Source organism: Bufo gargarizans, chromosome 4 (assembly GCF_014858855.1).
Source record: "Bufo gargarizans isolate SCDJY-AF-19 chromosome 4, ASM1485885v1, whole genome shotgun sequence".
In the NCBI taxonomy this organism is placed as follows: domain Eukaryota; kingdom Metazoa; phylum Chordata; class Amphibia; order Anura; family Bufonidae; genus Bufo; species Bufo gargarizans.
Window position 1 is genome coordinate 278073003 of NC_058083.1, and position 144179 is coordinate 278217181.

Sequence of the window (144179 nt, forward strand, 5' to 3'; positions counted from 1 at the left end):
GGGGACTTCTGGAGGAGGACCTGTGGGTTGAACAAGAGATGGTTTAGTGGGGGTTAAAGACATCTTTGGCAGTGATGGCGAGTTTGCAGTGTTCGCCAATGAACACAGGCGGGCTGCCATCTTAACTCACAAGTCCAGCGATGCACAGGTAAGCCCTTACCTGTGCCTGCGCCGCGAGCCGGTCTGAAACAAATGCGGTCACCGGGAGCAGGCAGTTCCGAGAACAGCCCGATGAAGGCCTCCGGTGGCTGTTCTTGGAACTGCCTGCTCCCGGTGACCACATTTGTTTCAGACCGGCTTGCGGCTCAGGCACAGGTAAGGACTTACCTGTGCATCGCCGGACTTGTGAGTTAAGATGGCAGCCTGCATGTGTTCGTTGGCGAACACTGGAAACTGGCCATCACTGATGTTTGACCCTAGTAACTCTACTGTGTGCCTGTACAGTATGTTGTCTCTGTGTTCAGTTGGAGAAGTCAATTACTGGTTAGGCTGGTAGTGTTGTTACATCATAAGAAATACATATCTATTTCCTATTGTCCTAATTATATAATAATACTGTTGTTTTGGAATTACACTTTTAGTTTAAGCGTTTCCACAAATGTGATGTAATAGTATGTCACATGTCGGGTCTTTAAAGATGGCGTCTGTTCCAGTGTGGGCACCAGGTGCGGAAATGCTGATCGCAGACGTTTAACCCCTCAGATGCCGTGGTCAAATGTGAACACGGCATCTGAAGGGAGAAAATGCCAGATCCGTGCACTTTCTTGCTTGTAGCAGCCTCCCCTCGAGATTGGGGAAGCTGTTACGCTGTAGTAATAGGGCAGAGCCGGCTTGAGGCTCCAATGCCGATGACTGGTATATCTCAGTACAGGTCTGCAGGTGGCAGCACTGCATTGGAATATATTGAAATCTGTCTTCTGTAATGAATGCAAATTTATTGCAGAAGACAAATAGCATTCCAATGATTGCATGCTAAAAATAGTGACTTAACCGCCTCCGGACCACCTAACGCAGGATCGCGTTCCGGAGGCGGCTCACTCAGGCACAGTCACGCATCTATGCATCATCTCGCGAGACACGAGATGACCGCTCACAGCCGGCCCTGATCGTCGCTGGCAGGCTGATGATTTTCAAAAAATCAAATCAGAAGCCAGTTAACACATTATATTTATAAATATAATGTGTTAAATGGCTGCTGTGCTCCTCTGCTGGTTCCATCAGTTCACAGTGAGTACACGCCAACAGTACACTTAGCCCCAGATCACCCCCCCATCACCCCAATTAACCCCTTGATCACCCCTGTCAATCACTTAGTGCATGGATGTCAAACTCATGGCCCTCCAGATGTTGCAAAACTACAACTCCCATCATTCCCTGATAGCTGTAGTATGCCCAGGCATGATGGGAGTTGTAGTTTTGCAACAACTGGAGGGCCACGAGTTTGACATCCCTGACCTAGTGAAAGGGAAAAAAGTGATCAGTGTAAACTGTCACTTTTTTTTTCAATGGTATTGACTGATAGTTTTAAGATAGTTTAGGCCCCTTGGTTAGGTAAATAGCGATCGTTTAGCGCCCAGCCCACCGCACCGCAGTCACTGATTCGCTGATTAGCGTATCGCTAATCAGCATTTGTACTGTTATTGTATCTGTAAGTGATCAGAACTGATCACAGTCAGATCTATAATAGTATTAGTGTCACGTTAGCTCGCCCTCCACCCAAAACGCAGTGTTTGCCCGATCAGGCCTGATCGGTCGCCCACACGTGCGTTCACCCACGCCCACCCCGCCGCGGTGACAATTTTTTTTATTTTTTTGATCACTGCACAATCACTTTACAAGCGCTGCGGCGATAAAAAAAAAATCAGTTTTGATATTTTTTATCAATCGCAGCGGCCTCCGGTACTTCGCTAGCCTCCAATTTGTAAGACAGGCTTGCTTTTTTTCTTGGGTAGTCTCAGGGAATACCCCCTAAATTTAGTAGTTCAAATGGCAAATAAGGGGTATTCTTCTGAAGAGGCTTCTGACCCAGTAGGATGAGGAATGGGAACCCTCATCTGACGAATCCAGCGGGTCAGAATATGAACCTGTAGAAAGCAGTGCAGTCTGACCCAAAGTTCGGACGAGAAGGTTGAGGTCCCTGATACCACCAGGTGTACCCGGCCCCGTGTTGCTAGACCACAGGTTGCGCAGGATCCGCTTCAAGGGCAGCAGAGTGGGGCTGGTTCTGTCGGATTACGTGGTGAGTAGGGATGAGCGAACCCGAACTATATAGAATTTTGGGGTGTCCGTGACACGGACCCGAACCCGAACATTTTCGTAAAAGTCCGGGTTCGGTGTTCGTCGCTTTCTTGGCGCTTTTTGAAAGGCTGCAAAGCAGCCAATCAACAAGCGTCATACTACTTGCCCCAAGAGGCCGTCACAGCCATGCCTACTATTGGCATGGCTGTGATTGGCCAGTGCAGCATGTGACCCAGCCTCTATTTAAGCTGGAGTCATGTAGCGCTGCACGTCACTCTGCTCTGATCAGTGTAGGGAGAGGTTGCAGCTGCGACGTTAGGGCGAGATTAGGCAGTGATTAACTCCTCCAAAAGACTTCATTCAGTGATCGATCTACAGCTGTGGATCATTGAACTGCTGCTATTCAATTGCTCACTGTTTTTAGGCTGCCCAGAGCGTTTTTCAGTCACTTTTTTCAGGGGTGATCGGCGGCAATTTGTGTCTTGTGGTGCGCCAGCACAAGCTGCCACCAAGTACATTTAACCATCAATAGTGTGGTTATTTTTTTGCAATATCCTACATCAGGGGCAAGCTGTTACCAAGTGCATTTAACCATCAATAGTGTGGTTTTTTTTTTGCAATATCCTACATCAGGGGCAAGCTGTCACCAAGTGCATTTAACCATCAATAGTGTGGTTATTTTTTGGCTATATCCTACATCAGGGGCAAGCTGTCACCAAGTGCATTTAACCATCAATAGTGTGGTTATTTTTTTGCGATATCCTACATCAGGGGCTTGGCTGTGCTTGCTATTTTATTGAGGGGTGAAATACAATTGCCAAAATAGCAGTACCCTAAATCTGGTGTTTCAGCTGTGGCCAGCCAATTGTAATACTGTCTGGCAAAGGATATATTTTTGTTCAGGGTTGAAATACAATTCCCAACTTAGCAATTTCCTAAATTAGTGGTTTCTGCTGTATCAGGGCTACTTTAAATCTATTCATTAAAAGGGTATATAAGATTCAAGGTGCAGATAGGGTCATTCTCAATAACTTCACACACACGCTACTGTGCAATTCCAAGTCTAATTCTGTGTGTAAACGTATACCTGTCACCCAGCGCCTAAATAATAGGCCTCAAATTTATATTAATCTAAATCTGTGGTTATAGCTGTGGCTGGGCAAGTTATTTAGTGTCCGTCAAAGCACAGTTTTTGTTCTGGGTTGAAATACAATTCCCAATTTAGCAATTCTCTAAATTAATGGTTTCTGCTGTATCAGGCCTACTTTAAATCTATCCCTAAAAGGGTATATTAGATTCAAGGTGCAGATAGGGTCATTCTCAATAACTTCACACACACGCTACTGTGCAATTCCAAGTCTAATTCTGTGTGTAAACGTATACCTGTCACCCAGCGCCTGAATAATAGGCCTCAAATTTATATTCATCTAAATCTGTGGTTATTGCTGTGGCTGGGCAAGTTATTTAGTGTCCGTCAAAGCACAGTTTTTGTTCTGGGTTGAAATACAATTCCCAACTTAGCAATTCTCTAAATTAGTGGTTTCTGCTGTAACAGGCCTACTTTAAATCTATCTATAAAAGGGTATATTAGATTCAAGGTGCTGATAGGGTCATTCTCAATAACTTCACACACTCGCTACTGTGCAATTCCAAGTCTAATTCTGTCAGTAAACGTATACCTGTCACCCAGCGCCTAAATAATAGGCCTCAAATTTATAGTCAGGTAAATCTGTGGTTACTGCTGTGCCTGTATTAGTGTAATACGGTACCTAAAGAGATAGCCAGATAGTGTTAGGTGTCTGTAAAAAAAGGCCTGAATTTGAATTCAATACATTGGGCCAAATAATATTTTTGTTGTTGTGGTGAACAATAACAATGAGGAAAACATCTAGTAAGGGACGCGGACGGGGACATGGTCGTGGTGGTGTTAGTGGACCCTCTGGTGCTGGGAGAGGACGTGGCCGTTCTGCCACATCCACACGTCCTAGTGTACCAACTACCTCAGGTCCCAGTAGCCGCCAGAATTTACAGCGATATTTGGTGGGGCCCAATACCGTTCTAAGGATGGTAAGGCCTGAGCAGGTACAGGCATTTGTCAATTGGGTGGCTGACAGTGGATCCAGCACATTCACATTATCTCCCACCCAGTCTTCTGCAGAAAGCGCACAGATGGCGCCTGAAAACCACTTATGTTTCCTGATGATGAGGACATGGGAATACCACCTCAGCACGTCTCTGATGATGACGAAACACAGGTGCCAACTGCTGCGTCTTTCTGCAGTGTGCAGACTGAACAAGAGGTCAGGGATCAAGACTGGGTGGAAGACGATGCAGGGGACGATGAGGTCCTAGACCCCACATGGAATGAAGATCGTGCCACTGACTTTCACAGTTCGGAGGAAGAGGCAGTGGTGAGACCGAGCCAACAGCGTAGCAAAAGAGGGAGCAGTGGGCAAAAGCAGAACACCCGCCTACTACTGACCGCCGCCATCTGGGACCGAGCACCCCAAAGGCAGCTTCAAGGAGTTCCCTGACATGGCACTTCTTCAAACAATGTGCTGACGACAAGACCCGAGTGGTTTGCACGCTGTGCCATCAGAGCCTGAAGCGAGGCATTAACGTTCTGAACCTTAGCACAACCTGCATGACCAGGCACCTGCATGCAAAGCATGAACTGCAGTGGAGTAAACACCTTAAAAACAAGGAAGTCACTCAGGCTCCCCCTGCTACCTCTTCTGCTGCTGCCGCCTTGGCCTCTTCTGCTGCTGCCGCCTCGGCCTCTTCCTCCGCCTCTGGAGGAACATTGGCACCTGCCGCCCAGCAAACAGGGGATGTACCACCAACACCACCACCTCCGTCACCAAGCATCTCAACCATGTCACACGGCAGCGTTCAGCTCTCCATCTCACAAACATTTGAGAGAAAGCGTAAATTCCCACCTAGCGACCCTCGATCCCTGGCCCTGAATGCCAGCATTTCTAAACTACTGGCCTATGAAATGCTGTCATTTAGGCTGGTGGACACAGACAGCTTCAAACAGCTCATGTTGCCTGCTGTCCCACAGTATGTTGTTCCCAGCCGGCACTACTTCTCCAAGAGAGCCGTGCCTTCCCTGCACAACCAAGTATCCGATAAAATCAAGTGTGCACTGCGCAACGCCATCTGTGGCAAGGTCCACCTAACCACAGATACGTGGACCAGTAAGCACGGCCAGGGACGCTATATCTCCCTAACTGCACACTGGGTAAATGTAGTGGCGGCTGGCCCCAGGCGGAGAGCTGTTTGGCGCACGTCCTTCCGCCGCCAAGGATCGCAGGGCAACATTCTTTGCCTCCTGTTGCCTCCTCCTCCTACTCGGCTTCCTCCTCCTCTTCTTCCACCTGCTCATCCAGTCAACCACACACCTTCACCACCAACTTCAGCACAGCCCGGGGTAAACGTCAGCAGGCCATTCTGAAACTCATATGTTTGGGGGACAGACCCCACACCGCACAGGAGTTGTGGCGGGGTATAGAACAACAGACCGACGAGTGGTTGCTGCCGGTGAGCCTCAAGCCCGGCCTGGTGGTGTGCGATAATGGGCGAAATCTCTTTGCAGCTCTGGGACTAGCCGGTTTGACGCACATCCCTTGCTTGGCGCATGTGCTGAATTTGGTGGTGCAGAAGTTCATTCACAACTACCCCGACATGTCAGAGCTGCTGCATAAAGTGCGGGCCGTCTGTTCGCGCTTCCGGCGTTCACATCCTGCCGCTGCTCGCCTGTCTGCGCTACAGCGTAACTTCGGCATTCCCGCTCACCGCCTCATATGCGACGTGCCCACCAGGTGAAACTCCACCTTGCACATGCTGGACAGACTGTGCGAGCAGCAGCAGGCCATAGTGGAGTTTCAGCTGCAGCACGCATGGGTCAGTCGCACTGCGGAACAGCACCACTTCACCACCAATGACTGGGCCTCCATGCGAGACCTGTGAGCCCTGTTGCGCTGTTTCGAGTACTCCACCAACATGGCCAGTGACGATGACGCCGTTATCAGCGTTACAATACTACTTCTATGTCTCCTTGAGAAAACACTTAGGGCGATGATGGAAGAGGAGGTGGCCCAGGAGGAGGAGGAGGAGGAGGAAGAGGGGTCATTTTTAGCACTTTCAGGCCAGTCTCTTCGAAGTGACTCAGAGGGAGGTTTTTTGCAACAGCAGAGGCCAGGTACAAATGTGGCCAGCCAGGGCCCACTACTGGAGGACGAGGAGGACGAGGATGAGGTGGATGAGGATGAAGCATGGTCACAGCGGGGTGGCACCCAACGCAGCTCGGGCCCATCACTGGTGCGTGGCTGGGGGGGAAACGCAGGACGATGACGATACGCCTCCCACAGAGGACAGCTTGTCCTTACCTCTGGGCAGCCTGGCACACATGAGCGACTACATGCTGCAGTGCCTGCGCAATGACAGCAGAGTTGCCCACATTTTAACCTGTGCGGACTACTGGGTTGCCACCCTGCTGGATCCACGGTACAAACACAATGTGCCCACCTTACTTCCTGCACTGGAGCGTGATAGGAAGATGCGCGAGTACAAGCGCACGTTGGTAGACGCGCTACTGAGAGCATTCCCAAATGTCACAGGGGAACAAGTGGAAGCCCAAGGCCAAGGCAGAGGAGGAGCAAGAGGTCGCCAAGGCAGCTGTGTCACGGCCAGCTCCTCTGAGGGCAGGGTTAGCATGGCAGAGATGTGGAAAAGTTTTGTCAACACGCCACAGCTAACTGCACCACCACCTGATACGCAACGTGTTAGCAGGAGGCAACATTTCACTAACATGGTGGAACAGTACGTGTGCACACCCCTCCACGTACTGACTGATGGTTCGGCCCAATTCAACTTCTGGGTCTCTAAATTGTCCACGTGGCCAGAGCTAGCCTTTTATGCCTTGGAGGTGCTGGCCTGCCCGGCGGCCAGCGTTTTGTCTGAACGTGTATTCAGCACGGCAGGGGGCGTCATTACAGACAAACGCAGCCGCCTGTCTACAGCCGATGTGGACAAGCTGACGTTCATAAAAATGAACCAGGCATGGATCCCACAGGACCTGTCCATCCCTTGTGCAGATTAGACATTAACTACCTCCCCTTAACCATATATTATTGTACTCCAGGGCACTTCCTCATTCAATCCTATTTTTATTTTCATTTTACTATTATATTGCGGGGCAACCCAAAGTTGAATGAACCTCTCCTCTGTCTGGGTGTCGGGGCCTAAATATACAGGTTCTTCTCTAAAAATTAGCATATTGTGATAAAGTTCATTATTTTCTGTAATGTACTGATAAACATTAGACTTTCATATATTTTAGATTCATTACACACCAACTGAAGTAGTTCAAGCCTTTTATTGTTTTAATATTGATAATTTTGGCATACAGCTCATGAAAACCCCAAATTCCTATCTAAAAAAATTAGCATATCATGAAAAGGTTCTCTAAACGAGCTATTAACCTAATCATCTGAATCAACTAATTAACTCTAAACACCTGCAAAAGATTCCTGAGGCTTTTAAAAACTCCCAGCCTGGTTCATTACTCAAAACTGCAATCATGGGTAAGACTGCCGACCTGACTGCTGTCCAGAAGGCCATCATTGACACCCTCAAGCAAGAGGTTAAGACACAGAAAGAAATTTCTGAACGAATAGGCTGTTCCTAGAGTGCTGTATCAAGGCACCTCAGTGGGAAGTCTGTGGGAAGGAAAAAGTGTGGCAGAAAACGCTGCACAACGAGAAGAGGTGACCGGACCCTGAGGAAGATTGTGGAGAAGGACCGATTACAGACCTTGGGGGACCTGCAGAAGCAGTGGACTGAGTCGAGTAGAAGCATCCACAGCCACCATGTATAGGCGTGTGCAGGAAATGGGCTACAGGTGCCGCATTCCCCAGGTCAAGCCACTTTTGAACCAGAAACAGCAGCAGAAGCGCCTGACCTGGGCTACAGAGAAGCAGCACTGGACTGTTGCTCAGTGGTCCAAAGTACTTTTTTTGGATTAAAGCAAATTTTGCATGTCATTAGGAAATCAAGATGCCAGAGTCTGGAGGAAGACTGGGGAGAGGGAAATGCCAAAATGCCTGAAGTCCAGTGTCAAGTACCCACAGTCAGTGATGGTCTGGGTAGCCATGTCAGCTGCTGGTGTTGGTCCACTGTGTTTTATCAAGGGCAGGGTCAATGCAGCTAGCTATCAGGAGATTTTGGAGCACTTCATGTTTCCATCTGCTGAAAAGCTTTATGGAGATGAAGATTTCATTTTTCAGCACGACCTGGCACCTGCTCACAGTGCCAAAACCACTGGTAAATGGTTTACTGACCATGGTATTACTGTGCTCAATTGGCCTTCCAACTCTCCTGACCTGAACCCCATAGAGAATCTGTGGGATATTGGGAAGATAAAGTTGAGAGACGCAAGACCCAACACTCTGGATGAGCTTAAGGCCGCTATCGAAGCATCCTGGGCCTCCATAACACCTCAGCAGTGCCACAGGCTGATTGCCTCCATGCCACGCCGCATTGAAGCAGTCATTTCTGCAAAAGGATTCCCGACCAAGTATTGAGTGCATAACTGAACATAATTATTTGAAGGTTGACTTTTTTTGTATTAAAAACACTTTTCTTTTATTGGTCGGATGAAATATTCTAATTTTTTGAGATAGGAAATTTGGGTTTTCATGAGCTGTATGCCAAAATCATCAATATTAAAACAATATAAGGCTTGAACTACTTCAGTTGTGTGTAATGAATCTAAAATATATGAAAGTCTAATGTTTATCAGTACATTACAGAAAATAATGAACTTTATCACAATATGCTAATTTTTTTAGAAGGACCTGTATGACAATGGACTGTTCCAATGTTGGGTGACGTGAAGCATGATTCTCTGCTATGACATGAAGACTGATTCTTTGCTGACATGAAGCCATATTCTCTGTTACGGGACCTCTCTCCTCTGCTTGGGTCTAAATATCTGACAATGGACTGTTCCATATCACAATATGCTAATTTTTTTAGAAGGACCTGTATGACAATGGACTGTTCCAATGTTGGGTGACGTGAAGCATGATTCTATGCTATGACATGAAGACTGATTCTCTGGTGACATGAAGCCAGATTCTCTGTTACGGGACCTCTCTCCTCTGCCTGGGTGCCGGGGCCTAAATATATGACAATGGACTGTTACAGTGGTGGGTGACGTGAAGCCTGATTCTCTGCTATGACATGAAGACTGATTCTCTGCTGACATGAAGCCAGATTCTCTGTTACGGGACCTCTCTCCTCTGCCTGGGTCTAAATATCTGACAATGGACTGTTCCAGTGTTGGGTGACGTGAAGCATGATTCTCTGCTGACATGAAGCCATATTCTCTGTTACGGGACCTCTCTCCTCTGCCTGGATGCCGGGGCCTAAATATCTGACAATGGACTGTTCCAGTGGTGGGTGACGTGAAGCATGATTCTATGCTATGACATGAAGACTGATTCTCTGGTGACATGAAGCCAGATTCTCTGTTACGGGACCTCTCTCCTCTGCCTGGGTGCCGGGGCCTAAATATATGACAATGGACTGTTACAGTGGTGGGTGACGTGAAGCCTGATTCTCTGCTGACATGAAGCCAGATTCTCTGTTACGGGACCTCTCTCCTCTGCCTGGGTCTAAATATCTGACAATGGACTGTTCCAGTGTTGGGTGACGTGAAGCATGATTCTCTGCTATGACATGAAGCCATATTGTCTGTTACGGGACCTCTCTCCTCTGCCTGGATGCCGGGGCCTAAATATCTGACAATGGACTGTTCCAGTGTTGGGTGACGTGAAGCATGATTCTCTGCTATGACATGAAGCCATATTCTCTGTTACGGGACCTCTCTCCTCTGCCTGGGTGCCTGGGCCTAAATATCTGACAATGGACTGTTCCAGTGGTGGGTGACGTGAAGCATGATTCTCTGCTGACATGAAGCCAGATTCTCTGTTACGGGACCTCTCTCCTCTGCCTGGATGCCGGGGCCTAAATATCTGACAATGGACTGTTCCAGTGGTGGGTGACGTGAAGCATGATTCTATGCTATGACATGAAGACTGATTCTCTGCTGACATGAAGACTGATTCTCTGTTATGGGACCTCTCTCCTCTGCCTGGGTGCCAGGGGCCTAAATATATGACAATGGACTGTTACAGTGGTGGGTGACGTGAAGCCAGATTCTCTGCTATGGGACCTCTCTCCAATTGATATTGGTTAATTTTTATTTATTTTATTTTTATTAATTTCCCTATCCACATTTGTTTGCAGGGGATTTACCTACATGTTGCTTCCTTTTGCAGCCCTCTAGCCTTTTCCTGGGCTGTTTTACAGCCTTTTTAGTGCCGAAAAGTTCGGGTCCCCATTGACTTCAATGGGGTTCGGGACGAAGTTCGGATCGGGTTCGGATCCCGAACCCGAACATTTCCGGGAAGTTCGGCCGAACTTCTCGAACCCAAACATCCAGGTGTTCGCTCAACTCTAGTGGTGAGGCATACACCAGCAGCGCAGCCCATCCTGGACCTAGTACCAGCACTGCCGTAGAACATGGTGAAGTGGCGAGCACCAGAAGGGCTGTTGAAGCTGGTACGGTGGCACGTGCAGTAGTTCCCCCGTCGCAGCCACCACACAGACAGGCCCGTAGAGCCCCTAGAGTTCCTGAGGTGCTGGCAAACCCTGATTGGCAGCCCCCAACTTCAGCCGCACCAGTAGTTCCCCCTTTCACCGCCCAGTCTGGAGTTCGGGTTGAGACACCTCAGATCGGTTCGGCACTGGGATTTTTTGAGCTATTCTTGACTGTGGAGCTCTTGGACTTAGTCATGGCAGAAACAAATCAGTATGCCACTCAATTTAAAGCCGCCAACCCGGGAAGCTTTTATGCCTATTCTTTCTGGTGGAAACCCGTCCAAGTTTCTGAAATTAAAACTTTTCTGGGCCTTCTCCTCAACATGGGCCTAACCAAAAAGCATAAATTGCGGTCATATTGGTCCACGAACCCAATTCATCACATGCCCATGTTCTCTGCTGCCATGTCCAGGGCACGATTTGAGGCATCCTGCGTTTCCTGCACTTTAGCGACAACAGCACCTCCCGTCCCAGAGGCCACCCAGCTTTTGTCCGTCTCCACAAAATTCGGCCCCTCATAGACCACCTTAACACCAAATTTGCAGATTTGTATACCCCTGAGCAAAACATCTGCGTAGACGAGTCCCTTATACATTTTACCGGGAGCCTTGGCTTCAAACAATACATCCCAAGCAAGCGCACCCGGTATGGGGTAAAATTGTATAAGCTCTGTGAAAAGGCCACAGGCTATACCCACAAATTTCGGATCTATGAGGGTAAAGATCAGACCCTGGAGCCGGTCGGTTGCCCTGACTACCTGGGGAGCAGTGGGAAGACGGTCTGGGACTTGGTGTCACCCTTATTTGGCAAGGGGTACCATCTTTATGTGGACAATTTTTACACAAGTGTTCCCCTCTTCAGGCATTTGTTCCTAGAACAGATTGGCTGCTGTGGCACCGCGCGACCTAGTCGCCGGGGCTTCCCCCAACGGCTTGTTACCACCCGTCTTGCAAGGGGGGGGGGGAGAGGGCTGCCTTGTGTAACGAAGAACTGCTCGCGGTGAAATGGAGAGACAAGCGTGACGTTTACATGCTCTCCTCCATTCACGCAGACACGACAATACAAATTGAACGAGCAACCAGTGTCATTGAAAAGCCCCTCTCGGTCCATGACTATAATTTGCTCATGGGAGGGGTGGACTTCAATGACCAGATGTTGGCTCCTTATTTAGTGTCCCATCGCACCAGACGCTGGTATAAGAAGTTGTCTGTATATTTGATTCAATTGGCTGTATATAATAGTTTTGTTCTCTACAGTAAGGCTGGGAGAACTGGATCCTTCCTCAAATTTCAGGAAGAGATCATCGAGAACCTCCTGTATCCAGGAGGTTCCGTGGCCCCATTCACCAGTGTAGTGAGCCATCTACACGAGCGACATTTCCCCAATGTCGTTTTTGGTACCTCAACCCAAGCGTCACCCCGAAAAAGATGTTGTGTCTGTAGCAGGAGTGGAATAAGGCGTGACACCCGCTATTTCTGTCCTGACTGCCCTGACCACCCTGTCCTATGCTTAGGGGAGTGTTTCCGGAAGTACCACTCACAGGTACACTATTAGCATAGGGATTGCATCTCCCAGGGCAGGCACACAAGGCTATTAGGGCCCTTTCACACAGAGCTGCTGCAAACCTCTTCTTTAGCCTGGGACAAAGTGCATAATGTACTTTGCCACATCTCTGGGCGATTTGCGCTTTGCACATTGCCCCATGGGGAAGGAGAGGTTTGTCCTATAAAAAAGGTAAAAAATAAATAAATAAAAATCACCGGTAAGCAAAAATAGTTAATGTTCTGTTCAAAGAGTTAAATAAAGTTTATAAAAGTTAATGTTCCGTTCAAATGTGTTTTTTTTTACCTTCTAGGTGGACCAACCGATGAACCAGCTGCAGCACTGATGTGCATTCTCACAGAAGCATTGTGCTGCTGTCAGATTACACAAAAGTCGGTGTATGCGGCGCTGCAAGACGAGATTTCTCCTCTGCAGTAAAAGATACGTTTGCCGAGGCTTATGAGCTCAGGGGGCGGTGGTGTTCATATGCTTTGGCAAACACTTTGTATATAAAAAATAATAAAATCCCGGCAATGATTTATTGATCCACATCGATTGATGTGAATGGAGAAATCGGGTTTGCCAGGGCATACGAGCTAAGTGGGTATGGATGTTGGGCGGAGCTCCTATGTCCTGGAAGACACCTTTCCCCTCTTTTTTTGGCAGAGATTTTTTCATCCACATTGATCGATCCGAATGAGGAAATCTGTGCCGTTCATTTTTTTCTTTCAGCCCAGAGGCTGAACGGAAAAAAAATATCTCATTACCCGTATGCTCAATATAAGGATAATAGCAGAAACTCCTAATGCTGGCCATACATGTAATGATTGCAGAGACCCTCAAATGCCACGGCAGTACAAACACCCCACACCCCATTTTGGAAAGAAGACACCCCAAGGTATTCGCTGAGGGGCATATTGAGTCCATGAAAATCAATTTATGCTAACTTGTGCCAAAAAAAAAAAAAATCTTCTATGAACTCGCCATGCCCCTCATGGAATACCTTGGGGTGTCTTATTTCCAAAATGGGGTCACATGTGGGGTATTTATAATGCCCTGGCATTTTAGGGACCCTAAAGCGTGAGAAGAAGTCTGGAATCCAAATGTCTAAAATTGCCCTCCTAAAAGGAATTTGTGCCCCTTTGCACCCCTAGGCTGCAAAAAAGTGTCACACATGTAGTATTGCCGTACTCAGGAGAAGTTGGGCAATGTGTTTTGGGGCGTCTTTTTACATATACCCATGCTGGGTGAGAGAAATATCTCTGTCAAATGCCAACTTTGTATAAAAAAAATGGGAAAAGTTGTCTTTTAGGCCTCATGCACACGACCGTTGTGTGCATCCGTGGCCGTTGTCAGTTTTTTTTCGCGGACTCATTGACTTTCAATGGGTCCGTGGAAAAATCGGAAAATGCACCGTTTTGCAGCCGCATCCGTGATCCGTCAAAAAAATAGGACCTGTCCTATTTTTTTTGACGGACAACGGTTCACTGACCCATTCAAGTCAATGTGTCCGTGAAAAAACACGGATGCACACAAGATTGGCATCCGTGTCCGTGATCCGTGGCCGTAGGTTACTTTCATACAGACGGATCCGAAGATCCGTCTGCATAAAAGCTTTTTCAGATCTAAGTTTTCACTTAGTGAAAACTCATATCAGACAGTATATTCTAACACAGAGGCGTTCCCATGGTGATGGGGACGCTTCTAGTTAGAATACACTACAAACTGTGTACAAGACTGCCCCCTGCTGCCTGGCAGCACCCGATCTCTTACAGGGGGCTTTGATCCACACAATTAACCCCTCAGGTGCGTATCATAACCCCCTATAAGAGATCCGGGGCTGCCAGGCAGCAGGGGGCAGCCCCCTTCTCTCCCCATTTTAAATTTCATTGGTGGCCAGTGCCGCCCCCTTCCTCCCTCTATTGTAATAATTCATTGGTGGCACAGTGTGCACCCCCCCGTCCCCCCCTTCCTCCCTCTATTGTAATAATTCGTTGGTGGCACAGTGTGCGCCCCCCCATCCCTCTATAGCATTAACAACATTGGTGGCCAGTGTGCGGCCTCCCCTCTCCCCCACCCCCCCGATCATTGGTGGCAGCGGAGTTCCGATCGGAGTCCCAGTTTAATCGCTGGGGCTCCGATCGGTAACCATGGCAACCAGGACGCTACTGCAGTCCTGGTTGCCATGGTTACTTAGCAATAGTACAATAGTAGAAGCATCATACTTACCTGCTGGCTGCTGCGATGTCTGTGTCCGGCCGGGAGCTCCACCTACTGGTAAGTGACAGGTCTGTGCGGCGCATTGCCAAATGAACTGTCACTTACCAGTAGGAGGAGCTCCCGGCCAGACACAGACATCGCAGCAGCCAGCAGGTAAGTATGATGCTTCTACTATTGTACTATTGCTAAGTAACCATGGCAACCAGGACTGCAGTAGCGTCCTGGTTGCCATGGTTACCGATCGGAGCCCCAGCGATTAAACTGGGACTCCGATCGGAACTCCGCTGCCACCAATGATCGGGGGGGTGGGGGAGAGGGGAGGCCGCACACTGGCCACCAATGTTGTTAATGCTATAGAGGGAGGGGGGGGTTAATTGTGCTGATCACGGCCCCCTGTAAGAGATCGGGTGCTGCCAAGCAGCAGGGGGCAGTCATGTACACAGTTTGTAGTATATTCTAACTAGAAGCGTCCCCATCACCATGGGAACGCCTCTGTGTTAGAATATACTGTCGGATATGAGTTTTCATGATCTAACTCATATCCGACAGTATATTCTAACATAGAGGCGTTCCCATGGTGATGGGGACGCTTCAAGTTAAAATATACCATCGGATTGGAGAAAACTCCGATCCGATGGTAGAAAAGGGACTCCTGACTTTACATTGAAAGTCAATGGGGACGGATCCGTTTGAAATTGCACCATATTGTGTCAACGTCAAACGGATCCATCCCCATTGACTTGCATTGTAATTCAGGACGGATCCGTTTGGCTCCGCACGGCCAGGCGGACACCAAAACGACTTTTTTTTCATGTCCGTGGATCCTCCAAAAATCAAGGAAGACCCACGGATGAAAAAACGGTCACGGATCACGGACCTACGGACCCCGTTTTTGCGGACCGTGTGCATGAGGCCTTAGAGAGATATTTCTCTCACCCAGCATGGGTATATGTAAAAAGACACCCCAAAACACATTGCCCAACTTCTCCTGAGTACGGCAATACCACATGTGTGACACTTTTTTGCAGACTAGGTGGGTAAAGGGGCACAAATTCCAAAGAGCACCTTTAGGATTTCACATGGCATTTTGTACAGATTTTGATTGCAAACTACTTCTCACGCATATGGGCCCCTAAAATGCCAGGGCAGTATAACTACCCCACAAGTGACCCCATTTTGGAAAGAAGACACCCCAAGGTATTCCGTGAGGGGCATGGCGAGTTCCTAAATTTTTTTATTTTTTGTCGCAAGTTAGTGGAATATGAGACTTTGTAAGGAAAAAAAAAAAATCATCATTTTTCCGCTAACTTGTGACAAAAAATAAAAAATTCTAGGAACTCGCCATGCCCCTCACGGAATACCTTGGGGTGTCTTCTTTCCAAAATGGGGTCACTTGTGGGGTAGTTATACTGCCCTGGCATTTTAGGGGCCCATATGCGTGAGAAGTAGTTTGCAATCAAAATCTGTAAAAAAAAATGACCGGTGAAATCCGAAAGGTGCTCTTTGGAATGTGTGCCCCTTTGCCCACCTAGGCTGCAATAAAGTGTCACACATCTGGTATCGCCGTACTCAGAAGAAGTTGAGGAATGTGTTTTGGGGTGTCATTTTACATATACCCATGCTGGGTGAGAGAAATATATCTTCCCACTGCTCCCCAGGTAGTCAGGGCAACCGACCGGCTCCAGGGTCTGATCTTTTCCCTCATAGACACGAAATTTGTGGGTATAGCCTGTGGCCCTTTCACAGAGCTTATACAATTTGACCCCATACCGGGCGCGCTTGCTTGGGATGTATTGTTTGAAGCCAAGGCGCCCGGTAAAATGTATTAGGGACTCGTCTACACAGATGTTTTGCTCAGGGGTATACAAATCTGCAAATTTCTGGTTGAAGTGGTCTATGAGGGGCCGAATTTTGTGGAGCCGGTCAAAAGCTGGGTGGCCTCTGGGACGGGAGGCGGTGTTATCACTAAAGTGCAGGAAATGCAGGATGGCCTCAAATCGTGCCCTGGACATGGCAGCAGAGAACATGGGCATGTGATGAATTGGGTTCGTGGACTAATATGACCGCAATTCATGCTTTTTGGTTAGACCAATGTTGAGGAGAAGGCCCAGAAAAGTTTTAATTTCGGAAACTTGGACTGGTTTCCACCGGAAAGGCTGGGCATAATAGCTTCCCGGGTTGGCGGCTTTAAATTGTGTGGCATACCGGTTTGTTTCTGCCACGACTATGTCCAAGAGCTCCGCAGTCAAGAACAGCTCAAAATATCCCAGGGCCGAACCGATCTGAGCTGTCTCAACCCGAACTCCAGACTGGGCGGTGAAAGGGGAAACTACAGGTGCGGCTGAAGTTGGGGACTGCTAATCAGGGTTTGCCAGCACCTCAGGGATTCTAGGGGTTCTACGGGCCTGTCTGTGCGGTGGCTGCGACGGGGTAACTATTGCACGTGCCACCGTACCAGCTTTAACTGCCCTTCTGGTGCTCACCACTTCACCATGTTGTACGGCAGTGCTGGTACTAGGTCCAGGGAGGGCTGCGCTGCTGGTGTATGCCTCACCACGTAATCCGACAGCGCCAGCCCCACTCTGCTGCCCTTGAAGCGGATCCTGCGCAACCTGTGGTCTAGCGACATGTCTGAACTTTGGGTCAGAGTGCCACTGCTTTCTACAGGTTCATATTCTGACCCGCTAGATTCGTCAGATGAGGGTTCCCATTCCTCATCCGACTGGGTCAGAAGCCTGTAGGCCTCTTCAGAAGAATACCCCCTGTTTGACATTTGGGCAACTAAATTTAGGGGTATTCCCTGAGACTACCCAAGAAAAAAAGCAAGCCTGTCTTACAAATGGGAGGCTAGTGAAGTACCGGAGGCTGCTGCGGTTGATAAAAAATATCAAAACAGATTTTGTTATCGCTGCAGCGCATGTAAAGTGATTGTGCAGTGATCAAAAAATAATAATTTTTTGTCACTGCGGTGGGGCGGGCGTGGGTGAACGCACGTGTGGGCGACCGATCAGGCCTGATCGGGCAAACACTGCGTTTTGGGTGGAGGGCGAGCTAAGGTGACACTAATACAATTATAGATCTGACTGTGATCAGTTTTGATCACTTACAGATACTATAAAAGTACAAAAGCTGATTAGTGATACGCTAATCAGCGAATAAGTGACTGTGGTGCGGTGGGCTGGGCGCTAACTGATCGCTAAACTACCTAACCAAGGGGCCTAAACTATCCCTAAAACCTAACAGTCAATACCAGTGGGAAAAAAAAGTGACAGTTTACACTGATCACTTTTTTCACTTTCACTAGTGATCGACAGGGACAAGAAGGGGTGATCAAGGGGTTAATTGGGGTGCAGGGGGGTGATCTGGGGCTGTGTGTGGTGTTTGGCGTTACTCACTGTGATGCCTGCTCCTCTGCCTGGACCAACCGACGAAAAGGACAGGCAGAGGAGCAGGGAAGCCATTTAACACATCATATTTACTAATATGATGTATTATCTGGTTTCTGATTAGTGATTTCAAAAATCGCCAGCCTGCCAGCCACGATCATTGGTTGGCAGGCTGGTGACGTGACCCCCCTCAAACTTTTGCCGACCCGCGATGCGCATGCGCGGGCCGGCTAATCGCGTCATCTCGCGTCTCGCGAGATGACGCGGATATGCGTGACTCTGCGCAGCGCTGCTGCCTCCGGACCGCGAATCTGCGTTAGGCGGTCCGGAGGCGGTTAAATCAACTGAGCCAAGTTGAGTCAATAGTTGTCAAATACTGGTTTTAAAAAAAAGTTATGGGGGTCAGAATATGGCAATAAAAAGAAAAAATAAGTTATTTTTTTCCAAGTTTTTTTTTCAGTATTAAAACACAAGTAAAACTATACATATGTGGTATAGTTGTAATCATATTTACATCTTTATCACATAGTGAATGCCATGAAAACAAAACCCATAAAACTGTGGTAGAATATTTCCTAAGGCTAGTTGCAGACTAGCGTCAGAGATACAGCAGAGAACAACTTGCCATACCTCTGCGCACTCTGGCATTGCTGGAGGTTGGGAAGGCTCCATCCGGCCTCATTCAGTATAACAGGGATCGGCAGAAATCCGGCTGCATTTTCATTGAATATGCCGAGAATTGGCCGGAAAAACACTGCTGCATGCAACAGTTTTCTACTTTGAGCTTTTTGCGTTTTCATTCTTTTCTCCCTGCCTTCTTTGAGACATGTTTTTTTTTAATTTTCCGTTCACATGGCCGCATGAGGGCTTGTTTTTTTCCGAGAAAAGTTGTACAGTCATGGCCAAAAAGTTTTGAGAATTACATAAATATTGGAAAAGTTGCTGCTTTATTTTTTATAATAGCAATTTGCATATACTCCAGAATGTTACGAAGAGTGATCAGATGAATTGCATAGTCCTTCTTTGCCATGAAAATTAACTTCATCCCAAAAAAACCTTTCCACTGCATTTCATTGCTGTCATTAAAGGACTTGCTGAGATCATTTCAGTAATAGTCTTGTTAACTCAGGTAAGAATGTTGATGAGCACAAGGCTGGAGATCATTATGTCAGGCTGATTGGGTTAAAATGGCAGACTTGACCTGTTAAAAGGAGGGTGATGCTTGAAATCATTGTTCTTCCATTGTTAACCATGGTGACCTGCAAAGAAACGCGTGCAGCCATCATTGTGTTGCATAAAAATGGCTTCACAGGCAAGGATATTGTGGCTACTAAGATTGCACCTCAATCAAAAATGTATAGGATCATCAAGAACTTCAAGGAAAGAGGTTCAATTCTTGTTAATAAGGCTTCAGGGCGTCCAAGAAAGTCCAGCAAGCGCCAGGATCGTCTCCTAAAGGAGGATTCAGCTGCGGGATCGGCGTGCCACCAGTGCAGAGCTTGCTCAGAAATGGCCGCAGGCAGGTGTGAGCGCATCTGCACGCACAGTGAGGCAAAGACTTTTGGAAGTTGGCTTGGTGTCACGAAGGACAGCAAAGAAGCCACTTCTCTCCTAAAAAACCATCAGGGACAGATTGATCTTCTGCAGAAAATATGGTGAATGGACTGCTGAGGACTGGGGCAAAGTCATATTCTCTGATGAAGCCTCTTTCCAATTGTGTGGGGCATCAGGAAAAAGGCTTGTCTGGAGAAGAAAAGGTGAGCGCTACCATCAGCCCTGTGTCATGCCAACAGTAAAGCATCCTGAGACCATTCATGTGTGGGGTTGCATCTCATCCAAGGCAGTGGGCTCACTCACAATTTTGTCCAAAAACACAGCCATGAATAAAGAATGGTACCAAAACACCCTCCAACAGCAACTTCTTCCAACAATCCAACAGCAGTTTGGTAAAGAACAATGCATTTTCCAGCACGATTGAGCACCGTGCCATAAGGCAAAAGTGATAACTAAGTGGCTCAGGGACCAAAACGTTGACATTTTGGGTCCATGGCCTGGAAACTCCCCAGATCTTAATCCCATTGAGAACTTGTGGTCAATCCTCAAGAGGCGGGTGGACAAACAAAAACCCACTAATTCTGACAAACTCCAAGAAGTCATTATGAAAGAATGGGTTGCTATCAGTCAGGAATTGGCCCAGAAGTTGATTGAGAGCATGCCCAGTCGATTGGCAGAGGTCCTGAAAAAGAAGGACCAACACTGCAAATACTTTGTATAAATGTCATGTAATTGTCGATAAAAGCCTTTGAAACGTATGAAGTGCGTGTAATTATATTTTACTACATCACAGAAACAACTGAAACAAAGATCTAAAAGCAGTTTAGCAGCAGACTTTGTGAAAACTAATATTTGTGTCATTCTCAAAACTTTTGGCCACGACTGTACTTTCTAATGACACCATTTAATATTGCATATAATATTGTGGGAAGATGAAGAAAAAACATTCAAATGGGGTGGAATTAGGCTAGTTGCACACTACCAGAGATCCGTCAGGGAACAACCTGCCAGACCTCTGCGTACACTGGCCCCGTTCAGTATAATAGGGTTCGGCGGAGATCCAGCCTCATTCTGGCAAATATGCCGAGAATCAGCCGGAAGAAAGGGTTGTTATTATCAACATAGGTTTTAAAAATCAGTAATTCCCTCCTTTATGTTTGGCAGTTCTTTTTGAGTTAGTCTCACTCTCTCCATATTTGTATGGATGTACAGACAGGTCTATAAATATTGGGACATCGACACAATCGAAACAATTGGCTCTATACACCACCACAATGGATTTGAAATGAAACAAACAAGATATGCTTTAACTGCAGACTGTCAGCTTTAATTTGAGGGTATTTACATCCAAATCAGGTGAATGGTGTAGGAATTACAACAGTTTGCATATGTGCCTCCCACTTGTTAAGGGACCAAAAGTAATGGGACAATTGGCTTCTCAGCTGTTCCATGGCCAGGTGTGTGTTATTCCCTCATTATCCCAATTGCAATGACCAGATAAAAAGTCCAGAGTTCATTTCAAGTGTGCTATTTGCATTTGGAATCTGTTGCTGTCACTCTCAAGATGAGATCCAAAGAGCTGTCACTATCAGTGAAGCAAGCCATCATTAGGCTGAAAAAACATAGCAAACCCATCATGAGGGCTATCAAAAACATAAGGCGTGGCCAAAACAACTGTTTGGAACATTATTAAAAAGAAGGAACGCATCGGTGAGCTCAGAACACAAAAAGACCCGGAAGACCACGGAAAACAACTGTGGTGGATGACCGAAAAAATTATTTCCCTGGTGAAGAAAACACCCTTCACAACAGTTGGACTTATACATGAATCAAAAATTTGAAGAAGATTACACTCACCAGTAGAGATGAGCGAACTTCTGTTTTAAGTTCGGCGTCTAAAGTTCGGGGGCGGGTTAGCGGAGAATCCCGATCTGGAACCGGATATGGATTCCGACTTCCGTTGTGGTCCGTGGTAGCGGAATCAATAATCGGCCATTATTGATTCCGCTACCACGGACCACAACGGAAGTCGGAATCCATATCCGGTTCCAGATCGGGATTCTCCGGTAACCCGCCCCCGAACTTTAGACGCCGAACTTAAAACAGAAGTTCGCTCATCTCTACTCACCAGTAATCACTTTTCCATAAGCCCATGACAGCACCCTTGAGAGACCGCCTCCATCCAGGACAGGAAACAGAAACTTTCGTGGAGAGCTCTTAAAGGGAGTCTGTCACCTCCATATGGCCATATACAGTGCTTACATGGCTCTGTAGCACACCTATACAGGATTGTGACGGTACCTTTGTTCTTTTCTTTAGACTTGCACAAGCAGGAAAAACTAAGTTTAATTCATATGCAAATGAACACTCGCAAGTGCCCAGGGGCGGCGTTCAGTGTGTAGGTGCCCAGGCTGCTCCGCCTTCTTCTCACTTTACTCCTCCCCAGTCTCTGCCTTTGCCCGCCCTCCAAGTCCGGACCTATCGATGAAGCAAGAGACTTGGAGGGTGGGCAAAGGCAGAGACTGGGGAGGAGTAAAGTGAAAAGAAGGCAGGGCAGCCTACACACTGAACGCCGCCCCTGGGCACTTGCGAGTGCTAATTTGCATATGAATTAAACTTCGTTTTTCCTGCTGGTGCAAGTCTAAAGAAAAGAACAAAAGGTACCGTTACAATCCTGTATAGGTGTGCTACAGAGCCATGTAAGCACTGTATATGGCCATTTGGAGGTGACAGACTCCCTTTAAGGAGGAGCATGGCCCCAAGACCACCAGTTAATCGCGAGAACTTGTCCTAAAACACACTCTTACAGAAAAGAGATCTTCTCTTATAGAGATATATATGAGAAGATATCTTTTCTGTAAGGGTGCGTTTTAGGACAAGTTCTCGCGATTAACTGGTGGTCTTGGGGCCATGCTCCTCCTTAAGAGCTCTCCATGAAAGTTCCTGTTTCCTGTCCTGGATGGAGGCGGTCTCTCAAGGGTGCTGTCATGGGCGTAAGGGAAATTTAAGATTACACTCACCGGTAATCACTTTTCCATTAACCCATGACAGCACCCGGGATTTATTCCCACCCTATATAGATGAAATATTTAATTGGAATAATGGAAAAGTGATTACCGGTGAGTGTAATCTTAAATTTCCCTTATGCCCATGACAGCACCCTTGAGAGACGACTAGAATAGTAATTCTTTTGGGGGGGGGGGGGGGGCTACTGCCTGGAGGACTTCCCTACCGAAAGCTAGTTCTTCTCTAGAGCCTAGGTCTAGTCTGTAGTGACGAAAAAAGGTACACGGCGGCTGCCATGTGGCTGCTCTACAAATCTGTTCTAAGGTAGCATCAGCCCTTTCTGCCCAAGAAGTGGAAACTGATCTGGTGGAATGAGCGCCAAAACCTTTTGGGGGAGTTTTCCCCGCTGAAGAATAGGCCCTCAAGTAATGGCGCTCACAATCCATCTGGAAAGAGATTTAGGAATGGCTGAGAGCCCTTTGTTTTTTCCACTAATTTGAATGAAAAGCTTAGAGGTTTTCCTCCATTGACTGGTAACGTCCAAATAATGGGATAAAAAAAGTGATATGAGATCTGCACACCCTAAATGGTGGGTGCTCGTAGAGGACATGCGTCAATTGATTCCTAAGAGAAATCCATGGCACACCATATGTTCTTTATCAGAAAGTGTTTTTAATACATAGTAGTTTTTACATCATTTTGTTCCGTCCAGAGTAAGTAGTAATGCAATACAATTGGCCTAGCAATACAACCCCAACGTTTCGGTCGGTGTCGACCTTTATCAAGGGATCTATGGCTTAAGTCATTCCAAGGTGCGCTGACTTAAGCCACAGATCCCTTGATAAAAGGTAGACACCGACCGAAACGTTTGGGGTTGTATTGCTAGTAGAGTTGAGCGGACACCTGGATGTTCGGGTTCGAGAAGTTCGGCCGAACTTCCCGGAAATGTTCGGGTTCAGGATCCGAACCCGACCCGAACTTCGTCCCGAACCCGAACCCCATTGAAGTCAATGGGGACCCAAACTTTTCGGCACTAAAAAGGCTGTAAAACAGCTCAGGAAAGAACTAAAAGGCTGCAAAATGTAGGTAAATCCCCTGCAAACAAATGTGGATAGGGAAATGAATAAAAATAAAAATAAAATAAATAAAAATTAACCAATATCAATTGGAGAGAGGTCCCATAGCAGAGAATCAGGCTTCACGTCACCCACCACTGTAACAGTCCATTGTCAGATATTTAGGCCCAGGCACCCAGGCAGAGGAGAGAGGTCCCGTAACAGAGAATCTGGCTTCATGTCAGCAGAGAATCAGTCTGCATGTCATAGCAGAGAATCAGGCTTCACGTCACCCACCACTGTAACAGTCCATTGTCATATATTTAGGCCCAGGCAGAGGAGAGAGGTCCCGTAACAGAGAATCAGTCTGCATGTCATAACAGAGAATCAGGCTTCACGTCAGCCACCACTGTAACAGTCCATTGTCATATATTTAGGCCCAGGCACCCAGCCAGAAGAGAGAGGTCCCGTAACAGAGAATCTGGCTTCATGTCAGCAGAGAATCAGTCTGCATGTCATAGCAGAGAATCAGGCTTCACGTCACCCAACATTGGAACAGTCCATTGGCATATATTTAGGCCCCGGCACCCAGACAGAGGAGAGGTTCATTCAACTTTGAGTTGCCTCGCAATATAATAGTAAAATAAAAATAAAAATAGGATTGAATGAGGAAGTGCCCTGGAGTACAATAATATATGGTTAAGGGGAGGTAGTTAATGTCTAATCTGCACAATGGATGGACAGGTCCTGTGGGATCCATGCCTGGTTCATTTTTATGAACGTCAGCTTGTCCACATTGGCTGTAGACAGGCGGCTGCGTTTGTCTGTAATGACGCCCCCTGCCGTGCTGAATACACGTTCAGACAAAACGCTGGCCGCCGGGCAGGCCAGCACCTCCAAGGCATAAAAGGCTAGCTCTGGCCACGTGGACAATTTAGAGACCCAGAAGTTGAATGGGGCCGAACCATCAGTCAGTACGTGGAGGGGTGTGCACACGTACTATTCCACCATGTTAGTGAAATGTTGCCTCCTGCTAACACGTTGCGTATCAGGTGGTGGTGCAGTTAGCTGTGGCGTGTTGACAAAACTTTTCCACATCTCTGCCATGCTAACCCTGCCCTCAGAGGAGCTGGCCGTGACACAGCTGCCTTGGCGACCTCTTGCTCCTCCTCTGCCTTGGGCTTCCACTTGTTCCTCGTGACATTTGGGAATGCTCTCAGTAGCGTGTCTACCAACGTGCGCTTGTACTCGCGCATCTTCCTATCACGCTCCAGTGCAGGAAGTAAGGTGGGCACATTGTCTTTGTACCGTGGATCCAGCAGGGTGGCAACCCAGTAGTCCGCACAGGTTAAAATGTGGGCAACTCTGCTGTCGTTGCGCAGGCACTGCAGCATGTAGTCGCTCATGTGTGCCAGGCTGCCCAGGGGTAAGGACAAGCTGTCCTCTGTGGGAGGCGTATCGTCATCGTCCTGCCTTTCCCCCCAGCCACGCACCAGTGATGGGCCCGAGCTGCGTTGGGTGCCACCCCGCTGTGACCATGCTTCATCCTCATCCTCCTCCACCTCCTCCAGTAGTGGGCCCTGGCTGGCCACATTTGTACCTGGCCTCTGCTGTTGCCAAAAACCTCCCTCTGAGTCACTTCGAAGAGACTGGCCTGAAAGTGCTAAAAATGACCCCTCTTCCTTCCTCCTCCTGGGCCACCTCCTCTTCCATCATCGCCCTAAGTGTTTTCTCAAGGAGACATAGAAGTGGTATTGTAACGCTGATAACGGCGTCATCGCCACTGGCCATGTTGGTGGAGTACTCGAAACAGCGCAACAGGGCACACAGGTCTCGCATGGAGGCCCAGTCATTGGTGGTGAAGTGGTGCTGTTCCGCAGTGCGACTCACCCGTGCGTGCTGCAGCTGAAACTCCACTATGGCCTGCTGCTGCTCGCACAGTCTGTCCAGCATGTGCAAGGTGGAGTTCCGGTGGGCACGTCGCATATGAGGCGGTGAGCGGGAAGGCCGAAGTTACGCTGTAGCGCAGACAGGCGAGCAGCGGCAGGATGTGAACGCCGGAAGCGCGAACAGACGGCCCGCACTTTATGCAGCAGCTCTGACATGTCGGGGTAGTTGTGAATGAACTTCTGCACCACCAAATTCAGCACATGCGCCAAGCAAGGGATGTGCGTCAAACCGGCTAGTCCCAGAGCTGCAACCACTCGTCGGTCTGTTGTTCTATACCACGCCACAACTCCTGTGCGGTGTGGGGCCTGTCCCCCAAACATATGAGTTTCAGAATGGCCAGCTGAAGTTTATCCCCGGGCTGTGCTGAAGTTGGTGGTGAAGGTGTGTGGCTGACTGGATGAGCAGGTGGAAGAAGAGGAGGAGGAAGCCGAGTAGGAGGAGGTGGCAACAGGAGGCAAAGAATGTTGCCCTGCGATCCTTGGCGGCGGAAGGACGTGCGCCAAACAGCTCTCCGCCTGGGGCCCAGCTGCCACTACATTTACCCAGTGTGCAGTTAGGGAGATATAGCGTCCCTGGCCGTGCTTACTGGTCCACGTATCTGTGGTTAGGTGGACCTTGCCAAGGATGGCGTTGCGCAGTGCACACTTAATTTTATCGGATACTTGGTTGTGCAGGGAAGGCACGGCTCTCTTGGAGAAGTAGTGCCGGCTGGGAACAACATACTGTGGGACAGCAAGCGACATGAGCTGTTTGAAGCTGCCTGTGTCCACCAGCCTAAATGACAGCATTTCATAGGCCAGTAGTTTAGAAATGCTGGCATTCAGGGCCAGGGATCGAGGGTGGCTAGGTGGGAATTTACGCTTTCTCTCTCAAATGTTTGTGAGATGGAGAGCTGAACGCTGCTGTGTGACATGGTTGAGATGCTTGGTGACGGAGGTGGTGGTGTTGGTGGTACATCCCCTGTTTGCTGGGCGGCAGGTGCCAACGTTCCTCCAGAGGCGGAAGAAGAGGCCGAGGCGGCAGCAGCAGAAGAGGCCGAGGCGGCAGCAGCAGAAGAGGCCGAGGCGGCAGCAGCAGAAGATGTAGCAGGGGGAGCCTGAGTGACTTCCTTGTTTTTAAGGTGTTTACTCCACTGCAGTTCATGCTTTGCATGCAGGTGCCTGGTCATGCAGGTTGTGCTAAGGTTCAGAACGTTAATGCCTTGCTTCAGGCTCTGATGGCACAGCGTACAAACCACTCGTGTCTTGTCGTCAGCACATTGTTTGAAGTGCCATGCCAGGGAACTCGTTGAAGCTGCCTTTGGGGTGCTCGGTCCCAGATGGCGGCAGTCAGTAGCAGGCGGAGTCTCTTGGCGGCGGGTGTTGTGCTTTTGCCCACTGCTCCCTCTTTTGCTACGCTGTTGGCTCGGTCTCACCACTACCTCTTCCGCCGAACTGTGAAAGTCAGTGGCACGAGCTTCATTCCATGTGGGGTCTAGGACCTCATCGTCCCCTGCATAGTCTTCCACCCAGTCTTGATCCCTGACCTCCTGTTCAGTCTGCACACTGCAGAAAGACGCAGCAGTTGGCACCTGTGTTTCGTCATCATCAGAGACATGCTGAGGTGGTATTCCCATGTCCTCATCATCAGGAAACATAAGTGGTTGTGCGTCAGTGCATTCTATGTCTTCCACCGCTGGGGAAGGGCTGGGTCGATGCCCTTGGGAAACCCTGCCAGCGGAGTCTTCAAACAGCATAAGAGACTGCTGCATAACTTGAGGCTCAGACAGTTTCCCTGGTATGCATGGGGGTGATGTGACAGACTGATGGGCTTGGTTTTCAGGCGCCATCTGTGCGCTTTTTGCAGAAGACTGGGTGGGAGATAATGTGAACGTGCTGGATCCACTGTCGGCCACCCAATTGACTAATGCCTGTACCTGCTCAGGCCTTACCATCCTTAGAACGGCATTGGGCCCTACCAAATATCGCTGTAAATTATGGCGGCTACTGGGACCTGAGGTAGTTGGTACACTAGGACGTGTGGCTGTGGCAGAACGGCCACGTCCTCTCCCAGCATCAGAGGGTCCACTAACACCACCACGACCATGTCCGCGTCCCTTACTAGATGTTTTCCTCATTGTTACGGTTCACCACAATAAGAAAAATATTATTTGGCCCAATGTATTGAATTCAAATTCAGGCCACCTAACACTATCTGGCTATCTATTTAGGTACCGTATTACACTAATACAGGCACAGCAGTAACGACAGATTTAGCGGACTACAAATTTGAGGCCGATTATTTAGGCGCTGGGTGACAGGTATAGGTTTACTGACAGAATTAGACTTGGAAATGCACAGTAGCGTGTGTGTGAAGTTATTCAGAATGACCCTATGTGCACCTTGAATCTTATATACCCTTTTAGGGATAGATTTAAAATAGCTCTGATACAGCAGAAACCACTAAATTAGGAAATTGCTAAATTGGGAATTGTATTTCAACCCAGGACAAAAACTGTGCTTTGACGGACACTAAATAACTTGACCAGCCACAGCAGTAACGACAGATTTAGCTGGATATAAATTTGAGGCCTAGTATTTAGGCGCTGGGTGACAGGTATAGGTTTACTGACAGAATTAGACTGGCATATGGCCAAAAAATAACCACACTATTGATGGTTAAATGCACTTGGTGTGACAGCTTGACCCCGATGTAGGATTTAGCCAAAAAACAACCACACCATTGAGGGTTAAATGCACTTGGTGACAGCTTGTGCTGGCGCACCACAAGACACAAAATGGCCGCCGATCACCCCAGAAAAAAGTGACTGAAAAACGCTCTGGGCAGCCTAAAAACAGTGAGCAATTCAATAGCAGCAGTTCAATCATCCACAGCTGCAGATCGATCTCTGAATGAAGTCTTTTGGAGGAGTTAATCACTGCATAATCTCGCCCTAACGTCGCAGCTGCAACCTCTCCCTATGCTGATCAGAGCAGAGTGACGGGCGGCGCTATGTGACTCCAGCTTAAATAGAGGCTGGGTCACATGGTGCTCTGGCCAATCACAGCCATGCCAATAGTAGGCATGGCTGCTGACAGCCTCTTGGGGCAAGTAGTATGACACTTGTCGATTGGCTGCTTTGCAGCCTTTCAAAAAGCGCCAAGAAAGCGACGAACACCGAATCCGAACTTTTACGAAAATGTCCGGGTTCGGGTCCGTGTCACGGACACCCCAAAATTCGGTACGAACCCGAACTATACAGTTCGGGTTCGCTTATCCCTAATTGCTAGTCCAATTGTATTGCATTACTACTTTGGACGGAACAAAAATGATGTAAAAACTACTATGTATTAAAAACACTTGCAAATAATGGGATAGACATCTTTTTATATCTAAGCAATGGAGTTTCTTCTCTTTTTCATTACTTGGATTTTGGCACAGGGAAGGAAGGACAATGTCCTGTGTTCTATGGAACATAGAAACCACTTTCGGCACAAAGGAAGGGTCTGGCTTAATAAGTACCCTGTCATCTAAGATGTTAGTACAAGGTGGGGAAATTGAAAAGGCTGAAATTTCCCCGACCCTTCTGGCTGAGGCGATTGCCACCAGGAAGGCAGTTTTGAAGGAAAGGAGTCTTATGGGTAAGTCTTGTAATGGTTCAAAGGGAAGCTCCATGAGGCTAGTGAGGACTAAGTTGAGGTCCCAGGGGGGAACTGAAGGTCCGAGTATCGGTCTAACTCTGCTGATGGCTTTGAAAAATCTTCTAACCCAGGGGTGGTTAGCGATCGGGGAATAAAAAAAAAAGGCACTTAGGGTAGATACCTGTACCTTGATAGTGCTAGGCCTCAAATTCTTTTCATGACCGGCTTGTAAGAAATCTAAGATCTTACACATAGGGGGAGGGTTTAAAGGATTCACCAGATCCTTGGCAAACTTCTGGAAGGTGTTCCAAACTCAGGTAAATCGAGGAGGTGACCTCCTTTCTGCAGGATAGCAAGGTGGAAACTACTTTCTTGGAGAGGCCTCTACTTTCTAGGATTTCCCCCTCAAGAGCCATGCTGTTAGATGTAACTTTTTACATTCGGATGGATGACAGGTCCTTGAAACAATAAGATCTTGCGTTTCCGGGAGAATCCAAGGGTCTGCTAGGGAGAGTTTCCTCAACCAGTTGAACCAGGTTCTTCAAGGCCAAAATGGAGAAATTAGGATCACTCTTGTTCGTTTTTGCCTTAATTTTTGGAGAAACCTTGGAAGGAGTCTTAGCGGAGGAAAGGCGTAGAGGAGCTGGTTTGGCCAAAGGAGGGAGAAGGCATCTATCCCCGATGGTATATCTCGTGCCCTGAGGGAAAAGAAAAGACGGCATTTTCTGTTCTCCCTGGTTGCAAATAAGTCCAGATGCGGACGACCCCAGAGTAGAGTTATTTGGTTGAAGACTTTGTGATTTAGACACCATTCCCCCTCGTCTAGTGTGTTTCTGCTAAAGAAATCTGCTACCTTGTTTTCCGTCCCCTTTAGATGTACCGCCATGATGGACGGAACGCAAGGAATTATAAAAGAGAAAAAATGTCTGCGGCCAACAGCATAAGACTTTCCGATTTGGTTCCTCCTTGTCTGTTCAGATAGGAAACGACTATGGCGTTGTCTGAAAACTTTTAAAGCTTTCCCCTGAATTAAAGGAAGAAATTTTTTTTAAGGCAAGAACTGCTCTCAGTTCTCATATTTTGAGAGTCCTGACTCTCTTCTTTCCAAACGCCTTGCTGCAGGTTTCCCTGGCAATAGGCCCCCCAGCCGAAAGGACTTGCATCGGTGGGGTAAGGGTTACAAAATTCTGTTGGTTCTAAGGAAGCACCAGGGACAGATTTACAGGATTCAGCCACCAGCGTAAAGATTTAATTACCTGTGGGGCGAGTGGTGTATCTAGCGGACAATGGGCACCCCGCCATTCTTTCAGGATTTGCCACTGGAGAGGTCTGGAGTGAAGCTGGCTCCAACTGACCGGTGGTATAGTGGAAGTCATTCTGCCCAACACAGCAATTGCCCGCCTGATAGTACGGTTCTTTGCTGATATCAGGGACTGAACTCCCTCTTAATTTCTGAATCTTGTCTTGGGGAAGGATACAGCATAAATTCAGCGAGTTCAGGATCATTCCTAGAAAGATACATTCTTGGGAGGGTATTAGATGCAATTTCCTCCAGTTTATTTGCCAGCCAAGTTCTTCTAGGATCCGCACCACTTCTTTGAGATGCAACTCCAGACGGTTCTTTGACTTGACAAGAGATTGTCTAGATAAGGGATTACTAGAATGTCTCTCTTATATGGGCCATGACTTCTGCCATTACTTTCGTGAATAGTCTGGGAGCCTGAGAAATTCCGAACTGAAGAGCTGTATATTGTAGGTGATTAATCTGACCTTCTATTGAAACTGCGACTGAGAAATTTTTGACAGTCTGCGTGAATAGGGATGTGGTGGTATGCATCTCATATCTATTGTAGCCATGAAACAGCCCCCAAAAAGATGTTTTAAAACTGACTGGATTGACTCTCATTCTCACATTTTTCTCTAACAGAGAGGCAATCTCCTGTTGTAAAGCTAGGTTTTTTTACTGAATTTCTTAGGATATTTGTGACTTTGAATCTGTCCGGTGGGCGAGAGAAACTCCAGACAAAAACCTTCCCTTATAATGCTCAAAATCCAGAGGCTTGAGATTTTCTCCCAAGCGTGAAGGAAGTGAGTGAGTCTGCTGCCCACAGGAGAGAAACAGTCATTGCAGAGTAGGTCTGGAACCTGAGGAGGATTGGGAATTGAACAGGAAACCCTTGCCTTTCCTATTTTTATCTGCTCTGAAATCCTTTCTTTGTCTCTTATAAAATTCCTTTTTGTTCCTTAGAAAAAAAAAAAATGCTGTTTTTGGGGGGGGTCTGGAGACAGGGAAACCTTTTTTATTGTCTGAAGCCTTATCTAAAAGGTAGTCTAAAATAGAACCAAAAAGATAGTCGCCCTGACAAGTTATGGCACAAAGTTTATTTTTAGATCCAGTGTCTCCAGACCACCCTTTGAGCCAAATAGCAATCCTAGCTGAATTAGAGAGTGCGGCTGACCTAGCGTTCAATTTCAAAGCGTCAGCTGAGGCGTCGGAAATGAAATCCACCACTTTAAGGATCGTGGGAAAAACGGCTAGTAATTGATCTCAGAGTTTTATTTTGAATGTGAGATTACAATTATTGTAGCCATAATTTGAAAGATCTAGCAGTGGATGTGGCGGCAATATTCGGCTTGAAGGCTTGAGCTCTCCCAGACTTTTTTGAGGTAAACATTCGCTCGTCTATCCATAGGGTCCTTAAGAGTGCCAAGGTCCTCAAACGGTAAAGACGACTTTTTTGAAATTTTAGCAACTGGTGCATCCAACTTAGGAGGCCTGTCCCAATTAACAGAGTCCGCCTCATCAAAAGGATACTTCCTCTTTACATTTTTAGGGACAAATTTTTTTTGATCAGGCTTTTTCCACTCTTTTTGTATCAAGAATTTTATGTTTTCATTCACAGGAAATACTCTCTGACCTAGATCGCCAAACATAATATCCTGAACAGATTTTGGATCTCTGGATTCATCAACTTTCATCGTAGCACGGATTGCTTTTAATAAAGCTTCCGTATCATCAGGGGGAAAAAAAAGTGGCCTGCCGGTGGATTCTTCGTCCTGCGACAAGTCTGAACTATCTAGGATTTTCCATAGCTCACTTTCTTCTGATGAATCCGAATCAGACATCTTATTAGCTGTGCCTTGTCTGCCCGAGATTACGGAAGGGAGGCTCTTTTTAAAAAACTTTCAAGGAATCAGATACTTCCGACTTCACCATCTCTCTAATATTCTGAAGTAGGAATGGGGACTCTTCTTCCACTACTTTTTCAACACAATGTTGACATAACATCTTTGGCCAAGAGGGCGCAAGCTTCTTTTTACACATAGCGCATTCTTTCCCTCTGGTCTTTGAGACAGCCTTTCTAGGCCCCTCTTTTTATTGTCCAAATATCAAGACAGAGACAAAGAACGCTTAGCATGAACAAGATAATAAAAAAGGATGGGGAATGATCCCCCTTACCCCACCAGGAATACCAGTCTGATTTCATGACCCTCCTGCGGTTCAGCGCGCTGGGCACTCTCATCCTCCATGGCACTACAGGATAGAGTGTTGTCCAGAGGGGAATCCGGATCCTCAGTAGGCTGGCTGGGCTGTTTCTGACCGCGCGCTTCAGTGGGAAAAGGAATACCTCGGACGGGTCCTTGCTGCAGCGTTTAGTAGGGATTTTATTTCCTACTACCGGAACGCACCGGCTGCGCGAGTTCCAAACATCGTAAATCACAGTGAGTACTTCCGGTTCTCGCCTGTCACGCAAGACTTCGGCCCTCTTGGATGCCTGCGCCCTAGGATGGAGAAGAGGGAGGCCCCGGCCCGCCTGAACACTGCCAGGAAGCGCCAGCGTGCCGGTCGCACTTCAAAGGAACCAGGACCCCAGAAGCGAGCACCAGACTTTCCTCGGCGGCTCCTAGAGGAGACTTACGCCGGACCAGGTAACCCCTCTCCAGTACAATACAGGGGCCCTGAAGCCTAAATTCTCTGCTCTCCACGCTACCGTCCTATCCCTAGGACAGGAAACAGGAACTGGTGGTCTTGGGGCCATGCTCCTCAAGATCTCTCCACGAAAGTTCCTGTTTCCTGTCCTGGATGGAGGCGGTCTCTCAAGGGTGCGGTCATGGGCGTAAGGGAAAATCATAATCCTACTGAGCTGACAAGCAAGGATGACTGGTGCCTTTTCTCTATTATATCCTGACATCCAGAGTACCACCGGATCATCTCAGTGATGCACAAGAGATGCCTGCCGTCTGGCACCCTGTTGGATATTTTACATGCTGATACAATTGACTGGGACTAATCACAACAGTAGAATGCGAGTACTTTTCTTTCTAAATCCCGATTTGCCCAGCATCTATACAGTATTACCCTATGTGGTGCTTTGGTCTTGATCAGCAGGGGACAATTTGAAGTTTGTCTTCAAATTTGTCAGTTTGTGTAAATGGTCTGTGCACCAAATTTATGAAATGTGGCACACAACAGGTCAGGAGAGGGGGCAGATGAGACATTTATTTCAGACTTTATGATAAATAAGGACAAATACAAAGTGCTCCATAGAAACGCTCACAGCTGGATTTCTGAAGCTGACTTAGCAGGAGCAAAAAATAACTTTGGCTTGTTGCAGACTATTGAGAAATGCTTTTCACTATGCAAGCAAAAGAAAAGTTGCATTTTCCTCCAAAATTAGGAAAAAGACAGTTTGATAAATCAGGGCCTTTGTATTTTCCTTCTGAAGCTAAATGATTGTTTTGGCTGGAATAAAATGACTCACTTCACTGAGGAGGAGGTCTATGGGATAAACTCAAGACACCCAAATAGACACTACCTCCCACGTCAGGATCGCTCATAGTGTGACAGGAAAGAACACGGCAGTATCCAAGATGTACTTCAGGTGGTTTCCTTTAATAGAATCTCCGGTGGGCTTGAAAGTGCCCTCTTCTTCAGGAGTCAAGTGTAAAATAGCAGAACAAAAATGCTAACTCCTGAAGGGGGCACTTTGAAGCCACCGAAACACTTTAAGCCCACCTGAGAAACCACCTTTAGTACATCTTTGATACTGCCATGTTCTTTCCTGTCACACTACGAGCGATCCTGGCGTGGGAGGTAGTGTCTATTTGGGTGTCTTGAGTTTATCCCATAGACCTCCTCCTCAGTGAAGCGAGTCATTTTATTCTACTTGGTTTTATTGCATTTATCCTAATTTATTTTAGCTGATCTGACCAAGACGTCTGAAATATTACCCTACGAGCAACCCAGGCAGGGGAGGTTGCGTCTATTGGGTGTTTTTACCTATACCTTAGACGACCTCCTCAGTAAAGTGGTTCATAGGTTCAGAGTTTTTTTAATCCATCTTTTATATTCTATCGTATTGATATAAATTGTTCTCACTAAGACACACCCTATAATAGATTCCCTTTACCATCACCATTACTCTTTTCCGACTAGATTACATTTCCAGCACCTATTAATCTGTAAGGGATTTTGGAGCAGTTTTTGATTTTTTTTTTCCACTTTCTTTACCCTCCTATTAACTTTTGCATGCAAGAAATATTTCAAACATCGCAGTGGGAAAAAAAAATTTCATGAAGTAATTGAAAAACATTTTTTCCAATCAATGTAAAATATGTCATTGAGGGTACATGGGGTGTCTTTACTTTCCACATAACGGAACACTGAGAAGTACAAACTACTGCTTTTCATGACTACATTCTGCGTCTGGTGAACAACAGCATTTATTACTATGACGAAGTCATCTACCTGCACAGACCGTCTGCTCCATTTAGACACTAAGAATGTTCTCTTAGAATTTCAATAATTAATGTAAAAATGTCCCATAACCCAACAAGATTGGAATGATTATCTTAAAAGCATGATGTTCCTTTACTGTACTTTAATTCGGTTCAGACTGTAGAGCATGAAAAGTCATTCTCATTGAATGTGTATACAGCTTTTTTTTTTTTTTTTTTTAACAAACCTGCTTTTATTTCAATGTTCATCACCCCCACATTTCCTTTCTCCACACATGTATAGTAAAACATAAATTACTGAACTACAGGAATACGATAAGACATAAAATACCTGAAACGGGCAATTGGAGGAACTGGAAATCGTATTAGCGAGCGGACTAAAATGCAGTTTGTTACCAAAAAAATAAATTCTTTGAAAAGCAGGATCTTTGACATTCTTTAAGAAGCAAAGTTCAGCATTACATATAAAAGAAGATTAATCAAACTATTCATATATAACGGATTAGGACCTTCCACAGGCATGAAACATGCATACACCAATAGTTCACATCAACCCCTTAATGGCTGTAGTTTATCCAGCAGTTTCATGTGCTGATCCAAATATATCCATTTTCATGCTTAAAGTAACATTGGAAAGTTTGCAAATTGTCTTTAATTGCACAGTAGCGAGAGGTCATCTCGTAACTGATCTGAATCAGGACGTTCCTTGGCGTTTCTGTTGCTGGCTTCTGATAACATCCAACTGTTTCTTGCATTGCTGATAATACGTTGAAAGGCTTTTGTTTTCATCTAAAAGCTTTTTGTGCTCCTGTACCAGACGAGATGTATTTTGTTGGTCTTTTTCATCCTGGTCAAGTTCTGCTACTACTTCTTGACTAGAAACATGAAGGCAAAAGTAAATATATTTTGCACAGAAAACCAAAAATGCAATATATGCAAAACTAAAAACCCTGGCACTAAGTTGGCAAGCACATTTATCCTCTTGCCGACTGATTTCTTATCAATGACCTGGACGACAACATGCCTGGATGCAGAATAAGGAAAAATAATAATAAACTCACAAAATAAAACTTCCTAGCAATCTAAGAAATCGGAGGTGTTAATGTTGCTAACTGTGATGGGGGTTGGTTAATATTTTATTCCATAGTATTCAGAGCTGCGGTGTGGTCATACCTGTGGTCCAGAGTGTTTTGGGAGGGTTAACATATGGTGGTGGTCTAGTGTGAACGAGTGGTTTATACATGAGGATCTAGGAGGGTATATTAAAAGGGGTTAACATTCTCTGGTGGTCTAGTGTAAATAGGGGATATATTCTTGGGGATACATGGAGTCCTTTGGAAGCCATCACCTCATGTTTACTAGGGTGCTGGAGGACAACATACTCAGTCTGACAGTCTGAAAAACAACCAAGACAACCGTCTAAGACATGCAGAAATAAAAGCTTCTAGCTAACACTGTGGTGTAAGTGGAGAATTCCCTGCCGTCATCTGCCTGAATAAATACACAGTACCCAACATATTACTGTTGAGTTAGGTGGTGCCTTACATTTTCCTCTGCTACCACCTATGACCTATTTATTGAGCCGAGAATCATCAGGATGTATGGGAGATAGTGGTGGCATCCTGTTAATTTGCACTGTTCTGGTATGCGCCTCTACTGCATTCTCGGGGACCCTTTAGTAAGATTTTTTTGTTGCATAAAAGTGCACTTCATAGTCCAAAAAATATGGCAATTATAGTTAATGTGCCATCAACATAGCTAAGGAAATGTCCTGGTTCTATATACACTGTAAACAACTTCCTGATCGATTTTGTTTTAAATCCTCATTAGATTCAAGTTTTTTTTGCTGTCAGTGAAAACATTCTGCTTTACATTTAACTGACAGCAAAGCAGAACCTGCCTAGTTTAGCTGAGAAGTTAATATAGTTGATTCTAGTCTAGCCTGAGATTTGAGCAGCTGCGGATGATGTAATAAAGGGGTATTCTGACCAAATAAAAAGATTGCAGCTGTATTCAGATAGTGCAAAAAAATAAAATAAAAAATAACAGAGCTTACGCTCACCCTACCGCTGCCAATCCATGCTCGGGTCCCCACTGTGTTCCACTTCCCGCTAAGGTTCCGACACAGGACAGGAGCAAAAAGTGGAATGAAGCAGAGACCTGGGGACTGTCAGAATGGCAAAGGATAAGTGAAGTGAGTATAAGCCCCCTTTTTTTCCTAACACCACTTCTATCCAACTGGAAACCTTTTATTATTTGGCTGAAATACCCTCTAAGCTCAGAGTATTGCTTATACTGAATATAATAGTATTCACTTCAGCTGAGAGTTGGGGGACTTGTTTTCTGCCCATCAACGAAAACACTCATTTATATTCTTGAAAATGGTGAGGAATGGTATGGTATAAAGTTTGAGAACTTTTCATTTATACAGTGATGATAAAGTTTTATATAAATCCTCTTTAAGGTTACTGATAGTGGTGGGCATATTGTCCTAAATTTACACATCATCTAATATAAACATACAATAACTTACACCACCATAGACTTATCAGTGGCACAAGCACTTACTTTCGTTGAAGTAATAATGCAATTTCTGTCTGAACTTTCATATATTCCTGTGCCATTTTGCAGTGATGTTCAAACACAGCCATAGATTCTTTGGAGTTTGGACATGGAGCTAGAGGCTGAAAATCAAAATCAAAGATTACATATATTCACAAGTGGCACGTCACATGTCAAATGAGAAAACTAAAAAAGCAAAAGCATTAACAGTTTGCTTACAAAGAGCAATGAAGAATAAATCCTTATACTAACTTGTAACTGATGATCCAGAGTAAGGTAAGCCATTGGGATTGAGTTATCTGACCCATTGGTATCTGAAACATAAATGTGGATAAATGGCTTATGTCTATGTAAAAAGGACACAAACTTCAATACAAACATCTTAACAAAAGTGACCCAAGTGTGACTGACCACACAATTATATACTGTACATACACTATTTTCCAAAGGATAAAGCATGTGATTTTTACAATTAGAGGAGAAGTAGCCATTCTAAGGCTAGGTTCACATGTATCTGTTGTTCCTGGCCACTTGTTTTATGCTGGAGCCGGACTCCAATGATACATGTACACTGCACAGATCAGCGTCTAACCACTGATGGTGCTGGACAGAACTGAGCATGCAGCTTTTTCTGTCCGGCGATGTTTGGCATCTAGCATCACAACTGATGCTCTCTATGTACGTGCTGGATCCCATACAAAACTATGGCATCAGTTCTGGCGCAATTCTCCTTAGACATTTTCTGCCTAACAACGGAGGGAAACTCAGCCAGATAGCTGGATATCTGTGTAGGGGCCTAACTGTAACCAGGCAGAAATAATTTTATATCATTATGCACATTAAAGGGCTTTCCTAAAAGTTGAATATGGATGACCTATTCTTAGGATAGTTCATCAATATCAGATCGGCAAGGGTCTGAGTCCTGGTTCCCTGGCCCATCAGCTGTTTTAGGGGCTGCTGCAGCGGGACATCACAGCTCCATAGTGTAGCGACCATGTCTAGTTCAGTGCTGCTGCCATTCACTTTTACACACATAAGTGACAATAACTGCAAAACACAGGAAGCAAAAATCATGAAGAAATTATATTCTTTCTGAGATGCAGACCATAGTACTGGGCACCAGAAATCTACAGATGTAGCAGTGCTAGCGATCATAGTGGAATCATGTAAGCGCAGAGCCATATCCTGTTTCATTAGCTACCAAGCGCGTAAAAAGAATAGTATGCATTTTGGGTTTTTAACCAGCAGATGGCGCATGGACCTAATGAAGTAATGAATGAATGACACCCCTGCGACTTTGTTATTTAAAACTACAGGTATTGCGATCCTGAAAGAAAACACCAATACTCTAGACTTTCTTTTTTTATAGTTATTATTCTATTAGTATACTTTTTTTTATAGTTCTTATTTTATCTATTAATGAACATTTTTTAGTTATTATTTTACCTATCATTTATAAAAAAATATTATAGATGCTATATTATTTTTAAAATAAATCATTATCTATGACATACAATAGACCACATAGAACAGGTAATCACACAAAGGCTAAAAGCCAGGTATGTGCAAGACAACAACCTATCCAGGAGACAGGTGCTGTCAGCATACCTTACAATGTCTTGTGTGCAATGAGACATTCAAGCCCATCTCTCACCTGACTGAGAGCTGGTAAGCCTCAAAGTTGCTTGAATCCTGTTTAAAAAAGGTTATGGATGACAGATAGCATAATAAGGATAAAAAAAAAAAATTAAATAAAATAAAATAAAAAAAAAAACACACCATCCTCAAGAATTCTCAAAATGCCACACTCAACACTATTGATCAACATAAAAATGAAAAATAGAAAATGAAAATAAAATAGTAAAAATATGGCAATAGATAAAATATCTAACAGCTACAGTATAACATATCTATACTAAACAGATCACCAGTCCCAGGCCAGCAATCACTCTGATTGGCTAGTCTGTAAAGACTATGTATAGTATCCCCCTCCCTGTAGGTTCTTGCTCTCATTGTGCCCCCCTAATTTCAAGATGGACGGCCACAGAGCTGCCGATTCCCCTTCCACCCGATCTGTTTCAGGATGGCTGAGCACTTAGCAGAGTGTTTGAAATGGCCAACATCAGTCAGCCGTTTAACCCCTTCCATGTGGCGGTCCATAGAGACTGCTGTATGTAAAGGGTTAACAGGAAGGGAGCTCCCTCCCTCTCCCATTTGGCTGCTGCTGTAAAGTTGCAGCGACCCCCATGCTTGACCAGTTCACAAAGAAAGGGGGCTCCCTCCCTCATTGAGCCACTGCCATGCTGTGGCAGCATCCCAATGGTTACCATGGTAACCAGACGCCTTCACAGGCTTTGTGCTTGCCATGGTATAGCCAAGTCTGATCAGGTATAGTGTAAAGTCACAATACACTGCATAGTGTACTGCAGTGTATTATAAAGGCATTAGACCCACTGGATCTTCAAGAACCAAGTGGGTCTGGGTAAAAAAAAAAAAAAAAAAAAAAGTAAAAATAAAAATAATAAAATCTAATTTCTTCTTATAGCCGTACATTTATAATTGATTAAAAATTTAAAAAAATTTAAAATACACTACACGTTTGATATCACTGCACCCGTAACGACCTGATCTATGAAAGGGTCATGCTGCTTTTCCCACACGGTGAACACCATAAAAAAAAATATGATGGAATACAAATTTTGCCTACCTCACTTCCCCAAAAAAAGGTATTGAAAGTGATTAAAAAGTCGTATGTTCCCCAAAATAGTACCAATAAAACAGTCACCTCATCCTGCAAAAAATGAGAGACTACATGAGACAATTGCCCAAAAAAAAAAAAGACTTTCAGAAAATGGAGACACAAGAACATGTTTTTTTTCTCCATAAAATGCTTTTATTGTGTTGAAGTGAAATAAAAAAAATATAAAAAGTAGACATATTTGGTATTGCCGTGTCTGTAACAACCAGCTCTATAAAAATATCACATGACATAACCCCTCAGATGAACACCATAAAAAAATAAATCAAAAAAGCCATTTTTTGTCACCTTACATTGCAAGAAGTATAATACCAAGCAATGCAAAAGTCATATGTACTCAAAAATAGTACCAATCAAACTGTCATCTTATCCTGCAAAAAATGAGCCGCTACCTAAGACTGTCGCCCCAAAAAATAAATAAACAAACAACAAACAAACAAACAATGGCTCTCAGACTATGGAAACAATAAAATATTACATTTTTGGGTTTTAAAAATGCTGTTATTGTGTTAGGCTACTTTCACACTAGCGTTCGATCGGATCCGTTCTGAACGGATCCGCTCATATTAATGCAGACGGTGGCTCCGTTCAGAACGGATCCGTCTGCATTATATTGGCAAAAAATGGCTAAGTGTGAAATTAGCCTGAGCGGATCCGTCCAGACTTTTACATTGAAAGTCAATGGGGGTCGGATCCGTTTTAAGATTGAGCCATATTGTGGCATCTTCAAACGGATCCGGACCCATTGACTTACATTGTAAGTCTGGACGGATCCGCACGCCTCCGCACGGCCAGGCGGACATCCGAACGCTGCAAGCAGCGTTCAGGTGTCCGCCTGCTGAGCGGAGGCTGAACGCCGCCAGACTGAGCGGATCCGCATCCATTCAGACTGCATCAGGGCTGGACGGAAGCGTTCGGGTCCGCTTGTGAGCCCCTTCAAACGGAGCTCACGAGCGGACAGCCGAACGCTAGTGTGAAACTAGCCTAAAACTTAAATAAAAAAAGTATACATATTAGGTATCGCCACGTCCGTAACAGCCTGCTGTATAAAAATATGAGATGACCTAACCCCTCAGGGGTCCACCATCAAAAAAAAATATAAAAAGCCACTTTTTGGTCACCTTACGCCACAAAATATAGAGCAACCAAAAATCATATGTACCTTAAAATAGTACCAACAAAACTGCCACCTTATGCCGTAGTTTCCAAAATAGGGTCAAGCCTCACAAAGTGACTTCAGACCTTAACTGGTCCTTAAACGTCTTTGGGCCTTCTAACGCCCCCAAAAAAATAAAATGGAATTTTCAAAATGATCCAATCATGAAGTAGACATATGGGAAATGTAAAGCAATAACTATTTTTGGAGGTATTACTATTATTAAAGTAGAGAAATTAAAATTTGCTAATTTTTTAAAAATTTTGGGTAAATTTGGCATTTTCTTTTATATAACAATATTTTGACTCAATTTTACCACTGTCATGAAGTACAATATGTGATGAGAAAACAATCTTAGAATGGCCTGGATAAGTAAAAGCGGTTTAAAGTTATTACCACATAAAGTGACATGTCAGATTTGCTAAAAATGGCCTGGTCCTTAAAGGGGTTGTCCGGGTTCATACCCTTATTTTCACCCCGGCAGCCCCCCTGAGCCTAGCATCAGAGCATCTCATGCTCCGATGCACTCCAGTGCCCTGCGCTAGATCGCGCAGGGCACGGGCTCTTGTGTTTTCAATAACACACTGCCGGGCGGTAACTTCCGCCCAGCAGTGTGTTCGGTGACGTCACCGTCTCTGAGGGGCGGGCTTTAGCTCTGCCCTAGCCGTTTTACTGGCTAGGGCAGAGCCAAATCCCGCCCATCAGTGCCGGTGACGTCACCGGGGTTCCTGTCAGCCCCATGGAGAGCCCCGGTACGTCACCGGAACTCTGAAAAATGCCTTTGCCCTGCGCGATTTAGCGCAGGGCAAAGGAGAGCATCGGAGCATGAACTGCTCCGATGCTCATGTCAGGGGGGCTGCTGGGGTGAAAATGGAGGGCTGTCCAGGTTCAGCTCTGAACCTGGACAACCCCTTTAAGGTGAAAAACTGCAGGGTCCTGAATTTTACGATGGCCAAGCGGGAGCACGATCCCCGCCCCCACTTCCTTCCCCCATTTTCAGGATGGCCTGCTTCATAGATCTTTCAATTTGATACAGTGTATCTTACCAGCACTCAGAAGTCTTCATATGGTATGACCAATGATTTATACATACGTCGTCTTCCCTCTCTGAAGTAGTCTGCATACAACACATATCGCTACTAGTTATACCAGTCTACACATAACATAATGTCACCACTAGGAATAGGAGTCTTTACATAATAATATAAATAAATACAATATAATCTGTATCCACCAATCTATTATATATCTGTATACAACGCTCTATTTTATATCTGTATACACCGCTTCATTATATATCTGAATACACCTGTTTATATCTGTATTTTCCGCTCTATTGTATATCTGTATACACTGCTCTATTATATATTTATGTAAAATTGTGTTTTTGACACTTTCTACATAGTACACAGATTTAAACACATTACTTTTTTTCCCATTGGATTTGAAGTCTTATTTTACTTTCCTTTGGTTACTTTTTATCATTTTTCTATTTTATTTTGCATGTTTATTATAAAAAAATAAAAAACTTTTTTCCCCTCTAAACCCTGAAAGAGCTAAAGAAATTCTTCAGTATACAGTACTCCTGCCATTTCTGTCCACATGCCCTCTACCATGTGTGTGCAATAGGCTTGTTAATTTGCTCATTAACAACCCAATACACCTTTCAGCAACATGTTACAGTACCTACATAAAGAGCAGCAGGACCATGAGAAGTGGGCAGAAAGGAGGGATCGCTGCCTCATTAACTACATTATATTCATGCTATATTATTCTTGCCACCTGTAGCCTGAAAAATAGTTGACTCTATGACTGATATTAAACAGATGTGCACAAAGGTTTAAAAAAAAAAAGGCACATTCCAAAAGAAAATGTATTATGGAGGTATTCACCCCTTGAATCATTACTTCTAGTCAATAATGGGGTCGCACAGTGAGCCCCGATATAGGACAGTAGTGGCTCCATGTGCTGAGTGTGCCATGTTCAAGATCACACTGGCATGACAGCACAGTATCATTGCCTCGCTAGTCAGCTTTGCCATGGAGGACTCTAAAAACCAGTTGCAAGGAACAATTTCACCAACTTATTAGAAGAGGACAACTCAAGGACTTATGCATAACATTTCGGGTATTTGCACCCAGTCCAACGGGAATTCAGCATCCAATGACAGGATCTGCGGGATTAATCCTGCAGGATAAGCGCAGAAGTACTGTAAAAGTGGATACCACTAGAAGACAATGTAGCCATGTGCTGCTTGTCTGCTTCATTAACTATATTTATGCTCGCCACCTGTAGCCTGCAAAATAGTCTCATAAAATTGTGTTTTATTATGTCAAAGGGAAAGGCACATTGGCACATGTAAAGAACAGGTCATCTTGTGTCCTGACTCTTTGTTCCCTAGAGTGAGTTTATTCATATCTTGCAGCTTTCTTTGGTTATATTTGTTTTGGGGACTACTAATAGGACCATCAATACAGCTCCCATAGGGGGCCTTAGAGATCCATGCAGTGCCGGCGTTAGTCACAGGAAAGCCTTTTTTCGGCAGCATGCAGAGTCTGGCTGCCGCCGTCCCCCTTACAAGCTACTGTGCTTTGGAGCTTTAGACACTCCAGCAGAGCAGCACCTTACCTTACGAAGTTCAGACACGCACCCTCTACACAGGAAGTGCTGGCTGAGGAGGAGAGATACCCCAGCAGAGCAGTCTGTGAGTGAGTCTGCCCCCCATAGCCTGTCCTTCTCTTATCTCAGTCCTCATGGAGCCCCTTCTGTCCTTTCCTCCCTCATGTATCCAGAGCTCCTGTTCCACCCTCCTATCTCCTATTGCTCCCCTGCACAGACCTCCGGCCACTACTTGTATAAATTCTCCTCAGCGCCCCTTCCACCTACTTGCTGTGTCCACCTCTCCTGTCCACACAGTGTCCCGGTCACCTGTCTCAGTCCTCTGACTCTCATTATGGCGGTGTCTAAACTGCATGCACTATAAGGACCTTCTAACGTCACAGGGTCATGTGACTGTGCCGCCCACCCTGTACTTAGTTTTTTTTTTTACCCTGTATTGTACCCTCTTACCATACCATGTACAGTGCCCCTTGTCATTCTATGTACCGTGCCCCTCTTAAACCCTTTTATCCGGTCACTGTATGGTGGTGCTATCCAATCACTGTATGTCGGTGTTATCTAACAACTATGGAAAAAAACTGTATCCCCTTCCCTGTCCACACCACCTTTTTTAAGACCTGGCATGAGTAGGGAGAAGTTGCAGATTGCAGACCACTAGGACTAGGTTGTGCGCTCTGCGAGTACATGGCAGCCTCCCTTCTCTGTTCCGCTGTGTACTATTGCTTATTCTGACTCTAAGGCCTCTTTCACACGAGTGTGGCTGGTGAGGGCTGGGTACATTGCGGGAAACCTACGTGAGTGCGCATGCAATTTCAGTCAGTTTTGTCTGCGATTGCATTGTTCAGTTTTTTTTCCCACGAGAGTGCAAAGCGTTTTACTGCGTTTTGCCCGCGTGTGATAAAAAAAAACTAAAATGTGGTACCCAGACCCAAACCCGGACTTCTTCACTGAGGTTTGGGTTAGATGTTCTGTTGATTTTATTATTTTCCCTTCTAACATGGTTATAAGGAAAAGTAATATTCTTAATACAGAATGCTAACTAAAATGTCCATTGAGGGAAAAAAATAAAAATATAATATAATATATATATATATATATATATATATATATATATATATATATATATATATATATATATATATATATATATATATATATAAAACTCACCTCATCCACTTGATCGCGCAGCCGGTATAGCCTTCTTTCTTCTTCCTGCAGGACCTGCGCTGACGTCATTGCGCTCAACACATGTTGAGCGCGATGACTTCAGCGCAGGTCCTTCAAGAAGAAGAAAGACGACTAACGGCTGCGTGACCAAGTGGATGAGGTAAGTCATTTTTTTTTTTAACCCTTAATGGACATTTTACTTAGCATTCTGTATTAAAGAATGCTATTATTTCCCATTATAACCACGTACAAAAATTTGCTGTGGGGCCCAGTCAGCTCTAGCTAGTGGGGGCCCCTTACACAGTTTAATGAGCCCGTATGACACCTAGTGCCCCCCTCATACAGGGGCCACTGGATGTTATTATTCTGAATGGGGGGTGACTGGGGGTCATTATTCTGAATGGAGGGCCATTGCGGAGTCATTATACTGTGTGGGGGGCCCACTGAGATTTATCGCCCAAGGGCTCATATGAACCTGTAGACGACCCAGGATCTATATTGTATGTGTCCCTAATAAAGTGCTTTTAGACACAGGCCCAAAATATACCTCTCTATGACGGATATTAAAGAGAGGTGCACAAAGGTTTCAAAAAATGAGCTAATTAACAAGCCTATTGTAATATAACCAAAGAAAGCTGCAAGATATGAATAAACTCGCTCTAGGGAACAAAAAGTGCCAGGACACAAGATAACATGTTCTTTACATGTGCCATTCCCTTTGACATAATAAAACACAATTTTATGAGACTATTTTTCAGGCTACAGGTGGCAAGAATAATATAGCATGAATATAATGTAGTTAATGAGGCAGCGATCCCTCCTTTCTGCCCACTTCTCATGGTCCTGCTGCTCTTTATGTAGGTACTGTAACATGTTGCTGAAAGGTGTATTGGGTTGTTAATGAGCAAATTAACAAGCCTATTACACACACATGGTAGAGGGCATGTGGACAGAAATGGCAGGAGTACTGTATACTGAAGAATTTCTTTAGCTCTTTCAGGGTTTAGAGGGGAAAAAAGTTTTTATTTTTTTAAAATAAACAAACATACAAAGTAAAATAGAAAAATGATAAAAAGTAACCAAAGTCAAATAAGACTGTCAAACTAAATCCAATGAAAAAAAAAAAAAATGAAGTAATGTGTTTAAATCTGTGTACTATGTAGAAAGTGTCAAAAACACAGATCTACACAAATATATAATGGAGCGGTGTATACAGATACATAACAGCAGTGGATACGGATATATTGTATTTATTTATATTACTGTTATGTACAGACTCATTCCTAGTGGTGACATTAGAGGTTATGTGTAGACTGGTATAACTAGTAGCGATATGTGTTATGTGCAGACTACTTTGGAGAGGGAAGACCATGTATGTATAAATCATTGGTCATACCATATGAAGACTTCAGAGTGCTGGTAAGATACACCGTATCAAATTGAAAGATCTATGAAGCAGGCCATCCTGAAAATGGGGGAAGGAAGTGAGGGTGGGGGATCGTGCCCCCGCTCGCCCATCCTGAAATCGGGCTGGATGGATAGATAGATAGATATACACACACACACACTTAACCCTTTCAGGACTCTGCCATTTTTTCACCTTAAGGACCAGGCCATTTTTAGCAAATCTGACGTGTCACTTTATGTGGTAATGACTTTAAAATGCTTTTACTTATCCAGGCCATACTGAGATTGTTTTCTCGTCACATATTGTACTTCACGACAGTGGTAAAATCGAGTCAAAATATTTCATTTTTATTTATTAAAAAAACTACCAAAAATTGGGAAAAATTAGCAAGTTTTAATTTCTCAACTTTTTCAATAGAAAGTAATACCTCCAAAAATAGTTATTACTTTACATTTCCCATATGTCTACTTCATGACTGGATCATTTTAAAAATTACATTTTATTTTTTTTGGGTCGTTAGACGGCTTAGAAGTTTAGAAGCAAATTTAAAAAATTTTCAGAAAATTTCCAAAATCCACTTTTTAAAAGGACCAGTTAAGGTCTGAAGTCACTTTGTGAAACTTGACCTCATTTTGGAAATTACGGGAAAAGGTGGCAGTTTTGTTGGTACTATTTTACGGTACATATGATTCTTGGTTGCTCTATATCTTGTGATGTAAGGTGAAAAAAGGCTTTTTTGAGACTTTTTACGGTGTTCATCTGAGCAGTCAGATCAGATGATATTTTTTATACAGTAGGTTCTTACGGACACGGCGAAACCTAATATGCATACTTTTTAAATTAAAGTTATACACAATAACAGCATTTTTTAAACCAAAAAAAAAAAAAAATCATGTTTTAGTGTCTCCATAGTCTGAGACCCATTTTTTTTTTTTTTGGGCGATTGTCTTAGGTAGGGGCAATTTTTTTTCGGGATGAGGTGATGGTTTGGTACTATTTTGGAGTACATATGACTTTAATTGCTTGGTATTACACTTCTTGCAATGTAAGGTGACAAAAAAAAAAAATGGCTTTAACACCGTTTTTCTTTTATGTTTTATGGTGTTCACCTGAGGGGTTAGGTCATACGATATTTTTTTATAGAGCTGGTTGTTACGGATGCGGCAATACCTAATATGTATACTTTTTTCAATTTATTTTGACTCATTTTTTGGGCGATTGTCTCATGTAGGGGCTCATTTTTAATACCTTTTTGGGGAAGTGAGGTGGGCAAAATTTAAATTCCATCAGTCTTTTTTTTTTTTTTTTATGGCGTTCACCGTGTGGGGAAAGTAATGACCATTTCATAGGTCAGGTCGTTACGGATGCGGTGATATCAAACATGTGTAGTGTATTTATTTCTTTTTTTTATCAATTATGAATGTGTGCGGCTATAAGAAGAAATTCGATTTTAGTATTTATTTTTTTTCACTTTTTTTTTTTTTTTTTTTTACCCAGACCAACTTGGTTCTTGAAGATCCAGTGGGTCTGATGCCTCTATAATACACTGCAGTACACGATACAGTGTATTGTGAGTACAATAAGCCTGATCAGGCTTAGCTATACCATGGCAAGCAGGAAGCCTGTGAAGGCGTCTGGTTGCCATGGTAACTATTGGGATGCTGCCACAGCATGGCAGTGGCCCAATGGGGGAGGGAACCCCCTCCCTCCCTCTGTGAGCTGGTCAAGCATGGGGGGGGGGGGTCGCTGCAACTGCACAGCAGCAGCCGGATGGGAGAGGGAGCATCCTTCCTGTTAACCCTTTACATACAGCAGTCACTATTGATCGCCGCATGGAAGGGGTTAAACAGCACCGATGTTCGCCGTTTGAAAGAGTGTCAGCTTTATGCCGACACTCTGCTAACCGCTCGGCCATCCTGAAACAGATCGGGGTGGAAGGGGGATCGACGGCTGCCGCCGGCCATCTTGAAATTAGGGGGGCACAATAAGAGCAAGAAGTGGTGGGATATATACTGTAAACGTTTTAGAATGTTATGATCCCCACAGTCAAGAACCTTTCAGCCGGCATTAGGATCCTGTGATTGGCTAGTCTGTAAAGACTAGCCAATCAGAGCGATTGCTGGCCTGGCGATCTGTTTAGTATAGATATATGTTATACTGTAGCTGTTGCCACGGAATAACAGCATAGTTTTACATATTTACTATTTTAATTTTCATGGCTCCTTTTATATTTCCATTTTTTATTATCAATAGTGTTGAGCATGAATATTCTGAATGAAAATTTTTATTGGGAATATCGGCACTTAAAGAATTCGTGAAGATCGTTTTTTTTCTTTTTATTCTCATCATGCGGTCATGTATAACTTTTTTTTTTGTAGTTATATTTTTACCTATCATTTATAATTTCTTTTGATAGATGCTATATTATTTTTAAAATAAATCATTATCTATAAAACACAACAGACAACATAGAACAGATAATCACACAAAGGCTGTATGCAAAAAGCCAGGTATGTGCATGCCAACAACCTATCCAGTAGGCATACATTACAATGGCAGCCTTGTGTGCAATGAGACATTCAAGCCCATCTCTCATTTGACTAAGAGCTGGTAAACCTCAAAGTTGCTTGAATCCTGTTGGATGGCTTGGGGAACCTGCGCACCTAGATCATTATTATTAGGGTGACAGCTAACTCTTCTTTCACTGCTTAGGAGGGTTGCAAAAAAATTCAGTGTTTTAATTATTCTAACTTTGATTTAATAACCTTTCTATATGGTTTTGTCATGTACATTCATTTGCATAAACATGGGCATATGGGAAAGACATGCAAATAGTGTTTCAGCTGAAAAACAAGGCAGATTCTGCCAATTGCTAATTTGCATTTCTTCCCCATATGCCCATGTTTATGCAAATGAGTTTACATGACAAAACAGTATAGAAAGGTTCTTAATGTTAGGACAATTAAAACATTTTACATTTTTATGCAGCCCTCCTAATCAGTGAGAGAAGAGTTAACTGGCATCCAAAAAAGTCAAAGAGTCAAGCAACTTTGAGGCTTACCAGCTCTTAGTCAAATAAGAGATAGGCTTGAAAATGCCATTGTAAGATATGCTGACTGTACCTGTCTCATGGATAGGTTGTTGGCTTGCACATACCCGGCTTTTGGCATATATATTTTGTGTAATTATATGTTGTCTATTGTAGGTAATAGATAATGATTTATTTTAAAAATATAGCATCCATAAAAAACATTAATGATAGGTAAAAATAAAAAAATTAGAATGAAAATGTTTTAATGATAAATTAATGATTATAAAAATAAATAAATAAATAAATCAATAAATGGATGGTGGATTGCATAATAAGGTTAAAAAAACATTATGGATGATAGGTAGTACAGTAATGGTAAGAAAAAAGTTTAAAATGTTCCAGATAGATATTTTATTTATTGCTATAGAATAAAGTTATATTTTTTAATTTGCATTTGTGTATACTAGTCATGGAGCAAAGGAAGATCGAGTGTAGTGTCGTTAGGTACTTTAGGTTAACACTGCCATCTACTGGCCTTGGTGTCTATTGCTGTTACAGTTCGGAGTGAAGGAGGAAAAGTCGCTATTGGTTAGTAACGCTATGCGAAAACTGTGATCGCTAGCGATACTACATCTGTAAAGCTCCAAAGGAATTGCATATATAACAAACTCCTAAACATAATATTGCAGGAATCATGTCACTTAGAAATGGACATTACTCAAAATACTGCTGGAGAGCTGCTGGCCCTGGTCACCTCAATGAATTATTAGGAAATGACTATGCATGCAGTTCTGTAATATCATTTTGCCTTCATTACTGCAGAAATCAGCAATGGGTGTTCTCACTTTACTTGGACCACAGACGTAGTTACTATGAACGGCAAAATGTGAAATCTGTATGCTACCTGAATCATCAGGAACCCAAGGAATACCACGTGCCGGCTTGTCAGGGGTTGGTCCTGAGGTAGTAATCATCCTTACACTAGGACTTGAGGATCTGCTGCTACTTCTGCTCTCCTGAACAATACAGGAAGCACAAGAACAAAGTCAAGAAATGATTTTGTCAAGCATAAGAGGCAAGAACCGTTATCAAGTCTTAGTTATCAATCTACTTTTGGTGTAAAGTTATTTCCCCTTTTTTAGAACTTTTTTTTATTTAGGTGCAAAATATGCTGAATATATCTATCTATATACACACACACATATATACAGTGGATATAAAAAGTCGACATACCCCTGTTAAAATGTCAGGTTTCTGTGATGTAAAAAAAATTGACAAATTTTTTAAGAACTTTTTCCACCTTTAATGTAACCTATAAACTGTACAAATCAATAGAAAAACAAACTGAAATCTTTTAGGTAGAGGAAAGATTTTTTTTAAAACTAATATGGTTGCATAAGTGTGCACACCCTTAAACTAATACTTTGTTGAAGCACCTTTTGATTTTATTACAGCACACAGTCTTTTTGGGTATGAGTCTATCAGCATGGCACATTTTGACTTGGCAAGATTTGCCCACTGTTCTTTGCAAAAACACTCCAAATCTGTCAGATTGCGAGGGCCTTTCCTGTGCACAGCCCTCTTCAGATGACCCCACAGATTATCAATCGGATTCAGGACTGGGCTCTGGCTGGGCCATTCCAAAACAGCCCCAAAGCATGATGCTGCCACCACCATGCTTCACTGTGGGTATGGTGTTCTTTTGGTGATGTGCAGTGTTGTTTTTGCGCCAAACCTATCTTTTGGAATTATGGCCAAAAAGTTCAACCTTTGTTTCATCAGACCATAACACCTTTTCCCACATGCTTTTAGGAGACTTCAGATGTGTTTTTTTTTAAAATGTAGCCTGGCTTGGATGTTTTTCTTCTGTAAGAAAAGGCTTGCATCTTGCCACTCTACCCCATAGCCCAGACATATGAAGACTACGGGAGATTGTGGTCACACGTACCGCACAGCCAATACTTGCCAGATATTCCTGCAGCTCCTTTAATGTTGCTATAGGCCTCTTGGTAGCCTCCCTGACCAGTTTTCTTCTCGTCTTTTCATACATTTTGAAGGGATGTCCAGTTCTTTGTAATGTCACTGTTGTGCCATATTTTCTCCACTTGATGATGACTGTCTTCACTGTGTTCCATGGTATATCTAATGCCTTGGAAATTCTTTTGTACCCTTCTCCTGACTGATACCTTTTAACAATGAGATCCCTCTGATGCTTTGGAAGCTCTCTGGACCATGGCTTTTGCTGTGGGATGTGACTAAGAAAATTTCAGGAAAGACCAACTAGAGCAGGTGAACTTTATTTGGGGTTAATCAGAGGCACTTTAAATATATGGAAGGTGTATGCTGACTCCTATTTAACATGATTTGGAATGTGATTGCTTCATTCTGAACACAGCTACATCCCCAGTACACTTATGCAACCACATTATTTTAGTTTTTTTTGTTTTCTTCCCTCCACCTAAAAGATTTCAGTTTGTTTTTCAATTGCGTTGTACAGTTTATAGGTCACATTAAAGGTGGAAAACGTTCTGAAATAATTTATCTTTGTCTAATTTTTTTACATCACAGAAACCTGACATTTTAACAGGGGTGTGTAGAATTTTTATATCCACTGTATATACACCGTATTTTTCGCCCTATAAGACGCACCTAGGTTTTAGAGGAGGACAATAAGAAAAAAATATTTTCCATTAGTCCTCAGGTCAGACCACCAATCAGACTCGCCATGTTAATAAGACCCCAATAAGACCTCAGCTCAGACCCCAATGTGAATGACCCCCAATCAGACCTCCCATAAGAGCCCCAATCTAAATAACAGCCCCATTCAGACCTCAGATCAGCCCCCAAGCCATGGCATGTACACAGGAGCAGGCATGTGTGTAGACTTCGAGGCGGAGCAGGCATGTGTGGCAGGAAAGCCTGCTCCGCCCCTCATCTGTCTGCTCACACGCTCCCATCAACATCCCCCTACAAATCTGCAGGCTGGTCCCTGCCAACCTCCACCAGATTGGGCCGGACGTTCTCTATTACACTGCACTAGCCACACCACCTGACCCTACCACCCAGCGACCATCCCGATAAACAAGCACGCGCTGCGGCCGCCGGGCTCTCCCTCCAGGTACACGGATGTCTGGTCCATTGCAAGCTGCTGTTTCTATACAGCGCAGCCTGCGATGTACCTCGCAATGCGCTGCACATTTTATATTTTTTGCCATGTTTTCCCCCCATTTTAGGGGGAAAAAGTGCGTCATATGGGCGAAAAATACGGTATATTATTTTTTTTTCTCTTCATCTGGATTTGAGCTTCAGATCCTCTGCTTCCTTTCATAAAAGTGTTAAATTATAAAATACTATCTGATTGCATAGATTTATTATTGACGTTAATGGGAGATAAATCTGCATGCAGTATGGTCCCCGTGGCAGTGGCCGCATGCAGACAAATCTTATAACTGAATGGTTGAGTGAAACATATTTTTCTTAAAGGGGCTGTCTCACTTAGAACATATATATATATATATATATATTATATATTATGTTAACCCCCTTAAGGACCCCCTGCCATTGTTCACCGTAAGGACCAGGCCATTTTTTTGCAAATCTGACATGTGTCACTTTATGTGGTGATCACTTTAAAATGCTTTTACTTATCCAAGCCATTTTGAGATGGTTTTCTTGTCACATATTGTACTTCATGACAGTGATAAATGAGTAGAGTCAAAATATTTAATTTTTATTTATACAAAATACCAAATTTACCAAAAATGTGGAAAAACTAACAATTTTCAAAATTTCTATTTCTCTGCTTTTAAAACAGATAGTGATACCTCCTAACATAGTTATTACCTTACATTCCCCATATATCTACTTCATGTTTGGATCATATTGTAAATTACATTTTCTATTTTGGGGGCGTTAGAAGGCTTAGAAGTAAATCTTGAAATTTTTCAGAAAATTTCCAAAACCCACTTTTTAAAGGACCAGTTCAGGTCTCAAGGCTTACATAATAGAAACCACCCATAAATGTCCCAATTTTAGACACCACACCCCTCAAGGTATTCAAAACTGATTTTACAAATGTCGTTATCCCTTTAGGTGTTCCACAAGAATTAAAGGAAAATGTAGATGAAATTTCCCTTTTTGGCAGATTTTCCATTTTAATCCATTTTTTCCAGTAACAAAGCAGGGGTTAACAGCCAAACAAAACTCAATTATTGCCCTTCTATAGTTTACAGAAACACCCCATATGTGTGATCGTAAACTGCTGTACGGGCACACAGCAGGGCGCAGAAGGAAAGGAATGCCATATGGTTTTTGGAGGGCAGATTTCACTGGGATAATTTGAAGTTGCCATGTCACATTTGAAAACCCCCTGATGCACCCCTAGAGTAGAAACTCCAGAAAAAAGACCCCATTTTGGAAACTATGGGATAAGGTGGCTGTTTTGTTGGTACTATTTTAGGGTACATATGATTTTTGGTTGCTCTATATCACACTTTTTTGTGAGGCAAGATAAATAATAGCTGTTTTGGCACAGTTTTTATTTTTTGCTATTTACAGTGTTCATCTGACCGGTTAGATCATGTGGCAGGTTGTTATGGACGCGACAATACCAAATAGGACTGCTTTTTTGGTTGTTTGTTTCAGTTTTAAAAGGATTCTGTCATGAGATTTTAGCCCTATAACCTAAACATATGCCCATGTCCGTACTAATAACATGAATCCTAAACTGGCCTTATTAAACCTGCCTGTGGCTCTATTAGCCCAAAAAAAATGGTTTTTATAACCTGTCAATCACATACCCAAGGTGCCCAAGGGGACGTCCGTTAATACAGGATGCCCGGCATGCCACTTCGCTCATCGAAGCCGCTGCCAGGAGTCCGCACAGGCGCATCAGGTTGAGCCTAGTGCGCACACGCGGGGATCTAGCAGAGGGACGGGAGGATTGCGGAGGCGGCGCTTAGGAAGGCGACACTGTAGACAGGGAGGGCGGCGATTAGGCCTGGAAAGGCGGCGCTGGGTGCGGCCAGGCACCCTGCATTAACGGACGTCCCCTTGGGCACCTTAGGTATGTGATTGACAGGTTATAAAAATCAGTTTTTTGGGCTAATAGAGCCACAGGCAGGTTTAATAAGGCCAGTTTAGGATTCATGTTATTAGTACGGACATATGACAGAATACCTTTGTATAAAGCATTTTTTTAGTGTCTCCATATTCTGAAAGCCATATTTTTATATTTTTTTTTGGGGCGACTGTCTTATGTAGAGGCTAATTTTTTTGGTATGAGATGACTGTTTATTTGGTAGTATTTTAGGGTGCATATGACTTTTTGATCGCTTGGAATTACACTTTTTGTGATGTAGAGTGACAAAAAAAATGTCTTTTTTGACACTTTATTTTACGGTGTTCACCTGAGGTTTTAGGTTATGTGATATTTTTATACAGCAGGTTCTTACGGATGTGGCAATACCGAATATGTATACTTTATTTATTTAAAGTTTTACACAATATTTTTGAAACAAAAAATAATAATAATCACGTTTTAGTGTCACCATAGTCTGAGAGCCATATTATTTTTTTTTATTGTTTGGGCGACTGTCTAAAGCAGGGGCTCATTTTTTTGCAGAATGAGGTGATGGTTAGATTGGTACTATTTTGGGGGGCATATGCCTTTTTGATCGTTTGGTGTTGCACTTTTAGTGATGTAAGGTGACAAAAATTTTAGCCATGTGATATTTTTATAGAGCCATTCGATACGGATGCGTCGATACCCAATATGTCTACTTTTCTTTTTTAACTTTAACTTTATTTTGGGAAAAGGACGCTTTTTTGGAGTAAAACTTTTTTTTTCACTTTATTTTTTGTCCCACTCTGGGACTAACTTTTGGGGGTCTGTTCCCCTTCACAATGCATTACAATACTTCTGTATTGTAATGCATTGGCTGTAAGTGTATTACACACTGTAATACACTTCAGCCTGCTTGCCTGTGAGATCCAGGGGGCTGGATCTCACAGGCTGTCACGGAAGGCAGCCACGATGCCTAAGGAAGGCATTCGGTTGCGTTCCCTGCCATCGGGTCCCCGTCACAGCAGCGTGGGGACCTGATGGCCACCCTGCAATATCCCGCACATGCCACCTTCAGCGCTGACCGCTGCAGTTCGAGGGTTAATGCGCCTACAGCAGGGGTTCGGCTATCAGTGACTTAGGGACCCCTGCCGCTGATTGGGCAGCGCAGCTCCTGCACCCGCCCGATAAGCTCGCCGTACATGTACGGCGCTGGTCCTTAAGTCACGGCCACCAGTGCCGTACATGTATGACGTGGGTCCTTAAAGGGGTTCTCTCACTTCAGCAAATGGCATTCATCATGTAGAGGAATTTAATACAAAGCACTTACTAATGTATTGTTATTATCCATATTGCTTCCTTTGCTGGCTGGACTAATTTTTCCATCACCTTATGCACGGCTCGTCTCCATGGTTATGACTAGAGATGAGCGAATTTCCGCTTATGAAATTCGTTCACACTTCGTTTGGTGGTAAAAAGTGAATTGCTTTATGGATTCCGTTACCACGGACTATAACGCAATTCTACGCCTTTTAGAGGCATTTCGTTATTTATTCCGTCATAATCGAAGTCTATGGGCTGCAAAACGGATCCGTCCCATTTCCGTTATGCAGGGGAATCCTCCGTTTTGCAGCCCATAGACTTCTATTATGACGGAATGAATAACGGAATGCCTCTAAAAGGTGTAGAATTGCGTTATAGTCCGTGGTAACGGAATCCATAACGCAATTCACCTTTTACCATCAAACGGAGTGTGAACGAATTTTAAAATATTAAATTTGCTCATCTCTAGTTATGACCATCCAGCAATCCATAAGTGGTGGTCGTGATTGAACTCTACAGGAAAAAAAAAAACACCGGCCTCTCTGGTAACCTGGACTGTGGGAGCGAACATAGGCTGGTGCTTTTTCCTATAGTATGCAAGCATGGACACTGCTGCTGGATTGCAGGGTGGTTGTAACCATGGAAACAAGCAATGTATAAAGTGATGGGAAAATGAATCCAGCCAGCAAAGGAGGCAATATGGATAATAACACATTAGTAAGTGGGTTGTATTAGCATTTATTATTAAGTTATTTGCTGAAGTGAGACAACTCCTTTAAGTAGAACGCTATAATAGAGAACTAATATACTTCTTTATACATTATTGCCTCCTCTCTTTGCAAAGTGCCATTGCCAGGGGTTATGGCCACTGCTGCAATCTAGCAGCGGTGTCTGCGTCTGCCCAGTTGGTAGTAAAGCACCGGCCTCTGTGGTGGCCGGGATCCCAGGAGCGAGTTTAACTACCCACAATATTTTTTCCAAGAAATACTTGTGGTTTCTACAAAAACAGGTTCAGTGCAGTAGAAGTCTAGTTCCCTAGCAGCGATATTCCACTTTAACTGACTGAGGAACAAACCATGCACAGTCCAAGACACACAAATTCTCCTAACAAGGGCTCCTTACCTGATTGGATTCTGTCCCGACAATAGTGAGGTCCTGAACAGATCTGCGCCTTGGCTGCCCGTTGCCTGCTGAAGATCAAACAAGAGAGAATTTACCAAACTCTGCTCCCATGTATAACTGAAGGGATACAACTGTGGACGCCTGGTATTTGTGCAAGTCCATAGGCAGAAAGGATGAAATCCGCACAGGGAATGAGAGACAGCTGCAATATTTTAACTCGAGAAGCACTGGCCAGCAGAAAGTGTATACCAAGACAATGACCACTCCTATCACACAAATAGCACTTCTGTCCTCCACCATCTTCTGCCCTGTGTTTTAATGGGTAGAATGTTTGCCGTCCAGGGCTGATGACGGCATCTATTTTCAGGGCCTTACATGATACTGCTTTACAGCATGGACGCTGACCTAATCCGTCAGCAACTCTGTTCTGCTTCACAATGCCCACCTTAGTGGGTACTCGACAAACATGTCTCACTTCTTGAGATATCCAGAATAAAACCCAGGCACTTATTCAGCAGTAAAAAAAATAACTTTTAATCCTATGTTCTCCGCTCCCACCCTTAATTCCACATACTCCCTCTAGCTAGCAATATAATACAGAGTACGTAGCAATTATTCTCTCGTCTGACAATTTCTATCTATGGCCGTACAAAAGAAATGGTCCAGAACAAGAACATGTTTACAGGGTCACTTGCAAGTACATCTTAAATGAGGATGCGTAATGCTTGTATTGTGCCTTAACACAAGAGATCAGTTGACCAGAAGGAAACCCTGAGATTGCCCGGAGCGACAGCTGAGAACATGCTTGACATTCCCAGTTCATCATACTGACTTACATAACATCTCATAGTGGCAATTCATTACTGAGGGCACACAAACAGTTGCTGGAAGGTCTAACCCACTGTACTAATGCAGCCCGTAAACAGCCACACTTGTCTCAGTCCACATGTATGCTTGCTAATAAACAGTGAATCCATTAAACCAAATCCGAGAGGCTACATACAGACCTTGAACAGCATACACATTTAGTAGAACCAGACGTGCTGCCACTCTTTTCTACACCATCAAACACAAACCAGGTCCAGCCAACATGTAGGGGCATCTTTATTAAACAAGGGCCAGCCATGAACTTGGTTTCAAACTGGAGTCCAAACCATAAAGCAATCGGCTTTAGCTTGGAAAGAAAATCTTCGAAATCCACCACCACAAGTGTCACAAAGCCCAGGTGTTCACGACCCACCACCCATCATGCTGCATTATAAATTTAAGGATAATATAGTACAAATAGTTAATCATTAGGATTTTTGCCTTTGCGCTATGAAACGTCCGAATTATTGGTTAAAAACGGATTGTTATGCCCAGTTCACATCACAAGTGTCCATTCTTATAAGGATGCTTTGGATTTGCACATGGACAATCTGCAGCTTATTAAAATGTTGCCTATGTAGGTAAGACTTTCCACATGGAAATTGACTAGTGGTGTGGATTTAAACATTCGTAGCATGGATTTTATCCACGGTTTTAACTCCCTTTATTGTACAGTGGTGAAATCCGCAACGAATTCCATGTTATACAAGCGGCTTTTTGCAGTGACATCCTCAGTCAGATTTGCAATGCTGGGTTCAGCTAGCCTTAAAGGGGTATTCCCACCCAGGATATTTATTTGTGGCATATTGCAAGGATATGGCATAAATATCTGATAGGAGTGGATCTCAGAGGTGGGACCCTCCACCTGTCTCCAGAACAGGGCCCAGAAATGAAGGGAGGGCAAGCCGCGCATTTGTGGCCATCCTCTATAGCAGTGAATGGAGAGGAAACTGTTCATCTATTCGCTTTGAGGCCCAGTTGGAATGTGGGACCCATACCTATCAGATATTTATGCCATTTCCTAAAATGTCCCAGATGGGACAACCAGTTTAAAATATTTTTTGTCTCCCTGGTATCACCTGTCAAGTAAATAAGTACATAATTGTGGCAGGCAACATTTTTGTGTCCCGTTATGATGTGAACTGGGCCTTACTATTACTGGGATTTTCTGGAATGCCGAGTGCCAAAGTGCACGAATTTGACACTAGACTGATTTAACTTGCACCTTCGCATTTCATTGGGATTCTAACTAATCGCAGCAATTAACACATCATGGCAACTACTTATTTAGCAAATGTATCTCATTGAGGCACAAGATTAGAAAGAATTAAAATGTGGTGGCAGAAATATTTATCATTCTTGGTTCGATACAGAAGCACTTGTGCACATGCTGGAAAGGCATGAGAAATGGAGTCATAATTATTGGGGAGGGAGCAAAGTAAAAACAAGAGACAACACGAAGCGCGGACCATGGAGAGAAGGCGAGGGCCATTAATTAGCATGGTTAGTGGAGGCCGTTTATTTTAGAAGAGGCATGCGGGTTATTTTAAACACTCCTAAATTCCACTAATAGTAGAAGCTTAAAGAATCAACATCAAATGCTTGTCGCTCCAATTATGTTTCCGTCATAGGCGCAATAACCTGGAGTCAGTCATAAACATGTTACTTCATTTCAAGGTTACTCAACTACTGAACATTTGAATCAAGTTTCTGAGAAGACTATACAAAGTCATCCAAATGGAATGGACCTTGCTGTGTGGTCGTACAAAAACACATACAAGTGCAAGTGGATTGCCATAGTGACCTATGATGGCACTAAGCTGGATCTTCTGCATATTCACCAATTTGTTGGTTATGAGGAGGAGGAGAGACACTGGATAGGTTTCTCCTGCATATTATTAACATGTCGGTGCTTTTTTCTGCTTTGTCTTGACAGTGTAACAATTTAAAGTATTCGCAGGAAATATAAATAATAGACTAAGAAACCAACCATCACTTACCTGTCAAATCCAACGCCGATGGCCCGGTAGTCCCCCCCCCCCCCCCCGTCTACGCTGACTTTTCCTCCAGCAATAATGCGCCACACATACATGTGACCACTGCATCCAATCACTCAGTGGTCACATGCCACATGTTGGCACCACTACTAAGGCCAGTGAGCTGTCTCCAGCAGTCACATGTATGTACAGCATGACATCTATGCAGGAGAATAAAGACGAGTGGGGACCATCAGCACATCAACACTTAACTTGAAAGATGATTAACCATTGGTTTGTCTTTTTATAACATTTCCTGCTCGTATATATATATATATATATATATATAGTATGTGACTGGTTGTATATGATTATTTAGACTCTACTTTATATTCAGTATTCCTATTGAATTAACTTATAACATTGTGTTCTGTATGTGTAGATATTTTGTATAATATATAACCTTGGGTATTATCTGGGTCTATAGCCATCCGTGCTGGTAATAGTCTTGTGACTCCAACTCATCCCAGGTCTGGGAGCTGGCCACTCAAGGATTAAATATGTATAAGTTGTTGACCTTCAACTAAGTGTAGCCAACACCTTTATTAAGGTGATGACTGTGTAGACCGAGACTGATGCAGGATACTGGCAATAGGATCGGTGGAAAAGCAAAAAAAGGTAGCAAAATGGTGAATATTTCACATTTTTCCAACATCAATACAGACAGAAACCCTGAATAATAATCTAGGTAATTTTATAGTTATTGGGGGTTATTAAGACTGGCGGTTTAGATGCTGGTCTTAAGCCCCCCATGCTGGCAGTGGATGTGCCAAAGTTTTGTAGAGGCACAGGCTGGTGTAGTTAAATTTACCTGGCGTGAGCGCGGGGAGGACCACAAAAGAGAAAAAAAAAAGAAGATTTTGCAAAAAAAATAAAAATCTCTGAAATAAAAAGGTGTCAAAAAGTGGCGTAAAAAAAAAATTGCCCTCATTGTGTATATACAATGACACACAAGCTCTGTAGACAAACTAATCGGAGCAAGAAGCATTTGTTTGAATTTCCTTCATTAATCTTCGCCTCACAAGGTTATTATCATCCTGTAGTACCTGTTATGATGATCTCAGGGACATCCAGAATATTGCCAAATGAAGCAGTTTTACGGTGGCCTCGCTTAGGCTTGGTATAGGCTGCAAAAACACATACACAATACACATGCAAACGACTACAAGTGGTACAGGGCACAATTCACAAAAGCATGGAAGTGTACAGCACAATGTTACACAATGGAAGGGCATGCAGAAAACAACCATGCAAATGAGAAGGGAAGCATAAATGAACATGCAGAAAAATAAATAAAAAAAGACCATGACATGAACTTACAGAAGAGTAACAAAGTGAGACTTTTTTTGAACCACTGTCTACTTGAAAGGGGTTAATTGGTTACTAACTACATGCTACTTACTGAAAAAGTATTGAACTCTGTAGGGTTACAACTGGATTGTCTCCAATTACTACAACAATCCTTATAAAGAAAATATGGTAGGAAAACATTTTTGGGTGTGGAAGTTGATTATAAAGTTCCATAAATGCCTGTTGAGACTCATGATGGAGGATGATCTATCTACCAGTTTAATGACCCGGTATTAACTGAGAAGTTAGGAATGAAGAATGGACACGTGAGAAAGACCAGGCAACTCCACCATGTCTGTTCTAGTGAATACCCCCATTAATTATTCATTTTGGGGCAACGTTCTTAGTCCCCTATCAGATGGATGATGGGAAACTTGTCTGCGCTCCAAAGCACACATGATGGGCACCCATGGGTAGTCCATTTTTCTCACAGACTCACTCAGTGAATGAGTCATGCAGAAAAATTGGATTGAGATGGTGCATGCTGCTCTCTTCTCGGCACAGACAGACCAATGGTCAGTGCAGAAAACGGCTCAGGGGAAGATACCCAATTCCAAATTTAGACAGACCCATCATCTGTCTGATAGGGGAATAAGAACCCAGCATTGTGCTATTCCTTAAAAAAAAAAATTTTTTTTAAAAGAACATGCAAAAACAGACCTGATAGGAGCACTGACAGGTATACATTTACTTAAAGGAGTTGTCCCAAGACAACTTATCCCATATCCACAGGAGATAAGTGATTGATCATCATCCCAGGGGTCCTACAGCTGGGGGCCCCACCATGGAGCAACGACAGGCATGCATGTCTGCCACTCAATTCAGATCTATGGGACTGCCGGAGATAGATTACAAGCATTCTGCTATATATGGCAGTCCCATATAGTTGAATAGAGTGGCGAACAAGCATAGACGTGTCTATAGCTCCAAACAGGTAAATATGGGCCACCCCAGCGGCCTAATCCCCACTGACCAGACACTTATCACCTAACCTGTGGATAGTCAAGAAGTTGTTCTCATGAGACAACCACTTTAAAGGCTATGACACCTCTGCATATACATATTTTTTTAAATTACTGAATGACACACAATCCAAAAACATTTTTCTAATTGGGCTTGATTAAAAATATTGCTTCATTTGGATTCTACAGCTGTTTTATATACACACACACACACATACACTCCTGCGAACAATCTAAGAAACTCTTTTTACACATAGGCCCACAATTACTATTATAGTGGCTGTGCCTCAATGTCTGGCATAACTTGGGGCAGAATCTGGCACATTTGCATGGCAATTTCCCACCTCTCTCTGAGGCTACATGCACACAAACGTATTTTGTTTCAGTGTCTGTTGCGTTTTTTTTGCAGATAGGATGCGGACCCATTCATTTCAATGGGTCCACCAAAACTGCGGACAGCACACCGCGTGCTGTCCGCATCAGTATGTCCGTTTCATAGCCCCGCCAAAAAATAGAACATGTCCTATTCTTGTCCATTTTGCAGACAAGGATAGGCATTGTTACAATGGATCAAAAAAAAAAAAAAAAAAAAAAAAAACGGATGACATATGGATGTCATCCGTTTTTGTTTGCGGACCGCAAAGCACATACAGTCGTGTGCATGTAGCCTTATATAAAAGGGAGCATGGCTTAGGTTGCAACATGTTGCCGCAAAGTAAGCCAACCACTAGGTGGTGCAAAGTTCGACAGCAGATTCTAATCGTGCATCAAAATCATCATCCAGCCTGTTATTGGGTCTGTGGCATTTCCCATAGACTACTGTATAGAAAAAACATTCTCTTAAAAACAAATTCATATCAAAATGTGTAACTGAAAAAAGAAAGCTTGTAAAAAAAATTAAAAAAAAAAACACTTCATGGCATTTTTTTTTTCTTTTAACTTTGACTTGGTTTGAACTTTGATTTGGTCATAAATTAGCGTAAGGATGGTTTTCAAACGCACCTTTTTCTGGCAGTTTCTGAGGCAAAGCCAAAAGTGCATCCAGCAGGAAGGAAGGAAGAAGTCCTTCCTTTATATTTTGAATTCCCTTCCCACCCACTTTTGACTTTGGCTGCTGGAAAGGGTGTGAGACCATCATAATAGATCATTCACTAGAATTCAGAGAGGATCTGAAGACACCAGTCATCAGCCAGTTTCACTGATTTTCTACTAGGCTATGTAGTCTATATACACAGAAGATGCCAGCTGTAGAAGCCAAAACAAAGTAACATTTTCAACTAAAGTTAATTACAAAAATGTTTTCAATAAAAACACACTATTCTAATAACAAAAGGTGCCCATAGGCTTCAAAGGGAGTCTATCAAGAGTTCTGACCATGACAAACTGCTGACAGCACTTTGTATTGGCTAGGGAGAGCAGTACAAACATACTTTTTGCTGAGCTGTTATCAGGAGTAGTGAGAATATGAACTTTTATTCTGCTCCACTGTGAACAGCTCTCTGCAGTTAGCTTCTTCACAGGCCATCCCCTCTTAGTGACAGCTGTAGTGTCTCCTGGTTAGATGACACAGCTATCAGTTAGTGTAGAGGGTACTTCACAGTAAAATCCACTTGCAAAAACAGCATCTGGCAGAATACAAATTCATATTCACACTACTCTTGATGAGAGAAGCTGAAGAAAAGGTATGTTTGTGCTGGTCTTCCTACCTAGCTGGTGCTGTCAGCAGTTTAGCATGGTCAAAACTGCTGACAGACCCCCTTTAACTGCAGTGCAAGTGTGTCACACAAATCTGAACTGCAGGGTCTTGTGTCAAAATAGATTCAGTCAATGTAAAACGTATCTAGCACCCACCAGGAGTGCATATACATAATTTCACTATTTCTGTACAGATTACCCAAACAGTATTGGATTCTTGGGTAGAAATATAAGAACTAATCATTTATATATAGCACAATGCTGCAAAATGCTTTAAAAGCCTCAAATGTAATAAAATGCTTGTAAAAATAATACAATGGATCCACTTTAAATAAACTGGGGAGCAACATTTCTTTTGAAGGGTGAATAAAGTGCGCCATGTACTATACTCTAGAAAACACCGTCAGCTGCTTCCTATTTTAAGCATTACACTGTTGCCTTTTTCACCTTTCATTGAACTTTGCAAAATTTATATGATAATATCATGCTGCTATTACGCTCAATGCTTCTCTCTGTGGGTTTCTCTTTTATGGCAAATTAATGGCACTAAAGTGGTAGTTGGTTGCCATAACAGCTCTTCTGGGTTTTAGACATGCGTTTTGTTTTCTTCTGTTATGGGATCTATATGTTTTTTTTCATTAGATGTGTGCGCGCTACACTTTATTTAGTTCTACCCCACCCTCCTGCCTCGAATGCAGACAGTGCCAATGGGTACATAACACTTAAATGTCCTTGGCATGTGAAGCAAATCGTGAATGATAAAAATTAATAGCTCGGTAAAGTTAACTACCAGTAATAAAATAACAGGCATTAAAGGGGACCCAAACTTCACCAGCTTAAAACCTCTTGAGCAAAAAAACGTATTTTGAGAATATCGTAATCTTAATTTTACTTATCGACCATGGATATAAATGCACCCCCAATAAAGTCATCACCTGTTTGAACATTTGCTTGGACCTGTAAAATTATTTGGATGTTTTGTCCTCTTTACCTGTACTTGCGGAAATCCTTGCCTCCAGTTCAGACATGTCTGCACTCATGCGTTTGTTCTCAGAGGTGCCCAGCATTGAAGAGGGCTTCCCTCGTGTATCCGACAGGCTTTCTACGCTGCTACCTCGAGAAGGTGGCAAACTCAAACGGCCTGCTTCGCCCTGCACGAAAAGATGAGATAAAATAGACTGCAGTGCAACCAATTTAACACGACCTCAAGGGGAGGAAGACAGACCTGGGGGGGGGGGGGGTTAATGTTTTGAATTGTAAAATATGTTATTAGGGGTGTAACACCAATAAAGACCTAGCTGGTACACCCCTATAGGACTACATTAGACAAGGCTTAATGGGATTTGAGAAAGAGGCATTAAACAAGAGGCTTTTGTCACACGTACCGTATATTAACCACTTCCATACCAGGCCAGTTTTCACCTTCCTGACCAGGCCTAATTTTGCAAATCTGACATGTGTCACTTTACACGGTAATAACCTTGGAACGCTTTCTTATCGAAGCAGTTGAGACTTTGTGACATATCGTAATTCAGGCTACTGGTTGATATGCGTTATGGCGGTGGACATAAACTGCTATTCGGGTAGACTGCAGGGTTTACAAGGGAAAGACCACCTTTTGGACTTTTGCAGCGCTTATTAAGATGGATTGGTTTACAGACACCATGTTCCTTTCGCGTAGCCTCTGGGATATCAGCACAGCCATTTTCTGAGCAGCATACTTTATTTTTCTGAGGGCTTGTTTTTTGTGGAAAAAGTTGCCATTTTCATTGGTACTATTTTAGATGCATACAAACTTTATTTTGCTTTTTGGGAAGCAGGGTTTCTGCCATCGTTTTTTTGGCTACACCATGTAGGAAAAACATAACTTTATTCTGCTGGTCAATAAAATTACAGAGATACCAATTTATTATTTATTTTTAGTCTTGTTACTTTTACACAAAAGCATTTTTGAAAACAAAAATAAAGAGTTTTTGTGTCACCATTTTCTAAGAGGCATATTTTACTATTCTGGCGATGGCCTTGTTTTTTGCAGGATGAGTTGACGTTTACATTGCTACCATTTTGTGGTACATAAAACAGTTTTGGGTAAGTCGATGTGACCAAAAATTGCTGTTCTGGCATAGTTTTTTTTTTTATGGTGATATTTTTATAAAGCCTGTAGATATGGAAGTGGGAATAACAATTACATTGGTTTTTTTTAAATGTTTCTAATGAATTTTGGAAAAAAGTATATATAAAAAATAATCATGTTTTGGTATCGCCATTTGCTGAGAGACATTTTTATTTACTTTTTATAGCAATAGTCTTAGGTGGGGACTTTTTTGGGAAGATGTGACATTTTCATTGGTATTATTTTAACTTTTTGTTGACCATAAAATGGCTGTTCTGGTATGGTTTCTATTTTTACAGCGCTCACCCGACATGGTGGATCATGTGATATTTTTTATAGGACCAGTTGTTACAGATGCAGAAATACCAAATACATATAATTGTTTTTGCAATAATAAATGGCATGATGAGTGGAAAGAGGCTTTTAATACACTTGAAACTTTTTTTTCCCCCCTCTTGCACTTAGGGGCATACAAGACCTCCTGTAATCAGGGATGACAGTTACAGGATGAATACAGCCCTCAGACAGGTTGTACAACCTCTCTGCAGAGCTAATCTGGGCCCAAGACCCAGAAGCTTGTGCAGACTCCTGGTCGGCGGTCCCATGACTGCCGGGACACGATCAGGAAGCAGCCTTTTGCTTCTTCATCGCCATACACAATGCTTCTTGAGAGAATGCGATCACTGACCGTGGGCTCCCTGCTCCAGCAGCTTCACAATTAGGTGTCCTGACAGAGATCAAAGCAAAGAGCTATGTCACGGCACATGCAGTCTACGGGCAGTTGGGAACTGGTTAAATGGCCAATAGTTTATATAATAGAATAGGTGCACAATTAGACTTCCTACCAGTGTGTGTTCATTAGCCAAAATCCACCAACATTCTGCATCCAATGCAAGTGAATGAGGTATTTTATACCCCTACCCCCTTGAGATGGAGAACACATGCACACATTGTCCGCACCCTGGAAAAAAAGTCATCTGCAAAAAGAATCAACCTAGTACAGAATAACTGACGGACGCATTACATCTACTTACTCCCTGCTTGGGCCGATTTTTCAAATGTGCCAATTTGGACTCTATTCGTTTAATGGTATCATCTGCACTGGCCTGGATATCATCACTCTTATTGCTGGTATTTGTAGAAGTAATGTCAATGCAAGATCCTGCAGGACAAAACACACAGAGGGCATGCTTTAATCTTGTACAACAGTTCATTTCTATCACCGTACAGTAGCTAATCTTTACTTTGTGGGATGAGTATATAAAATGGCTCCTATCAGCACTTTACAACCCTGGGTTGCATGGGGCGAGCTGCATAGTTCTCTAAACGCCCTACATTACCCACAAGGTGGGGGGATGCACTGGCTACTCTATCTTGCAAAAGTCAACAGGGAATCCACAGCTTGTGCTGCGGGTACATTTCAAGTTCAATGTACTTTATTATATTAGGAGGAGCTGAAGCTAGTACCATAGCAGCATTCAAGTAAAAGTGAGTTGCGGTACCAGGCACAGCTGTCTGGCAGAGGTCCCACGGGTTGAAGCCTATAAATCACATACTGATGGTCTACCTCAGGATAGGCCATGAATGCAAAAGGTGCAACTGCGATATTAAAATCTGAATTCTCTATTCTAATAAACGTTCTGGTCATTCTAAAATGAAAAAAACATTTCATATATATGAATTACAGGGCAACATAAGTTTTTCATCAACCAGGTATATTAAAATATCAGAATCTTTCTATGATTTCTAAAAAACACAAGGTTAGGGCTTCTACAGTTTATGGAACTCAAGGGAAAGAATACCGTTATACAATTAGAGTTGTTGCGATACCAAATTTTTGATTCGGTTTCGATACCATGAAAAAGTATTGCGTTACTCGATACCACGCAAAAAAAAAATAAACCAAAAAAGCCACGTGTATTCCGCATTTTTAAAAATGGCGAATCGCGCATTTTTTTTTTTTTTTCTGTTCCGGTATTCACCACCTAGATTTTTTTTTTATATTTTAATAGTTTGGACTTTTCTGACGTGGCGATATGCAATATGTTTATTATTTATATATTTTATATGTGAAATTGGGAAAAGGGGGTGATTTATACTTCATATTTTGGTGGGGGTTTTTACTTATTTTTTTTTTTTTTACACACTTTTTATTTAATAACTATTTCCCCCTTTAGGGGCTAGAACCTGGGATCTTTCATCCCTTGTCCTATTCAGCCTGATAGAGCTCTATCAGGGTGAATAGGACTTCACACTGTCCCTGCTGCTCTGTGCTTTCTGCACACAGTATCAGGGATGTTACCATGGCAACCAGGGCTTCTGTAGCGTCCTGGCTGCCATGGTAACCGATCGGAGCCCCAGGCTTACACAGCTGGGGCTCCGATCAGAAATCAGAAGCTGCCACTGCACCACCAATGGAGGGGGGGGGGGGAGAGAGAGGTCCCTGTGGCCACTGCCACCAATGATTTTAATACTGGGGGGTTGAGAGGGGCCGGCGCACTGTGCCACCAATGATTTTAATGGGATGCGGGGGTTGAGGGGGGGGGCACACTGCACCACCAATGATAATTACCCCTTTATACAGGAGGCGGGTACTGGCAGATCAGCGGCAGTTAACCCCTTAGGTGCCGCACCTGAGGGGTTAACTGCCGCTGATCGCAGCTCCCTGTCAGGGGCAGGGGGCCGGCAATGCGATTCTGCTGCCGGCACCTGCCTCCTGTATTATGTGTTAAAGACTAACTATATGGGACTCCAGACTTTCACTATTAGGCTACACAGAGCGGCGCCCAGCGATGTCTCAGCACTCACCATTAGTCCTGGGCGCCGCTCCGTTCGCCCGCAGTGCCCCATTACTGTCTCCTCTCCTGCTCCACATGCTGCTGATTACTATCGGAGCGATGGGAGGAGACATCAGATTCACTAGTGGGCGTTCCTTCTCCCTGGCTGTAGCGCTGTCCAATCGCAGCGCAGGGAGAAGTAACGCCCACTAGTAAAGCTGATGTCTCCTCCCATCACTCCGATAGTAATCAGCAGCATGTGGAGCAGAAGAGGAGATAGTAATGGGGCACTGCGGGCGAACGGAGTGGCGCCCAGGACTAATGGTGAGTGCTGAGACATCGCTGGGCGCCGCTCTGTGTGGGAATAGTCCTATCATTGGTGGCGCAGTGCGCCCGCCACTCCCCTGCCCCTCTCTTCTCATTGGTGGCAGCGGCAGCAGCACAGGGGGGAGGGAGGACAGCTTCCTTCTCCCCGTGCTGCTGAGAGAACATGAGCGCGCCGACAGCAGCGCGCTCATGTTCAGAGATACTAGGCTGCGCAGAAGCGCAGCCCAGTATCGAAAAAACTGAAATCCCGGTATCTTATCAATACCGGGACAAAAGTATTGATTGGGTATCGAAATTTCGATACCCGCAACAACCCTATATACAATAACACAATATTCCTGCCTAGTATAGCGAAGCTGATATTCCCAAAATGAACATCTGTTATAAATTATCACATCATTACGAATTAAAAATAAGAACATAGAAATGATAACTTTATATTGAATCCGAGCCTATTGCGTTTTCACATTAGCACGACCAGTTGCTATGTCTATTCATTTATTCCTTTACTGCCTCATCACACTCTCTGAACATATCCATACTGGACAAACTTAACCTCTAGGGCAGGGCTGGCCAACCTGTGGCTCTCCAGCTGTTGTAAAACTACAACTCCCACCATGCTTTGCTGTAGGCTGATACCTGTAGGCAGTCTGGGCATTCTGGGAGTTGTAGTTTTGCAACAGCTGGAGAGCCTCAGGATGGCCATCCCTGCCCTAGGGCCCTTTCACACGGGCGTGTCCCTGGTGGGCTTATTTGTAGGGGACAAGGTGTATTTTTAATAGCACCATTTAATTTTCTATATCTTTCAGCTGAAAATGGGAAAAAAAAATCTTCGTGGTGTGAAATAAAAAAATTCTGCCAAGGTTTTGGGGGGGGGGGGGGTTTCATATTACAGCGTCCACTGTGCACTAAAAAAATGACATGATGTGCTTATTCTGATGATTATGACAATACAAAATTTGTATAGTTTTTGTTTTCCTACTTTTAAAACATAAAAACCTTTGAAAAAGTTATTTTCTTACAGCCATGACTTTTTTTTACACTGATCAATAAAGGACCTAGCCATGGGACACCCTTTAATCAGTGTATCATAAAGGGACCCACCTAACATTAGGAGTTTTGGTTTTGTTTAGTGTATGTAGGGGCACTTTCTACCATATCCCATATATTGCTCTTGTTGTGCAAGCTTAGTGTGAGCTAAAGCAGATACCAGCTGGGAGATATTGAAGGAGCCTGTAATTTGAAACCGAATCCGATCAGGGAAGATGGGGACATCATATAGGATGCACTTTTTCTAAAGTCGCTTAAAACCATGGTCTCCAAAATGGCTTTTCTTGCAAACATACACTCACCTAAAGAATTATTAGGAACACCATACTAATACGGTGTTGGACCCCCTTTTAACTTCAGAACTGCATTAATTCTACGTGGCATTGATTCAACAAGGTGCTGATAGCATTCTTTAGAAATGTTGGCCCATATTGATAGGATAGCATCTTGCAGTTGATGGAGATTTGAGGGATGCACATCCAGGGCACGAAGCTCCCGTTCCACCACATCCCAAAGATGCCCTATTGGGTTGAGATCTGGTGACTGTGGGGGCCATTTTAGTACAGTGAACTCATTGTCATGTTCAAGAAACCATTTTTAAAGTCTTCAACAGTCCAATTTTGGTGAGCTCGTGCAAATTGTAGCCTCTTTTTCCTATTTGTAGTGGAGATGAGTGGTACCCGGTGGGGTCTTCTGCTGTTGTAGCCCATCTGCCTCAAGGTTGTGCGTGTTGTGGCTTCACAAATGCTTTGCTGCATACCTCGGTTGTAACGAGTGGTTATTTCAGTCAACGTTGCTCTTCTATCAGCTTCAATCAGTCGGCCCATTCTCCTCTGACCTCTAGCATCAACAAGGCATTTTCGCCCACAGGACTGCCGCATACTGGATGTTTTTCCCTTTTCACACCATTTCTTTGTAAACCCTAGAAATGGTTGCACGTGAAAATACCAGTAACTGAGCAGATTGTGAAATACTCAGACCGGCCCGTCTGGCACCAACAACCAAAATTGCTTAAATCACCTTTCTTTCCCATTCTGACATTCAGTTTGGAGTTCAGGAGATTGTCTTGACCAGGACCACAAACCTACATAACCCTGGATAGCAAGGGGTTATTTCTTCCCCCTCCCCCTTGACTTAGCTTGTACCACACTATGCCGTGCTGTGATCTTTTCTGGTACCTAGCCGTCCGCCGCTTTCTCGTAGCTGGTTTAGGCAGAGGTTTTTTCAGCTAATGAGGGATTTGTTATGCTCCTATCTGTTCCAGGAGCTTACCGCTGTGTGTATTTCTTCCCTTCTCGCAGACGCTGTGGAAGTGCGGTCAAGATGGCTGACTGGTGGGAAAATGAAAAAGCCTGCGAGATGCGCCGGTTCCCGCTCCCTCGTCCTACCTCTTCCCGTGCTGTCTCTCAGTCCTCTCTTTTGCCTCTCACCGGCTCCGGAACACTTTTGAACCTCTCCGGTCTCTGCGCAGGTGAATTGCGCGGCTCTCTTGCTGAGCTCCCGGTGCGGCTTGCCACACTGCACCGCAGAACGGGAGACATCGCGGTGAGTCTGTTCCTTGTCAGGGCTCTTTGAGGAGTTGTTTCTTTCTTAAATGGTGTCGCGAGAGCCTGGATTTTTCCTAGAATGTAGCCTTTGGCCGCTGAGCTCTTACTCTGTGTCCAGCCATCTTGGCTGCTGGCCACGTCTCCCAGGTATGAACATTTTTGCCATATTGACATCATCCACTAATACATAAAATGCATATTTGCAGAGAATTGCTTTTGCTTATTTTTGCAAAACATCTCCAAAAGATCAGTCAAGCAAAGCACTGCCTTTCAAGGAGGCGGAATTACTAACCTGTACTTGTGGCAGAATTGCTTTGTCCCCCATCAGAGTACTGGCATGGATATTGTAAAGATTCATCAGCTCCAGGAAAATACTGCAGAAAAATGTCAAATGATGAAATGCAAAGCTCAAACACACAAATGATAGATCAAGAAAAGAGAGTCTACTGATGAGATTTAAGGGAAATCTGCCACCAGGTCTATGCTGCAGCATACCGTAGTGACAGAGTCCAATGCAATCAGTGTATAGCTTACTGGTATTCTTGCTGTAGTTTTCATGCAACCACACTTTTTGTGCACGTGCAGTGGATTCAAACTCATATGCTGGCATCCACTGCCTACCCTCCCCTGATTGGCAGCTTTCTCCCCAAGAAAAAAAGCTTCAAATCAGCAGCAGTACCAGGACTCGGGGGGGCTCTGGCTGCGGGCGATGACAGATTGCTTTTAAGAGGAGGTCCACTGCATTACTAGCACAAAAAATATTAAACAGTTTGGATAACAGCAAACAAAATGCATATACCGATAAGCGTTAGGTCGGCACTACTCTATAGGAATCACGGGTGACCCACGTATCCGGGAGGTGCTCTGTATTACTGCTATGAACCACTATGTCCAGAGATCAGAGATACAAATCTGGTATCACTTCTTCCAGTCAGATATTCCAAATCCTTTACTTGTGAATACATTGCAGTGCAAAACAGGTACGAGACAAACGGTGCAGCACACGGCCAATGGTCGTTTTGCGTCCTTTTGACGCTTTCTCAAGGCTATGAGAAACTGTTGGGAGGATGCAAACTTGCCATTGACCGTGTGCTGCACAGTTTTTCGTATCCGTTTTGCACTATCTGACTGGACTTGTATCTCTTACCTTTGGACCAATAGCTAACAAAGAATACAGAGGACTGAGTCATCAGTCCGCTATATTCATGAGAAGTCAGTCGCTGCTTGTCGTGGAGATTGAACGGATGCCGTGTATTTGCGAGTTACTGGAGTCTTCCCACAGTTTCACCTATGCCCATTAGGCCCCATTCACACGACCTTGGAACCTCCATGCCCATGTTGTGGACCACAGCTGGAAACACACAGAAGTCCTTCTGGGTCAGTGCCTCCACGCCGCAAATGATAGAACATGTATTTTGCCGCATCTAGCGGATCATGGACCCATTGAAGTGAATGGGTTTGCACCGCAATATGGAGTGCGCGGACGAAACACGGGCACAGCAGCCCAGCGGTTGTGTGAATAGGCTTTTAGACTTCAACAGGCGACAATTTCAGACGCTGGTTTGAGAGAATGCTTTTGATCTGCCACCGCCTTGCCAGATCTCTTGTAATGGATGCAGCCATGTCATTCTGTCATAGCAGATCAATGTCACTCAAATAAATAATAAGGGAAACTATAATACCAGCTATGAACTGTGTTTAACCTAGGTTAAGTCAAATCAACAGCTATTCATATAGGACACCACAAACACATTAGAGAATACTATAATAAAAAAACCTTGCCTGCATAAGATGTGTCATTATCTTGACAATCTCTTCCATTGAAGGTCGTTGAGACGGATCTTTTGACCAGCAGCGAGTCATTAAGCTTTCAATAGGCTTAGGTAAATTTTTAATTAGAGGTGGCCGAGTACCTGGGAATTCATAAGAGAAGGCAATTATGTAAACGGATTAAACAACTGGTGAACACAATGGTATTTTTTTTTTAAAAAAAGCAGAAAATGCAACTTATACAAAACTGTAAAAAAATGAAAATGTCAAGCCCATAGGGATCTTACTATAGAAGGGGACCTTTACAGTCATTAGTTTTTATGAAACTATTTACTAATTAAATCTGAAAGAGGTAATTGGTTATCAACATTACGTGGACCTTTACAACCGAACAGGATGGAAACTATAAAAATGGAGTTAAAAATCAGCCCACAAAATCCTTCATATGGTTTTAGGTTTAAAGATGTCTGGATCTATATTACTTATATAAAAATGAAGGAATTTGTGATATAGTCATATACTGTTAAAGGGGTTGACCAAGACAACACTAAACTCTTGCCATGCCAATGAATGCTTTCAAATAAAAATAGTCATATACTCTCCAGTTTCTGTGGCGCCACTCAGTGCCGCCAGACCTCTTCCTGCTGGCTGTATACAAAGCTGCTGCGGTGTACTTCTGAGGTCAGTGAAACTGCAGCGGTCACATACCGAATACCTCTATGTCCCCTCAGCAGCCTTGCATTTAAAAGTATGAAAGGTGGATCGGATGTGCTGAGAACCAGGCAGGAGAGACAAGCGAGTATGATGATTTTTTTAAAGCCATCTGTAGTATGGGGAAACTTAGATATAGCAAATATAATATTCATATTTGTTAGTCATCACCTGCCATACGGCATTTGAACGTTTCAAAACAAGCAACTTTAGTCACTTTTCAAATTGAGTCTTTGAATGAACATTTACTGTGATATCCCAACACATCAACTAGGCAAGGTTTTTACATTTTTAGAACAGAGCTGCAATTCAATGTGGGGGCATATTTTATTTTAATATATATATATATATATATATATATATATATATATATATATATATAATCATGGGACAGCACTGAAGATATGACACTCTGATACAATGTAGAGTAGTCAGTGTACAGCTTGTATAACAGTGTACATTTAGTGTGCCCTCAAAATAACTCAACATGCAGCCATTAATGTCTAAACCGCTGGCAACAAAACTGAGTACACCCCTAAGTGTCAATATTTTGTGTGGCCACCTTATTTTCTAGCACTGCCTTAAAGAGGACCTTTCATGGGTCCAGACATTATGAAATGACTAGCAGGTTATGTTAGAGGGTAGTCTCCTCCCCCCTGTACCGATGCTATTCATTAGCATACCAGGTGGTAAAAGTGGGCGAACGGAGCACCGGACAGACAAACTAGTAAGCAATATTACATCCATGCACAGTGCCCTACATAATCTGCTAGTTATTTCATAATGTCTGGACCCATGAAAGGTCCTCTTTAACTCTCTTGGGCATGGAGTTCACTAGAGCGTCACAGGTTGCCACCGGAATCCTCTTCCACTCCTCCATAACGACATAAAGGAGCTGGTGGATGTTAGACCTTGCGCCTCTCCACCTTCCATTTGAGGGTACCCCACAGATGCTCAATAAGGTTTAGGTCTGGAGACATGCTTGGCCAGTCCAGCACCTTAACCCTCAGTTTCTTTAGCAAGGCAGTGGTAGTTTGGGGTCGTTATGTTGGAATACTGCCTTGCAGCCCAGTTTCTGAAGGGAGGGGAACATGCTGTGCTTCATTATTTCACAGTACATGTTGGCATTCATGGTACCCTCAATGACCTGTAGCTTCCCACAGCCGGCAGCACTCATGCAGTCCCAAACCATGACACTCCCACCCCCATGCTTGACTGTAGGCAAGACATACTTGTCTTTGTACTCCTCACCTGGTTGCCACCAGACACGCTTGACACCATCTGAACCAAGTAAGTTTATTTTGGTCTCATAAAACCACAGGACATGGTTCCAGTAATCCATGTCCTTAGTCTTCTTGTATTCAGCATACTGTTTGCGGCCTTTATTGTGCATCATCTTTCGAAGAGGCCTCCTTCTGGGACGAGTCATGCAGACCAATTAGATGCTGTGTGCGCAGTATGGTGTGAGCACTGACAGGCTGAGCCTCCCCACCCCTTTAATCTCTGCAGCAATACAACCTATGGATATGATGCTGAGCACGTGCACTCAACTTCTCTAGTCGACCATGGCGAGGCCTGTTCTGAGTGGACCCTTTCCTGTTAAACCTCTGTATGGTCTTGGCTACCGTGCTGCAGCTCACTTTCAGGGTGTTGGCATTCTTGTTATAGCCCAGGCGATCTTTATGAAGAGCAACAATTTTTTTTTTACGTCCTAAAAGAGTTCTTTCCCATGAGGTGCCATGTTGAACTTCCAGTGACCAGTATGAGAGACTGGGAGAGCGATAACACCAAATTTACCTGAGACCTTGTAACACTAATGAGTCACATGACACCGGGGAGGTAAAATAGCTAACTGGGCACAATTTGGCCATTTTCACTTAGCGGTGTACTCACTTTTGTTGCCAGCAGTTTAGACATTAAAGACTGTGTTGAGTTATTTTGAGGGCACAGCAAATTTACACTGTTATACAAGCTGTAAACTGACTACTTTACATTGCATCAAAGTGTCATATCTTCAGTGTCGTCCTATCAAAAGATATAATAATATATTTACAAAAATGTGAAGGGTGTACTCACTTTTGTGGGATACTGTATATCTATATAAAAATAAAAAATGTGATCCCACTGAGTGTAGGATTATTGGGGTGTTGTATTACGAATGTCACTTCTTTCCGCATAACATTTCTATTGAGAACCTCCTATTTTATTACCGTGTTACATTTGGTATGATTACAATCCAATCAATAAACTATTAACTGTTTATGGGGGATTTTTGGCTTAGATGTAAAAACAAAGGTTTAAGCTGCATGATAAGTCAATATCCATGATATCGGCAGTGTGAATGAGCCCTAAAATAGACGGCCGTGATCTGTGGACAGGCATTACACATGTTTTAGTTTAGGTCCCTGATCTACCAACACATACACACAGAGTATACATAGATTATAATAGATGCCGACCTTTTCTTAATAAAAATACGTTGGGTAGACACGTTCCAATTCTGGCAATTTTATAGAATGCCTTGGTGCAGGTAGTGGTTGTTAAAAGGAATCTGTCAGCGCCCCCTAAGCTGTGTAAGCAGTGTATAGTCTAAGTGACTGAGTCCAGTTATGTCATTTCAGGGTGGATTTGATTTAAATCACTAGTCAGTGAGGCTCCATTTAAATCATAGTTTTCTACATAAAGACATTCTTGCTGGTATAACTTATAATATGCAAGTAGATGAAGATTTTTAGAATAACTTTTCATATTAGGTTGATTCTGTATTCATAGGTTTGTAGAAGTTAGGATTAAGGTATTTTTCTCAATTCTGTTCATGTTATAACATTTATGCGGTGAAGAAGAGGCATGTGATCTCTGCTGAGTCCAATTCAGTTTTGAGAAGTGCAAAAGTAAACCAAGCATCTGTGATAATATATTGTAGGCAGAGAAACTGCCCAATAGTCTTACAAAAACCCCTGGAAGATCATGAAATTGTGAATGTATTAATGGAATTTATTTACCAAAAAAATATACAGCCTTATTCTACATAATTAAAAAACTAATCTTTATTTCATGATGGAATAACCTTTGGATGGTAATATGTTTTCTTCAAAAAGATATATATATATATATATATATATATATATATATATATATATATATATATATATATAAATAAATAAATAATCAGATTTAAATTTAAAATCACTCATTTTTATCCACCCTGTGTCATTTTTATCTTCATATTCATTTGCACCCAGATAAAAATGCCAGATTGCTGCAAAGCACAGTACTTAGTAATGTCTCCAGCAGATATGTGAATGATAATAGATCTGTTCTGATTAGACACTGGCTCTTAGCACAACTGGGTGTACAAGTGCCTTCCCTGCAGCTCTATAAAAAGGCTCTCAGAAGCTACTTTTGGGTAGTGTACCTCTTGGTGAGAGATCATTGACTGCTACACATGCCTCTACACCGTACTCAGACATTTTGCCCGGTTGGCAAACTGAAAGGGGGCGCATCATTAGCCTGAGAGAAGAACCATGGTATTCGCCATCTATGCTATTCTGACTTACAGTAGCTGTTAGGTGGTGCTAGGAGCAGTGGCTATGTGAGGGCATGCAAACATGACAAACAGGCTCCAGACAGCCTACCGATTGTTTGACAAGCACAAGCAGCATCCACATTTTTGTTGTCGACCATCCAGACACAGGTGGCACCTTCATTATACACATCTGTCTCTATTTGGACCAGTTCTCTGCATTTAGCAGAAATAAATTTGGTGACATTTTGCCCATTACGTGTCCTGCCATTGACAGCCATCCACCGGTACCTTCGTTTGCAGTGGTTTCGTGAATGAGAGACCTGGACTGCTATGGTCTGGAACAATATTTTTAGCAACTAATCCAGGTTCTCCCTGGGAGCCGAATGACGGTCAGGTTAGAGAATGGAAACATAATGGTGAATGCTTCATTCCTGTCTTTGCTGTGGAGTGCCCCACTGCCCCAACTGCTGGTGTGATGATCTGGGGAACCATCGCATATGACAATCGGTTACGATATGAGTTACACCAACAGCTCAGCGATATGTGCAGGACATCCTGAGGAAACAAATGTTACCTCTCAAGGCAGGGCTCCCAGCAAACCATGAGAGGCACACAGCAAGGGTTTCCCAGGAATGTTTCATCCAGGTTGCAAGACTTTCTTGGCTTGCCTGGTCACCAGATTTATCGCCAATCGAGCATTTATAGGACCAGCTGGGATGCTAGCTTCGGTAACCTCATGCACACGACCGGTAGTTCTGGTCCGCATCCGAGCTGCAGTTTTTGCGGCTCGGGTGAGGACCCGTTCACTTCAAGGGGGCCGCAAAAGATGCAGACAGCACTCCGTGTGCTGACCGCATTCTTTGCTCTGTTCTGAGGCCCTGCAAAAAAAATAAAAAATATATAGCATGTCCTATTCTTGTCCGTTTTGCGGACAAGAATAGGCATGTCTACAATGGGCTTATGTTTTTTGCGGATCTAAGGTTTGCGGACCGCAAAAAACGGCACTGTTGTGTGCATATAGCCTAAGTGATACATTCACGGAATCCGTGTCACTAGTTTATAGTTAATCCTGCTCTCAGAAAGGCCAGCGTTAACCTGGTGATAGATTTCATCTGAGATATGCAGGAGGGGTAATAGGCATGCACGCACAATAAAAAGGGAAATTACAAATCGCTCACCATTATGGACAGCCCACATTATCCGAAAAGCAGGACCTCCAATTTCATCAAATGGCTTCTGCCTGGTGATAACTTCCCAAAGAATGATGCCCCAGCTGAACACGTCACATTTTTCACTGTAGTTGCTCCCTGAGTGCCAAAAGAAAACCATATACGGTAAATATTTTGTAAAATGGAACCTAAAATATAATTGAATATGAAATTATATAACCAGTATACAAGAGCGGACAACCCACACATTTTATGAGCATAATGAGACATTTATATTGTTAGGGTCTAATCACACGTCCGCACTTTGGGTCCAGATCCATTCCACAAAAATGCGGAACGGGTGCGGACCCATTCATTTTCAACGGGGAACAGAAAAAGATGGACAGCAAACAGTGTGCTGTCTGCATCCGCATTTCCGGTCCACAGCTCCACAAAAAAAATAAAACATGTCATATCCTTGTCCGCAGCTGCAGACAAGAATAGGCATTTCTATTGGGCGCCAGCCTGGTATTTTGCGGATTCGCAAAACACTGCGGACGTGTGAATGGACTCTTATTCCGATAATGCTATATTTTTTTATGAAAGGACTCAGACCAACAGTAGTCACTTTGGCAAACTTAAGAGAATGGCTGAAGGAAAAGTAGATGCTAACACTAGCCAGACCTCGAGTACTACGAATATTGCCCATAGATGTTTTTGAAAGCAAAGTGTCAATGCAGTCTAAGGTTGTCTCAGGTATCGAATTATCGATACCCAATCGATACTTTTATCCCGGTATCGCTACTGCGCAGCATAGTATCAGAGAACATGGAGAACGCTGCTCTCAGCGAGTGCTATGTTCCCTCAGCAGCACAGGGCCGCTGCCAGGAGGTCAGGTGCCGGCTATACGATTCCGCAGCCAGCACCCGCCTCCTGTATTTGAATTAATTGGCGAGTTATCTTCATTGGTGGCGCAGTGCGCCGCCCCCCCCAACCCCAGTATTAAACATTGGTGGAGCGGGGCTCCAATCGGTTACCATGGCAGCCAGGACGCTACTGAAGCCCTGGCTGCCATGGTAAGCTCCCTGCTGCTGTGTGTACTATGCACAGGGCAGCAGGGAGTGTGTGAAGTCCTATTCACCCCAATAGAGTTCTGTCGCCACGTCCGAAAAGTCCAAACTATCAAAATATTTAAAAATCTCTTATGCGGTGAACATCGTAAAAGAAAAAAATTAATGGTGAATCGTGCGTTTTTTCTTTTATTTAAGAAAAGAAAAAACGCACGATTCAACATTTTTTTGTCACCTTGTTCCCCCAAAAAATAGGATAGGACTGTTCTAATATTGGCCGGACGTTCCATAAAATGCGGAATGTTTTGTTTTTTTTGCGTGGAAACAGATTCAAAATTTTGGTGTCGAGACAACCCTAATGCAGTCCTAGCCTAAAATACAGAAGCATGAAACAATGATTTCTATTACACGTTTTAAACATTACAGGGCCTCTGTCAGCAGATTTGTACCCATGAAACTGGCTGACCTGTTGCATGTGCGCTTGGCAGCGGAAGGCATCTGTGTTGGTCCGTGTTCACCTGCAAAGAAACCCAACTCTCCCACAGATCCCCAAATCCTACTGCAGGATGTATGTGTATTCTTCAGTCTGCTTGACAGCAGAATTTCATGCGCTAAATCTGCCACATTTAAAATATAAGCACAGTGGGTGAGATTTTTTAGCGAAAAAACTGCAGCATTTCATTTGCAATGCAAAGATTGAAAGCAGTGGAAGACCCGCTACGATGTTGGTTGTTTTTCAGGGACGATTTTCCTCTTGATCTGCTGCGTAAAATACGGAGTGGACCCGCCATGTGAGAATGCACCCTTAAAATGGATTACCTTCAAAAACTTCAGGAGCCATCCAAGCAGCACTCCCTTTGTTGTTTGTCATGTGAGTCTGAATATCACAGGCTGTACCAAAGTCGCATATCTTCAGAACAGTGCCTCCAGCGACCAGAAGCAAGCTGCAAATCAAAAGAATTGCACAACTTATAGGATAAATGAGACACTTTGTATAGTACAGTGGATGGCATGCGATGTGAACATGGTTGAAAGCACGGTTCCCTCTACATCAAACATGGTAAATCCATCACTTAGGGAGCATTCACACGACCGTGTTTTTCTTCCGTGTCCGTTCCGCAATTTTTGCGGACAATGCACGGACCCATTCATTTCTATGGGTCCACAGAAATTGCGGAATGCCTTTCATTGTCATCCGTGTGCTGTCCGTTCCGTGTGTCCGTTGCTTTTATTTTAGAACATGTCCTATACTTGGCCGCAAATTGCGGTCCGTGGCCCCATAGAAAGTCATGGGGTCCGTAAAAAAAACGGATAGCACACGGAAATGCATCTGTATGTCATCCGTTTTTTGCGGACCCCAGGACTGAAAACATACTAGGAAACCCCATTTCAGTTTTTTGCAGAGCGTGAAGAACGGATGACACACGGAAGCACCACGTCCGTATTATACGGACTTACGGAACGGAGAAGGAAAGATAACTGAAGACATACGGAACACACGGATCCGTGATTTGCTGCCTGCAAAACCAACACTGTTGTGTGAATGCTCCCTTATATTGTGAATAATACAGCTTACCACACTACTACAAGGCAGCAGGATATTTTATGTAATTAAAGGGTAACTGTCATTTTTTACAGTAATTGGCTTGGTCTCACTAAGTACACCTTAGCAGTGGGCAGTCCTGAATGCTGCGCGCGCGCTCCAGTTCGACCGCTGAAGTGACTTGCTTCTAGAGCGATGAAATTTTTCTTCTATACATCACTTAATCAAATCAGTCCTACTTTTAAACAGAACCTGTTACTAGAAAAACGTGGGTGTCCTGATATAGAACAGGAGCAGCTGAGCAGATTGATGCATAGTTTTGTGTCAATAGGGTTAATATAACGTGTAACTTATTGATTTAATCTCTGCATATTCTGACCTGAAGAGTCCAGTGGGTGGTCCTACTCAGTAATTGATAGTCTTCCCTGTACACATATAAAGATAGCTGTCAATCACTGGGAATAGGACCACCCACTGGACTCTTGGCCAGAATCGGAGATTAAAAGATAAAATGTCACCTCTCCTGACGTGCTTTAGTAACTACTTAGATCCCCCGTGATCTGTGGAGCAGCTTCTCATGACTTTCTGCTGTGCCATTCCCCTATTATTCCCAAGTGTCACCAGTTTGGGGGGGGGGGGGGGGGTGAGTCCTTGCACAGTGACAGCAGCATTAGACTCTGCAGGGACACACCCTCAACTGGTAACCCTCTGCAGTACCTTTATACAACATACAGTTATAAAAGATGCTCCAGAAACCTCATTTCACGTGGAATACAATTATTTGCCACAACTGCTTTGTTTTCGGAATCTTTCCCTACAAGACTATTTATCAGTCACTATTTACTCCGCTCCTCCTGCTCCATAGTTCTTGCACACATATATATAAGGAAGGACAAATGTGTGTTATAATGGAAAGAACATATACGGTAACCAAAAGACAATCCTCAACATTAAAGGGGTTGGCCACTTGTGAGATGATTATTTGGCGCTTACTAATTAATATAGCCGTTGTTGAGATTTTGCTCCATTTTCTACAGGTTATAAGGAAAGCCCCTTATTGGTCAAGTAATTTGAGTTGTCCACACAGGGGTCCTGTCCATAAAATGGCTACTGATGCAGAGTCGTGTGACCAGGAAAATCACTCAGTCTCCTCCATTCAAACACACTGCACATGCAATAATACTCTCAACATTGCAAGTGCAGATGGTGTATTTGAGTGGAGAAGGCTGAGGGATGTGTCTGGAGTTATTGTTGCCTGGTCACTTGACTGTCCATCAGTGGCCATCTTATGGAAAGGTCTTCTGTGTGGACAGCACAAAAGATTTGCCCAACAAGGGGACATGAAATATAGCAAACTGCACACACAAAAAAAAAAAAAAAAAAAAAAAGCTCAGTTAGTGTCATGTAGTCATCTTACTTACACATTGGTCAATAGTAGAAAGTGGCCAATCCCTTTAACTGTATCATTGCCTGTTAAAGATGAGCTACAGACTATTCTGCAATGCATTCTAGTTGGCACTTACATGCAACACAATGTATCTCTGTGGACAAGTCTTAAAGCTCCAGCTACATGGCGACGTTGGCTAGGACACCGGTCGCACGACCAAAGATGCGACTAACAAATTGCAGCAAGCCCAGAAAAGCTGCTACAAAGCGAACTTTGGCATGACCGGTGTCCCAGCCATGATCACAGTGTAGCCCCAGCCTAGAACACATTCCCAATTTCCATTAAATAGTGTTACTTCAAGCAGACAAGCAAGCAATACCAAAGATCAACCTACTTTGGTGGTTTAAGGTCCCTGTGAATAAGAGCCTTTGGTTTCATGCTGTGTAAATATGCTACCCCTTGGGCACATTGTAAACACCAACTCATGGCATGAGCAGCTGTGTAGTAAGGCAGGGGCTCGGCACCGTGCAGCACTGCAAGATAAAAGACACAGGTTTACAGAAAGTGGAAGAAAACCTCTGCTTTTCAAACTGAAGATATAATGGTCGTCAGCTCCCAGGAATCCCATCATTCAAAATGCTGCCCTAAATTTGTAGCACCGATCAGAGCTCGGCTTTCATTTTTTCAGAGCCCTGTCGGAACCAAAAGCTGAGCTCTGATTGGTTGTTATGGACAACTAAGACAGATTTACTATTAGGCAGTTTGATTTGGAGATATTGGAGGCAGGCTAATTTTTTGTGGGAAACCTGTATTTATGATCTCCATTCTTGTTTGCTAAGGGTCTGTTCACATTCACATTTCATTTTACTTGTATGCTTGGTGTTGAGTATAAAAGCCTAACGTATGCAGATCACTCATAGGCCCTATGTTTAAAAAAAAAAAAAGGGGTGCCAACACATACAAGCCTATCGCAGGCCAGAACGACAAATCTTGGACCTGTGGACACTTTCTGCATATGTGTAAGAAGCTTTCCTGGTGCATATGTTGTATAGCTAAAAAGCAAACCATGAAGGCAGCCTTGGTTCACATGTCATTTTTTGGGGCAGTGATTTTCAACAGTGATCGTGAGTCAAACACAGAACCTGTCATCGAAAAGTTTATTTCAGTAATTCAATTCAAAAATTGAAACTCTTTGCATAGATTCATTACACACAGAGCGATCTATTTCAAAAACATTTTTTTTTATGATGATTATGGATTATAGATGATAAAAACCCAAAAGTCAGGATATAAAAAATTGAATATTGCGAAAAAAAAGTCATGGTGTCACGCTCTAATCAACACAAAACATCTGCAAAGTTTTCCTAAACCTTTAAATGTCCCCTCAGTCTGATTCAGCAGGCTACACAAACATGCTGACTTAACAGTTGTCCAGAAGACAGTCATTGACACCCTCAACAAGGAGGGTAAGCCATAAAGGTAACTGCTAAAGAAGCTGACTGTTCAGAATGCTGTATCCAGGCATATTTATGGAAAGCTAAGTGGAAGGAAAAGGTGTGGTAGATATAGGTGCCCAAGCAACAGGGATAACCGCAGCCTTGAAAGGATTGTCAAGACAAGGGGGAGATCACTTAGACACAAATTATACACTGAAATGATTCAGTAAGGGTCCATTCACACGTCCGTATGTTTTGCGGAATAGGACATGTTCTATTTTTTTATTTTTTTTGCAGAACGGAAGTGCGGATGCGGACAGCACATTCTGGCCCCATTAAAAATGAATGGGTCCGCAGCAAAATATTGCGGACGTGTGAATGGACTCTTACTGAATCTTTTCAGCGTATAATTTGTGACTTGGATTTTATTCATTCCTCCTATCCTGGGCTTAGGACTCCATTTGGTAGTCTTACTTAGTGACTGACCGCTATCTATACACACTCATGCAAGTTAGCTCAGTATTAAGAGCTTTAACAACCTAAGATGGTGCTAGTTCCTGCATCATGAGGAATATATCCATCCTGGTGAGCACTGCCTAATGTCCCCATGAGACTGTGATCCCAGTAGTTTAACCTCTTAAAAGCTGTGTTCAATAGCAACCAAAGCATCTATGGGGTTGAGAGAGTGCTCCATATGTCTGGCCACATTCAGTGTAATTAAAAGAAAAGCCCCCTGAAAGTAAACACCTCTGCATTAAAATTGACTTTATTTTTTACAGCTAACCATAAAAATATGAATATTGGGAACAACCTCTATTGGAACAACCCATAGGATATATCATTTGTTTATACTCTAGAAAGCATTGGGTAGAATAAAAAAAAAAAAAATAAATAAAAAAAAAAAAAAAAATATATATATATATAATTGTAATTTGTAAGTACCCAAATTGGTATCAACTCATCTTGCAGAAAACAAGTGCTCCAACAGCTACTTCTATTACCAGTAAATTTAAAAAACAGGTATGGCTATTAGAATGTGGCAACTAAAAAATATGGCACTGTATTCATAACGACTAGGGATCGACCGATATAGATTTTTTAGGGCAGATACCGATAATTTGTGAACTTTCAGGCCGATAGCCGATAATTTATACCGATATTCTGGGAATTTTCATTTTTGAAAAAAAAATAAAAATTCCCACAAATCTGCTGAAAATTAATGTTTATTGTTAATGTGTATTTTTTTTTTTTTGTAAATCTTTCTTTTTCATTTATATTTAATATTTTGGTGTTTTATTATTTTTTTTGTAACTTTTTTTTTTAACTAACTTTTAGCCCCCTTAGGGACTAGAACCCTTGTCCTATTCACCCTGATAGAGATCTATCAGGGTGAATAGAAGCTCACACTGTCCCTGCTGCTGTGTGCTTTGTGCACACAGCAGCATGGAGCTTATCATGGCAGCCAGGGCTTCAATAGCGTCCTGGCTGCCATGGTAACCGATCGGAGACCCAGCATTACACTGCTGGGGCTCCGATCGGAGGAGCAGGGGAGAGGGAATCCTGTGGGAGGGCGCACTGCGACTGGGGTGGGGGGGCCCTATGCGCCACCACTGCCTAATACTGGGGGGGGCTTGGGGGGGGAGGCGCACTGCGCCACCAATGCTTAATACTGGGGGGGGGGGGGCGCACTGCGCCACCAATGCTTAATACTGGGGGGGGGGGGGCGCACTGCGCCACCAATGTCTGATACTGGGGGGCGCACTGAATGAACGCCACCAATGAAGCTTAATCTCGCATTTATTCATATACAGAAGGCGGGAGCTGGCTGCAGGATCACATAGCCGGCTCCCGACCTCTATCAGCTGTAGCTGCGATCCGCGGCACCTGAGGAGTTAACTACCGCAGATCGCAGCTACAGATCATAGAGGCCGGGAGCCGGCAATGTGATCCTGCAGCTCCCGCCTCCTGTATATGAATGAATGATAGATTAAACTTCATTGGTGGAGCAGTGGCCATAGCTCCTCCCCTCCTCCTGTCCCCTGTCCTTACATTGGTGGCAGCGGCAGGAGCAGCACAGGGGGAGGAGACACTGCTCCTTCTCCCCTGTGCTGCTAAGGGGAACACAGAGAGCGCTGTCAGCAGCGCGATCTGTGCTCCCCATACACTATCGGAATATCGGCAAAATAGATGCCGATACCGATAGTGTTCAAAATCCTGAATATCGGCCGATAATATCGGTAAATCCGATAATTGGTCGATCCCTAATAACGACCTCCAGAGTAAACGTAAAATGGTTATCTTTACTGTTCGGTAAACATTTCCTCGTAAATTTCTTTTAATAAAAGCTAATGATTACATTATAACATGGTGCCACTGAAAAATACAACTCATCCTGAAACAAATCAAGCCCTCATACAGCTATAGCGACGGAAAAATCATTTTTGGAAGGCAAGGATGAAAAAATGACTTGGTCATTAGGTGGCAAACCTTGGTCGCTAAGACTATATCTCAGCTCAGCTCCTCCTCATCTAGAACAGTGCACTGTATTTTCATGGAGACAGGTTAGCGTTCAAGGAAATGCTCCCTCACAGCTCGTTACTGAAGATACGCGAGAGCTGATGGTCACTGTGCAATCGGCTTATCTCTATAGCACTACAGACTGGTCATTCTGTGACTCACCACCTACTGCCTATAATGGGGTGATGACATTTAGTTTCTCTGTAGGGCATCAAATTTTTTTTTCTACCAGTAGCCCATTATGTTGACAGAACTGGCCACATGAAGCCAGAACACACTGTGCACCATCCTGTTGCATCTGGTGCCATATTGCGCAGAAAAAAAAACTCCTTTTAAAGTTTGCAGCATATAAAGGCACTGTGGATGCCTAGAACCCTATGGATGCTGTACTGAGGTTCCATACAAATTGTTAGATCCCTGTCTGGATCTTGGGGACTAAAATGAACCCTTTCCCTCTGCAATCAGTGTCATCAATGCAAATTCTTATTTTCAGTTATATGTAAATTAGGTGCCCGAAGCACCACAGAACTGGCCTAGCCCCTCGGAGCACGGCTTCACTTTCTATCCCCTATTGACATTCTCCTTACTAGTAACACTGGCAAGACAGGGCATCCTCACTGCTCAGATGCCTGGCGCATGCGTGAGTTTTCAGGGCCAGTGCCAGTACCATCCAGGCATATGCAGAGAAGATCTTAGGGCTCTTTCACACTTGCGTTCTTGTCTTCCGGCATAGAGTTCTGTCGTCGGGGCTCTATGCCGGAAGAATACTGATCAGTTTTATCCTAATGCATTCTGAATGGAGTGAAATCCGTTCAGGATGCATCAGGATGTCTTCAGTTCTGGAACGGAACGTTTTTTGGCCGGAGAAAAAACCGCAGCATGCTGCGCTTTTTGCTCCGGCCAAAAATCCTGAAGACTTGCCGCAAGGCCGGATCCGGAATTAATGCCCATTGAAAGGCATTGATCCGGATCCGGCCTTAAGCTAAACGTCGTTTTGGCGCATTGCCGGATACGACGTTTAGCTTTTTCTCAATGGTTACCATGGCTGCCGGGACGCTAAAGTCCTGGCAGCCATGGTAAAGTGTAGTGGGGAGCGGGGGAGCAGCATACTTACCGTCCGTGCGGCTCCCGGGGCGCTCCAGAGTGATGTCAGGGCGCCCCAGGCGCATGGATCACGTGATCGCATGGCACGTCATCCATGCGCATGGGGCGCTCTGACGTCATTCTGGAGCGCCCCGGGAGCCGCGCGAACTGTAAGTATGCCGCTCCCCCGCTCCCACTTTGGCAACCAGGACTTTAATAGCGTCCTGGCTGCCATAGTAACACTGAAAGCATTTTGAAGACGGATCCGTCTTCAAATGCTTTCAGTACACTTGCGTTTTTCCGGATCCGGCGTGTACCTCCGGCAAGTGGAGTACACGCCGGATCCGGACAACGCAAGTGTGAAAGAGGCCTTAGAATGCCGAAGGCTCAGATGATCACTGCATGTGCACGAGATTTCAAAGCAGTTAGGATGCCTAGCTTTGTCAATCACACTGGGAGGTGGAGTGGTGAAACGGTGCTCCGAATTTAACTGCATTGGTAATCCTGAAGCAGGGGGGTATGGACTCATCCTATGCACCATGATCAACCCCATACCAGGTAGTATACTGGGTTTAATAGGGTTGATCGCTGTGACAGATGCTCTTTAATACTCCCATGTGCATACTGTAAGTTCTAACATGACTCTTATAATACTGTACCTTTAAATAAAGACTACATCTGAGGAATTTCTGCACAACCAGAAAAACTGCAATATCACATCAAATAATATTATGACCTACCAATATGTTTATTCTACCATATAGAAAAATTTAAAATAAAAAAAATCAAGCTCATTACCATTATACAAGGAGCCTCCTTCAGCATATTCCATAACTAGACATACCTAAAAAATAAAATAAAGTGAAATTGTAAAGAAAATGAAAAGTTGTGGTGTGTGTATACATATATATTCTGTGAGACAGGGTGAAGAAGATTAATAAGACAGGCTTATAGGTAGTATATACTGAAGATCCGGCAGCTTGTTCCTGTAGATAGGTCGGCTGAGGGCAATGAACATCTGTAAGCGCGGTCAGAATATTTAGGTAATGAAACTGGGATGTTATGGAGCCTTATCTTCCCAGGCAGTCTTCTTCCAGACAGGTTAAGGCCTCATGCACATGACAGTTGTTTTTCTCGGCCTCCGTTCTGTTATTTTTGCGGACGGACGCAAAAAAACAACTGTCGTGTGCATGAGGCCTAAGAAATACTAGCATTATTTCCCTGTCTTTGTGCTATACAGGAGTAGTTTTTGCTTTTCTGAGAATCAATACTTGATGTTAAATTTAATATATATCTTCAGGTTCATGGACTGATTATATCTGATTATCCGGAAAAGTGTTTGTATAAACACTCGTTCCAGCGGTAATCACCCGATTTACAAGCAAACGCGGTGTCATTCAGTTGCACAGAAAATCATCTTTCGTGGTGTATAAACGCTCTGCCGCGCTGGAACAACGACTTTCTAGGGGGACAAGCGATCGCTCTTATCATTCGCTTGTCCTCATACAGTGGAGCCGATTGCCGGTGACCTGACAGTGAGTGGAAGAATTGGCTTTGTTCCTGGTAATCTGACTATTATCTGTCAGTGAAAAGGGACCCAAAAGACAAGTAAATCTTACCGGATTTAGGCAGGCTCCATACAGCTTTACAATATTTGGATGATTCACACGTGACAACTGACGAAGCTGAAATAAAATAACAGTCGATTAAGATGGACCGGAAAAAAAAAAAAAAAAAAAAGGATATATTACCAGCTTATGATCGGTTACCTACAAACCGGGGCATAAGGCTCCACTCATCTCTTTCTGGCCCTACGCTTGGATTATATGCTCTATGCACACACTGAATGTATTCCTAGGCCCCTCAATGACCAAAGGTATGCCAAATGAGCATCCTTTTGGTCTTTGCAGTATCAAACAGCATAGCAGACTACACTATTCAATACGAAGGAATATAGTAAAAGACAATGTACACCGCATAGTATACGGTTTTCCTCAATGCCAGCCTGTTAGCAATGTATCCCTCTGTACACCTATACAAAGTGATAAGTTGCAGTCTTCAGGAGGTAAATGTTAGAAGATCAGTCCAATGTAGATCTCCCTGGTAAGTCTCTTATTAGACAATATACAGTGCTATTAAAGGGAACCTGTCACATTGAACATGGCATCTGAGCTGCAGGCAGCTTGTTATAGACCAGGAGGAGCTGAGCAGGCGGCTATATAATAATTTTATGGGAAAAGATTCAGTAAAACTTGAATTCATTTGTATTCCTGCTCATTCTAGGCTTTGAGGTCCAGGAGGTGGTCCTATCAGTGACTGACAGCCTGTCCTCTATGACTGTGTATACACAGATAGCGGTCAATCACTGATAGGACCGCCTCCTGGACTTGACAAAGCCCAGAATGAGCAGGAATATAAATGTATAAATTACATGTTATACAGATTTTTCCCATAAGAGTATATATCAATTTACTCAGCTCCCCTCGATCTGTAACATACTGCCTGTAGCTTACATGGCATTTTTATGGTTACAAGTTCCCTTTAAGCAGGCTAACTTATGGGCATCACGGTGTAGCCAGCCTTACCGGCATGTTGACTGTTTATTTCCTGAATGATGGCCATTGATAGGGAATTTCCTCCTTAACTATAATAGAAGCTTTCACTTGTCTTTGCAGATTTTACCACTAGATTAGGATTGTAGAGTTTTACAACCATTGTGCAACAAATGTATGGGTAAGATCAGGCCTGGTCTGATGTATAGGTCAGTTCTGCGCCAGCCAAAATCTTCCACACCAAACATCTTATTTTTTTTCAACGCATATCATCTGTTTGGTATGACAAACTTGTCATGATATACCCATCATATCAACCTGCTAAGTACATGAACACCATTCCTCATTCAGAATATGCACTAAGCTGGTGTGACCTAGAGTGTCACCTTCAGGATGTCATGCCTGGCTCCTGAGCATGGATCTGTCCAGGTCAGCACTACAGAAGATTATTAAGCAACAGATCAAGTAATACGATCGCTCAAGTACGTCTTTATTAACTCTCACAGAATAAAGAGTTATGAGTTATACCTCAATGATAAAGGCCTTCCTCTCAGATTCACTCTCAATCTGCTTGATAGCCACATCTTTTCCCCGCCATTTTGCTTTGCAGACAACACCAAAGGTGCCTCTTCCCACTACCTGTTGAGAAAGACAACATATCCATGTGATTTATAGAATATAGAGTAATACAAAAGAAATATAGAACAATACAAACGGTCCACATATACAATTCTGCAAGTCTCCAATAAGATCACAGATACGTGGCTTGTGTGAAATGCATTGTTTGTAAGTGTGCCCTCACATGTGGCAGATTTTTTTTCTTCAACAAAATCTGCCTTGTGTGAAGGAACCCTAATAGAGATCAGAACCATAGAGAGAACAATACCATACGACTTTGAGGTTCAGGAAATAAATTATTTTTTGTCGAAGAAAAAGTTCTAAAATGTTCTGACATCCACTACTGAACCAGACGGCACTTATGTACTAAAGTGGTAGAGATCTGTAAAACATGCCTGCGTCCCGTCACATCAAAATGTGCCCCAAAGTAAAATAAAACATGTACACTGGTGAGTAGAGAGTTCATATAGATCACTCGTTTTCCGGAAATACGTCTAAAATGGGCAAAACTGCACTTGTCAATCTGTGTGATCAGTAGAACTTTACATGGAATATACTGTAATTTGTAGATTCTGAGGGGTACGACAAATCTGCGACATGAGACTTCACCCTAATAGTTTTCAGGGTCTCCAAATCCAACTGAGGACAGTAGGACACTGATCTGGAAAGTTTATTGTATACGTCTAGGGCCTGAAAGTTTGTCCTGGTCAAGTGATGCTCAACCAGGTTCATCCCAGAACAGTTATAAGAGGTCTCTTAAAGGGGTTTCCTGGGATTTTGATACTGATGACCGACACCTGGGACCTCTGCCGATCAGCTGCTTGAAAAGGCACCGGCAGTCGGAACTAACAGCAGATATTTCTGTAATAAAAGCCCATTTCAAGTGAATGGGTCTGCGCCTGCAGACGGTGGGCACACGGTCAGGAAACGTGTATTGCGGACCGCAGCACATGGTTGTGTGCATGAGGCCTTAGGGTCATTTATTGGTTGAATTAATGTTTGTAGGATGCTTGTTCCCAATTACAGCCCCTTATATAAGTTCTGGCAATCAGCCGATAAACAAGCAAACGTTTGCCAGCCGCACATCACCGCATGTACAGAGGGAAAGTGCTGCAATCAGTAATGGACACGTGGTCCTTCACCCCCCAACAATTACCCAGGGTAAAAGCACTTTTCTACAAGCCCAGGCCGACTTGCTGTATTGTTAACTGTCTGCTCATGTAAAAGGATCCCTAAAGGGAACCTAACTCAGGGTGACACAAACTAGTGACAGATCCCCTTAGGGCTCAGACATCCGTAACCTGTCCACAAAAATGCGGATCAATTTTTTTTGCAGACATTTCAGCATATCCACATAAAAACCGGATTGCAATTTTTTTGCTGATCCATAGACTTCAATAGGGCCATGTCCTGATTTTCACTGATAAGTATAGGACGTTTCATTTTTTTTTTGCTGAGCCGTGCAATGGAAGAAAAGGCCCCATAGAAGTGAATAGGACAGCAGCTAATCCGCAAAAAAACGGATCTGCATTTTTGCTGACAGCATACGGCCGTCTGAATGAGCCCTTAGAGAAATGCAGGTCACTTTCTTTAATCCTTTTGCTACCAGTGCCATACATGTACGGCGCTGGAGCGATAGGTAAAAATGGCGCCAGCTCGCACGGCCTGCGGATCTCCGATATTTCAAAGAGCAGAGACCAGCGCCTAATTACCGTGACCCACAATAATGCCGATTGTGGTATTAAAGCCTTTAGATGCCATGATCAAGTGAGATCACAGCATCTAAGGCCACTTTCACACTAGTGTTTTCATCCATCATAGGGTCTCAATACCGTAAAAAAAAAAACACGCTTTAGTTTTGTCCCCATCCATTGTCAATGGGGACAAAACATAACTGAACAGAACGGAATGCTCCAAAATGCATTCCGTTCCATCCACATACCGGAGAGCAAACTACAGCATGCGGCGGTTTGCTTTCCGTCCTGGGATGCGGAGCAAAACGGATCCGTCATGACCCACAATGCAAGTCAACGGGGACGGTTTTCTCTGACACAATAGAAGACGGATCTGTCCCCTATTGACTTTCAATGGAGTTCATGACGGATCCGCCTTGGCTATGTTAAAGGGGTTCTGCACTTTGTTTAAACTGATGATCTATCCTCCAGATAGATCATCAGCATGTGATCTGCGGGGGTCCGACATCCAGGACCCCCACCGATCAGCTGTTTGAGAAGGCAGTGGCGCTCCAGCAGCGCCGCGGCCTTCTCACCGTTTACCGCAGGCCCAGTGACGTGCATGCGCAGAACGAAAAAAAAAAATGCAAAAAAAATATTTATAACGGATCGGATCTGTTTTTCCGGATGACACCGGAGAGACGGATGCGGCATTGCAATGCATTTGTCAGACGGATCCGCATCCGAATCTGTCTGACAAATGCCATCAGTTTGCATACGTTTTTCCGGAACTGCCTGCCGGAATCCTCTGCCGCAAGTGTGAAAGTACCTCAAGAAGATTACTGCACATGTCATATGCAATTATCTGTTTAGAGCAAGATGTAGCAACCAAAGTAAAATAAAGTTTATACTAGAAACAATAACATAAAAAAATAAAAGCAAAAAGTGCAACAAGTCTGAATTATGAGTTGCCCCCCCGAGAGCCTGTAAATAAGCCACGGACAGATATGGGACACCCCAAAATAACTCATAGGGAAAGAGTCCTAATAAAATGACACTGTAAAATTAAACTGACGGATGATTATCTATTTTCAGGGCCAAAAATGTACATAATGTTTGCTTGCATGTTGTTCCACAGAGACCACACACACCACTAGACATCGCGCAGGACAGGCTTCTACACCGCCAATAGCTATTTGTCCAAAGATCACAATTTGTCATCGACCTGATTGTTCCAGGCTTCGGTCCCTCGGCGCATAGTTTGTCGTCGCGGTGAACAGAAAATGTTCTGGAATTTAAATAAACCATATTTATTGCACCTCCCCAATGAACTGTTCTTGTAACCCTGTCAAAGGAGTCTGACATTTATCTGACATGATCACCCCACAGGGAAACATGGATGCTTTGTTTTATGTAGATCACCGGTTACAAGATAATAGATGATTCCCTCCCAGTGCTGCATTTCCATTAGTCCATTACTAATACAGCAGTTGTAGACGGAGTCAGAAAACAGTCATTTACCAAATCTGGGAAATAACGGCACAAGATCAGAATATTCTATTCTATATCATCATTGGCAAGACGGAACTGGGCAGATATACAGCATCCACTGGTGACACAAACACCGCACAATTCTTTACACCAGGTTCAATTATGGGAAAAGAGAACTTGTTGGAAAATCTCTTGGTGCCTTTCCATACTGTTATAATTCTGCAAGGGAGGAATGGGGTTAAAAGGTGGACACAGACCTGTATACAGTGAGAACCATCTCTTTGGTTACCTCCTGCAGGACCTCTCTCTAAAAGCAACATACAAAGGTTGACAATGGGTGTGCCAATAGAGCCATAAGAGGATCAGACCCACAAACGATTTGCTCTCATCAACAGAAATGACTATTGTCTTCTGCAAAGTGGACCACAATAGGACATGTACTATAATCATATAGTACATGACATTCTCTTTCCAACAAAGCTAGAACCAGCCCTGTACCTCACATGGATCCAGAGATCTCCCCATTCATTGCTCTGCTAGATTTATATCGGCTGGCAGCTCAAGGGAGTGTCTTTTCTGCTGCAGCACAGGGGGCGTGTCCATGCTCTCCCTATAACAACTCAGGGGGCGTGTCCATGCTCTCCCTATCACAACTCAGGAAGCGTGTCCATGCTCTCCCTATCACAACTCAGGAAGCGTGTCCATGCTCTCCCTATCACAACTCACGAGGCAGTTGAAGGATGAAACTGAGTATGTGCGGCCATCTCAGTGAGCAGGTCAAAGAAATAAGAAAGAACAAAAAGCAGGTGGCGCTATACAGATACATTTTATTGAATAACTCTGTGGCTATGTAAACATTTTTTTATTAAATGCAATTACAAAAATATTCAGATACAGGGACTGGTTTGAAAACCATAGAATATTTTTCGTGGGACAACACCTTTAAATGGAGCCAAGTGACAAACGGGTCCGTGGCATGTGAATGGGCCCTAAGAATAAATCATATAGAATCTACAGAGCAGTTACCATTCTGGACAGTTTAAAAAAAAATTTTTATTGCTGCATGTGAATACTGTATGAATTCCTCGCCTAATTTATTACCAAACCCTGAATGCGTGAACTTTGTCTAGGGTGCACTAAGCAGCAGGGCCTCCCGACACTACAGAGCAATTTATTAAAAAAGTAATCCATGGCTTTGCCTAGGTGTAAATCTTGATACAGGTCCACCTTTAAAGAGGACCTTTCATCTGTTTAACCCTAGTCTAATTAGGGTCTTACCTTATAGGGCGGTCCACACTGAGGTCATCGCACTTTTTTTAAACAATGAGCTCCTCCCTGGCTATGAGCGGTGCGCTCACAGCTAGGGAGAAGAGAACCGCTCCAGTCTCCGCCTAGTATAACAAAGTCGGCAAATTAGAATATAAGGCGCCAAAATCAACAAGGGAACAACATCGGATAAACTTTTAAAGTGTGATGGCATCAGTGGAGGCCGCCCTAAAAAGGCGGAAATCTCACCAAGTCCCATTTTGGAGACAAATGCGGATCACCAGCAAGCACGCCCAATACAGCTGTGAAGAAGCAGCTGACTGACTAGTATAGGTAACCACCATGAATAAGGATGGCCCCAACACTTTCTGAACATCGGATCCAATTTGGTGCTGTGTCGGCTATTTATCATGTCAGAAACAGCGCCTGTTGACTAGGCACACACTGACGGGCTGATAGTAAATCACTGAGAACCTAGCCTAAGGGCATCTTACAGAAAACTTGACTAATACAAGAACATCACTGCAGAAACTTCAGGTGTGGTTACATTAGGAAAAGTTTGTAGGATCTAGGGATACCTCTGGTAACACTACATCAGATTTTTATATGAAATTGAAATCCTTCTCGAATTGATATTTCAAGCCAGCAATGCAATGGATGAGGCGGGCGGCAGGAACTGGTAAAGCACTGGGGTTGCTCTCCATCACAGTTCTCGGTGTCTTGGGGTCCCAGAGGTTCCAACTCTTAGTTCATACTGGAAAGAGTGACAGCCTTTTTCATTGCAATAGTTTACTGTACAGGACGATGAAGAATACCACATTAGTGACATTCCCTCCGATACCAGCTAAAAACCATGTGCATTTCTTACATGCAATGAACAGTTCTTGGAAAATGTCCTAGAAGGCTACGCTCACTACTGACCCTGAAGTAGCGTAACTTAGACATGCTGTCTAGACTTGTCTCAGATTTAGCACAGGGGCTCAGGCTGGATGATAAGTGTGGTGCATGGGGATAAATGGCGTTCTCGGACTCTACCACCTACTGGTTGGCTTACCTTGAGACAGAATTATACACCAGACTTGCAGGCCAAATTTGATGCAACAGGGTGCATCTTAAGCCCCACTACATTGTCAATCAAGTCTGAGGAAAAAAAAAAAAAAGTACGGGGGATACTATATCTCCTTATTTAGAGTGCATAATCAGAGTGAGGAGCCTTATAGGCCAGGAAACGCTCCTCTGGAATTCTGAGAACAAGGTATTCAAATGAGCTCCTAGCAAGCTCTGCCTCTGATGCTACCAGATGTAAGGCAGCTATCCTATAAGTCAATGTTCGTCCTTAAACAGGCCTTGGGGCGTGACTTGGACAATAACTAAGCCAGCACCTCATCTGCAGAAAGCAGTTTTGGGGTGATTGCCCCTCATCAGTGCAGAGCAGAGTGTACTGACTTACTTGGGTGAGAGGCCTAGTTGAGGATCCGGGGGGGTACCATGTCTCCTTATGGATAGAACCTAATCGGCGTGAGGAGTGAAAAAAGCGTAGAAACCCTAGCAGGCGCAGACACTAGTAAATCTGGGCCGATGAGTATGTCAGACACAAGGGTTATTGATACACTATGATCCCACTGTGGATGTCCTTGTCTTCAGCACAATGGGATTTTAGTTCTATGCGCCAGTTGGTTTATGATGAGCCCTGAAATATTTGTATTTCCAACTACTTAAAATGGAGAGATTTAGTGGCAGCTATGAAATGATGCTCATTACAAAAGATCCGTTTCCCATAAAGTTGGTATGGAGCCAGTCCAGAATCATCCGTCTGGTTTACTTACAGCCCAGGCACGTGGGTGTATTGCTTTGTGATGTGCTAGCCATAAATTTAGTGCCAAAACTAGGACTGGATCTTTTCCAGGGAGAAGTCCCAGAGTGGGGCGAGACCTCGTCCTTGCCAAATGAATGAGCTTGTTACTCATGCTGGTAAATCTACCCTCAATATAGCGTTGGGAGCAGGACTATGGGTGCTGCGGCATGATGAGAATAATGATCCAACGCGCCGCGTAGAGGGTATGCCTGATGTACTGCAGACATCTGGCATCTACTAATGCCTTGTCCGGGCCTAAGCCTGGCATAAATCTTGGTAATCCATGACATACAGCTTACAGCAATCGGCTTAGCACTAAACAAATACAAACTGCCAAGCCACGACCAGGGCGATCGCAGCAGAACAAAGTCAGTACGGCTGATATCACGCCATCAATATACATATGGCGGTGCTAACTAATCGGACGTGATGGAATATTTTCCTGTTATGGATATTCCATACAGCTGCTGTATACCATGCCAATCTGCCGGCCATGTTCTGTTCTATGCCAGAACACCATTTAACCTCTGTTTAAGGGTGCATTCACAAGACCGTATGTATTTTTAGGACCGCAAAACGGATACGGTCATGTGAATGGTGCACACAAACTTATTTTCTTTCCGTGTCCGTTCCGTTTTTTTTTTTTGCGGCCAGTATATGGAACCATTAATTTCAATGACAAAAAAAAAAAAAAAAAAAACAACAACAACGACGGAAGTTACTCTGTGTGCATTCCGTTTCCGTATGTCTATAAAAAAAAAATAGAACCTGTCCTATTATTGTCTGCATTACGGACAAGGATAGGACTGTGCTATCAGGGGCCGGCTGGTCCGTTCCGCAAAAATACGGAATGCACACGGACATCACCCGTATTTTTCTTGGATCCCTTTTCTGCGAAACGCAAAATACATACGGTCGTGTGCATAAAGTCTTACAGTTTCTCTCTTGGGAGTTTTCCCAGAACCATAAAAGTAAAGCACTATATTAGGTGGTAAGTTGCTGCTGGCGCACACAGCTTCTTAAAGGGGACAAGACCCCAATTGTGGTAACATAAAAACGGAGGCTATTCTTACCTTTCTCCAGCGCCATTCTCTGTGCTACCGGTCTGGACCTCTTGCTGCTGCTTGTTTACAAGCTGTGACTGCTGCAGCCAATCACTGCCCTAAGCAGTCTACTACTGATAACGGTGATTGGCTGCAGCAGTCACATGTGCAGGTGTTCAGCACGTGACCCTATAGCGGCACGTCACCACTGCAGTTCGTAAACAAGCAGCAGAAAAAGCACTGGACCAGCACAGAGAATGGCGCCGGAGATAGAGGAAAGCAGAACATCATTATTTATTTTAAGATCAGGGTCTTGCTTTAACTATCTCAGATAACCCCTTTAAAGGGAACCTGTCATCAACGTCATGCTGACCTCGCTGGGGGCAGCATAAAAGAGTGACAGAAATTCTGATTTCAGCGGTGTGTAACTAATAGGCTAAAAGTAAGTGGTTGCTGAGAACCAGCATCATAATCATTGCAGCCCAGACCTTGAAAATAGTCAAATCTACCTGAGTAGAGTCATAGTTATACATAATCTCCTGCATTCTCACCCATCTGCTGATGGTTGGCAGATCTCTCCTAGACAGAAAGGGAGACAACTAGGTAGAAGCCTGCCAGTCATCAGCAGGTGGGCAGGAGATGATGAATAACCAGGACTCTTCTCAGGTGGCCGGGACTCTTTTCCAGGCCCAGTCTGCAATGATTGTGATGTTATTTCTCGGCAACCACTTACTTTTAACTTATAAATGACAGACCACTGAAATCAACTCCCCTGTCTCTACTTTATGCTGCCGTTAGTATGGGCAGCATGAAGTTGATGACAGGTTCCCTTTAAGTTCTTTATTGAAGGGGTTGCCCAGGGGAGTGGGAATTTATATGATAAACCAATAAATGAAGCATAACAAACTGGTTTATTCCCCCACCATTCCAGCACCCTGCGCTCCAGCTGTGACATACCTCTATACCCACAAGAATGCTGCAGTCAAACACTGAGACCAGTGGGCATGTCACCACTACAGCCAATCACTGTCTTCAGCTGTAGACTGCTGAGAGCACCGATTGGCTGCAGCGGTCACAGTGCCATATCCAGGCATGTCAATACTGCCATTTATACACCAACAGCGTCAGGAGTGTCGGAGGAACGCCACCGAGAACAGACATTTTTACTTTAAGACAATGTAGAGGCTGTCCAAGAAATTTTGCTTGCCATCATCCTGTATCTACGGTATCTGGGCAGAGCCATGTGTCGCTGGTTATACCGTCATTCTTCCTTCTGTCTGTCCCCTATGTCTTGACTACCTAATTGAAGCTTAGCAAAACCTATGGTACAGATGGAAGAGAACATGACAATGGCTACCACAGCCTGCTCAGTACCATACCATACATACACAAAGATGCTATATCAAACCAAAAGGGAAAAAATGGTGGCATGCTCCGCCACGTATGGCTTTTCAGAGGTATTCTGCCCTACAAGGGACATGCAGTGGAGACAAGTCAAATGAACATGGTCTGTGCACTCTTTGCTGCAATGTTTTCACACACAACTTGTGTCCCTTCATCGCCTAGATTTTATATGGAAATTAGGTGTGGCACGTGCTCCGAGGGCGGTCTCAGTAAGTCTTGTTAGGTAAGCCCATCCAACACCTTGCCTTGATTGATAACTGAAGCCTCTTCAGACACAAGCTGCCCATTCCAAGCACATGCGCAGTATGTTCTCTGCTGTGGGGAACGACTTCTAGGCTGTCCTGAGTATGTGCCATCTGTCATCACTACACCTGGAACAGCCAGGATGCAAGGCCACCCAAAGACGTTGGTGGCCAAGCGGAGGAGGTGGGAGGTCTTACCAAGCGAGACCCGGAGCACTTGCTGGGATTACGAACACCATCGGGGCGCTTGCACCTAATTTGCATATAAAATAAAAAGGTTTTTTCTCTCCACGATGAAGAGGTTAGGACAGAGGACACTTGTTGATAAGTGTGGTCCTGCCAAGTGCTGGGAGCTCGAAATCTGCTGGATCTAGAAGTGTGTGTGTGTGTGTGTGTGTGGTGTGAGTGTGAGTGTGAGTGTGTGAGTGTGAGTGTGTGTGTAAGTAAATGTAGCCTCCTACTAGATCCCCAGGGATCAACACAAGATAACCAAACCTCAAGGAGCTCTATAGCAAGACCATACCGCGACCATACCGCGAAACCCGTTGCAGATCCTAAAGGGGTTGTCCAGCCTTTATCCTCAAGACTCATCACCGATCAGCTAGAGATGACCAATCCTGCTGATAGAGGGGTCCTGGATCTGACAGGTAGTGACATTGCCTGCACCTGTCTAATCTGTCTCCTGTCCCCAACCGCAGACGGAGGACCTCCAGCATATAAAAGGCCTGGAGCCCTGGACATGCACCTCTGCAGCAGGAACCCACACGTCCGCAGGTGACAGTGCCTGCTCCTGCCTGCCCCGTCCCCCAACTCACCTCTTCCACCTCGATCTCCTTGAAGTCGATCTCCTCAAAGTTCAGCACTGGAGGGGTTTCAATCATGTCAGCGGAAGAGGCAGACATGCCGTTCCCTCACCAAGCCAAACGGGGCCTCGGCCAGATGCCGAGAACACAGGCAGTTACCGGACCCGGGATGAGCAGAAGGTCCGGGGCCACCATACACTCAGGCTTCACGGGTGGCCCCGGCCCTGCGATATCCAGGTGACCCCCAGTGGGCACCGGACTCGCGACCTGATAGACGGCAGAGACCGGCGGGCAAGCAGAAAGGCAGTTGGGCTGACACACTCCCGATCCGACCATACATGTAAACGTCGGAAGCTGCAAAGGCCGGGAGCACAGTAGCGGTGAAAGGGGCGGGGCGCCGCACTACGTCGTTCCCGTACGACACAGGAAGCAGGATTTTTTTTTCATATTTTTTTTCTCTCCCCAGAAACTTTATTTAAAAGGCAACAAGAAGCAAATCTACAGTACAGGGGTTTAGGAGTACACGTCACGTGACTGATGAAACGTTCTGCAGAATAAAAAAAGAAATGGACTTTGGTGTCATTTAGCCAGATTCAAATTCACTTAAAAAAAAAAACTGATGAAATGTTCTGCAGATAAGAAATGGATTGTAATTCACTTTGAAAAACTGTAAGAAAGGGAAGACAAAAAAAGCCATAATGATGTTGATAACAGTTAATAATATACATAGGGTTGCCATCTTTCCCGACAGAAAATATGACCAAGTTAAGCCACACCCAAAGGGGGTGTGGTTGTGGGTGTGGCTTAACAAATCATACTGTGGCTCCCAATAGTGCCCCCAGAATTAATAATGCTTACATTAGTGCCCCCTGTAATATTAATGCCCCCATTAGTGCCCCCAGTAATAGTAGCTCCCCCCCAGAATTAATACTGTTTACATTAGTGCCCCCAGTAATTTGAATGCCCCCATTAGTGCACCCCAGAATTAATGCCCCCATTAGTGCCCCCCAGTAAGAGTAATGGCCCCGTTAGTGCCCCCTAGGATGAATAATGCCCCCATTAGTGCCCCCCAGGAAGAATAATGTCTCCATTAGTGCCCCTCAGGAAGAATAATGCCATCCATTAGTGCCCCCCAGTTAGAATAATCGCCCCATTAGTGCCCCCAGTTAGAATAATCGCCCCATTAGTGCCCCCAGTTAGAATAATGCCCCCAATAGTGCCCCCCAGGAAGAATAATGCCCACCGTTTGTGCCCCCAGGAAGAATAATGCCCCCATTAGTGCCCCCCCAAGAAGAAGAATGCCACTTATTAGTGCCTCCAGTTAAAATAATAACACCCATTAGTGACCCCAGTTTCCCCCCAGTTAAAATAATTCCCCCATTAGTGCCTCCAGTTAGAATAATGCCCCCATTAGTGCCCCCAGTCTGCTTCTGCAATAAAAAAAAAAAAAAAGCACTCGCCTCCTCCATTTTCTTGTGCTGCGGTGAACGCCCCCTGCTGACTGGAAGGTCAGGATGGGACCTGTGCTCCAGCGTGATGACATCTCGCAGGTCCTGTCCTGCACATCCAGTCCGCAGCGTGAACAAATGGAGGAGGTGAGTGGTTTTTTTTGTCTTTTAATTTAACATGGGGGGGGGGGGGGGGGGGTAAAGGCTGCACTAATGAGCACTCCACAATGGAAACACTCATTAGTAGCAGTCCACACTGGAAAATACCAGCAATTTACATTTCCAGTAGAAAAAAATTACTGGCCTTGCCGGTGACTCCAAATATACATCATATATCATTTATTTCATATGAAGCTGCCGATCCCAAAAGATGAGCATTTACAGGGGGTACTTTTTGGCTAACGCTGTTTCGAAACTATTTTAACTATCAATCTTCCGTATTTTTCCGGAACTCACCTGGGTTTTGGGCGCCCTCTCCCGGGCACCTGTTCACGAGGTGGAGTCACTGGGTTTTCGGACCACCTGCACTCAACTGTATATGCCATTCCAGGATGCAGATATAATGGAGTATCTGTCTTAGCTTTGACAGGACAATAGAACCATAACTTTTCTGGCTTGCCATTTAGTGTTTTTTTTTATGCGGGCAGTACTATGATATCATTGCACCATTTGGGATGTTCAGCAGGAACGGAACAGAACAGAAGGGGCCAGGCCGCAATACTGGATGGTATTGTGGGACTGGGGGCAGGTGAGTATGACTATAGAATGTGTGCACTGTATACATTGGACAGGCAGAGGCATTATATACAGGTTGCACAGACAGAAGGCACTATAAAAAGGGGGCACAGACTATAATACAGGTGGCACAGGAAAAATATGCTATATAAAGGGGGCACAGACTATATTCAGGGCACAGTTTGTTAGTATATAGGATGAGGATGTGTTTGTAAAACTAGAAGCTGAAGACATCTAGGTGGCAAACTCTGCAGATAAGACTTGTGGCTCAAGAAGTCATCATGGTGGTCTGAACCAGATGACAAGAAAAGAGAACAACTGTGTGGAAGACACCACTAAATGTAAATGTTTATTTTGTTGCTGACTGTGCCTGATGAGTGCTGTAGTTACCGTTGTGGTCCACAGCGTGATGATAGGTGTTAGCACTCTCTTCTGTGAAATGGAAATTCCCAGCATACCTTTACAACAGTTCAGGCCACACTGGAACATGTCGTTTGATGTAGAATATGGTAGGACCAGCCTGACTATACAAATGATATCTGTATTAAACTGTTTTTGATCTGGTACTGTATATGCACCATGTATGATTCTGACTAGTGTTGAGCGAAGTGCGCTTCGAAATTCCGAATCCTAGATCCAAAGTCGCTTCGTTCAAAACTTCATTTGAATGCTGTCCGGAGACCTGTATCAAACAGCATTTAAATGTATGGGCTTAGCGGATGTGAAATTCATTATGTCCGAAGTCTTGTGAGACTTCGTTGAATAACTTCGGACTTTGATTATCCAATTAAAAAAAAAAAACATTTTAAAACTAGTACCTGGGTACCGAAGATGACTTTGGATCCCACTTTTAAAATGGTTTTCAAGTTGAATAATCAAAGTCCGAAGTTATTCAATGAAGTCTCGCGAGACTTTGGACAAAACAAATGTTACTTCCTCGAAGCCCATACATTTGAATACTGTACGATACAGGTGTCTGAACAGCATTCAAATGAAGTTTTGAACAAAGCGACTTTGGATCTATGATCCGAAGCGCATTTCACTGAACACTAGTTCTGCCATTGTATTTATGTATGAGCTTGGTTCTGGTGCTGTATATATGGATTTTTTTAATGTAATGAGTAGAGATGAGCGAATTTCATATTTTGAAATTCATTCACACTTGGTTTACTGGTAAAAGGTGAATTGCGTTATGGATCACGTTACCACGGACCATAACGCATTTCTATGACGGAATGCTTTTAGAGGCATTCCGTTATAATAGGAGTCCCCTGCATAATGGAAACCGGACGAATCCGTTATGCTGGCCATAGACTTCTATTAACACGGAATGTCTCTAAAGACATTCCGTTATGTATTCCATCATAGAATTGCGTTATGGTCCGTGGTAATGGAATCGGTGACGCAATTCACCTTTTTAAAAAAAAAACACTGAAAAAACTAAGATAAAAACATCCTGCACGGTATAATATATAAATTTGCGGATGTCACTGGCCATATTATTGAAGAAAATCACATAAATAAGGTAATAATACACTTAGTAAAGTAGATGCAAGCATTATATATGGACAAAGTCCTCACTCTGATATGATAATATCTGAGACACTTAGCCAATATATTTTGATCAAAACACATCTGAGCCCGCCTATCAAGCGCCAAGGTGGTCTCAGGTCAGGCGGGTCCTACGCTAAACCTACCTAAGCCATTGGGCCTCTATATTCAGGAGTGCAGACCCCGCACATATGGTGTGCTGCTCCTAGTCACCTCCATGTGCAAGCAACCAATGGGAGGCGGAGCAAGCACAGCCATATGTACCACCTAATCAAGGCGCTCTATTGGATAGGAAGGGCAAAAGTGCAAAGTAATGCTACTCCCAAGATAAATGGGTGCACATTCACACTTGAATGTGCCTTGTAGTTGCACTTTTGCCCCCCTCCCCTATCCAATAGAGCACCTTGATTAGGTGGTACATATGGCTGTGCTTGCTCCTCCTCCCATTGGTTGCTTGATGCACATGGAGGTGACTAGGAGCAGCACACCATATGTGCGGGGTCTGCACTCCTGAATATAGAGGCCCAATGGCTTAGGTAGGTTTAGCGTAGGACCCGGTTGACCTGAGACCACCTTGGCGCTTGGTAGGGGGGCTCAGATGTGTTTTGATCAAAATATATTGGACCCTGCCCGCGAGAACATAGGTTACCTTCAGACAACAGTGATTGTTAAAACTGCAAAACAGTCATTTTTAATGGTAGTTTGTTCACAAATGAAATGCTTGTCTGAAAAATGACCATTAAAAGTGTCCCCCTTAAATTTTATGGGGGCTGCCTGTCCATGAAAATGAACAAAATAGGACCTATTTTTTGATGGCCATTATTCACAGCTGTTAAATGTGAATAGAACCATTGACTGCAATGGTTCTGAAAATGGCTGTGCAGCGACCATTACAAAATGGCCATCACGTGGCTGTTTTCACCGGCGTGTGAATGTACCCTTACAGTCTACAAGGGAAGGAAGGAGAAGAAGACACTAGGTGAAGGTAGAAGCTGCTCATCTGACTTGTGGTAGCGGGGTTATTGTAGGATGTAGGCTTTCCTCAGGAAGTGTGTTTTCAGGTTGCTTCTGAAAGTTCGGAAGTTGGGAGACAGTCTGCTGTGCTGCAGTGGTGATGATGTGTGTGGTGATGTATCGGGAATGTCAGAAATGGAAGGAGGGGACAGGTTGTGGATGGACTTGTCTATTATTTTTAGTATTTTGTACTGAATTTGCTGGGCAATGGTGAGCCAGTGAAGTGGGAAAAAGGTGATCCAGAAAAGGACTATGTCTCTGATGCCAAGGGACAAGAGAGTTTTTGATAGAGTTGACTGTCCTAGGTAGAGGACATGTCTAGAAGGAGAAGCACAGAGAAATGCAATGATGTGTTGTCCATGATGACATCACACCTGTTATAATATGACCTGAACATTATGAGGGTGGAACTAGAGCCAGACTTTTTATAAACTAACAGGGGGACATTCTGTATTATACATCCCCTGACACCACAAACTTGGACTATTATCTACAGTAATACATGAGTAGTGCTACAGAAAAGGAGACCAGATCACTATTGTTTATTTTCCTCCTGCCCCCTGTTTCCCCGCTCTCAACATGTAAAGCTATTCTGAATTACATTGTCGGGACTGCTGTGCATGCGCATATGAGTCCTCGGGACTATGTATTTCAGAGCAGCTTTGAGCGCTGACTATGGGTAGATGTGCATGCGTATGAGTCCTCGCCTGTACGTTAGCACAGCAGTCAGGACGATGTATTTCAGCGCAGCTTTCAGCGCTGACTATGGGTAGACGGCCAGTTGAAAAATAAAAAATTACTATATGGACTCCTTATTTGTAGTACTGCTTATGTATTAATGCAGATTATACTGGTGACATATTCCATTTAAAGGGTTTTTCCAGTTTAACCCCTGCCTGACATGTGATGTAATAGTATGTCACATGGGTCTTTAAAGATGGTTCCTGTTCCGGAATGGAGCAACCAGACGCCTCCTGTTTCGTTGTGTAATGCCGATCACGGACATTAATTTGATTTCAGTGGGAGTCCACGCTGCCATTCGTACAGCTGTGGACTATTTCCACACAGTTTCCCCAACCATGCGATGTCCTATCCTGCTGTGGTTTCCATGTGAACACCACTGGAAACCTCAACAAGTGTCTATTTAGAGATAAACCCCATTAACTCTTAGAGGACGGGATATTTTCTGTTTTTGTGTTTTCTTTTTTCACTGCCCACATTCCCAGATTCATAACTTTTTTTTTTTTTAAGTTCACATAGCCTTATAAGGGCTTATTTTTGGCGGAAGAAGTTGTACTTTCTAATGGCACCATTTACGGTTATATACAATGTAGTGAGTAGTAGAAAATTTTTCCAAATTGGGTGGAATTTTTAAAAAAAAGCCACAATTCTGCCACAATTTTGGCTTTCTGCTGTTTCCCAGTGCACATGCATGTTTAAAGACATGACTTCCGCCGTACATACAGTATATTGCGGCAGTCATGAAGGGGTTAAATAGGGCTAAAATCATGAGTGGATCCACCGCATTCAAAGTGCAAGACAGCAGAAAACAGAAAAGTAACAGTAACAGTAAAAAAGAATTAGCAATAACTCTACCCACTGGAGCTTACAATGGAGAAAAATGACACAGTAGAAAAAGAATGTACTTTCTTGACCCCTGCATAAAATCTGCAAAATAGATGCCTACAGTACATACTATACAATACTACAGCTTTAGAAGGTTTTTCAGCCAGTATTGATATAAATGCACTGCTGTGGGAGAGAAGTTAGAGAATAGGAGAAGGGTAACCAGGTTAAAAAATTCTACTTGCTGTGGCCCTAACTGCAGGGCAATTATGAGACCCCATCACTAAATAGATGTGCTTAAATCTGGTCAAGATCCTCAACTAATTATTTTATGTGCATGGGCGTTCCAAACCATCTCCCATGCCATTTTGTATTGTGACACAGGTGGCGAGGTGAAGCCGCTGCATTGTGCCACCTGTTGCGGGACCCAGGCAACGAGAAGATGTGTTTTGGCGCTTGTCACGGGAATGGGGAGAGGTAAGTTTCATACATTTATTTTAGTGGTGCACAATAAATGTATGAGACTGATGTCACTATGTGGGGCTCTAAAATGGGACATTATTACTTTTTGAGATGACATTAAGAGGGGCATGGTTACTAAGCAGGCATTATTAAAGCACTATTACTGTTTGAAGGGCACCAAGAAGAGGACTGTTACCAAGTGGGGCTGAAAGGAAGCACTATTACTGTTTGGTGGCATTAAGATGACCCCCTTTACTGTGTGGGACCTAAAGGGGTCACTATTACTGTTTGGTGGGCACTCAGAGGAGCCATGTTACTGTATAGGGCCTAAAGGAGGCAATGTTAATGTTAGGGGGCAGTAATAGGAGCACTATTACTGTTTGGGGCATACAGGGGGTACTATTACTGTTAGAGGCACCAAGAAGATCATACAGTATATACTGTTTCTGGGCACTAAGAGGAGCACAGTTGTTGCTTAGGAGCTCAAAGGGGCACAAAAATGTTAATTACTGTATAGAGCAGAAAAAAAAATGGGGCATTATTGCCATGTGGGGCACTATTACTGTCTGGGCACTATGGATGTGGAGTTTGTAAGAGGGTGCAGGAAAAGTGAGGATCCAAAGATGGATGTATTGCTGAAAGATATTGGTTCTGGGAGAACTCTCAGTGTAATGTTTGTGCAGTGTGGATAGCACACAGACAGAAAGGAGTGCTGCCGGAATCAAGCCTTAAACTGAACCAGGTGGTTTTCTGCCCTATCTGAACACAGGAAAAAACAAGAGAACTGAAGCTCATAAACGTCCAATAATGAAAAATAGTATACTTTATTAGTTACAAAATCAATTAATAATAAATACCATAAAAAAGGGGGATAAGGAGCGAGAACACCATCCCAGTAATACAGAATCTGAATATATATAAACGTCACACTGACATGCACAATGATTTGATAGAAGCGAGTCCTAGTGTACAAACATCATAGCACGAATTTCCAAACAATATACAGTAGGATGCGAAAGTTTGGGCAACCTTGTTGATTGTCAGGCTTTTCCTGTATAAATCATTGGTTGTTAGGATGAAAAATGTCAGTTAAATATATCATATAGGAGACACACAAAGTGATATTTGAGAAGTGAAATTAAGTTTATTGGATTTACAGAAAGCGTGCTATAATTGTTTAAACAAAATTAGGCAGGTGCATAAATTTGGGCACCACAACAAAGAAATGAAATCAATATTTAGTAGATCCTCCTTTTGCAGAAATTACAGCCTCTAAACGCTTCCTGTAGGTTCCAATGAGAGTCTGGATTCTGGTTGAAGGTATTTTGGACCATTCCTCTTTACAATACATCTTTAGTTCATTCAGGTTTGATGGCTTCCGAGCATGGACAGCTCTCTTTAAGTCACACCACAGATTTTCAATTATATTCAGGTCTGGGGACTGAGATGGCCATTCCAGAACGTTGCACTTGTTCCTCTGCATAAATGCCTTAGTGGATTTTGAGCAGTGTTTAGGGTCGTTGTCTTGTTGAAAGATCCAGCCCCGGCGCAGCTTCAGCTTTGTCACTGATTCCTGGACATTGGTCTCCAGAATCTGCTGATACTGATTGGAATCCATGCGTCCCTCAACTTTGACAAGATTTCCAGTCCCTGCACTGGCCCCACAGCATGATGGAACCACCACCATATTTTACTGTAGGTAGCAGGTGTTTTTTCCTGTGTTCTTTTTCCTCCATGCATAACGCCCCTTGTTATGGCCAAATAACTCAATTTTAGTTTCATCATTCCACAGCACCTTATTCCAAAATGAAGCTGGCTTGTCCAAATGTGCTTTAGCCCACCTCAAGCGGCACTTTTTGTGTTGTGGGCTGAGAAAAGGCTACCTCTGCATCACTCTCGCATACAGCATCTCCTTGTGTAAAGTGTGCCGAATGGTTGAACGATGCACAGTGACTCCATCTGCAGCAAGATGATGTTGTAGGTCTTTGGTGCTGGTCTGTGGGTTGACTCTGACTGTTCTCACCATTCGTCGCTTCTGTCTATCCGAGATTTTTCTTGGTCTGCCACTTCGAGCCTTAACTTGAACTGAGCCTGTGGTCTTCCATTTCCTCAATATGTTCCTAACTGGGGAAACAGACAGCTGAAATCTCAGAGACAGCCTTCTGTATCCTTCCCCTAAACCATGATGGTGAACAATCTTTGTCTTCAGGTCATTTGAGAGTTGTTTTGAGAACCCCATGTTGCTACTCTTCAGAGAAAATTAAAAGAAGAGGGAAACTTACAATTGACCCCCTTAAATACTCTTTCTCATAATTGGATTCACCTGTGTATGTAGGTCAGGGGTCACTGAGCTTACCAAGCCAATTTGAGTTCCAATAATTAGTTCTAAAGGTTTTGGAATCAATAAAATGACAACAGTGCCCAAATTTATGCACCTGCCTAATTTTGTTTAAACAATTATAGCATACTTTCTGTAAATCCAATAAACTTCATTTCACTTCTCAAATATCACTGTATGTGTCTCCTATATGATAGATTTAACTGACATTTTTTATCGTAACGACCAACGATTTATACAGGAAAATCATGACGATTAACAAGGTTGCCCAAACTTTCGCATCCCACTGTAGCTATAGCAGGTAGTAGGTAGTAACCCCAAGAGGTGTTATACAATATAACGCAGCAAAATGCTGCTGTGTACAGTCGTGGTCAAAAGTTTTGAGAATTACATAAATATTGGAAATTGGAAAAGTTGCTTAAGTTTTTATAATAGCAATTTGCATATACTCCAGAATGTTATGAAGAGTGATCAGATGAATTGCATGGTCCTTCTTTGCCATAAAAATTAACTTAATCCCCAAAAAAACGTTCCACTGCATTTCATTGCTGTCATTAAAGGACCTGCTGAGATCATTTCAGTAATCATCTTGTTAACTCAGGTGAGAATGTTGATGAGCACAAGGCTGGAGATCATTATGTCAGGCTGATTGGGTTAAAATGGCAGACTTGACCTGTTAAAAGGAGGGTGATTCTTGAAATCATTGTTCTTCCATTGTTAACCATGGTGACCTGCAAAGAAACGCGTGCAGCCATCATTGCGTTGCATAAAAATGGCTTCACAGGCAAGAATATTGTGGGTACTAAGATTGCACCTCAATCAACAATTTATAGGATCATCAAGAACTTCAAGGAAAGAGGTTCAATTCTTGTTAAGTAGGCTTCAGGGCGTCCAAGAAAGTCCAGCAAGCGCCAGGATCGTCTCCTAAAGAGGATTTTTTTTTATATCTCTTTATTTTCATCATCTCAAAATTCGTCAACAATAGATTAGATAAAAGTTACATTTTTGATCCATCAAAAAAAAAAACATTCCAATCTTTTTCTATACATACCCAATTATTTTTACTCCCCAATTACCCACCCTACTACCACCCTTATGGGGGGGGAGGGAGACGTGTAATAAAAAAAAAAAAACTTAATATAACCAGCCCTAATGTAACCACCTCTTCCATATTTCATCAGCAGTTTTTTCTTTTCTACTATGGCCCTCCATCACCTTCTTCTTTAATCAAATCATCGACTGCTTTTCTCTACTGCCGAGCTGTTGGAGGATCGACCCCTACCCATTTCTTAAGTATTAAGAGTCTAGCTTGAAATAGCACCTTACTCAGGACCATACGTATATCTCTATTTAGACCCAGGTGTTCGGTTGCCCCCAGAATACAAGTCATGGGATTTTCTGATATTTGAACCTTCAAAATTCGGTATATAGTATCTGTTATTTCTGTCCAATATCTGAACAATCTTGGGCATCTCCAAAAACAATGTATTAAATCAGCATTCTCTCCCCCACATTTTACACAGTCATCTGAAGCTCTAACACCCATTCTTTTCAATATCCATGGGGATCTATGCAACCTATGGACTACAAAAAATTGTGAAATCTTATGTGAACCCCTATTTGAGACTCGAGAGTAGTTCTTTAAGGCATCATTCCATTTTTCTTCCGTAAAGAATTGAAGTTCTTTCTCCCATTTTTTCCTAGCTAATATTGTGACCCGTTTCTTTTTTCCCTGCATCAATATCTTATATCTTTTTGCCGTTATTCCTCCCCTTTCACCCACATTAGTAAATTTATGCAATAACTCAGATCTTTCCATCTTATATTTGTCCTCTTGCGTAGCTGACCTCAATGCATTCCTAAGCTGAAAATATTTATATATGTCCTTATGCGGTATACCAAACTCTCTAACCATTAGATTATTAAAGTCTTTCAATTTACCTTGTTCAAATATCTGGTTTAAGTATTTCATCCCATTTTTTCCCCAGTTTATATACATCTTAATCCCCTGCAGTTCCTTAAGGTTAATATTTTTCCATATGGTGTGTATTGCAAAAACCCTTTAATCTCTAATGTTTTTTTAATTTCCACCCATATGTATTCCAGAGAGTTTAAAACTCTATTTCCTATACTATTTCTCCCCAGTGTACCCGATTCCAACACCTCTAAAAAGTTCCATTCTTCTTTCCATCCCAATCTATTTTACTACCTGCCTACCCACCAAACCATCTAAACTACTCTTTATTTGACCATATTGTGTGATTATATAGTAAAAAAAAACAATTCGGGACTGCTAATCCACCTTCTCTCACAGGGAGCTGGAGTATCTCTCTCTTTATTCTGGGAATCTTACCTTTCCAGAGGAAATCTCCCATTAAACTGTCAAGTAGGGCTGAAACGATTATTCGAATAACTCGATTAAATCGAGTCAAAAAATTCATCGATGCAGTTTCCCTGCATCGAGGAATCGTTTAGATCACGTGATCACGGAGCGGGAGTGAAATTAAGCGTCTCACTCACCGCTTCCGTGTCCTCCGGAGACCAGAGAGGCAGGACTGAGCGGCCGGCACAGCGGAGGGAGGAGGAGGGAGTCTCTCCCTCCCCACTGTGCGCGGCTGCCGCTGAAGACCAAGTAGGAGGAGGAGGGGAGGGACTGAGTAGGAGGAGGAGGGGAGGGGAGGGACTGTGGCCACTGCGCCACCAATGAATGTGCCGGCCATATCCCACAGGGTCCCCCTCCTCCCCCCCATCATTGGTGGCAGTGTCAGTTCCGATCGGAGCCCCAGCAGTGTAATGCTGGGGCTCCGATCGGTTACCATGGCAGCCAGGACGCTACTGAAGCCCTGGCTGCCATGGTATGTTAGCGAGCAGAGAGCAGCGCATTATACTCACGTGCGCTGTGGCCGGCGGTCGCTCCTTCTCATAGGTCTGTGCGGCGCATTGCTAATGCTGTAAGCATTAGCAATCCGCCGCACAGACAGAAGAAGGAGCGACCGGCGGCCACAGCGCACGTGAGTATAATGCGCTGCTCTCTGCTCACTAACATACCATGGCAGCCAGGGCTTCAGTAGCGTGACTCCTGGCTGCCATGGTAACCGATCGGAGCCCCAGCATTACACTGCTGGGGCTCCGATCGGAACTGACACTGCCACCAATGATGGGGGGGAGGAGGGGGACCCTGTGGCCACTGCCACCAATGATTTATACTGGGGGGGAGGGGGGGGGTTGCGTTACCAGAGGGGGCAGGCAGATCAGAGGCTGGGGGCAGGCAGATCAGAGGCTGGGGGGAGGGGGGGAGGCAGATCAGAGGCTGGGGGCAGGCAGATCAGAGGCTGGGGGGAGGGGGGGAGGCAGATCAGAGGCTGGGGGCAGGCAGATCAGAGGCTGGGGGGAGGGGGGGAGGCAGATCAGAGGCTGGGGGGAGGGGGGGAGGCAGATCAGAGCCTGGGGGCAGGCAGATCAGAGGCTGGGGGGCGGGGGGAGGCAGATCAGAGGCTGGGGGGAGGGGGGAGGCAGATCAGAGGCTGGGGGGAGGGGGGGAGGCAGATCAGAGCCTGGGGGCAGGCAGATCAGAGGCTGGGGGGAGGGGGGGGAGGCAGATCAGAGGCTGGGGGCAGGCAGATCAGAGGCTGGGGGGGAGGCAGATCAGAGGCTGGGGGGGAGGCAGATCAGAGGCTGGGGGGGAGGCAGATCAGAGGCTGGGGGGGAGGCAGATCAGAGGCTGGGGGGAGGCAGATCAGAGGCTGGGGGGGAGGCAGATCAGAGGCTGGGGGGGAGGCAGATCAGAGCCTGGGGGCAGGCAGATCAGAGGCTGGGGGGAGGGGGGGAGGCAGATCAGAGCCTGGGGGCAGGCAGATCAGAGGCTGGGGGGAGGGGGGAGGCAGATCAGAGGCTGGGGGCAGGCAGATCAGAGGCTGGGGGGGAGGCAGATCAGAGGCTGGGGGGGAGGCAGATCAGAGGCTGGGGGGGAGGCAGATCAGAGGCTGGGGGAGGCAGATCAGAGGCTGGGGGGAGGCAGATCAGAGGCTGGGGGGAGGCAGATCAGAGGCTGGGGGAGGCAGATCAGAGGCTGGGGGGGAGGCAGATCAGAGGCTGGGGGGAGGCAAATCAGAGGCTGGGGGGGAGGCAGATCAGAGGCTGGGGGAGGCAGATCAGAGGCTGGGGGGGGAGGCAGATCAGAGGCTGGGGGAGGCAGATCAGAGGCTGGGGGGGAGGCAGATCAGAGGCGGGGGCAAACAGATCAGAGGCTGGGGGGGAGGCAGATCAGAGGCTGGGGGGGAGGCAGATCAGAGGCTGGGGGAGGCAGATCAGAGGCTGGGGGGGAGGCAGATCAGAGGCTGGGGGGAGGCAGATCAGAGGCTGGGGGGGGAGGCATATCAGAGGCTGGGGGGGGAGCCAGATCAGAGGCGGGGGCAAACAGATCAGAGGCTGGGGGCAAGCAGATCAGAGGCTGGGGGGAGGCAGATGGAGAGAGAGTGGTTAATGGAGGCTGCAAGCACCACCTTGGCATGTATAAAGTTATTGGTTTAGAGAGGGGTTAATGAAGGCACCTCCAAGGTGCTTTCATTAACCTCTTCAGACCAATAACTTTATACATGCCTAATGCCAAGGTGCTTCCATTAACCCCTCCAAACCCAATGGGCATGTATAAAGTTATTGGTTTGGAGGGGTTAATGGAAGCACCTTGGCATTAGGCATGTATAAAGTTATTAACCCCTTCAAACCAATAACTTTATACATACCTAATTACGTACGTTATTTTAAGTAGCTTTTTCTTATTAGATTACTCGATGAATCGAGAAATATAATCGATAGAATACTCGATTACAAAAATATTCGTTTACTGCAGCCCTACTGTCAAGTAGTCTAAAAGTATCCTGCGACAACCTAACTGGGGCATTTTGAAGAACATATAATATTTTAGGGAGAAAAACCATTTTCTTTTTTTTTTTTTATTCTTTTTATTGAACACACAAAGTCAATTATGATGTCAATCTTTGTACACAGCATGACACAATGTACATCAGCAATGTTAAGAAGACACAAAAGTGACAAGACTTTGCATAATAAAGGAATAAAAACAATAACACAGTAAACTCCTATGCTGTATACAATCCTTTGCTTATTCTTTCCTATACAAGAGATATTTTCATGGTCGTGTAAAATCTTCTAATACCCCACCCCTTATAATTTCCAGTGCATTCACTTGAACCAACTATTTCCTCCTGACAAGGTGTTTCATACTTATCCAACTTGTTCCGCATTTAGTGCTTCAGTTAGCCTTCTAGCAGAATAAGCTGTCCTAGAGGACGCACACCACACTCCCCACACTTTTTGAAATTTGGGCGAGCAACCCCTATTCTTATACATTATGTTTTCATATGGTATAACAGTGTTAACCAGTTGTTTCCACTGTGTAAGAGTGGGCGCCCTGTCCCCCATCCATCTCATGGCTATTGCCTTACGTGCTAAAAATAATGTTTCCCTCAAAAATATCCTAGTGTGATGCGAGTGCACAGTTTCGTCCAGTATTCCAAATATGCAAATTTTCGGGTCTAGTGAGAGTGTGATGCCTATAAGATCTGAAAGCAAATTTGTAACGTCACCCCAAAATGTTTGTAAAACTGGGCATGCCCAGATGAGGTGCCAAAAATCAGCACCCTCTGACGTGCACCTATGGCATTCGGAGTGTGTACGTCTGCCTATTCTGAATAGTCTGGACGGAGTCAAGTAACTTTGGTGTATTATACACACTTGAATAAATTTATTATTGATGGCCGGCGACACTAATGTGGGGGATTCCAGCACATCCTCTATTTCTTCTTTAGACAAGTCAGGAATCACAGCTTTCCATTTATCTAAAGCTAACATAGGGGTACCTTTCAACTTGGCATCTAAGAGGTGAGTGTATAATGCTGAAATGAAGCCACGTGGTCCTTGGGAACGTACAATACCTATCATTGGAAAAGAGGAGAAGAGGACTGGGCTGTTCCGATAATGTGTCTGTAGGGCATGTCTCAACTGCAGGAATCTAAAAAATGCCTGTCTCGGTAGCTCATATTTACGACTCATGGATTCAAAATCATTAAAAGCATTATCGGTATACAAATTTCCCATTGTGATAACCCCATGCTCCTTCCAGAATGTTTTGCCTTGTAATGTCAACAAATCAGGGAACATAGGGTTATCCCAAACTGGGGTCTCCAACAGTTCCGCTTCCACATTGTGCATACGCTTGCAGGCTGTCCACACTTGGATTGCCACTCTGTGGATCGGTAACAATTTGCGAGGAAACAATTTCGGTTGTTCCAGAACCAGCCATAGGTTAGTGAGGCCCAGAAACTCGGCCAATTGTTTCTCCTGTCTACAAAGAGGACCCTCCGGATTCAGCCATGACTTAATATTCCTCAATTGTCCTGCAAGGTAGTACAAGTAAATATCTGGTAGAGACATACCTCCCTCTTTCTTAAAGCGGGTCAGATTCCCCATTGACAGCTTGGGTCTATTAGCTCCCCATATAAAGGGTGAAAGTAAAGAGTTAATTTTTAGGAAAACAGCTTTTGGGACTAAATATGGAGCATGCTGCAGAATGTACAGACACTTCGGCAGAATGATCAGTTTTATCAGATTTATTCTCCCTGAGACTGATAAAGGCAAGCCTTGCCATACCCTGCACTTTTCTTTGCAGTATGTGATAAGCGGCTGAATATTTAGAGCATGATAGGATATGACATCCTTTGTTATGTATACACCTAGGTATTTATAGCTACTAACAATGGGTAATTCCCCTCGGGCAACGCCGTCACCCATCTGGTAGAAAAACCATTTTTATTAAATTTACACTGCCCTGTATTGAAATTGGTAACCTACGCCAGACATGCATTTTGGCCCTAAGTTCTTTTATTAGGGGAAGTACATTTAATTTTTCATATTCTTCTATATTTCCCGAAATTTGTATCCCTGAGTATTTAAAGTTTCCTTGTTTTCCCAACACCTGCACCTTTAAAAACCCCTGTGGTTGTGCATCTCCCAACATCAACATATATGATTTCCCCCAATTAATATGTAATCCAGAAAAACAACCAAACTTGTCTATTATGTCTATAACTCTATTAAACTGATCTCCACTATTATGCATAAATGACAAAATATCGTCCGCGTACATTAACAATTTTTCTTCCCCACCCTCATAGTGAAAACCTTTAACTCCTAAAGAGGATTTAGCTGCAGGATCGGAGTGCCACCAGTACAGAGCTTGCTCAGGAATGGCAGGAGGCAGGTGTGAGCGCATCTGCACGCACAGTGAGGCGAAGACTTTTGGAAGAACCCACTAATTCTGACAAACTCCAAGAAGTGATTATGAAAGAATGGGTTGCTATCAGTCAGGAATAGGCCCAGAAGTTGATTGAGAGCATGCCCAGTCGAATTGCAGAGGTCCTGAAAAAGAAGGGCCAACACTGCAAATACTGACTCTTTGCATTAATGTCATGTAATTGTCGATAAAAGCCTTTGAAACGTATGAAGTGCGTGTAATTATATTTCACTACATCACAGAAACAACTGAAACAAAGATCTAAAAGCAGTTTAGCAGCAAACTTTGTGAAAACTAATATTTGTGTCATTCTCAAAACTTTTGGCCACGACTGTATACCCACTAAAGCCATGTCCTAACTATCTGTGACAGGCCATGAGTATGGATGGAAATAGCACAGACTCACCAAACAAGTAGCAGAGACCTGAATGCCTGGGATGGCGTTACCCATGGCAATTCGTGCTATGATGTTTGTACATTAGGACTCGCTTCTATCAAATCATTGTGCATGTCAGTGTGACGTTTATATATATTTAGATTCTGTATTGCTGGGATGGTGTTCTCACTCCTTATCCCCCTTTTTTATGGTATTTATTATTAATTGATTTTGTAACTAATAAAGTATACTATTTTTCATTATTGGACGTTTATGAGCTTCAGTTCTCTTGTTTTTTCCTGTATCTATTAAGCTTGTCCAGTTACATATAAATGTTGGTAAGTCTGTTTATATAGCCGCAACATTGTAGTGAGTGTTGCTGTGCTCTGTGATATGTAGGTTTGTATGATTTGCAGCTAAAGCAGAGTGAAAAGAGTAAAAAACTGAGTAAATACTAGCAGGACTCCTAAGAGAGACAGGGAGTCCTGATAACCCCACCCACACACAGTGATCGACCACTGTCTGTGTACACAGAGTTATACAGGTAAAGCTGTCAATCATCCTGTGTGGGTGGCGTTAAGAGGACTCTCACTGTCTCTCCTAGGAGTCCTGTCAGGGTTTACTCTGCTTTTTATGAAGTAATCCTACTTCAAATCCTATAGACCTATATATAACAAAGCTCATGTTCTCTATCTCTATCATATTCTGCTCTCAAATAGGGTAGTAAATATTTCTCTAAGGATTGCAGTAAACCCCACAAGGTGTGTGGACTTCACAAGTTCTTTATCTGGCAAATACAGAAAATCCCACGCAAAAGATAAACAGGAAAAACTCACCCTCCACTCAGGGGCGTAACTACCATAACGGCAGAACATGCGACTGCTATGGGGCCCAGGGCAAGAGGGGGCCAAGTCTTAATTGGGATTATCTCCTCTTCAACTAGAATTGAAAACATGGTCAGGACTCTACCCTCTAAAGGAACAACCTTTAGCTAACGAGGCAGTGTTGTTGAAAGGGGTTTAGGCAGAAACCCTTCTGTCCTGTGTGGGGGGCCTAGTATGATCCTTGCTATGGGGCCCTTACTTCTCTATGTACACCACTGTCTCTACTGTAGACTGAAGAACTACTGGGGCAGTTTCCCACAGGCTGCCATCACACACCATGTCAAGTCTTTATCCGCACCTGTAGATGCATACAGGGCAAATCTGGGAACCAGTGTAATGACAGAGAGAACATTTATAAATGCCATTATCATAAATTATGTTATACTGTCTACACAAACTTCTGAATCCCGGCCAATTTACACTCTTCTTCAGAACCGTTAGCTATTTCATCATAATCAGCCAAATCTAATTTTAATGTTGTTTGGAATTATTACACAACAAAACATTAATCACTTAAACGCGGGCTCAACAATTTTCCATGTATAACTGTATGGTAGCCATTCATTAATATTAAGGAGTGGGCAGAGTATTGGGTAAAGTTTGGAAAACAGCTCTTGTTAATTATTTCTAATAAAGATAACACCTTCTACGTCTTCCTTTCTGTCTGTGTTAATTAGAATGCCTTTTTATTTTTCCTCAAGAGTGGGAAGAGGTGAGACGGTGCCAATTTATAAAGCCGAGTTATTCTTCTATATTGAGTTATACAATAATAACACACTCAAAGAATATTGTAAAAACTGCATCTCAACTAATGAAGGTCAGCCGAGAACAGAGTGAAATATTGTACTGTCATTTGGGAAACAACACATTTAAGACGCCAATTCATCATCTACAATTTCTACACTAAAAGAAAATGTGCTATTCCCTCTCATGCTAAATTAGAAGAAAATGTACTTTGTAGACACTAAAAGAAACCATAATGGATATTTGATAAAAGTCATTATTATGAATTGGTGTCTCTATGGCAACTAGAAAAAAAAAATGCTAGCGGCATGCCTGCGCTCAGTAATGAATAAGCATTCTTGTTTTTTTCTTTTGCATTTGAAAACTTACAATGTGCATCACAATTTTTTTCAATCGTACTTTATCTTGTTAGCATTCTACAACATATCAGAAGACCCATGGAATAGCTAAATACAAACATATAACTCTATTATAAAAATCAAAGTGTGGTTCTGAACGCAATGGAGCAGATTTACTAATGCAGTCTGAGATTTGGACTAGACAGTCTAAAAAGGCAGGATTTATCACAGTGGCTGATGCTGGATGATACATCTGGTGCACCTTTAGGCTTTCTAGATCGAGTATCTACTCCACTATAAATTGGCTTACTTTTCTCCAGAAGTTTCAGCAAACATTTTGAGATAAGCCATGCACCCTTGATGAGTGTGGTGTACAATGAGTATGAAAACCCTTATAGGGCCTCTGTCATCAGATTTGTACCTATGAAATTGTCTGACCCGTTGCATGTGCACTTGGCAGCTGAAGGCATCTGTGTTGGTGCCATGTTCAGTATTGCTGAGAAAAGTGTTTTAATATATGCAAATTAGCCTCTAGGAGCAACAGGGGAGTTGCCTTTACACCTACTCTGCTCTCTCTGCAACTGCTGTGTCCTCTCCGCACTGACAGGGCCAAGCTTAATGATGTTTTTACTGCCTGGTCCTGTCAAGTGCAGAGGGTGCAGAAGGTGCTATTATCTGCAGGTGTGTACAGGTGTTAAAGGATGAATACCAGGGGACTGCCAGGATAACACCCTTTGGTTTAGCTCAAAGACAAACTGGTTAGTTTGCACAGTGGGTCGGGAGGGGTGTTACAGTGTAGCGCTTAAGTTTTAGACAGTTCACAGCAAGGAGTTCTATTGTAGCGATAGAAGTAGTTAAGGGCAAGTTAGAACCTGAGTGTGAAAGGTGGATAGGTATATAGGAACAAAGTAACCAGCCGTAGTTGGAATTACTGGCAGAGGAAAGGGTCAATATAATAGTATAGTGGATGTGAATCTCAGCCAACTGAGTAGCAGCATGCAGAGTTCAGTGCGATATATTAAGGTTGCAAGCACACACAAAAGGATTGCCAAATGGTGTATATTGCAGTATCAACCTAAGTATTACTGATTATAACGCGTGCTAAACTCTGAGAACAGCTGACATGTGTGTGGGGTTCGTCAAGCCGGCCACGCACTAATAGATTGCTATAGCTAAATACCCATGTCCCTGCCAAATCCAATCTAGGCACAGTATACTAATGTAGTATATCTATCCTCACTAACACAAGTGATAAATTAACCATACATATTAGCTTGTCTGCCTCCAGATTATAAATAGAACACCTGAACAGGTGTCTATAATAGTTGCTGAATAAGGGGGAAAAATCCCTTAGTTGCCGCTAGTAATTACTAGCAGCTACTAGTTTAGTAGATACCAAACCTTACTGTACACTGATATTTTTAAATACATTTTTTTCTTCATTACACTTATGTTTTAAGAATGATAATAATAATATTTTAATATTAGGTAGAGACCCCTAAAAGGATTTGTTGGGTCTGTAGACCGTTAAGTATATTGATTATAACATCCCAAGGGTCCCTATGAGGGCTTTTGATTGCACAGCCACTATCTGTTACACAGGGATCTGGCCTTCACTGCAGGGATGCTACCAGGCCACTACCTCTTGGAATAGTTCTGATGTGGTTGGCTATTGACCAACAGGGACCAGAGACACTGGTGCGTGGCACAGAAAGAACAGACAATAGATGTAGCTATAAAAAAAACAGGCAGAGATCAAGGCTGGCAGAGTTCAAGTGAATCCATGAAACAATCCTAAAGTTAGAGCAGATGGCACATGGTAAGTACGGTGAACAGGTCAGGTCAAGCGACAGATGGTCAGGATCCAGAAAAAAGTTGGTACAGTGGCAGAAAAACAGATTATAGCTCTTTGCAAGCTAGAGAGAACTGCCCAGGCCCGATCTTGGTCTGTTAGCTATTAGCCCATATTCTGCCTGCTCTAGCCCTGATCCCTCTGTGTCCTGCATTGGTGTCTCCAGACCCCTGTCGGTTGGCAGTCACTTGAACTGAGACTACTCCAAGATGTAGCAGCCTGGTTAGTCTCCTGCGTGAAGTCTAGATCCTTGTATAGAGGTTAAAGGGTGAGCACTTGGAGAGCTACTTAGATAAAGCACTTAGGAGCAGCCGAAATCCAAATCTGTTCAAGTGACAAAATGGGTCCACATTTGCTACATTATATAGTAACAGGAGAATCAGTGCCTCTCCTCCTTCCCCTGATGTCTGTCAGGACATCCCAGACTGCCCCATATCTCCTCCTCTACGCTGGGTGAGACAATAGCTGGCTAAAAGGTGAGGTGGCTAGTTCAATTTGTTCTATCTTGGATTGGATCCTGTTTTAAAGACTGGGATCGTGGCTCTAGCTGCTGTTCAACCTGAGATAGAGTAATACCCAGATCAGCACAGAGAGCTGGAGGTATATCAAGCTCCCACTTCTAACAGCTGTATTGCAGGCCATTGCCAAGGTTCTTTGCTTTAAAACAAGACATGGATCACATGTCTAGTTCTAGACAATGAGACAGAGCCATTAGAAGCATGGATGTATCTCATGTCACATGATATAAATCCTTGGCAGGGAAAGAGTTAAAGGCGCAGTACCTGTAATATAAAAGTATGTTAACAGCACACTGGCATAACATGAATATCCACTTAACATCACTGGTGCTTTAAATAGTTCAAGCGCACAGCAACAAGGGAGTCAAATCTAATACAAGATTGTGCAAGGGAAACACCTAGGCGGGATTGGCTTTGTACACATTAGCTCTTCCTCACCTACACTATTGGATAGTCATTTATTTTTAAATAATAAACGGAAAGGAATAGAAATAGAAGAAACATGGCTACTAAGAAGCCGTCAAATAGAGTTTTCATACACAAGGTACAGGCATGTTTGAATCATGGTTTCCTGAAGAAAGTGATTTGCATTCACTGAACTTTGCTCAATCTGCACATTGTTTGCTAGTGACTTTCTGGACGGGTATATGCTTGGATGCTTCTGTTCAGTGATACTTAAGCTGCTAAGTAATGGGAGAAGGATAACATTATCATACTTATGCTTAACATCGAATATGTATCATTGGCAAGGAAAATTAAATGGGATTTTAAGAGCTTGAGGAATAACAGGATCAACTGCAGATACAGTTCAGTGCCTTAATCTGAGCGGTGTGAAAAGGCCTTATTTTAGAGTAATGGGATAAGCAGAAGGAAATTCACCTTTTATATAAAAAAGTTATTCAATAAAATAAAGAATCTGAAATAATGACATTCAAAGCGGCTAGTCCTAATAATGATTAAAGGGGTATTCCGGAAGTTATCCCCTATCCACAAGGTAGGGGATATTTGTCAGATCGGTAGGGGGTCTACCACTGATTTAATTTATGGTGGTGACAAGATGAAAAAATGTTTTGTTTGTGCCCCTAAAAGTAGCAACTCTGTCTTCAAGATGTCCTGTAAGTTGTTAAACCACAGAGATATTTAGGAGGTAATTTTTCTGCACAGGGCAGGGATATAGGACTTTCTGCATTGAACAGAAGGTGGACCACGGAACACTTGTAGATAGATAGAGGGATAACACAGAGATGCAACAGAAACAAGGCAGGATATTTTGGTAAAGCGTGGTCAGTGAGTTTAGAGCATATACACCAAAATTATGATCAAAAGCTATCCAACATTAGATATTCCCAAAATAGGGGAGTGTGTCTTTCTTACTTCCACATCTCCAAAACAGAAGAGAAAATGAAACTTGGGCGACACATTGTACCACTTCGAGAGACTTTTAAAACCCGACTTTAGTAGAAAATCTCTGCGTTAGTGTATGTGTAGGTGTTCCCTCTGTTCTTTTAAAAAGAGACACCTGGGTCCCTAGAGAGGAATCCAAGAGTCAGTTGGAAATATCAACTCAGAGGTAGATAGGGCATTACAGATGACACCTGATGGTAACATAGAGTGATATAATATGCATATGAGCTTGGTGCTGTAAACCTGGTCAGTAAAGACAGAACAAAAACTAAACATTAAGAAGAAATCCAGAATGGGACCATCTTCAGGTCATGTACTGTATATAACAAGAAGAATAAATCTTCATTTGGAAATCAGAGCTAAGGATTGGTATCCATATTCCTGCTTTGCAGTGCTATGAGTGGAAGTGCTGGATACTTGTCAGTATCCCTTGTAATGTTGGGGACCCAGCCAATATCCACTGGACCACATGATGGAAAAACCTTTGGCTTTGCAAAATTACCTGCATAAAATAAAGGATTCCGCAGTGAGTCTACTCTAGCATACTTTTTAGTAGGTAAGTGAAACCATACATGGATCTTATCTGCTCAAGAAAGTAATCTTCATTAACTATCGTCTCTATTGAGTTTGGAAATAGTTTACATCCTTGTCATTGTGGATGTGATATCTTAATCTTCTGTGGTGGGACCAGATGCTTATGGTCCCTGGAAAGATGAACATTATTTAAAATGCAGTGCAAACTCATTTCTGGTTATACTTTCAAACAGAAATATGCGTCTTTGATAAATTCCCAAGGCAACGGAATTCAAACAGTGAGCATGGCTGGCTAAAACACTGAGAACCTAATTGGTAGTTACTCATGGCTTATTGATGAATGGTAGCTGCAAAGCACAAGATGTTACATGAATTATAGAGACTTCACTGGGGAATAAGGTATACCCATGTTTCTGAAACAGACAGACACTGACTGCTATGCAGACTTCTTTAAGTATGAATGTTAAATAAGCAAAAAACAATAATGAATACATAAAATTGAATTTTAATTTAGGAAAGACAATCTGTTGTGACAGTTCTGTAGCAGAGTAATGACAATAATGTACTTAAACGTTTGGACACTAAGATAATAGTTACACACATAAAATGAGATCCTTTAATTGATTTGAATTAATCTCAAGAATTTGCATTGCTATAATGAATGAGCTAATTGAATAAATAATATATGATCGTTATATAATTAATGATATCAATCCAAAAACAAAAAGAGAAAAATGTTCTGTATCTATGGTAATAATCAGATTACTGTAACAGGATTGCTAAAAGGGCTGTTGCATGTCAACAACTACTTCTCGGTATGAGGACCTACTGGCAATCAACTGTTAAGGTACGGGTACATCTACACTGCGACATTTGGCGTGCGACAATAAGTGGCACTAATTAGGGATGAGCGAACCTGAACTGTATAGTTTGGGTTCGTACCGAATTTTGGGGTGTCCGTGACACGGACCCGAACATTTTCGTAAAAGTCCGGGTTCGGGTTCGGTGTTCGTCGCTTTCTTGGCGCTTTTTGAAAGGCTGCAAAGCAGCCAATCAACAAGCGTCATACTACTTGCCCCAAGAGGCCATCACAGCCATGCCTACTATTGGCATGGCTGTGATTGGCCAGTGCAGCATGTGACCCAGCCTCTATTTAAGCTGGAGTCACTCTGCTCTGATCAGTATAGGGAGAGGTTGCAGCTGCGACGTTAGGGCGAGATTAGGCAGTGATTAACTCCTCCAAAAGATTTCATTCATTGATCGATCTGCAGCTGTGGATCATTGAACTGCTGATATTCAATTGCTCACTGTTTTTAGGCTGCCCAGAGCGTTTTTCATTCACTTTTTTTCTGGGGTGATCGGCGACCATCTTGTGCCTTGTGGTGCGCCAGCACAAGCTGCCACCAAGTACATTTAACCCTCAATAGTGTGGTTATTTTTTGGCTATATCCTACATCGGGGTCAAGCTGTCACCAAGTGCATTTAACCCTCAATAGTGTGGTTGTTTTTTGGCTATATCCTACATCGGTCAAGCTGTCACACCAAGTGCATTTAACCATCAATAGTGTGGTTATTTTTTGGCCATATACTACATCAGGGGCAAGCTGAGCCTGTCACCAAGTGCATTTAACCCTCAATAGTGTGGTTGTTTTTTGGCTATATCCTACATCAGGGTCAATCTGTCACACCAAGTGCATTTAACCATCAATAGTGTGGTTATTTTTTGGCCATATACTACATCAGGGGCAAGCTGTCACCAAGTGCATTTAACCCTCAATAACTTCATTCACACGCTACTGTGCATATCCCAGTCTAATTCTGTCCGTAAATGTATACCTGTCACCCAGCGCCTAAATAATAGGCCTCAAATTTGAAGTCAGCTAAATCTGTGGTTATTGCTGTGGCTGGGCAAGTTATTTAGTGTCCGTCAAAGCACAGTTTTTGTTCTGGGTTGAAATACAATTCCCAATTTAGCAATTCTCTAAATTAGTGGTTTCTGCTGTATCAGGCCTACTTTAAATTTATCCCTAAAAGGGTATATTAGAATCAAGGTGCCTATAGGGTCATTCTCAATAACTTGACACACACGCTACTGTGCATATCCCAGTCTAATTCTGTCCGTAAACGTATATCTGTCACCCAGCGCCTAAATACTAGGCCTCAAATTCATAGTCAGCTAAATCTGTGGTTACTGCTGTGCCTGTATTAGTGTAAAACGGTACCTAAATAGATAGCCAGATAGTGTTAGGTGTCTGTAAAAAAAGGCCTGAATTTGAATTCAATACATTGGGCCAAATAATATTTTTGTTGTTGTGGTGAACGATAACAATGAGGAAAACATCTAGTGAAGGACGCGGACGCGGACATTGTCGTGGTGGTGTTAGTGGGCCCTCTGGTGCTGAGAGAGGACGTGGCCGTTCTGCCACATCCACACGTCCTAGTGTACCAACTACCTCAGGTCCCAGTAGCCGCCAGAATTTACAGCGATATTTGGTGGGGCCCAATGCCGTTCTAAGGATGGTAAGGCCTGAGCAGGTACAGGCATTAGTCAATTGGGTGGCCGACAGTGGATCCAGCACGTTCACATTATCTCCCACCCAGTCTTCTGCAGAAAGCGCACAGATGGCGCCTGAAAACCAACCCCATCAGTCTGTCACATCACCCCCATGCATATCAGGGAAACTGTCTGAGCCTCAAGTTATGCAGCAGTCTCTTATGCTGTTTGAAGACTCTGCTGGCAGGGTTTCCCAAGGGCATCCACCTAGACCTTCCCCAGTGGTGGAAGACATAGAATGCACTGACGCACAACCACTTATGTTTCCTGATGATGAGGACATGGGAATACCACCTCAGCACGTCTCTGATGATGACAAAACACAGGTGCCAACTGCTGCGTCTTTCTGCAGTGTGCAGACTGAACAGGAGGTCAGGGATCAAGACAGGGTGGAAGACGATGCAGGGGACGATGAGGTCCTAGACCCCACATGGAATGAAGGTCATGCCACTGACTTTCACAGTTCGGAGGAAGAGGCAGTGGTGAGACCGAGCCAACAGCGTAGCAAAAGAGGGAGCAGTGGGCAAAAGCAGAACACCCGCCGCCAAGAGACTCCGCCTGCTACTGACCGCCGCCATCTGGGACAGAGCACCCCAAAGGCAGCTTCAAGGAATTCCCTGGCATGGCACTTCTTCAAACAATGTGCTGACGACAAGACCCGAGTGGTTTGCACGCTGTGCCATCAGAGCCTGAAGCGAGGCATTAACGTTCTGAACCTTAGCACAACCTGCATGACCAGGCACCTGCATACAAAGCATGAACTGCAGTGGAGTAAACACCTTAAAAACAAGGAAGTCACTCAGGCTCCCCCTGCTACCTCTTCTGCTGCTGCCGCCTCGGCCTCTTCTGCTGTTGTCGCCTCGGCCTCTTCCTCCGCCTCTGGAGGAACGTTGGCACCTGCCGCCCAGCAAACAGGGGATGTACCACCAACACCACCACCTCCATCACCAAGCATCTCAACCATGTCACACGGCAGCGTTCAGCTCTCCATCTCACAAACATTTGAGAGAAAGCGTAAATTCCCACCTAGCCACCCTCGATCCCTGGCCCTGAATGCCAGCATTTCTAAACTACTGGCCTATGAAATGCTGTCATTTAGGCTGGTGGACACAGACAGCTTCAAACAGCTCATGTCGCTTGCTGTCCCACAGTATGTTGTTCCCAGCCGGCACTACTTCTCCAAGAGAGCCGTGCCTTCCCTGCACAACCAAGTATCCGATAAAATCAAGTGTGCACTGCGCAACGCCATCTGTGGCAAGGTCCACCTAACCACAGATACGTGGACCAGTAAGCACGGCCAGGGACGCTATATCTCCCTAACTGCACACTGGGTAAATGTAGTGGCGGCTGGGCCCCAGGCGGAGAGCTGTTTGGCGCACGTCCTTCCGCCGCCAAGGATCGCAGGGCAACATTCTTTGCCTCCTGTTGCCTTCTCCTCCTACTCGGCTTCCTCCTCCTCTTCTTACACCTGCTCATCCAGTCAGCCACACACCTTTACCACCAACTTCAGCACAGCCCGGGGTAAACGTCAGCAGGCCATATGAAACTCATATGTTTGGGGGACAGGCCCCACACCGCACAGGAGTTGTGGCGGGGTATAGAACAACAGACCGATGAGTGGTTGCTGCCGGTGAGCCTCAAGCCCGGCCTGGTGGTGTGCGATAATGGGCGAAATCTCATTGCAGCTCTGGGACTAGCCGGTTTGACGCACATCCCTTGCTTGGCGCATGTGCTGAATTTGGTGGTGCAGAAGTTCATTCACAACTACCCCGACATGTCAGAACTGCTGCATAAAGTGCGGGCCGTCTGTTCGCACTTCCGGCGTTCACATCCTGCCGCTGCTCGCCTGTCTGCGCTACAGCGTAACTTCGGCCTTCCCGCTCACCGCCTCATATGCGACGTGCCCACCAGGTGGAACTCCACCTTGCACATGCTGGACAGACTGTGCGAGCAGCAGCAGGCCATAGTGGAGTTTCAGCTGCAGCACGCACGGGTCAGTCGCACTGCGGAACAGCACCACTTCACCACCAATGACTGGGCCTCCATGCGAGATCTGTGTGCCCTGTTGCGCTGTTTCGAGTACTCCACCAACATGGCCAGTGGCGATGACGCCGTTATCAGCGTTACAATACCACTTCTATGTCTCCTTGAGAAAACACTTAGGGCGATGATGGAAGAGGAGGTGGCCCAGGAGGAGGAGGAAGAGGGGTAATTTTTTAGCACTTTCAGGCCAGTCTCTTCGAAGTGACTCAGAGGGAGGTTTTTTGCAACAGCAGAGGCCAGGTACAAATGTGGCCAGCCAGGGCCCACTACTGGAGGACGAGGAGGACAAGGATGAGGAGGAGGTGGAGGAGGATGAGGATGAAGCATGGTCACAGAGGGGTGGCACCCAACGCAGCTCGGGCCCATCACTGGTGCGTGGCTGGGGGGAAACGCAGGACGATGACGATACGCCTACCACAGAGGACAGCTTGTCCTTACCTCTGGGCAGCCTGGCACACATGAGCGACTACATGCTGCAGTGCCTGCGCAACGACAGCAGAGTTGCCCACATTTTAACGTGTGCAGACTACTGGGTTTCCACCCTGCTGGATCCACGGTACAAAGACAATGTGCCCACCTTACTTCCTGCACTGGAGCGTGATAGGAAGATGCGCGAGTACAAGCGCACGTTGGTAGACGCGCTACTGAGAGCATTCCCAAATGTCACAGGGGAACAAATGGAAGCCCAAGGCCAAGGCAGAGGAGGAGCAAGAGGTCGCCAAGGCAGCTGTGTCACGGCCAGCTCCTCTGAGGGCAGGGTTAGCATGGCAGAGATGTGGAAAAGTTTTGTCAACACGCCACAGCTAACTGCACCACCACCTGATACGCAACGTGTTAGCAGGAGGCAACATTTCACTAACATGGTGGAACAGTACGTGTGCACACCCCTCCACGTACTGACTGATGGTTCGGCCCCATTCAACTTCTGGGTCTCTAAATTGTCCACGTGGCCAGAGCTAGCATTTTATGCCTTGGAGGTGCTGGCCTGCCCGGCGGCCAGCGTTTTGTCTGAACGTGTATTCAGCACGGCAGGGGGCGTCATTACAGACAAACGCAGCCGCCTGTCTACAGTCAATGTGGACAAGCTGATGTTCATAAAAATGAACCAGGCATGGATCCCACAGGACCTGTCCATCCCTTGTGCAGATTAGACATTAACTACCTCCCCTTAACCATATATTATTGTACTCCAGGGCACTTCCTCATTCAATCCTATTTTTATTTTCATTTTACCATTATATTGCGGGGCTACCCAAAGTTGAATGAACCTCTCCTCTGTCTGGGTGCCGGGGCCTAAATTTATGACAATGGACTGATCCAGTGGTGGGTGACGTGAAGCATGATTCTCTGCTATGATATGAAGACTGATTCTCTGCTGACATGAAGCCAAATTCTCTGTTACGGGACCTCTCTCCTCTGCCTGGGTGCCGGGGCCTAAATTTATGACAATGGACTGTTACAGTGGTGGGTGACGTGAAGCCTGATTCTATGCTATGACATGAAGACTGGTTCTCTGGTGACATGAAGCCAGATTCTCTGTTACGGGACCTCTCTCCTCTGCCTGGGTGGGGGCCTAAATTTATGACAATGGACTGTTACAGTGGTGGGTGACGTGAAGCCTGATTCTATGCTATGACATGAAGCCAGATTCTCTGGTGACATGAAGCCAGATTCTCTGTTACGGGACCTCTCTCCTCTGCCTGGGTGCCTGGGCCTAAATATATGACAATGGACTGTTACAGTGGTGGGTGACGTGAAGCATGATTCTCTGCTATGATATGAAGACTGATTCTCTGCTGACATGAAGCCAGATTCTCTGTTACGGGACCTCTCTCCTCTGCCTGGGTGCCGGGGCCTAAATTTATGACAATGGACTGTTACAGTGGTGGGTGACGTGAAGCATGATTCTCTGCTATGATATGAAGACTGATTCTCTGCTGACATGAAGCCAGATTCTCTGTTACGGGACCTCTCTCCTCTGCCTGGGTGCCGGGGCCTAAATTTATGACAATGGACTGTTACAGTGGTGGGTGACGTGAAGCCTGATTCTCTGCTGTGACATGAAGACTGATTCTCTGCTGACATGAAGCCAGATTCTCTGTTACGGGACCTCTCTCCTCTGCCTGGGTGCCTGGGCCTAAATATCTGACAATGGACTGTTCCAGTGTTGGGTGACGTGAAGCATGATTCTCTGCTATGACATGAAGACTGATTCTCTGCTGACATGAAGCCAGATTCTCTGTTACGGGACCTCTCTCCTCTGCCTGGGTGCCACTGCCTGGGCCTAAATATCTGACAATGGACTGTTCCAGTGTTGGGTGACGTGAAGCATGATTCTCTGCTATGACATGAAGACTGATTCTCTGCTGACATGAAGCCAGATTCTCTGTTACGGGACCTCTCTCCTCTGCCTGGGTGCCACTGCCTGGGCCTAAATATCTGACAATGGACTGTTCCAGTGTTGGGTGACGTGAAGCATGATTCTCTGCTATGTCATGAAGACTGATTCTCTGCTGACATGAAGCCAGATTCTCTGTTACGGGACCTCTCTCCTCTGCCTGGGTGCCTGGGCCTAAATATCTGACAATGGACTGTTCCAGTGTTGGGTGACGTGAAGCATGATTCTCTGCTATGACATGAAGACTGATTCTCTGCTGACATGAAGCCAGATTCTCTGTTACGGGACCTCTCTCCTCTGCCTGGGTGCCACTGCCTGGGCCTAAATATCTGACAATGGACTGTTCCAGTGTTGGGTGACGTGAAGCATGATTCTCTGTTATGATATGAAGACTGATTCTCTGCTGACATGAAGCCAGATTCTCTGTTACGGGACCTCTCTCCTCTGCCTGGGTGCCTGGGCCTAAATATCTGACAATGGACTGTTCCAGTGTTGGGTGACGTGAAGCATGATTCTCTGCTATGACATGAAGACTGATTCTCTGCTGACAGGAAGCCAGATTCTCTGTTACGGGACCTCTCTCCTCTGCCTGGGTGCCTGGGCCTAAATATCTGACAATGGACTGTTCCAGTGTTGGGTGACGTGAAGCATGATTCTCTGCTATGACATGAAGACTGATTCTCTGCTGACATGAAGCCAGATTCTCTGTTACGGGACCTCTCTCCTCTGCCTGGGTGCCACTGCCTGGGCCTAAATATCTGACAATGGACTGTTCCAGTGTTGGGTGACGTGAAGCATGATTCTCTGTTATGATATGAAGACTGATTCTCTGCTGACATGAAGCCAGATTCTCTGTTACGGGACCTCTCTCCTCTGCCTGGGTGCCTGGGCCTAAATATCTGACAATGGACTGTTCCATTGTTGGGTGACGTGAAGCATGATTCTCTGCTATGACATGAAGACTGATTCTCTGCTGACAGGAAGCCAGATTCTCTGTTACGGGACCTCTCTCCTCTGCCTGGGTGCCACTGCCTGGGCCTAAATATCTGACAATGGACTGTTCCAGTGTTGGGTGACGTGAAGCATGATTCTCTGCTATGATATGAAGACTGATTCTCTGCTGACATGAAGCCAGATTCTCTGTTACGGGACCTCTCTCCTCTGCCTGGGTGCCTGGGCCTTAATATCTGACAATGGACTGTTCCAGTGTTGGGTGACGTGAAGCATGATTCTCTCCTATGATATGAAGACTGATTCTCTGCTGACATGAAGCCAGATTCTCTGTTACGGGACCTCTCTCCTCTACCTGGGTGCCTGGGCCTAAATATCTGACAATGGACTGTTCCAGTGTTGGGTGACGTGAAGCATGATTCTCTGCTATGATATGAAGACTGATTCTCTGCTGACATGAAGCCAGATTCTCTGTTACGGGACCTCTCTCCTCTGCCTGGGTGCCTGGGCCTAAATATCTGACAATGGACTGTTCCAGTGTTGGGTAACGTGAAGCATGATTCTCTCCTATGATATGAAGACTGATTCTCTGCTGACATGAAGCCAGATTCTCTGTTACGGGACATCTCTCCTCTGCCTGGGTGCCACTGCCTGGGCCTAAATATCTGACAATGGACTGTTCCAGTGTTGGGTGACGTGAAGCATGATTCTCTGCTATGACATGAAGACTGATTCTCTGCTGACATGAAGCCAGATTCTCTGTTACGGGACCTCTCTCCTCTGCCTGGGTGTCTGGGCCTAAATATATGACAATGGACTGTTACAGTGGTGGGTGACATGAAGCATGATTCTCTGCTATGGGACCTCTCTCCAATTGATATTGGTAAATTTTTATTTATTTTATTTTTATTTTTATTCATTTCCCTATCCACATTTGTTTGCAGGGGATTTACCTACATGTTGCTGCCTTTTGCAGCCCTCTAGCCCTTTCTTGGGCTGTTTTACAGCCTTTTTAGTGCCGAAAAGTTCGGGTCCCCATTGACTTCAATGGGGTTCGGGTTCGGGACGAAGTTCGGGTCGGGTTCGGATCCCGAACCCGAACATTTCCAGGAAGTTCGGCCGAACTTCTCGAACCCGAACATCCAGGTGTTCGCTCAACTCTAGCAGTAATACATAGTACATAACATAGTACATAAGGCCGAAAAAAGACATACAGTGGGATGCGAAAGTTTGGGCAACCTTATTAATCGTCATGATTTTCCTGTATAAATCGTTGGTTGTTACGATAAAAAATGTCAGTTAAATATATCATATAGGAGACACACACAGTGATATTTGAGAAGTGAAATGAAGTTTATTGGATTTACAGAAAGTGTGCTATAATTGTTTAAACAAAATTAGGCAGGTGCATAAATTTGGGCACCACAAAAAAGAAATGAAATCAATATTTAGTAGATCCTCCTTTAGCAGAAATTGCAGCCTCTAAACGCTTCCTGTAGGTTCCAATGAGAGTCTGGATTCTGGTTGAAGGTATTTTGGACCATTCCTCTTTACAAAACATCTTTAGTTCATACAGGTTTGATGGCTTCCGAGCATGGACAGCTCTCTTTAAGTCACACCACAGATTTTCAATTATATTCAGGTCTGGGGACTGAGATGACCATTCCAGAACGTTGCACTTGTTCCTCTGCAGAAATGCCTTAGTGGATTTAGAGTAGTGTTTAGGGTCGTTGTCTTGTTGAAAGATCCAGCCCCGGCACAGCTTCAGCTTTGTCACTGATTCCTGGACATTGGTCTCCAGAATTTGCTGATATTGAGTGGAATCCATGCGTCCTTTAACTTTGACAAGATCCCCAGTTCCTGCACTGGCAACACAGCCCCACAGCATGATGGAACCACCACCATATTTTACTGTAGGTAGCAGGTGGTTTTCTTGGAATGCTGTGTTCTTTTTCCTCCATGCATAACGCCCCTTGTTATGGCCAAATAACTCAATTTTAGTTTCATCAGTTCACAGCACCTTATTCCAAAATGAAGCTAGCTTGTCCAAATGTGCTTTAGCCCACCTCAAGCAGCACTTTTTGTGCTGTGGGCGGAGAAAAGGCTTCCTCTGCATCACTCTCGCATACAGCATCTCCTTATGTAAAGTGCGCCGAATGGTTGAACGATGCACAGTGACTCCAGCTGCAGCAAGATGATGTTGTAGGTCTTTGGTGCTGGTCTGTGGGTTGACTCTGACTGTTCTCACCATTCGTCGCTTCTGTCTATTCGAGATTTTTCTTGGTCTGCCACTTCGAGCCTTAACTTGAACTGAGTCTGTGGTCTTCCATTTCCACAATATGTTCCTAACCGTGGAAACAGACAGCTGAAATCTCTGAGACAGCTTTCTGTATCCTTCCCCTAAACCATGATGGTGAACAATCTTTGTCTTCAGGTCATTTGAGAGTTGTTTTGAGATCCCCATGTTGCTACTCTTCAGAGAAAATTAAAAGAGGAAGGAAACTTACAATTGACCCCCTTAAATACTATTTCTCATAATTGGATTCACCTGTGTATGTAGGTCAGGGGTCACCGTGCTTACCAAGCCAATTTGAGTTCCAATAATTAGTTCTAAAGGTTTTGGAATTAGTAAAATGACAACAGTGCCCAAATTTATGCACCTGCGTAATTTTGTTTAAACAATTATAGCACACTTTCTGTAAGTCCAATAAACTTAATTTCACTTCTCAAATATCACTGTGTGTGTCTCCTATATGATATATTTAACTGACATTTTTTATCGTAACAACCAATGATTTATACAGGAAAATCATGACGATTAACAAGGTTGCCCAAACTTTCGCATCCCACTGTATGTCCATCCAGTTCGGCCTGTCATCCTGCAAGTTGATCCAGAGGAAGGCAAAAAAAAACTGTGAGGTAGAAGCCAATTTTCCCCACTTTAGGGGAGTAAAAAATTCCTTCCCGACTCCAATCAGGCAATCAGAATAACTCCCTGGATCAACGAATGCCGCGTGACATTTTTATAATGACAGTCTATTGTGTTGCACTGCGACATGCTGTGTCTGTGACACGACAGTCGCGCAAAGATCCATCCAAGTTGGATTTTTGTGAGAGTGTTGTGTAGTAGTCGCAGCATGTTACATGTCGCAGTGTGACACCATAGACTATCATTATAAATAAAATTTGCACATTATTACTTATTGTTGCATGACAAATGTCATTGTGTAGACGTACCCTTGTTATTCGGGTTAGGTGGGGCCAAGTGGCTGCAATACTAATTGCTGCCTAATGAAATGAAGGGTGTTCCCACAAGAGGGCATCACTTCTATGACATCCATATGCACTGATAGGTATGTGGTAAATGTGTATGCGTGTAGAGCTACCAACAGGTGTGGATCATCATGTAAGGGGGGTTAGAAATGTATGGGCGAGGCCTATGACAATTACACTTAATTCCATTTGAGGATGGAACAGTGACTCAACAGTCTTGGCAAAGATTTAAGACAATGTGCACCCAGTTACGTTCTCTCATAGATGGCACAAACTTGATAGTTACACATATTACTGTGACGCAGAGCTTAGTAGTTACACACACAGATGTGAGGGTCAGAATAATGAGCAGCAATGGAACAGTCTTTATATGGAGCTTGCACACAAGTGACTGCCAACACAGACAAAACAGTCTCAAGCTCAATATAATGTGCAGTGCCTGGACCAACCGCCTCTTATGGACTAGCTTGTTCTCTGATGCAGCTATTGTTAGACTCAAGCATTACCACACCTGGTAATCTCACTATGAACTCACAGTGGGTGATTGCAGGGTTTCACAGGCTGGCTAAGTCACAGTCTTCGGTCACCAACTAAATCCAGGATCTGGATCAGGCCTACAAACATTATAGTATCTAGGCCACAAAAAGCCTGGAATGGCCAGGGTGGCCTCTTTTTTTTAGAGTGAGTTTTCACTTCATAAGAGACAGTAGTCATGAGCATTTCCATGGCATAGGAGCTCATCTGTAGCAGTCTCATCAAATCTCAGGATTACTACTCCAACCTTAGACACAAACTGTAGGGCGAAACTTGTCCACATGTGTGACATCAGCTAACATGTGTTACTATGGCTAAAAAGGCACAGAACACATTAAATTATATTGACTGCATTAAAGTTTTATTAAATGTTACTCTTCACAAAACAACATAACATGGCATATTCATAGTTAGTGATGGCCAGTTCGCAGTGTTCGCCGACGAACACATGCGATCTGCCATCTTTATTCCCAAGTCCGGCGATGCAGACGTAAGTCCTTACCTGTGCCTGCGTCGTGAGCCACTCTGAAACACATGCGGTCACCGGGAGCAGGCAGTTCCGAGAACAGCCTTTATCGGGCTGTTATCAGAACTGCCTGCTCCCGGTGACCGCATGTGTTTCAGAGCGGCTCGCGGCGCAGGCACAGGTAAGGAATTACCTCTGCATCGTTGGGCTTGGGAATAAAGATGGCAGATCGCATGTGTTCGTCGACGAACACTGCGAACTGGCCATCACTGTTCATAGTATGCATGGCATAATATGGAAAAACATAATAATATAGTGGTCAACAGTTACTTCACAGTTCAAGGATTCAAAGTTTGGAAGGGGGAGGAAAAGTGCTCCAATAGTTCTCATCGAGTTAATCCCTTTACAAGCTCTCCCAAGCTCACCATAGACTATCATTATAAAAAAAATTTGCACATTATTACTTATTGTTGCATGACAAATGTCATTGTGTAGACGTACCCTTGTTATTCGGGTTAGGTGGGGCCAAGTGGCTGCAATACTAATTGCTGCCTAATGAAATGAAGGGTGTTCCCACAAGAGGGCATCACTTCTATGACATCCATATGCACTGATAGGTATGTGGTAAATGTGTATGCGTGTAGAGCTACCAACAGGTGTGGATCATCATGTAAGGGGGGTTAGAAATGTATGGGCGAGGCCTATGACAATTACACTTAATTCCATTTGAGGATGGAACAGTGACTCAACAGTCTTGGCAAAGATTTAAGACAATGTGCACCCAGTTACGTTCTCTCATAGATGGCACAAACTTGATAGTTACACATATTACTGTGACGCAGAGCTTAGTAGTTACACACACAGATGTGAGGGTCAGAATAATGAGCAGCAATGGAACAGTCTTTATATGGAGCTTGCACACAAGTGACTGCCAACACAGACAAAACAGTCTCAAGCTCAATATAATGTGCAGTGCCTGGACCAACCGCCTCTTATGGACTAGCTTGTTCTCTGATGCAGCTATTGTTAGACTCAAGCATTACCACACCTGGTAATCTCACTATGAACTCACAGTGGGTGATTGCAGGGTTTCACAGGCTGGCTAAGTCACAGTCTTCGGTCACCAACTAAATCCAGGATCTGGATCAGGCCTACAAACATTATAGTATCTAGGCCACAAAAAGCCTGGAATGGCCAGGGTGGCCTCTTTTTTTTAGAGTGAGTTTTCACTTCATAAGAGACAGTAGTCATGAGCATTTCCATGGCATAGGAGCTCATCTGTAGCAGTCTCATCAAATCTCAGGATTACTACTCCAACCTTAGACACAAACTGTAGGGCGAAACTTGTCCACATGTGTGACATCAGCTAACATGTGTTACTATGGCTAAAAAGGCACAGAACACATTAAATTATATTGACTGCATTAAAGTTTTATTAAATGTTACTCTTCACAAAACAACATAACATGGCATATTCATAGTTAGTGATGGCCAGTTCGCAGTGTTCGCCGACGAACACATGCGATCTGCCATCTTTATTCCCAAGTCCGGCGATGCAGACGTAAGTCCTTACCTGTGCCTGCGTCGTGAGCCACTCTGAAACACATGCGGTCACCGGGAGCAGGCAGTTCCGAGAACAGCCTTTATCGGGCTGTTATCAGAACTGCCTGCTCCCGGTGACCGCATGTGTTTCAGAGCGGCTCGCGGCGCAGGCACAGGTAAGGAATTACCTCTGCATCGTTGGGCTTGGGAATAAAGATGGCAGATCGCATGTGTTCGTCGACGAACACTGCGAACTGGCCATCACTGTTCATAGTATGCATGGCATAATATGGAAAAACATAATAATATAGTGGTCAACAGTTACTTCACAGTTCAAGGATTCAAAGTTTGGAAGGGGGAGGAAAAGTGCTCCAATAGTTCTCATCGAGTTAATCCCTTTACAAGCTCTCCCAACTGAAGTATCTTTAATGTGCCACAGCCACAATACAGCAGGAACCACAACTATCAGGGACAACTTTCATTTTTCAAATAAATGTCTTTAAAGTGCATTTCCCACTAAGAAACGTTATCAACTATCCACAGGTGATAGGTGATTAATGTATGATCACAGGGGATCCCACTTATTGGACCCAAACAGATCCCTAGAACAGAGCGGCTGTGTCCATTACCCCATAGACTTTGAATGAAATAACAGATTGCATGCTGAACCATTCATCCATTATAGTTCCACAACAGGACCCCTGTTTTAGTGATTGGTGAGGGTCCTAGTGTAGGAGACCCAGTGGCATACCTCCAATAGAGATAGAGGCAGATCACGCAGCTGCTAAGAGGCCCGTGGAGGAAAAAGGGTCTGCAGTGAACCAAAGCCCCCCCCCCCAATTACACTCATTACTCTTCAGCTCCAGTATAGCATCCTTATCATCAGTGGAGAAAGCTAAAAGACCTGTGATGATTTCATAACAAGTCCTGTACATCTAGAAAAGGAACTGCACAGAGCATCATCACAGGTCCTTCAGCCCCCCACAGCATGGAGAACTGCAGGATGGGCACTCCACTAGAATGGAGTGGTAAGAGCAGTGTACTGATATGTGAGGTACAAGGTATAATAGATGCAGCGTGTACAGGTATGTAATATATACAGCTGTGTACTGGTATGTGAGGTACAAGGTATAATAGATACAGTGTGTACAGGTATACAGTATATCCAGCAGTGTACTGATATGTAAGGTACAAGGTATAATAGATGCAGCGTGTACAGGTATACAGTATATCCAGCAGTGTACTGATATGTAAGGTACAGGGTATAATAGATGCAGCGTGTACAGGTATGTAATATATGCAGCTGTGTACTGATATGTAAGGTACAAGGTATAATAGATGCAGTGTGTACAGGTATGTAATATATACAGCTGTGTACTGATATGTGAGGTACAAGGTATAATAGATGCAGCGTGTACAGGTATGTAATATATGCAGCTGTGTACTGATATGTGAGGTACAAGGTATAATAGATGCAGCGTGTACAGGTATGTAATATATACAGCTGTGTACTGATATGTGAGGTACAAGGTATAATAGATACAGTGTGTGCAGGTATACAGTATATCCAGCAGTGTACTGATATGTAAGGTACAAGGTATAATAGATGCAGCGTGTACAGGTATACAGTATATCCAGCAGTGTACTGATATGTAAGGTACAAGGTATAATAGATGCAGCGTGTACAGGTATGTAATATATGCAGCTGTGTACTGGTATGTGAGGTACAAGGTATAATAGATGCAGTGTGTATAGGTATGTAATATATGCAGCTGTGTACTGGTATGTGAGGTACAAGGTATAATAGATACAGTGTGTACAGGTATACAGTATATCCAGCAGTGTACTGATATGTAAGGTACAAGGTATAATTGATGCAGCGTGTACAGGTATACAGTATATCCAGCAGTGTACTGATATGTAAGGTACAGGGTATAATAGATGCAGCGTGTACAGGTATGTAATATATGCAGCTGTGTACTGATATGTAAGGTACAAGGTATAATAGATGCAGTGTGTACAGGTATATAATATATACGGCTGTGTACTGATATGTGAGGTACAAGGTATAATAGATGCAGTGTGTATAGGTATACAGTATATCCAGCAGTGTACTGAGGCCCAGTGACTTCTATGTACGTCTCTGATCCTGTGGATAGGGGATAAAGGTTCCTAATGGTTTAACCTAAGTATAGCATTCTAACATCATAGATTGTTCTTGCAGTCCCTAGGTTGATGTTGGAATAATTCTTTTGTTTTAGGAAGTACAATTTATGTTTTTATGGTAAGTGCCAGCCTCTTCTTCTTACCTATTTTATATGGGTACCACATTATATGGGTACCACGTTTTTTATTTACTTCTTTATACGTCCCTTCTTAGGTTTCTGAGAACACTTACTGCAGCATTGCCCAAAAATCCACTGACACAATAGTTCAGCAGAAATGTAAAAATGCACAATAATGATCACAATAGTAAGGTTTCAGAAGAGTGTGGCTAAAATGACAAATATAATATTCAGAGTAAAGAATAGTTCTGTTGTTCAGCAGCCTACTGCTTGCAGGTGTGTATTTTGTAATTTGCATCCTAAAAGGAATTGTTCACTAGTAAAACAAATCTGGCAGTAGAAAATTCAATGCAATAAAAAACACATGCAGCAGCACGCCATCGATACTAACAGGTAAACGTAGTCCGATGAGGGATATTACGAGCACTGGTAACGGTGAGTAATACGTTTTTTTCTGTAGCTGAATTTCTTTTCAAATCTTTCAGTTCACTATATAAACATTCATTCAATGCTGACTTTCCAGTTTCCTTAGTTTCACTTAAAAAAACTTTTTAATTTAAGATCACTCTTTTTTTATAGTTACTTAGGTTAAAAAAGACTCACACTTCTTACCATTCTCAGATTATGAGTCATTAAAAGAGAAATTACTATACCACTGATGAAGGAGTGAGTCAACACTCCGAAATGCGTATGGTTTTGAGCCTAACACCCCAGGACCCAATTTAGATTTCCATGGATATGTAACAAAGACATTCAAAAAGAGGAAACATTTCTATGCCACTTCCGATACTGGAAGACCTGACCAAACAGCCGGAAACCGACATACCTGAACACGTGGGACGCTGAACTTCCATCTTCAGGGCAACTCAAGGTATTACAGTCGGCAAGTTGTATCCAGCACAAGCAGGACGGTGTAATATAGCAGTCGGAGTCATCTACAGGAAAAAGGTAACGGTAAGGAAGGTACCGGCCGCTCCGTGGGACGCCACGTAGTAGCGACGGTTCCCGACTGAGCAGATATACTCAGTTTAGACTTACCAACTACTGTTTGAATAGACACAGGTAATAATCATTCACTGGCATGAGTTTTTACTAATTGTGATTTTACTAATGGAGATGCATTCTGGCTACTGACTAACAACAGATTAACAGGATTCACCTGTGGTATTGACCACATATACAACCTATATCAGTACACTGACGTATTCACTGCATGCAACCATATGACAACAAAAGAGTAAAAATTGAGCAGATATTTAGTGGTCTACCAAAACATTTTTTGTTACTCCAACCAAATATATTGAGGATCATCCTCTCTGCCATCCTAATCGAATAAATTGAGAATTGTCCTGAGGAGCATCTACAGGTGAAACTCGAAAAAATTAGAATATCGAGCAAAAGTCCATTTATTTCAGTAATGCAAATTAAAAGGAATTGCATTAATGCAGCTTAAAATTAGAATTTTGTGAAAAGGTTCAATATTCTAGGCTCAAAGTGTCACACTCTAGTCAGCTAATTAATCCATATCAGCTGAGCAAAGGGGACCTCAAAATTGTGACTTTGGGGTTTCATAAGCTGAAGCCATAATCATCCAAATTATAACAAATAAAGGCTTGAAATATCTCACTTTGCATGTAATGAGTCTATCTCATATATTAGTTTCACCCTTTAAGTTGCATTACCGATATAAATGAACTATGCACGATATTCACATTTTTCGAGTTTCACCTGTATATTCCTGGGGAGCGTCTATACCCCAGGGAATGTCATTGCAATTTTTTCCAAATCTGACATGTGTCACTTTATGTGGTGATAACTTTAAAACGCTTTTACTTATCCAGGCCATTCTGAGAATGTTTTCTCGTCACATATTGTACTTCACGAGAGTCAAAAAAACTTATTTTTATTTATAAAAAAATTCCAAATTTACAAAAAAAAATGAAAAATTAGCAAATTTGCTAATTTAAATTTCTCTGCATTTATAAAAGATAGTGATACCTCCAAAAATAGTTATTACTTTACATTCCCCATATGTCTACATCATGTTTGGATCATTTTGTGAATGCCATTTTATTTTTTTGAGACGTTAGAAGGATTAGAAGTTTAGAAGCAAATCTAATACCCACTTTTTTTAGGACCAGTTCAGGTCTGAAGTCACTTTGTGAGGCTTACATAATAGAAACCACCCAAAAATGACCCCATTTTACAAACTACACCCCTAAAGGTATTCAGAACTGATTTTACAAACTCTGTTAACCCTTTAGGTGTTCCACAAGAATTAATGGAAAATAGAGATAACATTTCAAAATTTCACTTTTTGGGCAGATTTTCCATTTGAATCCATTTTTTCCAGTTACAAAGCAAGGGGTAACAGCCAAACAAAACTCAATATTTATGGCCCTGATTCTGTAGTTTACAGAAACACCCCATATGTGGTCGTAAACTGCTGTACGGGCACACGGCATTGCGCAGAAGGAAAGGAACGCCATATGTTTTCTGGAAGGCAGATTTTGCTGGACTGTTTTTTGACACCATGTTCCATTTGAAGCATCCCCGATGCACCCCTAAAGTAGAAACTCCCAAAAAGTGACCACATTTTAGAAACTACACCCCTCAAGGTATACAAAACTGAATTTACAAACTTTGTTAACCCTTTAGGTGTTTCACAAGAATTAATGGAAATAGAGATGAAATTTCAGAATTTCACTTTTTGGGCAGATTTTCCATATGAATCCATTTTTTCCAGTTACAAAGCATGGTTTAACCGCCAAAAAAACCTCAATATTTATGGCCCTGATTCTGCAGTTTACAGAAACACCCCATTTGTGGTTGTAAACTACTGTTGTAGGGGCACACGACATTGCACAGAAGGAAAGGAATGCCATACGGTTTTTGGAAGGCAGATTTTGCTGAACTGATTTTTTTGACACCATGTCCCATTTGAAGCCCCCCTGATGCAAACTCCAACAAAGTGACCCTATTTTGGAAACTATGGGATAAGCTGGCAGTTTTTTGGGTTATTTTAGGGTACATATGATTTTTGGTTGCTCTATATTACACTTTTTGTGAGGCTAGGTAACAAGAAATAGCTGTTTTGGCACCATTTTAATTTTTTGTTATTTACAACATTCATCTGACAGGTTAGATCATGTGGTATTTTTATAAAGCAGGTTGTTATAGACACAACAATGCCAAATATGACTAGTTTCTTTGGTTGTTTGTTTCAGTTTTACATAACAAAGCTTTTTTGGAAAAAAAAAAGATTTTTTTAGTGTCTCCACATTCTGAAAGCCGTATTTTATTTTATTTTTTTTCGTGATGAGATGACTGTTTGGTACTATTATAGGGAGCATATGACTTTTTGATCACTTACTATTACACTTTTTGTGATGTAAGCTGACAAAAACGGCTTTTTTGACACCTTTAATTTTTTTTTTACAGTATTCACCTAAGTGGTTAGGTCATGTGATATTGTTATAGAGAAGGTTATTATGGATGCGGCGATACCTAATATGTAAACTTTCTTTTATTTATGTAAGTTTTACACAATGATTTCATTTTTAAACAAAAAAATCATGTTTTAGTGTCTCCAAGGGAAAAGAGCCATAGTTTTTTCAGTTTTTGGGCGATTATCTTAGGTAGGGTATTATTTTTGCGATGATGTTTTGATTGGAACTATTTTGGGGTGCGTATGACTTTTTGATCGCTTGCTATTACACTTTTTGTGATGTAAGGGGACAAAAAATGCCCTCTTTTACACAGTTTTTATTTTTTTTTAATTACGGTTTTCACCTGAGGGGTTAGGTCATGTGGTATTTTTATAGAGCTGGTCGTTATGGACATGGCAATACCTAATATGTATACTTTTTTATTTATTTATTTAAGTTTTACACAATAATATCTTATGTAGGGTACAGTTTTTGCGGGAAGAGATGATAGTTTGATTGGCACTAATTTAGGGTGCATATGACTTTTTGATCGCTTGCTATTACACTTTTTTGTGATGT

General features: G+C 43.8%; 1 protein-coding gene across 4 annotated transcripts; it reads right to left on the minus strand.

Moving 5' to 3' along the window:
- Positions 1-34947: 34947 nt before the first annotated feature.
- MAP3K7 (mitogen-activated protein kinase kinase kinase 7) lies at positions 34948-101460 on the minus strand. 4 transcript variants are annotated; one of them, XM_044288734.1, is made up of 17 exons: positions 101063-101460; positions 91184-91294; positions 89723-89788; positions 88902-88947; positions 83462-83600; positions 80957-81081; positions 79098-79226; positions 73695-73825; positions 72205-72286; positions 67246-67373; positions 65090-65249; positions 61138-61218; positions 57189-57256; positions 50586-50697; positions 37795-37856; positions 37549-37664; positions 34948-35855 (listed from the first exon to the last, which is right to left on the minus strand). In XM_044288734.1, the coding sequence occupies exons 1-17, from the start codon at positions 101147-101149 to the stop codon at positions 35675-35677; spliced, it is 1824 nt and encodes a 607-aa protein (XP_044144669.1). In that variant the 5' UTR covers positions 101150-101460; the 3' UTR covers positions 34948-35674. The 4 variants fall into 4 exon arrangements, 2 of the variants coding, with proteins under 2 accessions (XP_044144669.1, XP_044144670.1); XM_044288735.1 differs by lacking the exon at positions 61138-61218; XR_006388549.1 differs by lacking the exon at positions 50586-50697 and having other exon boundaries at positions 35823-35855.
- Between the last annotated feature and the right edge of the window lie 42719 nt (positions 101461-144179).

What these genes read in the sequence shown, in the direction of transcription:
- MAP3K7 (XM_044288734.1), bottom strand. Translation starts at nt 101,149, where the DNA reads ATGTCTGCCTCTTCCGCTGACATGATTGAAACCCCTCCAGTGCTGAAC. An exon ending in TCGGGACAGAATCCAATCAG is followed by an intron (nt 50,698 to 57,188) that starts GTAAGGAGCCCT and finishes TGTATTGTTCAG; the next exon opens with GAGAGCAGAAGTAGCAGCAG. An exon ending in TTGGGTTCCTGATGATTCAG is followed by an intron (nt 37,857 to 50,585) that starts GTAGCATACAGA and finishes TTTATGTTTCAG; the next exon opens with ATACCAATGGGTCAGATAAC.